At 45.5% G+C, this 144,179-nt stretch overlaps 4 protein-coding genes across 6 annotated transcripts in view; 1 reads left to right on the forward strand and 3 right to left on the reverse strand.

Annotated features, from left to right (window-relative positions):
- Positions 1–1,805: 1,805 nt before the first annotated feature.
- LOC147113973 (PRELI domain-containing protein 1, mitochondrial-like) lies at positions 1,806–38,534 on the reverse strand. Of its 2 annotated transcripts, XM_085995434.1 has the most exons (7): positions 38,403–38,534; positions 36,541–36,974; positions 34,058–34,240; positions 33,021–33,243; positions 19,893–20,006; positions 19,261–19,339; positions 1,806–8,904 (listed from the first exon to the last, which is right to left on the reverse strand). In XM_085995434.1, the coding sequence occupies exons 3-7, from the start codon at positions 34,147–34,149 to the stop codon at positions 8,765–8,767; spliced, it is 648 nt and encodes a 215-aa protein (XP_085851560.1). In that variant the 5' UTR covers positions 34,150–34,240; positions 36,541–36,974; positions 38,403–38,534; the 3' UTR covers positions 1,806–8,764. The 2 variants fall into 2 exon arrangements, with proteins under 2 accessions (XP_085851560.1, XP_085851561.1); XM_085995435.1 differs by lacking the exons at positions 36,541–36,974; positions 38,403–38,534 and adding an exon at positions 36,363–36,494.
- A 1,127-nt stretch (positions 38,535–39,661) lies between these two features.
- On the forward strand, positions 39,662–77,840 carry rab24 (RAB24, member RAS oncogene family). The gene is made up of 9 exons (XM_085995436.1): positions 39,662–40,063; positions 49,621–49,838; positions 50,897–50,965; positions 55,378–55,456; positions 56,541–56,608; positions 58,265–58,364; positions 73,955–74,005; positions 74,257–74,319; positions 74,813–77,840. The coding sequence occupies exons 2-9, from the start codon at positions 49,722–49,724 to the stop codon at positions 74,878–74,880; spliced, it is 615 nt and encodes a 204-aa protein (XP_085851562.1). The 5' UTR covers positions 39,662–40,063; positions 49,621–49,721; the 3' UTR covers positions 74,881–77,840.
- Positions 77,834–90,466, reverse strand: LOC147113975 (uncharacterized). The gene is made up of 3 exons (XM_085995437.1): positions 90,455–90,466; positions 90,230–90,298; positions 77,834–79,496 (listed from the first exon to the last, which is right to left on the reverse strand). The coding sequence occupies exon 3, from the start codon at positions 79,291–79,293 to the stop codon at positions 78,943–78,945; it is 351 nt and encodes a 116-aa protein (XP_085851563.1). The 5' UTR covers positions 79,294–79,496; positions 90,230–90,298; positions 90,455–90,466; the 3' UTR covers positions 77,834–78,942.
- A 48,702-nt stretch (positions 90,467–139,168) lies between these two features.
- Positions 139,169–144,179, reverse strand: part of LOC147113976 (uncharacterized) — a 288,093-nt gene continuing 283,082 nt past the window's right edge. For both annotated transcript variants that reach the window (XM_085995438.1, XM_085995439.1), the window contains one exon: positions 139,169–144,179. This exon is cut by the window's right edge and continues 5,493 nt beyond it. The gene's annotated coding sequence lies outside the window, so the exon portion shown is untranslated.

Genomic DNA, 144,179 nt, shown 5'->3' on the forward strand with positions numbered 1-144,179 from the left:
AGCAGAGCACTTGGAAAAAAGTGACCGGATCGGACAAAGTCAACATGGATTTACAAAAGGTAAATCATGCTTGACTAATCTACTGGAATTTTTTGAGGATGTAACTGGTAAAATAGATAAGGGAGAACCAGTGGATGTGGTGTATTTGGATTTTCAAAAGGCTTTCGATAAGGTCCTGCATAAGAGATTAGCGTGTAAAATTAAGGCACATGGGATTGGGGGCAAGGTATTGACTTGGATAGAGAACTGGTTGGCAGACAGAAAGCAGAGAGAGTTGGAATGAACGGCTCTTTTTCCGAGTGGCAGGCAGTGACTAGTGAAGTACCGCAGGGATCGGTCCTTGGACCCCAGCTATTCCCAATATATATTAATGATCTGGACGATGGAACTAGATACAATATCTCCAAGTTTGCAGACGACACAAAGCTGGGTGGGCGTGTGTGCTGTGAGGAGGATACCGAGAAACTCCAGTATGATTTGGACAGGTTGGGTGATTGGGTAGAAGCATAGCAGATGCAATATAACATGGATAAATGCGAGGTTATCCACTTTGGTGTCAAAAACCAGAAGGCAATTATCTGAATGGCAATAGATTGGGAGAAGGGGAAGTGCAACGAGACCTGGGTGTCCTTGTGCACCAGTCGCTGAAGGTAACCATGCATGTGCAGCAGGCGGTTAAGAAGGCAAATGGTATGTTGGCCTTCGTAGCTGGAGGGTTTGAGTCCAGGAACAAGGATGTCTTGCTGCAGTTGTACAGGGCCTTGGTGAGACCACACCTTAAGTATTGTGTGCATTTTTGGTCACCTTATCTGAGGAAGGATGTTCTTGCCATGGAAGGAGTGCAGCGAAGATTCACCAGGCTGATACCTGGGATGGCAGGAATGACGTATGAGGAGAGATTGGGTCGATTGGGCTTATACTCGCTGGAGTTTAGAAGAATGAGAGGGGATCTCATCAAAACCTATAAAATTCTAACAGGTCTAGACAGACTAGATGCTGGAAGGTGTTCTTGACCGTCGGGGAGTCCAGAACCAGGGTCACAGTCTAAGGATAAGGGGTAAGCCATTTAGGACAGAGATGAGGAGGAATTTCTTCACCCAGAGTGGTGAACCTGTGGAATTCTCTGCCAAAGGCAGCAGTAGAGGACAATTCATTAAATATATTCAAGAAGGAGTTGGATATATTTCTTAAGGCTAAAGGGATCAAGGGATATGGAGAGAAGGCAGGAACAGGGTACTGAATTTGGATGATCAGCCATGATCTCATTGAATGGCGGAGCAGGCTCGAGGGGCCGAATAGCCTACTCCTATCTTCAATGTTTACTTCACTTTTCTCTAAGGGAAGAGTGTGAAGATACAGAAACAGCCACCAAGGCTGCCTATTTCCACCTCGGCAACATTACTCACTTCCACACCCCCTCACTTTTACTAGCACTGAAACACTCAGCTACACCCTCATCACTCCTGGCTCAATTATTCCAATACCCTCATTGCCTCCTGAGTTCCACACTTTACAATTTGTCCAAAACTGTCACACAAAACAGATTATCTGGTGTTTACCTCATTTGCTCTGTGCAAGTTCGTTGGCATCATTGACTATGTAGCAATAGTGACTATACTTTAAAAGTAATTCATTGGTAGTTTTTGGGACATCCTGAAGACATGAAAGATGTTACCTCAATGCAACTTTTATATTTTTCTCTTAGAATTTTGCTGTTCGTCACATTATTTTGTGACACAATTTTGTCACCTTCAGTAAAGCTTTGTGAAACTTAATGTTATTTATTAAAAGTAATGTCTGCACTAATACTTGACTTACTATATTTACATTTGACTTCTCCAGCCTTAGGTGGCACTGTTTGAAATTTGCATATCCCAGCTGCATTCACAAGCCCAGCCTCCTGAAACTCCCTGCAGATCTGTACATTTTTAAATATACTTATCCAGACTATTTCTAGCAGTTTGTAGCAAATTTTACTTTAAAATGTTCCCCTCTGCTTAATTCCAGCCATAAAGCTCCTCTTCCTGCTCAACTGAACACCATTCCTGCTCCTGTATTACTTGTCATCATGGACTCTTGGCCTTCTTCCACACTGCCTACTTTCTCTGACTTATCAGCATTTATTTTTGTGGAGTAAGCTAATGATTTTTTTTCTGCAATGGGTAGTTGATGCTGTCTTCTGCTGATTCATAAGACAGAGGGAACCCCAAGTCTGTCTCAGTATTTGCAGGGAGTCACCTAACAGCCTACCAGTATGTGCAGGGGTATCCTTACACTAAAGTTTGAAAACCACCGGTGTAGTTATAACAGTTGTGGTTTCTGTCCAAAATGCCACAAAATATTTTGTTGCAAGGAAGAGGGGGAAGGAAGGAGAAAGAAATCAGACCAATCCCAGCAGTGAACCTTAATGCAGAGTAGCACTGGTTTGTGGGGAGAAGTGTGTGTCCCAAACTGCCCATTCTTGCTCGACTTAAAAGGCATAGAGATTGGAAGATAGATTTAAAAGGATAAAGGCAGCTACACTTAAACAAAAAAAAGAGCTGCCAGCAGCAGGGTGGTTGGGGCCAATGCTTGGTAAATCTTGCTCATCACATAGCGCCGAGAACAGAGATGAAAGCATATACACCTCTATGATCTATTCATATCAGAATGAAACATTCTAGAAAAATCAAACACTTTCTGCAACCCATGAGAATTTGGTTGAATAAAAATAGCAGCTAAACTTAAGGCAGCATAGTGGAGTTCTGGATCAGTTGTCTTTATTGCAGATTACAACTGTTTGTTTTTACAATGTAAACATTAATACATCTGCATTTTTCACAGTTTCTTTTAACCACCAATTGGTGAATGTGGCCAAAACCTTTTCAGTTTACAGTATTTATGCATTTAATACCCTGTAGCTGCAGGTCACATTAACAAAAACAACAGTAATCATACAGTCAGGGGTTAGATTGCCAGTACCTGTTTGGATATTTCAGTAATAGTCTAACAATCAAAGCTAACCTGAGGAAAATAACAAACAACTTGCACCCCCTCCAGTGAGCATAACATATGTATTATCACACCACCATACAGAAAACATATTGCTCTTTTGACCAGGTCATATTTTTAGTTAGTAAATGCCATGAAACCAGTCTGATTTGTAATTCATATTCACTGGACACATTAGCCTGGTGTGCATTTAACTTGAGTTTTGAAGACCGGTAATTTCAGCTAAAAAGGTGTGCCCTGATACACTACTAAAGATGGCACATGGAGATGCTGAAATCAAACTGACCACCTTCTTCTGCAAGGAAGACAATATTCATGTGGAAAGATAAAAGAATAGAATCAAAAAGGGTTAAAATTAAATGGAAATAAACTATTGGTCCCAAAATGGACTGAGAACCCGTACTGTAACATTTTGAAGTTTTGTGATGTTGCATATTATGGACTCTGCTATCTTGCAACGAATCTGTCTCCAAGTATTCCCCTGTCCCAGACAGGTGATTAGAGTGGAACCTATCAATAATGATCACCTTGGTGATTGTGTGCAAATGGTCACCTAATGCAGGTGCAAATATAACCTCACCTGAGGACAAAGATTAGGTGGTTTCTCAATAGCGGTTGTCTTTAAGGCATATTTTATTGCATTTCCATTCCTGAGTCCCTAACACTTGTACAGTTAATTTAAAAAAAAGAGAGATTATCCAGCAGTTTCAGTTAAGATTCATTGGGCATTTCAAGTACATTTTTCATTGTCTTGCCCCACAATATTTTAATAGTAATTTTTTTCTCATTTCCCCCCCCCCCAATCCAATGCTTAATCCATGTGGTGCATGAAGACATCATTGGGGTGAGGTGGGGTCTTACAACCCAGCCTACTTTCTCCACATTCCCTGCAGCAAAGCAGCTGTTTTTTTGAATAGTTAGGGCTTTCCTTGTGTTGTGTCGCAATCCCACACAGCATCAATGAAAATGGTCTTTCAACAACAGCCTAAGTTACAAAGGAAGTAGAATAAAGCAAGGCCATCCCCCCCTCGAGTTCATACTGTTCACTAGATTTCCCTGTCTTGCAATTTTTCCCACGTTTTTAAAATAAGGATCCGCAAATAGCTAGGTTTGATGAGTTTATCCAGGAACAGAAGAAGCCATTCTATTGTTAATTTAAAAATACTTCAAAATGCAACATCTTGAAATGTGTTGCCATTTTAGAAATACTGCTGATTTCAAGTCATTCATTGGAATTTTTCATTGCTCATTATAAATACTTTACACTGATAGTTGGCAGCCTCCTTAGGATCCATTGGCCCGTAATTTGCGGTCAGCGGCGAAGCAAAGGCGCTAGCCGCGAAGAAAGCTGGCCAGAGATCGCCAAAACATTTGACGTTCATTAGATTTCAGCGCTCTGTAATGGAAATTCCTAGTGCGCTGCTGCAGTGACGTCAACAAGCTGCCTAAGCAGCCAATCAATCAAATTGCTGAATTCTCATACAGGAAGCGAGAAAGACTTTTAAATGTTAGAGAAAGTGAAATAAAGATTGGACTCTCACGTGGTGATAAGGTAGTAGCTGAAATATCAAACAAAAGTTCTTTTTAAATTGTAATCATAATGCAGAAATTTGACACCATACAAATATAAAAATTAGTTTCAGGGCCAGAATATGTTTGCCAGTCAATACGCTGTTATCGCCCCAGTTACTGGCTCCACTGCCCTTTTATTGAAACATACAAGATTTTGAGGGGGCTTGACAGGGTAGAGGCAGGGAGGATGTTTCCCCTCATGGGGAAATCTAGACCTAGGGGGCACAGTTTCAGAATAAGGGGTCACCCATTTAAAACGGAGAGGAGGAGGAATTTCTTCTGAGGGTCGTGAATCTTTGGAATTCGCTACTCCAGAGAGCTGTGGAGGCTGAGTCATTGAATATATTCAAAGGGGGAGATAGACAGATTTTTGAAAAACAGGGGAATCAAGGGTTATGGGGAGCGGTGAGAAAGTGGAATTGAGGCCAAGATCAGAGCAGCCATGATCTTATTGAATGGCAGAGCAGGCTCGAGGGGCCGAATGGCCTACTCCTGCTCCTATTTATGTTCTTACACCTATTCCAACAAGGCTCAACATTTAATGGGTTATTTAACAACGATATTGACAATCTTGGTGCCGCCATCAAGTTTGTCGAAAGCTTCCGCATCACCCGTCGTCGAAATTCTTTGTCCACCGGAGCCCGTGATGTTTGTACCAAGTGAGATGCAATGGCATCTGCTCTGATGGTTGTCCTGTGTTTATAGGCGGGGTTTGCCCTGCCAAGTTGACAGAGCAGGGCCTATGCTGGAGTCTTCTCCACCTTTCACGTCTTGCCGAGTTCAAGGACCCCAGCATTGCAGTGGCTGGGTTCTTGTTTAGCGAATAATCCTAGTAAAGCGCCTCGTTTTCTTCCATCCAACAAGGAATATTTGTCTTTCTAAACCCCAGAGGTATACTGCATTTTGTGGTAGCTTTAATAATTCCTATAAATCTGTTGGCATTGGTGGTTGACGGAATCCACCGGACCTTTGGAAGGTAAATCAGTCTGCTTTTTTGAAGTTCCATCGTGGTTCCGGTGTTGATGTAATGACAGGAATTTCAATGCCAACGTTGATGATCGAGGGCCTGTGTTGACTGTTGGGGAAGTAGTCAAGAACAGTTCTGGAGGCGATGATTGGGTTTCCTTTGCATGGAAAGCATAGGTCTGGGTTATATTCTCTCTGCCACCTTGACAAATGAAACGTACCTCGATCTTTGGCGTCAAAAAAGGAGGAATTTATTCTCTAGTAAAGCCCACTGTACAACTGCTTCTCCATTATAGTTGGCACCTGCATAGCCCCACATTGTGTGGTGGCTATTAAGGTCTCAGATGGATGGATGGATGTTGACTAGGCCACTGTACGAGAGGTGGTTTGTAGACATTGGAGATTGTTAGCTCTCCTACACGTATTGCTGTAGTGAAAACTCCAGCAATACTGGTATGCTCGAGTTCAGTGCAACCTTTGATGCCTTGTTTGACATAGCATGCCAAGCCATATTTGGGATGGTTATTGCAAGTGATTAGGTCAAAACCTGTGATATGTCCTCGTGTCGAATTGGTAGATGCGTTGAATGTGTGTTTCTTCAAGAACCAGGACATAGACGTTGTGGTTCTTGAGTAACCTTGAGAGATATTTGCATTTTGAACGAGAGATGCCTTCGATGTTAAGTTGGCATATTCGGATGGCTGGGCCTACATGTAGTTTTTGGTCCTGGAGAGGACCGTTCGATTTGCTTGGTTTGCTAGTCACCGGGAGGTCGATTTAATGACAAGTTCGGTGTCCTTTGAGACGATATTAGTTGTGATCCAAGATCACGTAACCGGGTGGGCCACAGGCTGTCATCCATCAGCTATGTCTGATCCAGTCACCTTGGACGAACTAAACGCGGCTCTGTCGAAAAGCGAATCTGGAAAAGCTGCTGGTCCAGATGGTGTTTACCCAGAATTCTTAAAAGCACTGGGACCCCAAGTGAAGAGATGGTTGACCTTTTGAGGTACTGGCAACTGGTAAAATGCCACCTATTTGGAGGGAGACTAAAATAATTGCCCTCCTGATGCAGGGGAAGAATGCTTGTGAAGCCTCCATCTACTGCCAGATCTCCTTACTTTGCACTTGTTATAAAGCGCGGGAGAGGCTCTACTCCACAGACTAGCCCCCATCATCAAGCCAACCATTCCTAAGGAGCAAGCAGGCTTCAGGAGTGGCCATAACTGCTGCAACCAAGTGGTAGCTTTAACAAAGCACATTGAAGCAGGCTACCAGCGCCAGTTGAAGACTGCTGTAGCACTCATGGACATGGTAAGTAGCAAATGAGACAGTATGGAAGCATGGACTGCTTTTCAAGCTTCACCATTTTACCCTGCAGAACAACGATCCATCTTCTCAACTCCATATTTAGCAACCGACACTTCAGTGTATACTCTGGCACCCAGAAGAGCAGATATAGGACATTGAACAACGGACTCCCACAGGGTTCTGCCCCAGCACTCATATTATTCAACGTTTACACCAGTGATTTGCCCGAAAGAGTCCCGCAAGTTCGTATATGCTGATGACATTGCCTTGGCCATGCAAAACATGAATCTGTCCCTCACCGAGGAGACCCTGACCAGTGATTTACTGAGGATGGAGGCCTACTTCTGCCGATGGCAACTTCGGCCAAACCCGTAAAAGACCGTCATCGACATTCCACCTCAACACCCATCAAGCAAACCAAGCTTTGAAAGTTTCCTATTGCGGCAGAGGTAAACCATGCCAAAAAAAGCTCCTATTTAGGAGTCACGCTTGATCGCACCCGGTCATACAGGCAACATCTCCAGAACCTTGGGAAGAAACTAAAGAATAGGGTCAATTTGATCCAGAAACTCGCCAGAACCACATTGGGAGCACACGCTCAAACTCTCCATACAGCAACACTCGCCCTAGTTTACTCTACATCAGAGTACTGCTCTCCGGCATGGCTATCAAGTCCGCATGTCAAATCCATTGATGTCCAGCTGAATGAGAATTATCACCGGTACGCTTTTAATCGACACCAACACCGTGGCTGCCTGTGCTTGCAAACATCGCACCACCATACCTATGCCGTGAATATAGTCTCCAGAGAATACAACAGCTACACCAGCAAAGACATGCCAATCCACGCCGACTTGAACAGCCTACCACCAACCCGTCTCAAATCTAGAAGGCCATTTTGGACTGTCGCTGAAGCCCTTAAGCGATCTCCCCTCAGCCTTGATGACCGATGGCGAATGCTTGGAAGAACTATGACATACGGAATGGATTCCTTATAGAGGACCCCACAGTACAATCTGAATGATCAAACCTTCCTCGCAAACAGTGGACAACCATTAACCGCCTCAGAACTGGTCATGGTAGATGCTGCCACCTTCTCCATAGATGGAAGATTAAAGCATCCCCATCATGCGACTGTGGAGCTCCGAGTCAAACCCTGGAGCACATCATTGAGCACTGCCCTCAGGAGGAACTCGCAGGCAGCTTACAAGATATCCACGCTGTTACACCGGAAGCTTTGGCCTGGAAATCTAACTTAGATATTGACATTTGATTTGCTTTGCTACTACCATACGAAAAGAAAAAAAGTCAGTGATATTACCACGGAAAAATCCAAAGTTTGTCAGTTTCACTGATTGCCGGCTATTTGGGGGGGTTGATGGCCCACAGCGCAGCCAGTGTCGGAGCAGTGAATGACTGACCACAACTTCAGGATTTCCGTGTTTAGATGCGCTAAATCCTGGTTACATTTTCAGAGGGTAATGACCAACGTTTCCGCCAAGCTGCATGGCAACGCAGCGGTCCTGAAGTCCCGCGCAGGCTGCTCACAGCTTCTACAGGGAAGAAGCTGCACATGCACAAAAATTTGAACAGGCCGCGCATCCAGTTAAAGGAACTGCGCACTAAAAAAAAATTAGGGAAAGCACTGGTAATGACGGCGAACACTGGTAGTTCACCGTCATTACCCACCGCAAATTCCGGGCCAGTGACTCTCGACTGAATTTCTGGAAAAATATTAAATGAAATTATATTCAAAGGTTGATGGTCATACTTGACTGCTCTTCATGGCAGAAGATTACACTATTCCAGCTTTGTGTTATGGTGCACACGTCTCATATCATTCTGTGTTGTATAGAAGTGTTGCCAAGTACAGGCACAGGAGAGCAGACAGATCTCCCTGGATTGAAGGGTGAAAGCAGAGGTCTCAGCCATAATGCTGTTTTTTCTGTGGTCCTGCTTTGCTAGCCAGATCCTTTGCTTTCTCTGTAGCTGCCAGGGCGGTTTCTTTAGCCTTCTCGGTTGCTTCTTTAGCTGTCTCTCTCAATGTCTTCATAGGTGTTTCACCTGGGGCGGTGGCGGGGGTTGGGGGAGAGAAGAAAGAAAGACACATTTTAATCAGCTGGGGCATCTCTACAACTATGCAGACAATTGGGAAACCGGTGTACAGCAAAATTCACTGATGAAACATTCTAAAACACCAAGCCATTTTAAAAAGCTGGTACAATACCCAGCTTTTTTTTGTTTTTCAAATGTTGAAGCAGGGGTTTCACCATCACGATCCCTTCTAAAAATGAAACAGGGATCACAGAGTTATAAGTAACATCCTTTTGGAAATTAGTCCTGATAATGTCTAACTGCTCACGGATTAAGAGTCTTTTTTTTTTTGCAACCACCGACTATTCAAAACAGGGGTCTCACAGCCTAGAGAAAAGAGGAAAATATAATCTTAAGTAGCCACGGCTAAAATTGCAGTCTAGACATGCTGTGTTAAAAGGAGACGTCGATTAGGCTGAATCACCATATAATCATGAAGTTTATAATAAGAGATGTCAAAAGGAGAAGTCTCTCTCAGACTTCCTATGTTACTGTGTTTTGTGCTTTAGAACTGATGGTAACAGGCAGCCAGGGGAAAAGAGCTATTTTGTGTAAAATCTCTTCACAAAAATCATGAATGGGAGTTTTGCCATCTTTTACCATTTACAAGTCATTGGAGCAAAATTTCACTGACCAGTTGTGTCACATTTCAGGATTTTTTGACTTTCTACAGAAAGGATTTTTTTTTTTTTTCTTTTTCTTAAAGTTAATTTTAAATGTCAGGTTTTTTTAAAAATCAAAGCATACTACCACAAGTTTGATGGTTAAAATGCTAATAAGCTAAGCTTTAATACTGCTTCCCCAAGATAAAAAGAGATAAGCAATTAATTATCCTGTCTCATTAATTGCTATGCCCATCACATTAGAAAGTCTACGATTCCAGTCATTCAGCAGGAGTAATTTGGCGGGCCTTCTCTTCTGACTGAGCAGTGATAAAAGCAAAGACACGGGGAGTCAGTCAGATTTTTCAACAGGTGTAATGGCAAGCTTTAGCCAGGCTCGGAGTGCAAGAGTGTATTTAGGAGTCATTTTGTTTAAGTCAAACAAGACAACCCAATAAAGTATGTTCATTATTTTTGTATTCTTACACAAGACAAATTGTACTGATTGAATTATGGAGTCTGAACATAACTGTTGCTATGTGCGTTCACTTGCTGTGAAATAAAGCAGATCAACTATTTGTATCTGTCCTTGCTTTACTAGATATTTTCTTGGTTGGTCTTCAAAACAATGTAGTCACACCTCAGTCAGTTTGTATAGTAAGGGGGATGCATTGTTACATCCCCTAGACTATGCTATAGTTTAAATAGATATTGGGCAGTCTGAGTCAACTGTGGTACATAAGGCGCATGGAACTGTTTGCAGGACCAAATGAAGCCACGTCGACCCGCTAGGGCACGTCGGCCGGCTGCTCCTCAGCAGAAAGGCATTCCTGGGAGGAGGGCAGCCGAGCATGGCAGCCAGAGGCCGGAACAGTTACAGGCCTGGGCCGTCGGACCGTGGAGCCGGCGAGGTGGAGGCCGTGGCGACCAGAGGATGTGTTCGGCGAGTCGGGCGGAGGCAGCGCAGCGCATCGGGACGCAGCAGCAGCCACAACGACTCGCAGTCCGACTGGGAGCCGGGAATGGTGGCCAGAGGGTGAGCGGGAGAAGCAGGCCACCACACGTGGAGCCGAGCCGGCAACAGTGAGGAGGAGGCCGCGGTGACGAGGAGGACGGAGCGGCTGAGGGACATCGTGCTCCCACTGGATGCCAAAGAATTGACTTTCTGATCACGGCGCTATAAAAATAGCCGACGTGTCCCTACGGGGAGTAAGCATTCCACTGTACTTGTACTGGTTACATATGGCAAATAAAATTGAATTGAAAGTATCTACGACAGACCCAAATTTGTAACAAGGTATTCTGCACAAAATATATCTACTCAGATTTCTCATTAACAGCAGTTGAAAGCAGAAGGAACAGAGAATCATCAGTACAAATAAATATTGTCTTTCATAGTATTCATGTGGCAATTCAGATGGATTTAAATTTCCTTTCTTCAAGTGGAATTTGGCCTCAAAGTATCTTATTCACACAATTTGACACTACAATAAACTGCAACACCAAAGTTGACTCTGGGGATGATTAGTTTATCACCTTACTGTGAACTATTCATCATTTGTCTTCACAGCAAAACTCTAAGGACACATAAAAGGGGCAGTTCTCAACAAGGGACACCATGTGGTCCCTTCATAAAGTCTTAAGGACAAGTATGTCTCGGATTTCCTCAGCTGATTTTTACCATAACCTGTGGCATGTAACTGAATAAAGAATGTTGAAATTTCAATTTGCCTACAAGGGGGCGAGAGGAGACAAGATAGGACATAGGATTTACTAGTACAGAAGACAAGCACGACTGACATGGTATTTGTAATGAAATCTGTTTGTCTTGCCCGTGTTCGTTTTGCACTCATGTATATTACCCTCCCCCACACGGTGTATAGTTTCACTTCCTCTTCCCTGACTAACCTGGAAGGTTCCAAGTCTTGGCTCTTGGCTCCGCCCCTGACCTCTCTTACTTAAAGATCCCAGGATCTGTATGACTCATTCCTGTGAGCCAGTCAGTATGTTGAGATGTTAGCTCTGATCTTAGTGATTAAAAGCCAACTTGTTAAAGTCTGTAACTTCTAGTTTTGTGGTTATTGAAGGCACATCAATTTTAATCACTAAAGAATACTAGGATGGATCGACTCCTAAAACCAGAGCGTCTGGACTTGGATCCACATTCTGCTGAAGCATCAAATCAATTTGGACACTGACTCAAATGCTTCGAACTCTTCGCGAGGGCCTCATCCGCTAGCGAGGAAGATAAACTGAGTCTACTGACTACTCGCGTTAATCATCGGATTTATTCGTTCATCCGGGACGCCACCTCTTACACGGAGGCCATCACTATCCTGAAGGCCCAATACCAGAGGCCAGTAAACGAAGTGTACGCCAGACATCTGCTGGCTACACGCAGGCAGCAACCTGAGGAATCAATGGACGATTTCTTACAGTCCCGGACCAAGTCCTTTAGGCGCTGTAACTGCAAGGCCGTGACGGCCAACGTGTACTCTGACGAATTGGTCCGCAATTCCTTCATCACGGGCCTCAAATCGAATTATATCCGGCAGAGACTGCTGGAGGAGGTGGTCCTGGACTTAAAAAAGGCAGTGGCCACTGCGCGATCGCTGGACGTGGCCCAGAAAAACTCTGACTCTTATTCTTCCGGCCATGCGGCCCTCACCGCCTCGTGCGCGCCGAGCGGGCCGCCATCTTGGAATCAGCCACCTTCCCCATCCAGGTCTCAGACCAGCTCTACACCGCCGGAGTCCCCACACAGAAGTTCACCCAGGAGTCCTACTACAGCGGCAATGTCTCGAGGCCCAAAATGCTACTTCTGCGGCCAGGCCAAGCACCCCAGACGATGCCCAGCGAAGGACGTTACATGCTTCAAATGTAAGAAAAAGGGGCATTTTAGCAAAGTCTGCAGGGGGAATCCGATTTCCAACTCCGTCACCGCCTCGTGCGTGCCGTGCAGGCCGCCATCTTGGGATCCGCCATCTTTTCCCGACTCAACGGCCGCCCAGGGCCCAACAGTGGCTTCGATCACGGTGGATCAATCCAGGCCACACCCGTTGACAAAATCTATGATGGACATACAGGTAAACGGGAATTTAACGAAATGTTTAATTGACTGTGGGAGTACCGAGAGTTTTATCCACCCTAGCCTGGTACGGCGGCACTCATTAACGGTAACCCCTACACGGAGCAGAATTGCTATGGCTGCTAAGCCCCACACTTCGGACATTTTGGGCTACTGTGTGGTAACACTGACTGTAAAAGGCACGGACTACAAGGATTTTAAACTCCTCGTGATGCCAGAACTCTGTGTTAATGTAATCTTGGGCCTGGACTTCCAGTGCCACCACGAAAGTGTCGCGCTAGCATATGGCGGGTCCCAGCCGCCACTCACAGTCTGTGGCCTATCAACCTTAAAAATCAGCCCGCCCTCTTTATTCGCTAATCTCGCTCCGAACTGTAGGCCCATAGCGACCAAAAGTAGACGGTACAGTCTGGAAGACAGACACTTTATCAAGGCGGAAGTGGACAGACTCCTGCGGGAAGGCATTATTGAATGCAGTACCAGTCCGTGGCGTGCCCAAGTAGTCATAGTTAAAAATAGCGAAAAGAAACGGATGGTAATTGACTACAGCCAGACTGTTAATATTTATACCCAGCTGGACGCCTACCCTTTACCCCGCATATCAGAAATGGTCAACCAGATTGCGCAATACAGAGTCTTCTCGACTATCGACCTCAAATCCGCATATCACCAGCTCCCCATTAGAACGGAGGACCACCCATACACCGCCTTCGAGGCGAACGGGCGCCTCTACCATTTTCTCAGAGTGCCCTTCGGGGTAACAAATGGGGTCTCGGTCTTCCAACGTGAGATGGACCGCATGGTTGACGAGAATAAACTACAAGCTACCTACCCCTATCTGGACAATGTCACTATCTGCGGGCACAACCAGCAAGACCACGATCTAAATCTTGCGAGATTTTTAAAAACTGCCCTAAAGCTGAATCTAACCTACAACGAAGACAAATGTGTCTTCAACACAACCCGTCTCTGTATCCTCGGTTGTGTGGTGGAAGATGGGGTAATTGGACCGGACCCTGACCGATTACGCCCCCTAAAAGGAACTGCCCCTGCCACACAATCCCAAAGCTTTAAAAAAGGTGCCTGGGATTTTTTTCATATTATGCCCAATGGGTGCCCAATTACTCTGATAAGGCCCGACCCCTCATTAAATCGACGTCCTTCCCACTATCAGCTGAAGCTCGGGAGGCTTTCACCAGTATCAAACAGGACATTGAAAGGGCTGCACTGTGTGCAGTGGACGAAAGCATTCCCTTTCAAGTCGAAAACGATGCGTCAGACTTTGCCTTAGCTGCGACCCTCAATCAGGCTGGGAGACCTGTGGCCTTCTTCTCCCGAACCCTTCAGGGACCTGAAATCAGGCACTCTTCTGTCGAGAAGGAGGCACAGGCTATAGTGGAGGCAGTGCGGCACTGGAGACACTACCTAGCCGGCAAACGTTTCACCCTGCTCACCGACCAGCGGTCGGTGGCTTTCATGTTTAATAACAAAGGGGGAAAATCAAGAATGACAAAATACTCAGGTGGAGGATCGAACTATCCACGTTCGACTATGATATTATGTACAGGCCGGGAGCCCTTAATGAACCCCCAGACGCCCTATCGCGGGGAATGTGTGCCAGCATTCATACGGACAAATTACAGGGTCTCCACAACGACCTCTGTCACCCAGGGGTCACCCGACTATACCATTTTATAAAGTCCCGCAATCTGCCCCACTCCAATCGAGGAGGTCAGGGCAATGACCAGAGCCTGCCGCACCTGTGCGGAATGCAAGCCTCGTTTCTACAGGCCTGACCGTGCACACCTTATCAAAGCCACACGGCCATTCGAGTGCCTAAGTCTGGACTTCAAGGGACCCCTTCCCTCTGCCGACCGTAACGTATACTTCCTCAATATCATCGATGAATATTCCCGCTTCCCCTTCGCCATTCCCTGCCCAGACATGACCAGTGCCACGGTCATCAAGTGTCTCTGTAATCTATTCTGCATGTTTGGCATGCCGAACTACATACACAGCGATAGGGGGACGTCATTTATGAGTGACGAACTGCGCCAGTTCTTACTCTTGAAGGGGATAGCCACTAGCAGAACCACTAGCTACAACCCCCGGGGTAATGGGCAAGTGGAAAGGGAGAATGCTACTGTTTGGAAGGCTGTCACGTTAGCCTTAAAGTCAAAAGGCCTTCCGACCTCCCGCTGGCAGGAAGTCCTCCCAGACGTGCTCCATTCCATAAGGTCGCTGTTATGTACAGCCACTAACGCTACCCCTCACGAAAATATGTTCGTTTTCCCCCAGAAATCCACCTCGGGCATATCTCTACCCGCGTGGCTGACGTCTCCGGGCACAGTACTATTGCGGAAGCACGTGAGAGGCCATAAAACAGACCCCCTTGTGGAAAAGGTACAGCTCCTCCATGCAAACCCTCAGTACGCCTATATCGAATACTCTGACGGGCGAGAGGACACTGTTTCCATAAAAGACCTCGCTCCCTCGGGGAGCGGAGAGAACGATGAGAGACTACCCGAGGAAGACCTACACCAAAAAGAGACAGGACGCCCAGAGGTATCAATACCCAACTTTAACCTGGAGGACACTGCAGATAACCTGGAAGACACTGCGGCGGCCCGGACAGCGGAGGAACCAGAATCCACTCCCCTAGAGGCACCCCAACCGGCTTTGCGCCGATCACGGAGAACCGCAAAACCTCCCGACAGACTCACTTATACCAACTTTTAAGAAACATCACCCCGATGGACTAAATCTAAAGAAGGGGTGAATGTAATGAAATCTGTTTGTCTTGCCTGTATTCGTTTTGCACTCATGTATATTACCCTCCCCCACACGGTGTATAGTTTCACTTCCTCTTCCCTGACTAACCTGGAAGGTTCCAAGTCTTGGCTCTTGGCTCCGCCCCTGACCTCTCTTACTTAAAGATCCCAGGATCTGTATGACTCATTCCTGTGAGCCAGTCAGTGTGTTGAGATGTTAGCTCTGATCTTAGTGATTAAAAGCCAACTTGTTAAAGTCTGTAACTTCTAGTTTTGTGGTTATTGAAGGCACATCAGTATTCAACGAGGATAGTAAGCATTGCTAACACGAAGGTCAAATCCTGGCGAAGCTGCAACACAGGACTACATGCACGGTAAACAGCAGGCTATAGACAGAGCCAAGCAATTCTACAACCAATGGATCAGATCAAAGCTCTGCAGTCCTGCCACATTCAGTCATGAATGGTGGTGGACAAGTAAACAACTAACATGAGAAGGTGGCTCCATGAACATCTGCATCCTCAATGATGGCAGAGCCCAGCACGTGAGTGCAAAAGACAAGGCTGAAGTGTTTGCAACCATCTTCAGCCAGAAGTGTCGAATGGATGATCCATCTCGGCCTCATCCAGAGGTCCCTACCATCACAGAAGCCAGTCTTCAGTCAATTCTATTCACTCCACATGATAAAAGAAACATCCGAGCACACTGGATAAAGCAAAGGCTACGGGCTCAGACAGCATCCCGGCTATCGTGCTGAAGACTTGTGCTCCAGAACTAGCCGTGCCTCCAGCCAAGCTGTTCCAATACAGCGACAACACTGGTATCTTTCTGACAATGTGGAAAATTGCCCAGCTATGTCCTGTCCACAGAATGCAGGACAAATCCAATCCAGCCAATTATCGCCCCATCAGTTTACTCTCAATCTGCAGCAAAGTGATGGAAGGTGTCGTCGACAATGCTATCAAGCGGCACTTACTGACCAATAACCAGCTCATCGATGCTTAGTTTAGGTTCCGCCAGGACCACCTCAACTCCAGACCTCATTACAGCCTTGGTCCAAACATGGACAAAAGAGCGGAATTCCAGAGGTGAGGCAAGAGCGACTACCCTGGACATCAAGGCAGCATTTGACCAAATGTTGCATCAAGGAGCCCTAGTAAAATTGAAGTCAATGGGAATCAGGGGGAAGTCATACCTAGCACAAAGGAAGATGGTTGCGGTTGTTGGAGGCCAATCATCTCAGCCCCGAGACATCACTGCAGGAGTTCCTCAGAGCACTGTCCTAGGCCCAACCATCTTCAGCTGCTTCATCAATGACCTTCCTTCCATCATAAGGTCAGAAGTGGGGATATTTGCTGATGATTGAACAGTGTTCAGTTCCTTTTGCAGCTCCTCAGATAATGAAACAGTCTGTGCCTGCATGCAGCAAGACCTGGGCTGGTAAGTGGCAAGGAACATTTGTGCCAACCAAGTGTCAGGTAATGACCGTCTTCAGCAAGAGAGTCTAGCCAGCTCCCCTCGACATTCAATGGCATTACCATCGCCAAATCCCCCAGCATCAACATCCTAGGTGTTGGGGGGGGGGTCACCATTGACCAGAAACTTAACTGGACCAGTCACATAAATACTGTGGCTACAAGAGCAGGTCAAAGGCTGTGTATTCTGCAGCATGTGACTCATCTCCTGACTCCTCAAAGCCTTTCCACCATCTACAAGGCACAAGTCAGAAGTGTGATGGGATACTCCACTTGCCTGGATGAGTGCAGCTCCAACAACACTCAAGAAGCTCGACGCTATACAGGACAAAGCAGCCCGGTTGATTGGCACTCCATCCACCACGTTAAACATTCACTCCCTCCACCACAGGCACACCGTGGCTGCAGTGTGCACCATCTACGAGATGCACTGCAGTAGCTCGCCAATGCTTCTTTGACAGCACCTCCCAAACTCACGACCTCTACCACCTACAAGGACAAAGGCAGCAGGCACATGGAAACACCACCATCACCAAAGTCCCGCTCCAAGTCACACCATCCTGACTTAGAAATATACCACCTTTCCTTAATTGTCGCGGTTTCAAAATCCTGGCATTCCCCAACATCACTGTGGGAGTACCTTCACTAGACTGCATAGAAACATAGAAGATAGGAGCAGGAGTAGGCCATTCGGCCCCTCGAGCCTGCTCCGCCATTCAATGAGATCATGGCTGATCATCCAAATTCAGTACCCTGTCCCTGCCTTCTCCCCATATCCCTTGATCCCTTTAGCCTAAGAAATATATCAAAGTCCTTCTTGAATACATTTAATGAACTGGCCTCTACTGCCGCCTTTGGTAGAGAATTCCACAGGTTCACCACTCTCTGGGTGAAAAATTCCTCCTCATCTGTCCGAAATGGCTTACCCCTTATCTTTAGACTGTGACCCCTGGTTCTGGACTCCCCGACCATCGGGAACATCCTTCCAGCATCCAGTCTGTCTAGTCCTGTTAGAATTTTATAAGTTTCGATGAGATCCCCTCTCATTCTTCTAAACTCCAGCGAGTACAAGCCCAATCGACCCAATCTGTCCTCATACGTCATTCCTGCCATCCCAGGTATCAGCCTGGTGAATCTTCGCTGCACTCCTTCCATGGCAAGAACATCCTTCCTCAGATAAGGCAACCAAAACTGCACACAATACAGCGCACACTGCAGCGGTTCAAAGCACAGCTCACCACCACCTTCTCAAGGGCAATTAGGGAGGAGCCATAAATGCTGGCCTTGCCAACGACACCCACATCTCGTGAATGAATTTTTTAAAATGGTAATAGTTATGTGGGGGCAAGGAAGAGGGAGAGAATTACTGGCAGCAGCCAATGGGGCAGAGGAATGTCAAAGGTGACACAGCAGCCAACACAAAAACACAGATATGGTAGCATTTTTTGGGAGGGTGCAAGGAACACAAACAGAAGTTCTTCCCATACCCACCAAGAGACGATAATACCACAAGACTTCCTAATCCAGCACCCCTTCTCTTGGGAAAAATTCTGATCTTGTTATAATAAATCGCATCTTCAGTCAGGTACTCCTCAGGGTATATAGATGTACAACAGTGCTGATCTACCATTAGACTTGTATTCAGTCCAACTAGATACAATTTGCATAGGTATTCCAGGACTCAGATTGTAGCTATATGGGCCAAGCTACAGTTTCTTATATTACCTTCCAATTAAAAACTATGGATTCCAGGTGGCCACCGGTTTGAACAGTACAGTTTCCTTAGTATATTTATTAAGTACAGGTAGACTATCCTTTATCCGAAAACCTCGGGACCAGCCGTGTTTCAGTTTTCGGAAAATTTCGGATTTCGGAAGGTGGGTCGGCGGGGGTGTCGGCGGGGGTCGGGGTCGGTGGGGGTCCGCGGGGGGGTCCGCAGTCGTGGCTTGTCCGTCGCTGCTAGCCTGGAATGCAATGAAGTTCCGCATTTCCACCAACAGGTCGTCGTGCTCGGTCGGAACAGGGGCCGGCACCGCCGCGGGCTCAGAGCTCTCGTTGCTTTCGAGCCTTTGGAAGAGAGTCAGGTGGTTCCGCGGGGGGGGGGGGGTCAGCGGGGGGTCGTGCGCACGACTTACGCTGACCCTCTGCTCAGCGTAAGTCGGCGGGGGTCGTGCGCACGACTTATGCTGACACTCTGCTCAGTGTAAGTCGTGCGCCACTCTGGTCATGTCGTGCGCACGACTTACGCTGAACAAAAAAAAGAGGGTTTCGGTTTTCGGAAGTTCGGATAAAAGGTAGTCTACCTGTATTGTGAAATCAGCATTACATTGGTTCAAGCTCAGTTTTTGATGACATTAAAATAAAGAAATGCATCTCTATTATACACATACCTTGCATCCTAGCCAGAACGTACTCAAAACCTCTCACAGTTTTGGTTATACTGCTCTTAAAGCTGGCAAGGCCACATTCCTGAAGATGGCAAAAGAACAATTACACCCATGTACAGAACAGCTCTACATTACATATTTCATTCAAATTTGTTTTTTGGTGGATCTTTGTACTCAAAGCGAGAAACTTCAGTGTATGGAACATGGATTATCCTTCAACTTTTGGCACTTAACACCAGCATCAAGTACTTCCAGGGCATGTAGAGACAAGTGAAATTGCCAAAATTATGCACAGATTCACACTGGGAACTGAGTGACAATTAGATTAAGACAGTCAAACATTTTACATAGGAGCCTGACAACCAGTAGATAGTGCAAAACAAAACGAAACGTTTGCATTGACACAAAACATTTGCATTGATAGATCTTTCAAATCACTTCTCAACTGGTAAGTTTGAAGTGCAAGGACAGTTGTTATGCATATAAAAAGGATATCATGCATATGATTCGCAAGCAAAAAAACCAAAATGCCACAGCAAGGCCTGCAGCTCAATTCCTTGATTGCTCAATGACCTAAGCAAAACCAATAATTTTGGGGGATGACATGAAATGAAAACTGACACCTCCACACCGACCTGAATAGCTCGCGAGAAGCCACACAAATTTGAAGAAATCCAGGCCTCACGTTTGATTTGAGTCCAGTTCTTATTTTCAGGATGTAATCCATATACACACCACTCCTGCACTACCTAATACAAAAAGGTAAAACACACAGACATGGACATTAGTGGCAGAGGAACTTTACAACACTTCCATCATCTCTCACCTGGATATACATCTTTAGCCCCTTTCCACTGCACTGGGCAATAGACTTCAATAAATTTAAGTCAGGTTGTAATGGATTATATGCAACTCTGACAATATTATTATGTTACAGATTTTGAGAAAGCAAATGGACAAATGACCCAACAGCATCTCTGTTTTCTTTTGAACAGCCAGCTTGATGGGCCAGGTCTCTGTTGTGTAGCAGGGAGTGCGATGAAACAAGGGCCCTTGAGTATATCATTTAATAGTATAATTGGTGGTATTGATTTAATTCAAATTAATTAAAGGGTAGGTCATGGCAGCAAAGCTCAGCCCCGTGGCATGCTCCTCCTGCACTATGTGGGAGGAAAACGTTAGTGGGTGTGATATATAGGCCTCCAAATAGTAATATGGAGGTGAGGGAAGGCATAAAAAGGGAAATTAGAGAAGCGTGCGATAAGAGCACAGCTGTCATCATGGGTGACTTTAATTTACATATTGATTGGACTACCCAAATTAGTAAAAATTCTGAGGAGGAATTATTCCTGGAATGTTTTCGGGACGGTTATCTGGACCAATATGTCGAGGAGCCGACTCGAGATCAGGCCATTTTAGACTGGGTATTGTGCAATGAGAAGGGACTTATCAGCAATCTTCTTGTACGAGGCCCCTTGGGTCAGAGCGATCATAATATGATCGAGCTCTCAGTCGAGATGGAGAGTGAGGAAATTGAATCAGAGACTAAGGTCCAGAACTTAAATAAAGGGAATTACGAGGGTATGAGACGGGAATTGGGTAAGATTGATTGGGTGGTGTTTCTGGGGGGGATTGACAGTGGATAGACAATGGCAAGCATTCAATGATAGAATGGAAGAATTCCAGAACATGTTTATACCGGTTTGGCATAAAAATAAACCTAAAAAGGTGACTCAACCGTGGATAACGAGGGAAATTAGGGACAGCATAAAATCAAAAAAAAGGGCATATCAACTGGCAAAAAAAAGCACCAGACCGGAAGATTGGGGGCAGTACAGGATACAGCAAAAGAGGACAAAGGGATTAATCAGGAAGGGGAAAATAGAATACGAAAGTAAACTTGCAGCAAACATAAAGACAGACTGCAAAAGCTTTTATCGGTATATCAGGAGGAAAAGACTGGTAAAATCCCAAGTCGGTCCCTTGCAGTCCGATTCGGGAGAATATATAATGGAGAATAAGGAAATGGCAGACCAATTAAACTCATACTTTGGTTCTGTATTCACAAAGGAGGACACAAATAACCTCCCAGGAATATCGGCAAACATAGGGACTAATGAGAGGGAGGAGCTGACAGAAATTAGTATCTCTAGGGATATGGTGTTGGGTAAGTTGAGGGGACTGAAGGCCGACAAATCCCCGGGGCCTGATAAACTACATCCTAGGGTACTTAAGGAGGTGGCCCTGGAGATAGCAGATGCTCTAAGGATCATCTTCCGGAACTCCATTGACTCGGGAACAGTACCCGTGGATTGGAGGGTAGCTAATGTTACCCCAATATTTAAAAAGGGGGGTAGAGAGAAAGCAGGGAATTATAGACCAGTAAGCCTTACATCGGTTGTGGGCAAAATGCTAGAGTCCATTATTAAGGATAAAATAGCGGAGCACTTGACAAATGGGGAAAGGATCGGACAGAGTCAACATGGATTTACAAAGGGTAAATCGTGTTTGACTAATCTGCTGGAATTTTTTGAGGAGGTAACTGGTAGAATAGATGGGGGAGAGCCAGTGGATGTGGTGTACCTTGACTTCCAGAAAGCCTTCGATAAGGTTCCACACAAAAGATTATCATGCAAAATTAAGGCTCATGGGATTGGGGGCAAAGTATTAACGTGGATAGAGAACTGGCTGGCGGATAGAAAACAGAGAGTTGGAATAAACGGCTCGTTTTCGGAGTGGCAGGCAGTGACCAGCGGGGTGCCGCAAGGATCTGTCCTGGGACCCCAGCTGTTCACAATATATATATATAAATGATCTGGATCAGGGAATTGGATGCAATATTTCCAAATTCGCTGACGACAATAAACTAGGAGGAGGGGTGGGCTCTGATGAGGATGTCAGGAGGCTACAGTGCGATTTGGACAGGTTGGGGGAATGGGCGGATACGTGGCAGATGCACTATAATGTGGATAAATGTGAGGTTATCCACTTTGGGGGTAAAAACAGGAGGGTAGATTATTATCTAAATGGCAATAGATTGGGAGATGGGGAAGTGCAGAGGGACCTGGGTGTTCTTGTGCACCAGTCACTGAAGGAGAGCATGCAGGTGCAACAGGCGATTAAGAAGGCAAATGGTATGTTGGCCTTCATATCAAGGGGGTTCGAGTATAGGAATAGGGATACCTTACTACAGCTGTACAAGGTGCTGGTGAGACCGCATCTGGAGTATTGTGTACAGTTTTGGTCGCCCCATCTGCGGAAGGATGTTCTTGCCATGGAAAGAGTGCAACGGCGATTCACCAGGCTGATACCTGGAATGGCGGGAATGACCTACGAAGAGAGATTAAATAGTTTGGGCTTGTACTCACTGGAGTTTAGAAGATTGAGAGGGGATCTCATCGAAACATATAAAATTATGGCAGGCCTGGACAGGCTGAATTCAGAGAGAATGTTTCCAATGGCCGGGGAGCACAGAACCAGGGGCCACAGTCTAAAAATAGCGGGCAAATCATTTAAAACAGAGATGAGGAAGAATTTCTTCACTCAAAGAGTGGTGAGCCTGTGGAATTCCCTGCCACAGAGGGCTGTGAAGGCTAATTCAATAAATATTTTCAAGAGAGAATTGGATATATTTCTGAAGGCTAAGGGGATTAAGGGTTACGGAGAAAAGGCGGGGACGGGGTACTGAACTGGTAAGATCAGCTATGATCTCAGACGAAGATCAGCCATGATCTCATTGAATGGCGGAGCAGGCTCGAAGGGCCAAATGGCCTACTCCTGTTCCTATCTCTATGTTTCTATGTTTCTAAATCAGGGACACTTCCTGTGTCCCTGACGACCATGTGTGTGGGAAGTGTATCCAGCTGCAGCTACTGGCAGACTGCATTGCGGCGCTGGAACTGCGACTGGATACATACTGGAGCATTCGCGATGCTGAGGACGTCGTGGATATCACGTTTAATCAGTTGGTCACACCGCAGGTAAAGGCTGCACAGGCAGGAAGGGAATGGGTAACCGCAAGGCAGAGTAGTAGGCACAGGCAGGTAGTGCAGGGGGTCCCCTGTGGCCATCCCCCTCTCAAACAGATATACCGCTTTGGATATTGTTATGGAGGATGGCTTATCGGGGGAAGGCAACAGCAACCAACTTCCTGGCACCATGGGTGGTTCTGCTGCACGGGACGGGACGAAAAAGAGCGCGAGAGCTATAGTGATAGGGGATTCTATTGTAAGGGGAATAGATAGGTGTTTCTGCGGCCGCAAACGAGACTACAGGATGGTATGTTGCCTCCCTGGTGCAAGGGTCAAGGATGTCTCGGAGCGGCTGCAGGATATTCTTGGGGGGGGGGGGGGGGGGGGGGAAAGAGTGAACAGCCAGTTGTCATGGTGCATATAGGTACCAATGATATAGGTAAAAAACAGGAGGAGGTCCTAAAAGCTGGCGAGAGAGAGTTAGGAGCTAAATTTTAAAATAGGACCGCAAAAGGTAGTAATCTCAGGATTGCTACCAGTGCCACGTGCTAGTCAGAGTAGAAATAGAAGGATATTTCAAATGAATACGTGGCTAGAAGAATGGTGCAAGGGGGAGGGATTCAAATTCCTGAGACATTGGAACCAGTTCTGGGGGAGGTGGGACCAGTACAAACTGGACATTTTGCACCTGGGCAGGACCGGGACCGATGTCCTAGGGGGAGTGTTTGCTAGTGCTGTTGGGGAGGGTTTAAACTAAAATGGCAGGGGGTTGGGAACCTGTGCAGGGAGACAGAGGAAAGGGAAGCAAGGATAGAAACAAAAGACAGGAAGGAGAAAAGTAAAAGTGGAAGTCAGAGAAATCAAGGGTGTAAATCAAACATGGCCGCAGTAAACAATAATTCTCAAAGGTCCAAGAGTGTTAAAAAAACAAGCCTGAAGGCTTTGTGTCTTAATGCGAGGAGCATTCGTAATAAGGTGGATGAATTAGCTGCGCAAATAAATGTAAACAGATATGATATAATTGGGATTACAGAGACATGGCTCCAGGGTGACCAAGGCTGGGGATTCAACATCCAAGGGTATTCAATATTCAGGAAGGACAGGCAAAAAGGAAAAGGCGGTGGGGTAGCATTGCTGGTTAAAGAGATTAACACAATAGTAAAGGAGGATATTAGCTCTGATGATGTGGAATCTGTATGGATAGAGCTGAGAAATACCAAGCGGCAGAAAACGTTAGTGGGAGTTGTATACAGACCCCCCAAACAGTAATGCCGAGGTTGGGGATGGCATTAAACGGGAAATTAGAGATGCGTGCAATAAGGGCACAGCAGTTATCATGAGTGACTTTAATCTACATATAGATTGGTCTAACCAAATTAGTAACAATACTGTGGAAGAGGAATTCCTAGAGTGTAGACGGGATGGTTTCCTGGACCAATATGTCGAGGAACCAACTAGAGATCAGGCCATCTTAGACTGGGTATTATGTAATGAGAAAGGATTAATTAGCAATCTTGTTGTACGAGGCCCCTTGGGGAGGAGCGATCATAATATGATAGAATTCTTCATTAAGATGGAGAGTTCTTCATTAAGATGGAGAGTGAAGTAGTTGATTCAGAGATTTGGGTACGGAATTTAAATAAAGGAAACTACGATGGTATGAGGCGAGAGTTGGTTAGGATGGATTGGGGAATGTTACTTAAAGGGTTGACGGTGAATAGGCAATGGCAAACATTTAAAGATCGCATGGATGAACTACGGAATTTGTTCATCCCCGTTTGGAATAAAAAAAACAAAAAAGGTGACTCAACATTGGCTAACAAGGGAAATTAGGGATAGCATAAGATCCAAGGAGAGGATATATAAATTGGCCAGAAAAAGCAGCAAACCTGAGGATTGGGAGCAGTTTAGGATTCAGCAAAGGAGGACAAAGGGATTAATTAAGAGGGGGAAAATAGAGTATGAGAGTAAACTTTCAGGGAACATGAAAACTGACTGTAAATGCTTCTATAGATATGTGAAAAGAAAACGATTGGTAAAGTCAAGCGTAGGTCCCTTGCAATCAGAATCAGGGGAATTTATAATGGGAAACAAAGACATGGCAGACCAATAAAATACATACTATGGTTCTGTCTTCACAAAGGAGGACACAAATAAACTCCCAGAGATGTCGGGGAACATAGGGTCTAATGAGAGGGAGCAACTGAATGAAATCAGTATTTGTAGGGAAATTGTGTTAGGGAAATTGACGGGATTGAAGGCCGATAAATCCCCAGGGCCCGATAATTTACATCCTAGGGTACTTAAGGAAGTGGCCCTAGAAATAGTAGATGCATTGCTGGTCATCTTCCAAAATTCTATAGACTCTGGAACAGTTCCCATGGATTGGAGGGTAGCTTATGTAACCCCACTATTTAAAAGAGGTGGTAGAGAAAAAACAGGGAATTATAGACCGGTAAGCCTGACATCAGTAGTGGGAAAAATGCTAGAGTCCATTATAAAAGATGTAATAGCAGAGCACTTGGAAAACAGTGACAGGATCGGACAAAGTCAACATAGATTTATAAAAGGTAAATCATGCTTGACTAATCTGAAATTTTTTTGAGGATGTAACTGGTAGAATAGATAAGGGAGAACCAGTGAATGTGGTGTATTTGGACTTTCAGAAGGCTTTCGATAAGGTCCCACATAAGAGACTAGCGTGCAAAATTAAGGCACATGGGATTGGGGGTAAGGTACTGACTTGGATAGAAAACTGGTTGGCAGACAGGAAGCAAAGTGTTGGAATAAACGGGTCTTTTTCCGAGTGGGAGGCTGTGACTAGTGGGATACCGCAGGGATCGGTGCTAGGACCCCAGTTATTCAAAATATATATTAATGATCTAGATGAGGGAACTAGATGTAATGGCCCAGAAATTCGGGTCGGGGGCTTCCCCCGATCTGCACTTACCTAGCGCGCCGGCCGTTGAGCTGTGGGCCCCCGTGGAATTCCGATCCGGGGCCTGGTCCAGCTGTCGGCACGCAGTGCTTGCGTATCCCAGGGGCACAGTTAGTTCGAAGCGTCCCCTGGGATCACGTGGGCCATGGGGAGCCAATCGGAGCAGGGACTGCTCCATTCATAAGTCTGACAGGAAGTGCTGTCAAACTTAGAAAGCCCTTTCTTGTTACAAAACATCACTAAATCTTCAAATAAATTTTTAAAAAACCATCACTTTTTAAATAATAAACTATAAATTAAATGAAATAACTTATACACAATCATTTAAATTTTTGAAAAAAATAATTTTATTTTCTAACGGGGCTAAAAATAAACTTACCTTGCTTTAAAGTATTTAAAAATAATAAACTTGTGGAAAAAATGTTTTAATTTTAATTAATTCACCACTTACCTTGTAAAAAGCAGGCCTCATGCCTGCTTTTTACATTTCTAAATTCTGCAGGCTTACCCTCCAGGAAAAACCTGTAAAAAAAAACGAAGTTCGACACGCACGCGCAGCCTCTCCCACGCACGCGTTCGACCTCTGAACCTCTGCTTTCAGGGGAACAGAAGTGCCGGTTTCCCACGCATGCAGGAAACCGGCACTTCCATTGGGCCTACGGGAGAGTACCCCATGCGTACTCACCCGTGGAGACCCGAATTTCTGGACCAATATCTCCAAGTTTGCAGACGACACAAAGCTGGGTGGGCGTGTGTGCCGTGAGGAGGATGCAGAGAAACTCCAGTATGATTTGGACAGTTTGGGCGATTGGGCAGATGCAGTACAATGTGGATAAATGAGAGGTTATCCACTTTGGCGGCAAAAACAGGAAGGCAGATTATTATCTGAACAGCAATAGATTGGGAAAAGGGGATGTGCAACGAGACCTGGGTGTCCTTGTGCACCAGTCGCTGAAGGTAAGCATGCAGGTGCAGCAGGCGGTTAAGAAGGCAAATGGTATGCAGGCCTTCATAGTGAGAGGTTTTGAGTACCGGAGCAAGGATGTCTTGCTGCAGTTGTACAGGACCTTGGCGAGACCACACCTTGAGTATTGTGTGCAGTTTTGGTCGCCTTATCTGAGGAAGGGTGTTCTTGCCATGGAGGGAGTGCAGCGAAGATTCACCAGACTGATACCCGGGATGGCAGGAATGACATATGGAGAGAGATTGGGTCGATTAGGCTTATATTCGCTAGAGTTTAGAAGAATGAGAGGGGATCTCATTGAAACTTATAAAATTCTAACAGGACTAGACAGACTAGATGCAGGACGGATGTTCCCGATGGCGGGGGAGTCCAGAACCAGGGGTCAGAGTCTAAAAATAAGGGGGAAGCCATTTAGGACTGAGATGAGGAGGAATTTCTTCACCCAGAGAGTGGTGAACCTGTGGAATTCTCTACCACAGAAGACAGTTGATGCCAATTCATTAAATATATTCAAGAAGGAGTTAGATATATTTCTTAAGGCTAAGGGGATCAAGGGATATGGGGAGAAAGCAGGGACAGGGTACTGAATTTAGATGATCAGCCATGATCGCATTGAATGGCGGAGCAGGCTCAAGGGGCCGAATGGCCTACTCCTGCTCCTATCTCTGTTTCTATGACCTTTCCCCATTCTATGCTTTCTTAAATTCTCCTGACGTCATATAGAAATTACAACACGGAAACAGGCCATTTGTCCTATCCAGTCCGTATTGGTGTTTATCCTCCACACAAGCAGTAGTCTTAATCCCAGGTGCCCGCCCTGTACCCATATTCCTATATCCACCTTTCTTTTACCCACCTATCCAACCTATTAAATGTTGACATGGACTCTGCTTCAATCACTAAATCCAGGAATGCATTCCACAGCTTCACAACCCTCAGTTTTTCTTGCTCTCTGTCTGAAATCTTTTCCACTTAATCTTATATCTATAACCCCTCATTCCCTTCAATCACTGGAGACAGGCTGTTTCTATCTACCCTGTCTCATGCCTTCATAATTTTAAACACCTCCATCAAATCATCCCATACAGGAAACTTTGTATTATCCGGAGGTTAACTGTCCGGAATGCTCGAGCCACCGGCAAAAATCAGGAGCCGTTTCGTTTTTTTTACTTTTCGTTGTTTTTTTCTCAACAGTCAAGCTCTGCAAGGTCTCGCTGAAGCTGTTGCTAAGCTACAGAGACGCTTGCAAGGTACGGCCAACTGTTTAGAAGCTGTTGCTAAGCAACAGGGTTTGTTGCCAGATACGGAGCTCAAAATCTCCGTATGTTTCAACATTAGCGCTGGTTTGTCCGGCTGTTTTGATGGGACAGCAACAGCTCGGCCCCGTCGGTGCCGGATAGCACAAAGTTTCCTATATTATCCTCTGTTCCAATGAACACAGCCTCAATTTTTCAAGTTTTTTTGTATTTCTGTTTCCTCAATGCATCCTTGTGACTCTGTACTGTACCCTCTGTATTGTTTCCACATTCTTCTTATTAATGTGGAAGCCCAAAACTGCACACAGTATTCCAACTATGGTCTTACTAAGGTTACGTATAGATTTTCCATTACAGCTTGACTTTTATATTTTACTGTACATCACCATAAAACCCAGTACTTGATTTATGGAAAGAAAAAAAAAGGAACTTGCATTTATACAGCACCTTTCACAACCTCAGGGTGTCCCAAAGTGCTTTACAGCCAATCAAGAACCTTTTGAAGTGTAGCGACTGTTGTAATGTAGGGAAACAAGACAGCCAATTTGCACATAGCAAAGTCCCACAAACAGCAAGGAGATAAATGAATAAATAATATTTTCCTTCAAATGTTGGTTGAGGAGTAAATGTTGGCCAGGACACTACCTGCCTGCGCCTACTACTCTGTCTGTTGGTCACCCGTTCCCTTTCTGCCTGTGCCACCTTTACCTGCAGTGTGACCAACTGGTTAAATGTGCTATTCACGACATCCTCAGCATCGCGAATGGTCCAGTATGTATCCAATCGCTGCTCCAGCACCACAATGCGGTCTGCCAGTAGCTGCAACTGGACACACTTCCTGCACACATGGTTGTCAGGGACACAGGAAGTGTCCTGGAGTTCCCACATAGTTCAGGAGGAGCATACCACGGCACCGGGCTGTCCTGCCATGACTTACCCCTTAATTAATTGCAATTAAATTAAATCAAATCAATCCCACCAATTACACTACAGTTAAATGGTATATTTAAGGGCCCTGGTTTATAAACAGTCCCCGCTACACCACAGAGACTTTAGAAACTATAAACCAGAGTTTAAGTTTAAAAAAGAGAAATACTCACCAACCAAGCAATTACCTGCTTTCTGGTGACATCACACTTCGATTACTTTTTACTTCTCTCCTTCCCTCCGAATTCGGAGATTAGTACGCCTACCTGGTCTCTTGGAGCCTTTTATACAGCTGACGCTCCGCGATTCCCGCCAACTCCCGCTCCGCACTGAGGCCTACCTGGTCTCTTGGAGCCTTTTATACAGCTGACGCTCCGCGATTCCCGCCAACTCCCGCTCCGCACTGAGGCCTACCTGGTCTCTTGGAGCCTTTTATACAGCTGACGCTCCGCGATTCCCGCCAACTCCCGCTCCGCACTGAGGCCTACCTGGTCTCTTGGAGCCTTTTATACAGCTGACGCTCCGCGATTCCCGCCAACTCCCGCTCCGCACTGAGGCCTACCTGGTCTCTTGGAGCCTTTTATACAGCTGACGCTCCGCGATTCCCGCCAACTCCCGCTCCGCACTGAGGCCTACCTGGTCTCTTGGAGCCTTTTATACAGCTGACGCTCCGCGATTCCCGCCAACTCACGCTCCGCTCAAGTCTCTGGAGTGGGACTTAAACCCACAAACTTATGACTCAAGCAAAAGTGCTACCACTGGGTCACGTGACTGTATCCATTTTGAATATTAACCCCCAAAACCCCATTCCCCCAAAGTATAATTATTACTGTGATCATTAAAACTTACTAACACTGAATTCCAACTGCCAGTTTTTGCACATTCCACCATCTGATCGATATCAGCTTGTAGCTTCCTTTGGTCCTCAGAATTATTTACTATGCCTCCTACTTTTGGATAGTCTGCAAATTTGGGTATGTTACAAACACGAAGATATGCAATCTCCCCCTAGTCTAAGTCAGATTACTACTGTGGTGTATCTAACAAAAAGTACTAGCAGCTGTATGTCATTGAAAGATGCAACAACTTGCAATTATATGGTACCTTTAACATAGTAAAGCACTCCAAAGTGCTTCATCTGGGCGACAATGAATGGGAGGGGAAATATAGGTGACCAAAGGTATGATCAAAGAGATGGGCTTTGCGGAGGCTTCTGAAGAGAATAGAAGTAGCAAGAAGGAGGCGTTCCAGAGGGTGCAGCCAAGATAGCAGAAAGCTGCACCACTGAAGGTGAAGCACAAGGAGGAGGGAATGCAAAGGAGGCCACATGGGTAAAGAGGGTCAAGGCTGTGGACGGGCTTATAAGTTATGTCAAGGATTCTGAATTTGAGTCATCGACCGAGAGGGAACCAGTGGAGGCTGATGAAGACAGGGAATGGGACATAATGCAAGATAGGATACAGGCGGCGGAGTTTTGGGCATGTTATAGTTTATGTAGGGTGGAGCTCTGGAGGTCGGTGGGGAGTGCTGGAGAACATAAGGGTTTGTTATGTTTTAGAGTAGCAGAGATTGAGACAAGCCCAGGAACTGAAGTTCCTGAAACCCGACAGTACTTGTTTAAAGTTAGCACGTCATTATCAGCAATCCTTGTGAACAGAGACATTTCCTGCAGTCTGGTTCTAAAGGAACGTAAAAGACACTAGTTAGGCCACAATTGGAGTATTGCATGCAGTTCTGGGCACCCTATTATAGAACATAAACAGCAGGAGTAGGCCATTCGGCCCTTCGAGCCTGCTCCGCCATTCAATAAGATCATGGCTGATCTTCTACCTCAACTCCACCTTCGCACACTATCCTCATATCCCTTGGTACCCTTAGTATCCAAAAACCTATCAATCGGTGTCTTGAATATACTCAATGACTAAGCATCCACAGCCCTCTGAGGTAGAGTGTTCCAAAGATTCACAAACCTTTGAGTGCAAATATTTCTCTTCATCTCAGTCCTAAATGCCCAACCCCTTATTCCAAGACTGTGACCACTAGTTCTAGACTCCCCAGCCAGGGAAAACATCCTCCCTGCATCTACCCTATCAAACCCCTTAAGAATTTTATACATTTCAATGAGATCACCTCTCATTCTTCTAAACTCTAGGGGATACAGGCCAAGTCTACTCAATCTCTCCTCATTAGGACAATCCCCCCAATCCCAGGAATCAGTCTACTGAACCTTCGTTGCACTCCCCAAGGCAAATATATCCTTCCTTAAGTAAGGAGGCCAAAATATCCTATAATACCCCCACATAAGGGAATATTATAGAATATTGTCACAAGGGTGATTAGGATATATGACAAAATCTGATCATCCTTCCACGTAAGGGGAAATATGACAATATCCTATATTAAGCCAACATTAACTGGTGACTGTAACAGGAGTCAGAGTGTGTATAACAGAACAGGTGGAGAGGCTGTGCATGCAAAGGGAGGACAAGGTGTGTGTGTGTGTGTGTGTGTGTGTGTGTGTGTGTGTCTCAGAGTCTATGCATTTGAATGAGCTGAGTGTGTCAGAGTATGTGTGCGTTTCTGAGCATGAGGGAGAATCTGAAAAGGAGGAAAGGGGAGAGATGAACACAAGATTGAGAAGGAGAAAGAGACTATGGGAGACAAGAGGAAGAAATGGTCTGTATTTCTGAGTGTGAGGATAGGGAAAAGGGTCTGTTTATGTACAAGAACCAAGGGATAAAAGATGAGAGGTTGGAAAAAGAGGGAGCGAGGGGAAGAGAGAGGGTGGGGGAGAGGAAGGCTATTAAAGCCATGGAAAGGGTACCGCAAAGATTTCCTAGAAATTATACAAGGTATGAGAGATTATTTTTGGAATGCGTCACTGCAAGTGGCTAATGAGCCAGAGAAAATAATTAAAAAGGGATTTAAAGAAGCATTTGAAATGAAAGGATGCAAGGAAATGGGACTAGAGTAGATAGCTCCAGTTGCAGAGCAAGCGCTACCACAGCTATCCATCTTCTGATTCAATTAGCAACTTAAGTTCTATTGGCTAATTGCTAGGAGAGTCTAGAACCAGGGGCCACAGCCTCAGGATAAAGGGTAGGCCATTCAGGACTGAGACGAGAAGAAATTTCTTCACACAGAGGGTGATGAATCTTTGGAATTCTCTACCCCAGAGGGCTGTGGAGGCTCAGTCATTGGGTATATTCAAAACAGACGTCGATAGATTTCTGATTAGTAAGGGCATCAAGGGATACGGTGATAGGGCCGCTGAATGGAATTGAGGCAGATGATCAGCCATGATCTCACTGAATGGCGGAGCAGGCTCGAAGGGCCGAATGGCCTACTCCTGCTCCTATTTCTTATGTTCTTATGCTAGTGACTTACAAAGAAATTAACCTAAAAATATCAAACAATCCTCCCAATAGCCTGATGCCATTGTGTGTTGGTATGCCACAAAGTGCTGATGAGTATTCAAGCCCTCCATATCTACACTTCCCCCACAGCAAGTTCTCCAGGGAGACACCATGTGAAGATTAGTCATTTCCCTAACAGGGAGCTCCTGTACCTCCTACCACCCAATGACAACCACACTGCAAGAGGTATGCAAAATGCCTACCTGCCCACAGTCTCCATCAAGGAACAGTCACCGAGGAACTAAAACCAGGGGTCGAAAAATCAAATAAAATTCAAATGCCGTGACATACCATAAGCCGTGCATGATTGATGTTCCATGTAAACGTAGTCAGAGTTTTCTGTTTTAAATCCACTATTGAATCTTCTAGAACGAAGGCTGAGTGGGCAACATTCGTAGGAAATAATCTCTCTGCCCACCGAGGCAATATGCTGGTCTTGGTGAGTAGTCGTCGGGAAATCACCTTGTCAGGAGTTACCTCGCGGTGGATGACATCCTCTGTAAGAACGTGTTTGCTGAGGGAGAAGAAACATTGAAATGTTGTTAATAGAGGAAACTTCAGTTTTAGTTTATGGATCGCCAAAAAGTTTTTAAACCTTCAATTACTCCAAATACCACCCATGTTATAGAAATATTATAGTTTTACTCCACCAAAGCAAGAAACCAGTTAAAATATTCCATTTTAGAGCAACAGCATTGACCATGATTCCTTCCTCAAACAATAGCATAAAAAACCCAAATTAACTGGTTATTCATTTCATTGCTAATTGTGGAATGTCGAAGGTGCGGAATAGCTGCCACATTTGCCCACATGATAGTCACTACACTTCAAAAGGTGATCAATTCTCAAGTGCTTGAGGCATTTCAATGTAAGCTGTATATAATGCAAGTATTACATGCGGAATGTTTGCTGTGAAATGGAATCCCTTTCCAATTCAAACAGAGACGCAGATGGAGTGTAAAGCCACCTGTAACCTGTCTGAAAAGTGTCTTAACCACAATCCAAGAAGAGCACACTCTACTGCACCATAATGAATTTTTCCATTTCCCACATGGGCCATCCGATTGCCTCGAGAGGCTGTCAATTTGTGCCAAACTGTTTTGAGCTGTTGTCCTATGTGCACGAGGAACTGTGTCAAGACATCAGAAACTCATTTCACTTCGGACCATTACAACCAGCAGAGCCATTTAATCCAATTGTCTGTAGTAGATTCAAATCTCATGTTCCAAAGATGAAAAATGTGTGGCAACCAACTTCCTAACCAAGTCCCCATTGTTCCTCACAATTCGAATGACTACATAAACCCCGAAAAATCAAGTTGGACTCACCTGTATGGGTTTGGATAGCGCTGCCAAAACGCAGCAAATACTTGGTCCCATGAACTCTTCAGGTCATTCAGACCTAGGTAATACTTCACCATTGTTCCCAGAGGACAGGAATGAACCAATGAAAATGAAACTTCGTGCCTTGGTCAAGTGGGCAGAGATTATTAGTCCTCGATGATAGATTACCTAGATTGTTTAAAAAAGTTAGTTAACCATAAGGTTACCATTGTGATCAGATTAACAGGAGTACTACAAGTTAGACGATATTCTCTCAATTTCAATCTTCATGTCTTCTTCCGGGTAGCTAATGCCATATTCCCCTGATCAATTTCCTTGCCTGAGGCTGCTGTCACCTGTCCCAACACTTTGCCCTCCTGAGAGTGCTACGACCCTCCCTACTGCCAGCCTCTCCAGGCCATTTCTCTAGAGAAATGAGGGAGGATAGGGAATAGAAAAATGTGTACCAACCAACCTCTCAACCCTTTTTTCTTTTAATGCTCCGTCACGATTGTTCATGCACACATATAACTAATGTCAATTAGCTTTTTTTTAAAAAAAAAAAACAGGAGTGGTTGCGAGATCCTGAGAATTGTACCGTCCACTTGCAATTAGGGCACATGCTTTTTTGTCTTCAAAGCCAACCACTTCTAAAATCATAGAATCAGAAATTTACAGCACAGAAAGAGGCCATTGTGTCTGTGCCAGCCAAAAAAGAGCTATCCAGCCTAATCCCACTTTCCAGCTCTTGCTCAGTAGCCTTGTAGGTTACGGTACTTCAAGTGCATATCCAAGTACTTTTTAAATGTGATGAGCATTTCTGCCTCTACCATCCTGTTGGGCAGTGAGTTCCAGACCCCCAACACCCTCTGGGTGAAAAAAGTTCTCCTCAACTCCCCTCTAATTCTGCTACCAATGACTTTAAATCTATGCCCCCTGGTTATTGACCTCTCGGAGAAATCGGTCCTTCCTAGCCACTCTTCTAGACTCCTCATAATTTTATACAGCTCAATCATTTCTACCCTCAGACTCCTCTCCTCCAAAGAAAACAACCCCAGCCTATCCAATCTTTCCTCATAGCTAAAATTCTCCAGTCCTGGCAACATCCTCAAATCTCCTCCGTACCCTCTCTAGTGCAATCACATCTTTCCTGTAATGTGGGAACCAGAACTGTACACAATATTCTAGCTGTGGCCTTACTAGTGTTTTATACAGTTCAAGCATAACCTCCCTGTTCTTATATTCTATGCCTCGGTTAATAAAGGAAAGTATCCCGTATGCCTTCTTAACCACCTTATCTACCTGTCCTGCTACCATCAGGGATCTGTGGACATGTACTTCAAGGTCCTTCTGTTCCTCTACACTTCTCAGTAGCCTACCATTTACTGTGTTTTACCTTGTCTTGTTAGCCCTCCCAAATGCATTACCTCACACTTCTCCAAATTGAATTCCATTTGCCACTTTTCTGCCCACCTGCCCAGTCCATCAATATCTTCCTGTAGTCGACAGCTTTCTTCCTCACTATCAACCACACAGCCAATTTTTGTATCATCTGCAAACTTCTTAATCATGCCCCCTACATTGAAGTCTAAATCATTGATGTATACCACAAAAAGCAAGGGATCGAGTACTGAGCCCTCCAATCTGAAATCATATCATGGGAAATTCACTATCTGAACTTGAATGCTCTTCACAGTTAGCACATTACATGCTGTTGTGGATACCACATTATAGGAAGGATACAACAAAGATTCACTAGAACGATACCAGGAACGAGGTTATATTTAGAATACTTAACCAAAACCCCCGATACAACTGTTGGCACTGTGACCCGCAACTGGTACATTTGTTGAGCGGTGAATTAAGTTAAGAAATCCCGAGTTCAGTTTGTCAGACATCGGTTACATTAGAAGTCAGTCATCGGAGGACTTCCTCACTCACAGCATGGAATCTTATCCTGTGACTTAAACCTATTCCTTTCCTGGTACTTTCCAAATCTACTCTAAAATAAAGCAATTACCCACTCTCAAAAATACTACATTAACTGGTCATTCATTTCATTGCCAATTGTGGAATGTCAATGGTGCAGAATAGCTGCCCTTTGCGCAACACCTGTGTGTTTCTGCATTGTCAATGCTGGAGCCTGTAGCTGTCATCAGCATATACACACGTTGCCACCAGATTATTCTCGGTTTAATTTAATCCGGTGCCCCGATTGGCCGCCGGTTATAAATGTGAGTTTTTCCTCACAGGTGGGCGGACAGTGCCAGGCGGAACCAGGAGCAGGTCGCACATGGTGCGAACAGCCTACCTCCCCCTCCTGTGCTGGCGGTCTGGGCACAGAGCCGCGCCCGGGCTCCCTCCTGTCTGCCGCCGGTATCCGTTAAAGTTCAAGGTCTCAGCCAGATCCCCGCCGCTCCTCCACCGTCCAGCGACTCCCCCCATCGAGGGCCGGGCCCGGCCCGACTGACTGACCCGCCATCTCTCACCTGTCTCATGTTCCTCTGCCGGCTGGAGCCGCCGAGCATCAGCAGCGCTCCGCCATCTTCCTCACCCCCGCCGCCGGGCCGGCAACAGTTCCACTTCCGGGGTAAAGGGTACCAAGGCTCACGCAGGCGCCCCACGCGGCAGCGGAGAAGTGAATGAATGCAAGAAAGAAACATTTATACAACGCCTTTTACCACATCAGGACGTCCCAAAGCGCGTTACAGCCAATGAAGTACTTCTGAAGTGTAGTCATTGTTGTAATATAGGAAAGGCAACACAGCCAGTTTGCGCACAGCAATGTCCCAGAAACCGCAATGTTATAATGACCAGATAATCTGTTTTGGAGGTGTTGGTTCAGGAATAAATACTGATCAGAACACCGGGAAGAACTCCCCTGCTCTTCTTCAAACAGTGCCATGAGATCGTTTACGTCCACCTGTTATTAAATTAAATTATTAAAATAATTGATAAATTCTATAAAACAAAAAAATGATTAAATATGTACTGTATAACACTTAAAAAGGCATAGTCAATAAATGTGCAAAGTTACTAATGGAACATAGGATGTGCTACATGAAAAAAAATGGTCTATCTCGTTCACCTACTCTTTTAAGTACCAATTAGGATGACTGAATCGTCAATCAGAAATAAATTCAAATGCGCCCCCTTTCAAAGGGGCACAAACAATAAACTAAATTACTGCATAATTAAAACAAAAGGAAAACATAAAATCAGAATATTATTCCATGTGTCGAAGATGCACTCCAGTCCCTCCACTGCCCACCCGTCGCGGAAGGCCTCAAGTGTCCCAGCAGACACCGCGTGTTCCCTCATCCTAGTAGTCGCATGATATAATGTTGATGGAGTTATTAACTATTCGTGGCACTCAATCTCTTATCAATCAGTCTACAACAGACCCATAATTTACACTATGAAAACCCAGTGATGGAGAGCTTTGGCAACCATAGGTCCAAAGTCAACTATTCCTCCCAAGCATGCTACGCTTAACATGTGTCATTTCTAAAATTACTCATATACTGTATCCCAAAATGTTATTTTCTGAAAGAAATTAATCTAATTTGCATTTGAATAAATCAATACTTACTGCTCCCACCGTCTCCCTAGGGAGTCTGTTCCATAAATTGATCACTCGCTCACTCAAATAATGTTTCTGCAGATTCATTTTGAATTAACCCCCCTTCAAACGCAGACCGTGCCATCTGGTCCTACTGTTTTGGATGAGGTGAACCAGCTTGTCATGGTCTACATTATCTAGACCCTTTATGATGCTAAAAACAAGCTTCATATCACCTCTAAGCCTCTTTTCCAGTGAGAACAGTCCCAATTTACGGAATCGCTCTTCATAATGGGCCAGAAATTAGGATCGGGGGCTTGCCGCGCATGCAAGCCCCCGATGTGCACTCAACCGGCGCGCCGACATCTGAAGCCTGGGCCTGCTTAGAATTCCTGTCACTGGGCCGGTTCAGATGTCGGCGCGATGTGCTTGCCTGATCCAGCGGCGTAGTTAGTGCGATATGCCGGCTGGGATCAGGTGAGCACTGTGCAGCCAATCAGGGGAGGGGAAACTTCATTCATGAGTTTGATAGTAAGAACTGTCAAACTCATGAAAAGTACGGGCGCCCAAAAGACTAGTTTAACTTTAAATAACATTTTTAAAAACATCCCAATAATTAAATAAACTATAAATAACTTAAAAAAACTATTTCAAACAATTAATCAAACTTTTGCAAAAAATAATTTTTTAAGAAATCGGGTCTAAAATTAAACTTACCTTACTGTAAAGTCCTTAAAAACAATAAAGCTGTGGAAAAAATGTTATAATTTTAAATAATAGACCACTAACCTTCAAGAATCCAGTCCTTACGCCTCCTTTTTATGTGTAAAAAGTTCAGGCCCTTGCACACGGGCAAACCTGTCAAAAAGAAGGAAGTTCAACGCGTGCGCGCAGGACTCTCTGAACCCCTTGGAGGAAATGCCGGTTTCCCACGCATGCGCTGTGCATGCTGAAATCCGGCACTTCCAAAGGGCCCACGCGTGAGTACCCCGTCCGTACTCACGCGTTGGGACCGGAATTACTGGCCCAATATAATCCCTCCACTTCCGCCCCAATCCTTTTGGTTTCCCTTTCCTGTATCCTTTCAATAGCTGCAATATCCTATTTGTACTTTTGGAAGACAAGTTAATGTTTGGGGTGGGTCCTCATCAGTTCCAATGAAGGCTCTAAATTAGAAACCTCATCAAGCCTTTTCCCTTTCTGCTGCTGACTGGCCTGCTCTGTATTTGCAGCTTTATCTTGTTTTTACTTCAGGTTTACAACTTTACTTATTAAAATTTAAACTTTAATTTCTGACTCACTCTCTAGATTAGCGCAGTTGACGTCGGGATTAGTAGCTCAGATTCACGTGCTAATCTTCCAGACGCAAAGCCCCGCCCTCCACAACTTGGCCCCGCCCTCCACTAAATAGCCCCGCCCTCCCGTATGGGCTCCGCCCACCTCTACACGGCCCCACACGTTCCGCCTACGTGCCCCCGCTCTCCCACATAGCCACGCCCACCTCCGCATAACCACGCCCATTCACCCCCCCACCGTGGCCCCGCCCTCTCACATAGCCCCGCCCATTTTCCCTCCGTGACCACGCTCGCCCACAGCCCCGCCCACCTCCACGCTGCACAGCACCGCCTAGTCCCCTCCGAGGCCCCGCCCATTCCTCCCCTCCGAGGTCCCGCCCATTCCCCCCTCCGAGGCCCCGCCCATTTCCCCCCTCCGAGGCCCCGTTCATTTCCCCCTCCGAGGCCCCGCCCATTTCCCCCCTCCGAGGCCCCGCCCATTCCTCCCCTCCAAGGCCCCGCCCATTCCCCCCCTCCGAGGCCCCGCCCATTTCCCCCCTCCGAGGCCCCGTCCATTTCCCCCCTCCGAGGCCCCGCCCATTCCCCCATCCGAGGGCCCCCTCCCGCTGCACAGCCCCGCCCACCTCCACACTGCCCCGCCCCTCGCTGCGCAGCCCCGCCCCTCGCTGCACAGCCCCGCCCACTTCCACACTGCCCCCCCCCGCTGCACAGCCCCGCCCACCTCCACACTGCCCCGCCCCCCGCTGCACAGCCCCACCCATTCATCGGAGGCCCCGCCCCTGGCCGCCTCCCCTGCCGGGAGCCCGGACGGCGCAGTTTGCGCTGTCGGTGACCCCGCCCTGTGTGCGGTTTAGGTTCCGATTCTGTGTAAATCCAAGAAAGCGCGGCGGAGAGAAAGCGTAACCCGGCAACTCATCCCCGGCCTCTACAACTCATCCCCGGGCTCACCCAGCATCCAGGCCCGGCCTCTACAACTCATTCCCGGGCTCACCCAGCATCGAGGCCCGGCCTCTACAACTCATCCCCGGGCTCTCCCAGCATCCAGGCCCGGCCTCTGCAACTCATCCCCGGGCTCTGCCAGCATCCAGGCCCGGTCTGTGCAACTCATCCCCCGGGCTCTGCCAGCATCCAGGCCCGGCCTCTGTCGCAGGGAAGGTGAGTATTCCTGCAGGTGGTTTCAGGGAAGGTTCATTGAGGGGGGTTTCATCTGGAAGCAGCAGTGAGAGGCTGTCCCCAGGGAGGGGAAGGTGGTGTGGCACTGACCCTGGGAATGTACAGCACAAGCCGGCACCTTCAGGGGAGGAGGACTCGCGAGGCTGCGATCCGGAGCAGAAGCCCCCTTTTATCCTGCCCAGCAGTGGAAGGGTTAGAGTTTACACATCAGGAGGTCTGACTGGTTGGGTTCAGGTCTCTGGGTATTTGCCTCACCCCAGGTGTCCTCTTTCTGTGTGAGCCATGGCCAGGAGCAGTGGCGGGCTACTTGACAGTTGGGGACATTTACAGCCCAGACCTGATCCTGCCCTGAGGCTACAATGCGCTCGCCACACACCTTCCAGTTGGGAGTCACTGGATCATGATCAGGAGTGGGCACCCTGACTAATTTTACCCCTCTCCAATCCCTGAAGCACTAAAACCATTCCACCTGGGATGGGATCAGCCAACTCAGCAGGAATCGAACCTGGTAATTTCCTGGAAGGTTTTCAGTATACTTCTTATATTGGGAGGACCGTGACAGGTTGCTGTCTTCTTAGGCAGTCCCTCGGAAACGAGGATGACTTGCTTCCACATTAAAAATGAGTTCTCAGGTGACTGATGAGTCCAATGCGGGACCTACAGTCTCTGTCACAGGTGGGGCAGACGGTGGTTGAAGGGGCAGGTGGGTGGGGTGCTTGGGTTGACGTGCGCTGCCTGCGCTTGGCTTCTGCTTGCTCCCGGCGAAGAGACTCGAGGTGTTCGGCGCCTTCCCGGATGTTTCTCCTCCACTTTGTGTGGTCTTGGGCCAGGGATTCCCAGGTGTCGGTGGGGATGTTGCACTTTTTCGAGGAGGCTTTGAGGGTGTCCTTGACGCGTTTCCTCTGCCCACCTGGGGCTCTCTTGCCATGCCGGAGCTCCGAGTAGAGCGCTTGTTTTGGGAGTCCCGTATCAGGCATGCAGACATTGTAGCTGATTGAGCGTGGTCAAAGCTTCGATGCTGGGGATGTTGGCTTGAGCAAGAACACTGACATTGGTGCGCCTATCCTGCCAATGGATTTGCAGGATCTTGCGGAGGCAGCATTGGTGGTACCTCTCCAGTGCTTTGAGGTGCCTGCTGTACATGGTCCATGTCTCTGAGGCATACAGCAGGGCGGGTATCACTGCTGCTCTGTAGACCATGAGCTTAGTGCCGGATTTGAGGTCCTGGTCTTCAGACACTCTCTTCCTCAGGCAACCGAAGGCTGCACTGGCACACTGAAGGTGGTGTTGGACTTCATCGTCGACGTCTGCCCTTGTTGACAGGCTCCCAAGGTATGGAAAGTGGTCCACGTTGTCCAAGGCCTTGTCATGGATTTTGATAATCGGGGAGCAGTACTCTGTGGTGGGGGCAGGTTGGTAGAAGACCTTTGTCTTACGGATGTTTAGTGTAAGGCCCATGCTCTCGTATGCTTCGGTGAAGGTGTTGACGATGGTTTGGAGTTCGACCTCCGAGTGAGCGCAGACATGAGTGTCGTCTGCATACTGTAATTCGACGACAGAGGATGGGACGACCTTGGATCTGGACTGGAGACGACGGAGGTTGAACAGTTTCCCGTTTGTTCTGTAAATTAGCTCCACTCCAGCGGGGAGCTTACTGAGGGTGAGATGGAGCATTGTAGCAAGGAAGATTGAGAAGAGCATTGGTGCAATGACGCAGCCTTGCTTGACCCCGGTTCGTACGTGAATTGGGTCTGTGGTGGAATCGTTGGTCAGGATCACGGCTTGCATGTCGTCGTGGAGCAGGTTGCTGTACTTTGTCATTGGCTGTGTGTTTTCCAAAGGTGGGGTGGTTACGGAGGGTTCCTTATGATTGAAATGCTGCTGTCAGTACAAGTGGAAGAGAAACCTAACCACAGAACTACTGTGACTAACTGGCTGCTGTAGAATATTAAACAATACTGTAATTGGTACTTTGTGTTGCTTTCCCCACAAGGTAGGGAGGAAAGCCATCAGCCAAATCAGAGCTTTCATTGTTATAATTATTGTATGTATTAACAGTACATGTGCAACAGAAAATCCTTTCTGCGAGGACGTAAACACTTTTGTTCATGAATAGCAACTGCGCTATCGATAGCAAGAGAGATTTGGGACAGGGGTGTGCAAGAGGCATATAGAGTAGTGGCACTAATAGGGTTAGCAACAATCCTAATAATATCCCCTGCCCTAAATAACAGTCCCTTTCAGGAAGCCTAGATTATAGCAGTTTCAATCACTGTTGGCAGAGAGTTGTTCCTTGACTTAAGTGTTTCACATTGCAGAAAACTGCCCTAATGTTTACTTGCAGTAGGACTGTAAACAGGCCTCAGCTGGGAGTCAGAGGCATCCACCACAAATGAAAGAGAGGGGACTTGGAAGTTGTAACAGGGAAGTAGATAAATTAGGAAGAGGGAGAGTAAAGAATCACAGATTTTGAGGAGGAAGCGATTAATGTTTTAAAATAAGATGTGACAATGTATAGCGAATGTAAGAATCATTTTTCATTTAACATGATTTTTTTCCCATATCCAGAGATGTTCAAAAATGCCCTCCCTCCCTCCCCCCCCCCCCCCCCCCAGTATGCTTGAACAAGCAGCAATGTCTGGTCAGGATCCATGTGCTACTGCTATGCTGTGTAGTCTAATGTCTGCAGTTGAAACAAGGGGGACAGTCTTAATCACTCTGGAACATAATGAGATTCTACTGCTTATGAACAGGGAATAGAAATGTGCAGGAACTGAATCGAGTAAATAGTGTATAATATGGCAGTGAGGAGAAGGCTGGAAATCATGCTCCATTAGCTGTGCCTTAAATACAGGGTCAATGTGTATGCCCTCATGGGTGCATTGTTGAGATTTGCTGGCTGACCTGAATAGTGTATAATCTGGTTATATTCAAAGTTACCCCCTTACCTCCGCTCCACTAAGTTAATGTTGCTGCTTCTTCTCCAGTGCAGCTTCCAAGTCCCCTTTCTCCCATTTGGGCTGGATGGATCTGCCTCCGCCTCCCAATTTTCCCCTTGTAGAGCCCTGCTTACAGTATTACTGCAGGTGAACGTTTGGACAGTTTTCTGTGATAATGTGAGGCACATATTCAAGGCACAACTCTCTGTCTACAGTGATTGAAACTGCTGCATTCTGTGCCTTCTGAAAGGGTCTGTTATTTAGGGTAGGCGATATTAATAGAAATGATTGCTAACACTGTTAGTATGATTTTGTACTTGTGACAATTATTGTGCAATACGAATGAGGCACAGGGTGCTTCCACAGTTTGGCTGGAAGGGCTGATGGTCGCACATAGTTTCAAAACCAGCTATGTTATAAAACATGAATATTATTTGTAACTGTCCATTTTCTCCGAACCTCACTTAGCATGCCATATTATACATTGGTTATGGATTGTAGCTGCTTGTGTGTGCACGGGCAAACCGCAACGTTCAGTGAAAAGTGACAAGTTGCATAATCCTGTCAGCAACTGTATCTCTTAGCACTTTCAAGAACAATTGCTGTCAACAGAAATCTGTTCAGTACATTAGGCCTTTTGTTTGAGTTTGTTTACACTAACAGGTCAGAAAGGTTAATGTTCACCATCAGGATAACTCTTTTATCATGTCAAATTGGTTTTAAAAGTATTTTGTTGTGTTGGATCAGTCATGTGGCTGTGTAAGATGGGTTTCTAATTTTGGTTATGCTCCGTAGCTGTGATTGCATAGGTGACACTTCTAATTGCAGTCAGACTTTAGCAATGTAGGGCAGGTTTGTAATCACAGGCTCTGGAGCTGTGATTGTGTAGGCTGGGCCGCTAATTGCAGTCAGGCATTGTAGCTGTGACTAGGGGGCTTCTAATCTCGGTCAGATTCTGTAGCTATGATTGTAGGTGTTGTAAGGCTTTTACTCTTGGTCAAGCTCTGTAACTGTGACTGTGTAGGGTATGATTGCAGGGTGGGAGCGCAGTCTCCATTCTGTAGTTGCAGGGTGGGATTCTACACCAAGTGAGCGAGCGGACTACCTGCAGGAGGAACGGAGTCGAAGATCGGGGATAAAGGCAGCGCGGAGCAGAAACCTGGGAGTCTGAGCAAGCGGACCTGTGGGAGGAATAGAGTCGGAGACCGGGGTTAAAGACAGCATGGAGCAGAGACCTGGGAGTCTGAGCGAGCGGACTACCTGTAGGAGGAACGGAGTCGAAGATCGGGGATAAAGGCAGCGCGGAGCAGAAACCTGGGAGTCTGAGCGAGCGGACCTGTGGGAGGAATGGAGTCGGAGACCGGGGTTAAAGACAGCACGGAGCAGAGACCTGGGAGTCTGAGTGAGTGGACTACCTGTGAGGGAGACAGTTGGCAAGCGACACAACGAAGGAGTGAAGTCAGAATTCAAAGGTGTCGCTGGCACAAGGGAGCTGAGAGGTGAGTATTTGTGGTAAGTTTTTTTTGTTCTGTCTGAGTATATTTCTGCTAAGTAGATCATAGCCTATCTAAATAAAGGGAAGTGCTGATTGGTGGGTAGCTGTTGAGTGTTTCTTAATTTAGCAGAAATAAACTTAAAACTTAACTCCATAGTCTGGTAAATAGAGGCATGGCAGGGCAGCTCAGTCCATGATTTGCACATCCTGTGCCATGTGGGATATCCTGGATGCTTCTTGCGGCCTGGATGACCACGTGTGCAGTAAGTGACGCCAGCTGCAGCAACTTGAGCTCCAGGTTTTGGAGCTTGAGCGGCAACTGGAGTCAGTACAGTGCATCCGCGAGGCTAAGAAATACTTGGAAAGCACGTTTGTAGAAGTGGTCACCTCACAGCCTCAGAATGTGCAGGCAGAGAGGGAATGGGTGACCGCCAGACAGAGAAGGAGGACCAGGCAGGTAGGGCAGGAATCCCCAGAGTACATCTCGCTCGCTAACCGGTTCACAGTTCTGGAAAGTGGTGGGGGTGATAGCTCCTCTGGGGAGAGCAGCCAGAGCCAAGGCCACGGCACCACTGGTGGCTCAGCTGCACGGGGGGTGGGGGGGGAGGGAGGAAGAAGAGTGGAAGAGCAACAGTGATGGGGGATTCATTGGTTAGGGGAACAGATAGGCGTTTCTGCGGATGCAGACGTGACTCCAGGATGGTATGTTGCCTCCCTGGTGTCAGGGTCAAGGATGTCACTGAGCGGCTGCAGGACACTCTGAGGGGGGAGGGTGAACAGCCAGAGGTCGTTGTCTATATCGGTACCAACGACATAGGCAGAAAGAGGGATGAGGTCCTGCAGGCAGACTATAGGTAGCTAGGAGAGAGATTAAAAAGCAGGACCTCAAAGGTAGTAATCTCCGGATTACTTCCGGTGCCATGTGCTAGTGAGTACAGGAATAGGAGGATAGAACAGATGAATGCGTGGCTGGAGAGATGGTGCAGGAGGGAGGGCTTTAGATTCCTGAGTCATTGGGACCATTTCTGGGGAAGGTGGGACCTGTACAAGCCGGACGGGTTACACCTCAACAGAGCCGGGACCAATATTCTCGCGGGGAGGTTTGCTAGTGCTGTTGGGGAGGGTTTAAACTAGCTTGGCAGGGGGGTGGGCACCAGCATATAGGAGTAGAAAAGAGGAATAAGGTGCATAAAAGAGTGAGTGTGTTGGATAGTACTGGAGAAGAAAGTAGTACTAGAGGCGGAAGTAGTACAATATTAGATAGGAGCAGACTAAGAAAGACCACGAAAAATGAGTTTAGAATGCATGTACGTAAGGTTGGTGAGCTACAAGCACAATTAGCCGTGGCAATATGATGTTGTGACAATAACGGAAACGTGGCTTAACAACGGTGAGGACTGGGCACTTAATGTTCAAGGGTAAAAGGTGTTCAGAAAAGATAGGAAAGGAAAAAAGGGAGGTGGGGTGGCAGTGCTGATTAAGGAAGACATTGTAGTGTTGGAAAGGGAGGATATTCTTGAGAGGACAAGGACAGAATCCATTTGGTTAGAGTTGAGCAAAAAGGGTATGATCACGCTATTGGGGGTATTCTGCAGGCCTCCAAATAGTGAGAGGGAGGTGGAGGAGCAAATCTGCAGGAAAATCGCAGAGATGTGCAAGAACTATAGAGTGGTGATACTGGGGGACTTTAATTACCCAAATATCGATTGGGATAATGCTAGGGTAAAGGGAAAGGAGGAGGAGGAATTTCTGAAATGTGTTCAGGGGAATTTCCTTGACCAGTATATTCTTGGCCCAACTAGGAAGGAGGCATTGCTGGATCTGGTGCTGGGGAATGAGATGGGCCAGGTCGACCAAGTGTCTGTGGGAGAACACTTGGGTACGAGTGATCATCGTACCATAAGATTTAGATTAGCAATGGGGAGGAGCAAGGAACAATCTAGAGTGGAACATCTAAACTGGAATAGGGCTAACTTCAATGGGATACAAAAGGATCTAGCCAGGGTAAAATGGAACCAAAGACTGACAGGAAAAACTGTAGCGGAACAACGTGTGATCTTTAAGGAGGAGATGTTCCAAGTACAGGCTAGGTACATTCCAACAAGAGGGAAGGGAACCAAAGCAAGGGCTCCTTGGATGATGAGCGAGATAGAGAAAATGATGAAACAAAAAAAGAGGGTGTATGATGAATGTCAGGTGAATTCTTCAATGGAGAACCAGACCAAATACAATAAGTTGAGAGGGGAAGTGAAGATGAAAATAAGATTGGCAAAGGGAGAATATGAGAGTAGAATGGCGGTTAACATAAAAGGGAACCCAAAAACCTTCTACCGGCATGTAAACAGTAAGCAGGTAGTAAGAGGCGTGGTGGGGCCTATTAGGGACAAAGAAGGTGATATATGCTTAAGGTGCAGGGCAAGGCTAGCATACTCGATCAGTACTTTGTATCGGTGTTTACTAAGGAGATGGATGCTGACAAAATATCGGTAGAAGTAGAAAAGGTAGAAGCAATGGAATCGGTGAAAAGTGATAGACAGGATGTACTAGAAAGGCTGGGTATGCTTAGAGTGGATAAGTCGCCTGGTCCAGATGGCTTGCATCCCAGGTTGCTAAGGGAAGTGGGGGAGGAGATAGCGGAAAGGCTTGCCATAATTTTCCAATCTTCCCTAGATGCAGGGGAGATGCCTGAGGATTGGAAAGTGGCAAATGTGACACCATTGTTCAAGAAAGGGTGCAAGGACACTCTTGTTAAACTGACCGGCCTGTAAACTGACCGGCCTGTAATTACTATCAGTGGTGGGTAAAATTTTAGAAACAATCATCAAGGAAAAACTTAACGGGCACTTGGAGAGGTTTAAGCTAATTAAGGAGAGCCAACATGGATTTGTAAAAGGCAGATCGTGTTTGACTAATCTAATTGAATTTTTTGATGAAGTAACAGGGAGGATTGATGAAGGGAATGCAATGGATGTTGTCTACATGGATTTTCGGAAGGCATTTGACAAAGCACCACATAGAAGGCTAGTTAACAAAATTGAGGCTCATGGAATAGGTGGGTCAGTGGCAGCTTGGATAAGAAATTGGCTTAAGGACAGAAACCAGCAAGTTGTGGTAAATGGCTGTTTTTCAGACTGGAGGATGGTAGACAGTGGTGTTCCCCAAGGGTCAGTGCTGGGGCCACTGCTTTTTTTGATATATATAAATGACCTGGATATTGGAATACAGAGTAGAATTTCTAAATTTGCCGATGACCCCAAACTTGGGGGTGTGGCAAACAGTGAGGATGATACCAATCAACTGCAACAGGACATAGAAAGGCTAGCAGAATGGGCAGACAAGTAGCAGATGGAATTTAATACAGAGAAGTGTGAGGTGATGCATTTTGGCAGAAGGAACAGGGAGAGGCAATATACACTTAATGGCACAGTTATAAAGAGTGTGCAGGGAGAGAGGGACCTGGGAGTTAATGTGCATAGGTCCCTGAAGGTGGCGGGACATAATGAGAGAGTGGTTAGCAAAGCATATGGGATCTTGGGCTTCATAAATACAGGAATGGAGTACAAAAGTAGGGAAGTTATGCTGAACCTTTATAAAGCGCTGGTTAGGCCACAACTGGAGTATTGCGTCCAGTTCTGGTCACCACACTTTAGAAAGGATGTGAAGGCCCTTGAGAGGGTGCAGAGGAGATTTACCAGAATGGTTCTGGGGATGGGGGATCTTGGCTACAAGGACAGGTTGGAGAAGCTGGATTTGTTTTCATTAGAGCAAAGGAGGTTGCGGGGTGATTTGATAGAGGTGTACAAGATTATGACGGGTTTGGATAGGCTAGACGGCGAAAGGCTGTTTCCACTAGTTGATGGTACAAGGACTAGGGGACACAGATTTCAGGTTTTGGGCAAGAGATACAGGGGGGATGTGAGGAAAAACTTTTTTACGCAGCGAGTAGTGAGGACCTGGAACTCGCTGCCGCCGGAAGTGGTAGAAACAGAGACACTCAATGTTTTCAAGGGGAGACTGGATAGGCACTTGAGGAAAATAAACTTGCAGGGCTACAGGAATAGAGCGGGGGAATGGGACTGACTGGATTGCTCTACAGAGAGCCGGCACGGACTCGATGGGCTGAATGGCCTCCTTCTGTGCCGTTATGACTCTATGACTTGGTCCCGTATTGTAATCAGTAATGCAACTAAAGATAAACTCAGAAGAGGCTTCAGTGAGATGAACTGTATGTTCTTAAAACATTAAGTGTCCTTTTGGCTGTATCATTCTCACATTTTGAATGTACTGCACATTCAGAAGGGGGTGCAGTGACTGCTGCAGAGGTGCCAGTGTCGAGCAGGTTTCTGGTGATGAAGCAAGATTGGGCAAGAACATACTGGATTGCAGCAAAAGTGTATGTTTTGAGTTTCTGGTATGAGCTTGGTTTTATTTTGTTTGAACACTTTTTTTTCCTCTCTCTTTCCTGATCAAACCTGCCCTTTTTTCCTTTCTCTTTCTCTCATTCTAGCTCTCGCTCTCTTCCCCTCCCCCCGCTCCCGATCGCCCTCCCTGCCGAGGCTCCCTCCCTGCTGGGCCCCCCTCGCTCCCTGCCAGGCCATCCGCGCTCCCTCTCTCTCTCTCTTTCTCACTCTCAGTAAGAGCTACGCCTTTTAATAAAATGCATTTTATTTGCAGAAAGGGGAAACTGGTTTTGAAGGAATAAAATAATAGGGCACCATGTTTTGTTTGGCTTGAGGTTGAACTTGAGAACTGCAATTTCCTGTGTGTTGCTGTCAACTTCCTATCTTCATAACTTGGTTTCACGCATCTAATTTTTTAAAAATTTGTTCATGGGATGTGGGCGTCGCTGGCAAGGCCAGCATTTGTTGCCCATAAATGACTGATGGAAAAAAAGTGTGTGAAAAGTGTAAAGTCATGTATCCAGTTAGCAGAATGAGAGCGTGAGGGAGACGAAACCGATACCTGTAAGGGCAAAGCTGGTGTACGGATTTGTAAACGTGCGTGTTGGAGGGCTTAGTCATCTCCTGTTAATAGCATTGTTTTAGATACCTGAAAAGGCAATTCCACATATGCCTTTAACCGTCTCTGTTCTTCCTCTTCTCCAGGTGAAGCCATTCCAGCTGACAACCACATTGCTGTTGTGTATGGTGAAAATAAGCTCTCCTACTGTACCTAAACGTAGACTGTGGGCAGCAGGGGTCACAGAATGAGTGGACAGCGGGTTGATGTGAAGGTGGTAATGCTGGGAAAGGAATTTGTGGGAAAGACTAGTCTGGTGGAGAGATATGTTCACAATCGTTTTCTCAACGGCCCATATCAGAATGTGAGTATGATTCGGACTGATTGTGCTCCAGGCAATGTTTAACCAGATGCCTTTACCCCTGAACACGCTGTTTATTTGGAGGATTGTGCCATTGGTAATATTATCAGATTTGCTGGTGATGCCAGCCAAGTGTGTGGCTGATTGATAGTATTCAGAGTTATGTGGAGAAATTAAGTAACTAAGCTAAGGAATGGCTGATGGAAAAAGATGTGTGAAAAGTGTAAAATCATGTATCTAATTCCTCTCTGCACTATTTTAATGGAGGCATTAACCCATTTAAAATAACCAGGTTAATGCTCCTGTTAAAATACATTTGCTCCAAGTGCATTAAGTGCTAATGTAATAACAGAGGCTGCAAATTACTGCCGCCCATCAAAGTGTGTCTGCCCCTACAGTGAGTACATCACCAATCATTCAGGGAAGGCTTGGTCAACCCAAACTGATGTTCCAAAACAAATATAACAATAACAAGAAAGTTAAATTAAAATAATGGATGGAAATATGGTCACGCCCTGGGAAACATCTCGAGAGCATTTGATCACAAGTCAACAGTTTATGCTTCCTCAATCAGCATCTTCCACATACTGTAGGAGTCCAGCCAGGGAGAATGACAGTGGGCATGTTACAGTAAAGAAGTTATTGATGGTGAGGTTATGATGCAATTGATCAAAGTTACAACAATTTGCATATATAATAGTGCCTTTAACGTAATAAAAGATCCCAAGGCGCTTCACATGAATAAAATCAGACACAGCTGGTGATTCTGGGCCAGTGCGTTCCTTTTCATGTGTCCTATATATCAGGGATTAATAATTGCAGCGTTTGTCACAGTAAATCCAAGATGCCTAACTAATTCCCCTCTCCCCACCACACTCCAGTTTAGGAAGTTAATATTTAGCCCAGTTATTTGGTTCTCATTGCAACAGCATCTCTGTGGAAAAATTGCTGTCAACACAAAACCAGGTATTTTGAGCAAATGGCTAATGAATGTAAGTTAACTATGTTACAAGGGTTTTCAGGGAACAGGCCGACACTTAATCCGCTGGTTTCTGTTTCAGACAATCGGGGCTGCGTTTGTAGCCAAACTTATCCATGTTGGTGAAAAGGCGATCACACTTGGCATCTGGGTAAGTTGTTGCCTTTAGTTCTGGAGTGGTTATCATATTGGGTGGGTTATTTGGGAGAGAGGGGGTTAATTTGATTTGATTACTGAAAGCATTGTTGAATGGGTGTCCATGTTTGTGTAGTTCTATTTGATGCGGCTGAGGCTGATTGTGTAAGCCCACATCACAAATATGTAGCAGTGTTTGTTTCATCAGTAAAGATAAATATAACCGGGAATCCCCGGAAGTTTTTTTTTGATGAACCTGCAATAATATCAAGTTATTGATCGAGTGTACAAGTCATCCTCTGGCAGTGGCGTGTACTGATGGTTTTTACATAGAATGTACAGACAGAAACAGGCCATTCGGCCCAACTGGTCTATGCCAGTGTTTATGCTCCACATAAGCCTTACTCCCACTTTTCTTCATCAAACCCTTTTCTTCATCAAACCCTATCAGCATAATCTTCTATTCCTTTCTCCCTCGTGTTTATCTAGCTTCCCCTTAAATGCATCTATGCTATTCACCTCAACTACTCCTTTTTGTACTGAGTTCCACATTCTAACCACTCTCTGGGTAAAGAAGTTCCTCCTCAATTCCCTATTGAACAGAAGAACAAGGAGCAGGAGTAGGCCATTTGGCCCTTCCAGCCTGCTCCGCCATTCAGTAAGATCATGGCTGATCTTCTACCTCATCTTCACTTTCCTGCACTATCCCCATATCCCTTGGTTCCCTTAATATTCAAAAATGTATCGATCTCTGTCTTGAATATACTCAATGACTGAACCTCCACAGCCCTCTGGGGTAGAGAATTCCAAAGATTCACCACCCTCTGAGTGAAGAAATTTCTCCTCATCTCAGTCCTAAATGGCTGACCCCTTCTTCTGAGACTGTGACCCCTGGTTCTAGACACTCCTGGTTCTGGACTCCCCAGCCAGGGAAAACATCCTCACTGCATCTACCCTGTCGAGCCCTGTAAGAATTTTGTATGTTTCAATGAGATCACCCCTCATTCTTGTCGAACCTTATCGAATGCGTTCTGAAAATCCAAATACACCACATCCACTGGTTCCTCATCTATTCTGCTAGTTACAACCTCAAAAAATGAACTGATTTGTCAGACATGATTTCCCTTTCATAAATCTGTGTTGACTCTGCTCAATCCTATTATTATTTTCTAAGTGCCCTGTTAACCACATCCTTAATAATAGATTCTAGCATTTTTCCTACCAATGATGTCAGGCTAATTGGTCCATAGTTCCCCCTTTTCTCTCTTCCCGCCTTTCTTAAATAGTGGGGTTACATTTGCTACCTTCCAATCTGCAGGAACCATTCTAAAATCTATGGAATTTTGGAAAATGACAACCAATGCATCCACTATCTCTATGGCCACTTCTTTCAAAACCCTAGGATGTACGCCATCAGGTCATGGGGATTTATTGGCTTTCAGTCCCATTAATTTCTCCAGTACTATGTTTTTACTAATACTAATTTCTTCCAGTTCCTCATTCTCACTAGACCCTTGGTTCTCCACTATTTCTGGGTAGTTTTTTGCGTCTTCTGTGAAGACAGAGACAATTTATTTAATTTCTCTGCCATTTCCTTATTCCACATTATAATGTCTCAGCCTGTAAGGGACCCACATTTACTTTCACTAATCTTTTCTTTTTTACATACCTATAGAAGCTTTTACAGTCTGTTTTTATGTCTCTCGCTAGTTTATTCTTTTATTCTATTTTCCCCTTTCTTTATCAATTTCTTGGTCCTCCTTTGCTGAATTCTAAAATCCTCCCAATCCTCAGGCTTACTACTTTTGTTGGCAACATTATAAACCTCTTCCTTTGATCTAATACTATCTTTAACTTCTCTTGTTAGCCACGGTTAGACTGCTTTTCCTGTGGGGTTTTTGTGCCTTAAAGAAATGTATGTTTGTTGTAAATTATGTATTAATTCTTTAAATGCTAGCCATTGCTTCTCTACCATCATACCTTTTAATGTAGTTTCCCAATCTACCTTAGCCAACTCGCCCTTCATACCTACGTAGTTTACTTTGTTTAGATTTAAGACTGTAGTTTCGGATTTAACTAAATCACTTTCAAACTCAATATAAAATTCTATCATATTATGGTCATTCTTCCCTAAAGGCCCCTTTACTATAAGGTTATTAATTAACCCTTTCTCATTGCACAATACTAGATCTAAAATAACCTGTTCCCTAGTTGGTTCCTCAACATACTGATCTAGAAAACTATCTTGCATACATTCCATGAATTCGTCCTCCACACTATTACTGCAAATTTGGTTTGCCTAGTCTACATGTAGATTAAAGTCCCCCATGATTACTGTATTACCCTTGTTACATGTACCTCTAATTCATTGGATTTATTGGTGACTATCTTATATTTATGGCCCCTAGTTCTGGCCACCCTTCAGGCTTCACTTTTCTAGGGAAAAGTGACCCATGCCTGTTCAGTCTTTCCAAATAAGTATAACCTCTTAGTTCTGGTATCATCCTTGTAAACATTTTTTGCACCTTCTGCAGTGCCTCAATATCCTTTCTGTAATATGGAGACCAAAACTGTCTTGCAAACACAGGGATGAAATAAGACATAGGCCCAGATATTCCGATTGTAGGCCTCCCGCGGGCGGAGAACTGTGATCTGGAAAAATCTACGCCCTTACCTGAGGGCTCCTGGGGCGCGCACAATTCCGATGTTGGGCCTCTCCAAACTGCCGGTGCGCAGGGCCCTCGTATCCCAGAAGCACAGGTAGTTCGCAGCGTCTCTGGGATCACGTGGGCCATGGGGAGCCAATCAAAGAAGGGAATCTCCCTTCATACATTTGACAGGAAGACCTGTCAAATATATGAATGGTGATCACCCCCAAAACATAGTAAAACTTTAAATTAAAAAAAAATCACATTTTTAAAATGACTTGAAAGTACAATAAATTAACTATTTTAAACAAAACTTTAAATTTTTGAAAAAAATAATTAAAGTTTTTTACAGGGCTAAAAATGAACTTACCTTTTTAAGTATTTTTAAATGATAAATCAGTGGAAATTTAAAAAAAAAAAAAAAAAACTTTTTTCAACTCTTATCCTGGTAAAAACAGGCCTTACGCTGGAGGATCTGTCGAGAGCTTTCTTGACAGATTGGAAATGCCGGTTTTCAGCACATGCGCAGTGCATGCCTGAAACCGGCATTTCCAATGTCCCTATGGGTGGGTACACAACGCGTACCCACCCATAGGGATCGGAATATCCGGCCCATAAATTGCAAAAGATACAAGGGAATGATTATTCTCTTCTCTCTCCCTCCCCTCCAGTTCTCTCAGCGCACCTCTCGCCTGAAAATGGTGACTCCAGTTGGGTGTATTTACACAGGAACTAGCAGGCTTCCTCTAGCTCACCCAAGTGGCCATTCATCATGTTTAAGCCTAGAGAGTGAATGCAGGAATATTTGATTGTGGGAGGGTATCAGAGCCAAGCCCAATCCTTTTCAAGCATGCACTTTCTGGCAGATGCCTCTGGATAGTGATTAGGAGCGGGACCTTTGTCTATGTGTTTCAGTTTTTAGCTATTTCCTCCCCCTCTCAGGTAAGTTGAGGCCAATTTTAATGTTCTTACTGCCACCAGGAGACTGGGTTACGCAGCATAAACCATGGATTGAACCCTGTCTGCAGTGCTTGCACAATGCCATGGATATGCCACTTAGCTACCAGGGAGCACCAGTTAAATGGATTTAAGGCTTGCGTTTCAGGGTTCAAACCACTTGAGTGTCATCCCCCCTAGTTTATGAACTCATCTGGACTTTTTCATTGGATTTCTGTGGTGTAGGTTCTCACTAATGTCCATTATTTACACTATTTGATGTTCAGACATTTAGTTTCCTTCCTTGTCAAAGTAGTGGTTTCTGTGACAAAAATGAATTGTCTTTGTCTGGAATTTATGGTTAGAGATTGTCCTTAACCCTCTCCCACCAGAACGTCACTTGGGTTGATTTAGCTATTTGTTTTGAAATCTTTGAGAATGCACAATTTTTTTTTTTTACCTTTCCATCTCCCAGCCCATGAATCTGTGGCACAGCATGATGGTATCCTTACTCAATGGGCTAGCTGCTCTCTCCTCCTCTTTCAGGTGTTCATGTCCAGTTCAGCGACTGATGGGGCCAGCAGGGATCTTTGCCAGTTGTAGTGCTGCGAGTGGAGTAGCCCTGAAATGATTACCTGGCATGTCATGTTTCCTTTCTCTTCAACCTCTTTCCCAAAGTAGGAAGCGCTTGGCCTGTGCTGTGCTGAGGTCAGGAGCCTGTTGTCATGAAGTCAAGTCTTGCGAAGCAATTGCAAGGTAGTTAGGATATTGGAGGGTGCTCAAATGTGTGTTTGTTTGGTGTATACTTTTTGTAAGCTGTGGATATATTTTGTTTCCCCATCAGGACACTGCAGGGTCAGAACGGTACGAGTCCATGAGCAGAATCTACTATCGAGGAGCCCGAGCAGCTGTTGTGTGCTTTGGTAAGAAAGCTGGAACTGTACTATGCTTGGGTTTGTGCTGTGCATAATCTGCATTGTAGTGGCCGATGTGGGACTATTTACCAGAAGAAAATAAATAAACCCGGTGATTTGGCTGCTGTTTGCCATTATAAACATCATGAATTTAGACCTTGCAGAATCAAAACCTGCTGGGGTTTTTTTCATTCGTTCCTGGGATGTGGTGAGAAGGTGGTGGTGGGCATAGTTTGTTCCAAATTTCCTAAATTCAAACTTCCCTATAGTGTGGCAATTGGTGAACTCCACAGTTTCTGACCTGGCCATAACTTGAGCAGTTCCAACAGGAATTGCTCCTTGTTTTTCTTCAAATTATTCAATAAAGGAATTTAAAGAAAGATGTGATGTAAACTGCCCCATGATGGATGGCCTGTTACTGTGTGCACAGCCCCTGCATGGGAGCCTGATTTGAATGACAATCACCTGACCTACCATATTGGAGGAAGATGTTCTGTATAATGTAAATGACTCTTTGTACTTGTATGTTTATTTAGCCATTTAGATGGCATAGCAGAGCTGCGTTATCCTGGGTTTAAAACCAGTTTTCCAACACATTTTGCTTCAACTCGGCATCAGAAATTACATTCGGGTCTGATGCACAAAGACCTTTCATTGACTGATCTTTCACCACCTCAAGCACTTGGGAATATCATGAATTGTTCCTTGAAAAGTTATTTTTATTTCTGAATAGCGCATTGGATTGAGTGTTTAATGAGCTTGTTAGAAGTTGCTCCCCATAGTGGTGTCTTGTGGAAGGATTGGAGATGCCGCCAGAAAAACACTTTTGTAGCCTTGAAGTGCAAGGATTTATTGATCCAGCTTCTGTTTAACAGGGTGGGAGGAAACTGAATTAAATGTAAAACATTGCTACCCCCTTAAACTACTCGGGCTGAGGGAAGACTTCCACTGTTTGTGCAAGTCTTCAGAATGTGTTTACAATTTCACTATAAATTGCAAATAGTAGAATCTTCTACATTTCTAAAAGCCTTTTTCTGATGGCTGCCCACTCTGGTATTATGTGTAGTTATTGAATGGCCTTCCTCTCTTCCAGATCTGACTGACAGTAGCAGCTATACAAGGGCTAGATTCTGGGTGAACGAAGTCCAGAACTGTGAAGAGGTGAGTTTTGATATAATGCTGAGGAACTGGTTTTAGTCCTTACTCTGCTTAATAGACAGGGCTCTGCCATTTTCTGGTTTCTAGTAGTGGGTCAGGTTATGAAGTAACTGATTTGGAGTGTGGATTACGGATCCTCACTATTATACTCGCTCTTTGGATTCAGAGAAGGCTGGTTAACAAAATTGAGGCTCATGGAATAGGTGGGTCAGTGGCAGCTTGGATAAGGAATTGGCTTAAGGACAGAAAACAGCAAGTTGTTGTAAATGGCTGTTTTTCAGACTGGACGATGGTAGACAGTGGTGTTCCCCAAGGGTCAGTGCTAGGGCCACTGCTTTTTTTGATATATATAAATGACCTGGATATTGGAATACAGAGTAGAATTTCTAAATTTGCCGATGACCCCAAACTTGGGGGTATGGCAAACAGTGATGATGATACCAATCGACTGCAACAGGACATAGAAAGGCTAGCAGAATGGGCAGACAAGTGGCAGATGGAATTTAATACAGAGAAGTGTGAGGTGATGCATTTTGGCAGAAGGAACAGGGAGAGGCAATATACACTTAATGGCACAGTTTTACAGAGTGTGCAGGGACAGCGGGACCTGGGAGTTAATGTGCATAGGTCCCTGAAGGTGGCAGGACATATTGAGAGAGTGATTAACAAAGCATATGGGATCTTGGGCTTCATAAATAGAAGCATTGAGTGCAAAAGTAGAGAAGTTATGCTGAAACTTTATAAAGCGCTGGTTAGGCCACAACTGGAGTATTGCATCCAGTTCTGGTCACCACACTTTAGGAAGGATGTGAAGGCCCTTAAGAGGGTGCAGAGGAGATTTACCAGAATGGTTCTGCGGATGGGGGATCTTAGCTACAAGGACAGGTTGGGGGGTGATTTGATAGAAGTGTACAAGATTATGACGGGTTTCGATAGGCTAGACGGCGAAAGGCTGTTCCCACTAGTTGATGGTACAAGGAATAGGGGACACAGGTTTAAGGTTTTGGGCAAGAGATACAGGGGGGACGTGAGGAAAAACTTTTTTACGCAGCAAGTGGTGCTGACCTGGAACTCGCTGCCGCTGGAAGTGGTAGAAACAGAGACACTCAATGTTTTCAAGGGGAGACTGGATAGGCACTTGAGGAAAATAAACTTGCAGGGCTACGGGAATAGAGCGGGGGAATGGGACTGACTGGATTGCTCTACAGAGAGCCGGCATGGACTCGATGGGCCGAATGGCCTCCTTCAGTGCCGTTATGACTCTGATAGTGCAATGCTATTGCGTGTGTGTTAGATGTTCAGGGGTTGGGATTTGCAGTACAGCTTGCACGTTCGGTGTGGATTACAGGCTCTGCTCTACTTTGGGGTTTGTGTAGTGGATTTGCAGTATGGGCTGTGGGTTCTGTGTGCTTTGGGATTTAGGTGGTAGTTTTGCAGTGTGGGTTATGGGTCCAATCTGTTTTGGGGTTTGGTTGCTGGATTTGCGCTGTGGGTCCTGTCTGCTTTAGGATTTGCTAAGTGGATTTGCACTGAGTTGTGGGTTCTAGTCTATTTTGAGGTTTGGGTAGTGGGTTTGCAGTGTGGGTCTAGGTTCATGTGTGTTTTAGGGTTTAGGTTGGTTGATTTACAGCTTGTATCATAGTGTTCCCTCTCTTTCAGCATTGTAAAATCTATTTGTGTGGAACGAAGAGTGATCTTGTACAGAATGATCGTAGTGCACGGGGCGTCGATTACCACGATGTTCAGGATTACACAGATGGTAAAGTCTATTACTTTTCAAGGCACTGAACTGTTTGGCCATAACAAACAAGTTAATATGTTGTTACTTTGATTGAACCTGGCAAGGAAAGAGGCAATGAGTGAAAATAGTCTGTACTAGTAATTTTTTAATTAAATTTTCAGTGTGGATCAGTTTAAAGAAGAAAACAGGATAAATATTTGAGATGTGAAAATTGACCTGGTCGGGCTTGAGTGATGAAGAGGTTAAATTTACCAGTTTACTGAGATACATAGGGCAATTTTATGCTGACACTCAAGCCTAGGAAAATTTTAATAATTAATAATCTATTCAGTACCTAAATTAAACTGACTAAAGGGGTTTTCCAAATGGAATAGAGTTCATGATACAAACTAGGATGTATTCAGCAACTAAGAATTTAATCATTCAGGAGGCATATTATTTCAACTGCAGTTTAATGTATTCATTCGATGAAAACGTTCTGAAGTTGAATTAATGTTATCTGCGGTATTCTAAAAAGACTTCACCTCACAAAAGCCTTCCTGCAGTTGAGTGGGTGAGAGTGTGGGTGATTTCTGTACTCTGGGACTAACCCATTTAAGAAGGACCCATCATAGGAAGAGCTTAATGATTTAGTTCTTGCCCTTTCTGTCTCTTAGAATGGGTATGTATATTTTCTGAATTCTTGAGTTTGCATTGCAACATTTTTACTTTGGAGGTACAGCAAGTCACTGTCAGATTCTGAGAGCAGCTTAATGAGCATTGTTGTAGCCTTAAAAGAAATGGCTGCTAGTTCAAGTGGGGACAAATTTCTGTTGCGGCTGCAATATTTTCCAGTCACCTATTAAGATGGGGAGTTGGTAACCTGCGATGTTTAAGATTAGTCTCCGTATCAGCAGTGTTAGGTGCAACAGGCATATTTCAATTCTATAAGCATGTTGCATTGTGCTACTGAACATTCCCTGTTTGGCATAAAAATAAAACAAAAAAGGTGAATCAACCGGGGCTAACAAGGGAAATTAGGGATAGCATAAGGTCCAAGGAGAGGACATATAAATTGGCCAGAAAAAGCAATAATCCTGAGGATTGGGAGCAGTTTAGGATTCAACAAAGGAGGACAAAGGGATTAATTAAGATGAGGAAAATAGAATATGAGAGTAAGCTTGCCGGGAACATAAAAACTGACTGTAAAAGCTTTTATAGATATGCGTGAAGAGAAAAAGATTGGTGAAGTCAAGCGTAGGTCCCTTGCAGTCAGGATCAGGGGAATTTATAATGGGGAACAAAGAAATGGCAGACCAACTAAATACATATTTTGGTTCTGTCTTCACAAAGGAGGACACAAATAACCTCCCAGAGATGCCGGGGAACATAGGGTCTGATGAAAGGGTGGAACTGAAAGAAATCAGTATTGTTAGGAAAATTGATGGGACTGAAGGCCGATAAATCCCCAGGGCCTGATAATCTACATCCTAGGGTACTTAAGGAAGTGGCCCTAGAAATAGTAGATGCATTGCTGGTCATCTTCCAGAACTCGATAGACTCTGGAACAGTACCCATGGATTGGAGGGTAGCTAATGTTACCCCACTATTCAAAAAAGGTGGTAGAGAAAAAGCGGGGAATTATAGACCGGTAAGCCTGACATCGGTAGTGGGGAAAATGCTAGAGTCCATTATAAAACATGTAATAGCAGAGCACTTGGAAAGCAGTCACAGGATCGGACAAAGTCAACATGGATTTACAAAAGGTAAATCGTGCTTGACTAATCTACTGGAATTTTTTGAGGATGTAACTGGTAAAATAGATAAGGGGGAACCAGTGGATGTGGTGTATTTGGACTTTCAGAAGGCTTTCGATAAGGTCCCGCATAAGAGATTAGCGTGCAAAATTAAGGCACATGGTGTGAGGAGGATGTCATGAAATTTCAGTACGATTTGGACAGGTTGGGTGATTGGGCAGAAACATGGCAAATGCACTACAATGTGGATAAATGTGAGATTATCCACTTTGGCGGCAAAAACAGGAAGGCAGATTATTATTTGAAAGGCAATAGATTGGGAGAAGGGAAGTGCAAAGAGACCTGGGTGTTCTTGTGCACCAGTCGCTGAAGGTAAGCATGCAGGTGCAGCAGGCGGTTAAGAAGGCAAATGGTATGTTGGCCTTCGTAGCAAGAGGATTCGAGTACAGGAACAAGGATGGCTTGCTGCAGTTGTACAGGGCCTTGGTGAGACCGCACCTTGAGTATTGTGCGCAGTTTTGGTCGCCTTACCTGAGGAAGAACGTTCTTGCCATGGAAGGAGTGCAGCGAAGATTCACCAACCTCCATCTGCAAATATGCTTGTGCTAGGTCAATTTTTGTAAAATGCTTCCCTCCAGACAGTGAGGCGAAGATGTCTTCTATCCTTGGAAGAGGATATTGTACTGTGTGAAGGACTGGGTTCACCGTCACCTTGAAATCCCCACAGATGCGAATCTTCCTTGGCTCCCCGGACTTATTGCTTAACGTTTTCTTCATGACAGGAACGATGGGTGTCGCCCACTCGCTCCAGTCTACCTTAGACAACACGCCCGCCTTCTCCAGATTCTCCAGCTCTGCCTCGACGGCTGGGCAAATTGCATATGGTACCAGTCTTGCTTTGAAAAACTTGGGAACTGCATTCTCTTCTATTTTTATCGAGGCGGTTACGCCTTTAAGCGTGCCCAGTTCTTGTTGAAATACCTCTTTGGCGTTAGCTAAGATTGTTGACAATCGTCCAGGAGTGACGTCTTCATCTTTTTTACCGTCCACCGTCATTGTATGAATGGAATGCCAATCTAAGTTTATCTTCCTGATCCATTCCCGTTCCAATAACGGTGGTCCACCATTTGGCAGTATGTAGAGATACAATTTCCATATTTTCTTGCCATTGTATTCGACAGGCACCCTTATTTTTCCTCTGGGGTATACTTTTTGCCCCGTATACGTCGTCAAGACGATGGACGTCTCTCTCAAGGGTATGTGTGAAAATAGCCGCTCGTAGTCTCGTCGATTCATGACGGTTAGCGCTGATCCTGTATCCAATTCCATTTTAACTTGGGACCCTGCTATCATGAGGGTGACCCAAATGGTTCGGTGATCCTCTTTTGCGATTACATTGTGAAGTTTGAGACAGCTTAGTCTCCTGTTCCCGGATTCACTATCGCTCATCTGGTCTTCGGAACTACTGTCCGTCATCTTTTGTACTTTCTTGTACGGTTCCTTAGTAGCCTTTTTGTTGTCGCTGGTCTTCTTCCCAGACCTGCAAACTCGTGCAATGTGTCCCATCTTCCCGCATTGCCTGCATATTTTGTCTTTGGACCAGCAGTTCTTCTGGTCATGGTTAGTTCTGCCGCAGCGATAACATTTTGCAAATCCCCGTGTCATTTCGTGGGTGCCGTATTCCTGTGGTTTTTGTTGAATTTCTGCAGCTCCCCTGGCTGCTGCTTCATACGATACTGCCACGCTGAAAGCCTTATCTAGCATCCGCTCTTTCTCTGAGAGTAACTTCTTCTGTGTTCCTTCACTCAGGAGTCCACAGACAAATTTGTCCCGTAGGGTATCTGCCAGTCCTGCTCCGAACTGGCAGTGCTTTGATAGCTTGCGTAGTTCCGTAAGATACTCAGCATTGCTCTCATCTTTGTGCTGAGTTCTCCTGTGGAATTTAAATCTTTCTGCTATCAACAGCGGTGCAGGGTTTAAGTGTTCCTGTAGGACAGCAACAATTTCGTTAAAACTCTTCGCCTTCAGTTTGGCTGGAGTAATCGGGTCCCGCAATAGGCCGTACGTTCTAGCGCCCATTAAGTTTAGCAATATCGATGCCTTTTTCCCCTCCGCTATTTCGTTTGCCTCGAAATATACCTCGACTCGTTCCACATACGTGGTCCAGTCCTCTATTGTATTATCAAAAGCAGTGATACAGCCAGTCTTCGGCATCTTGCAAATCTAAAATGGTGCCTCCCGCGCTTTGCCTTCTTCCCCGATTTAACAAAATGGCGCTTCCCGCGCTTTGCCTTCTTCCCCGCTGTTGTTAGCGCTGCTTTCCACGGTTTCTTGTGCGTTTAATATTGATTTTTTTTCTTTTATTATTTTCCCGTCGTGGAGCGGACCCTCTGGGACACTTCCCTCCCTCTTCTTAGGTCCGAACGCTGCCCGGCTTTGAAGCACCGGCCGCGCCCTGTGTGCTCCACCCTCTCTCTCTCTCTCTCTCTTTGCTTCCCGACTCGCTGCCCGGCCCCGTTGAAAAGCCACCCGATCGAGCTCTAGCCCACCGCAGCCCAGGAAGGATCAGTGCACTACCTGCCACCAGCCCAATTAGCTGGGAAACCACAGACTAAGGAACCAAGCCTGGCTCTGGACAGTCTCTCCTGCAAGTTTTCAATCCGACGATTTGGAGGGCGGTTGCCCACGGTCGACGCCCGTTTCTCGAGTTTCTTTGGATGTAATTTATTTTATTTTTTTCTTTCTTCTGGCTTCGACCTTCAATAACGTTGTCTGAGGTGCTGCCGAGTTGCAGGTAAGTTCGTTTCTTACTCGTCGCCAGTGTTACGTCCATGAATAATTGAGACACGGACAGCAGGAGTGAACAAAATAAGTTTTTACTGGTGGAAGTCAATAGTGAAACTAAAAACACAGGCTCACTAGCGCCTTTTATACAGGGGTGGTCACTGCCGGTACTGCAGTCTGAGACCAGTTATTCTCTTAAAGGTACATACACAACAGTGCCGTTGTCAGTTTGCGCATCCTCCCTGCAGTCCTTGTACTCATCCATACAGGCAGCAAGTACCTCGTACCTGTCGGACAAAGTCAAGAACTGAGGCTCCTCCAACACAATATCCTGGGGTCCCCATACCTTCCTGACTTGCAGTCACACCCTCCTGTCCCTGACCATTGAATAATTTTAAAGTATTGCTTAACCGAAGGGGTGCGACAGCCTCCTGGAACAAAGGGGCCAGGTAACTCTCCCCCTCCCTGATGCATCGCAATGTCTGCAGCTCGGACTCCAGCTCAACAGCTCTGAGCCGAAGTTCCTCGAGCTGCAGGCACTTACCGCAGATAGGGTTGCTCGGGGTCTCGTTGGTCTCCACCAACTCCCACATGCTGCAGTTACGACACACCACCTGCACTGCCATCTCTATGTAAACTTATTTTATTTATATAATTCGTTTTTATTCAAACGATTATTTTTTACTTTTTTAGTTTTAATTAGTTAATTTAGTTTAAGTTATTAATTCAATAAAGTTATAGTAATTAATACAATATAGGTCAGAAAATGGGGATGTGTGCTGATGACTGCACAGTGTTCAGTGCCATTCATAACTCCGCAGATAATGAAGCAGTTCATACCAGCATGCAATAAGACCTGGATGCCGTTCAGGCTTGGACTGATAAGTGGCATGTAACATTCATGCCACCCAAGTGCCAGGGGATCTCATTGAAACCTATAAAATTCTGTCAGGCCTGGACAGACTAGATGCAGGAATGATGTTTCCAATGGCAGGGGAGTCCAGAACCAGGGATCATAGTCTAAGGATAAGGGGTAAGCCATTTAGGACTGAGATGAGGAGGAATTTCTTCACCCAGATAGTGGTGAACCTGTGGAATTCTCTGCCACAGAGGGCGGTGGAGGCCAGTTCATTAAATATATTCAAGAAGGAGTTGGATATATTTCTTAAGGCTAAAGGGATCAAGGGATATGGGGAGAAGGCAGGGACAGGGTACTGAATTTGGATGATCAGCCATGATCTCATTGAATGGCGGAGCAGGCTCGTGGGGCCGAATGGCCTACTCCTGCTCCTATCTTCTATGTTTCTATGCTAGTCATTGCCTGGCACTTGTGTGGCATGAATGTTACTTGCCACTTATCAGCCCAAGCCTGAATGTCATCCAGGTCTTGCTGCATTCGGGCATGGACTGCTTCATTATAGAAACATAGAAGATAGGAGCAGGAGTAGGCCATTCAACGAGATCATGGCTGATCATCCAAACCCTAGCACCCGGTCCCTACACCGACAGCCATCCCACCCAAGCCCTATCCCCGTAATTATCTGAGGAGATGCAAATGGAACTGAGCATATATTAGAATCATAGAAATTTACAGCACAGAAGGAGGCCATTCGGTCCATCTTGTCCGTGCCGGTCGACAAAGAGCTATCCACCCTAATCCCACTTTCCAGCACTTGGTCCGTAGCCTTGTAGGTTATGGCACTTCAGGTGCATATCCAAGTACTTTTTAAATGTGATGAGGATCTCTGCCTTTACCACCCTTTCAGGCAGTGAGTTCCAGACTCCCACCACCCTCTGGGTGGAAAAGTTTCTCCTCAAATCCCCTCTAAACCTCCGACCAATTACTTTAAATCTATGCCCCCTGGTTATTGACCCCTCTGCTAAGGGAAATAGGTCCTTCCTATCCACTCTATCTAGGCCCCTCATAATTTTATACACCTCAATTAGATCTCCTCAGCCTCCTCTGTTCCAAAGAAAACAACCCTAGCCTATCCAATCTTTCCTCATAGCTAAAATTCCCCAGCCCAGGCAACTTCCTCCTAAATCTCCTCTGCACCCACTCTAGTGCAATCACATCCTTCCTGTAATGTGGTGACCAGAACTGCACGCAGTATTCTAGATGTGGCCTACCTAGTGTTTTATACAGTTCAAGCATAACCTTCCTGTTCTTATATTCTATGCCTCGGCTAATAAAGGCAAGTATCCCATATGTCTTCTTAACCACCTTATCTACCTGTCCTGCTACCTTCAGAAATCTGTGGACATGCACTCCAAGTTCCCTCTGATCTTCTGCACTTTCTCAGTGTCCTACCATTTATAGTGTATTCCCTTGCCCTGTTAGCCCTCCCCAAATTCATTACCTCACACTTCTCCAGATTGAATTCCATTTACCACTGTTCTGTCCACCTGACCAGTCCATTGATATCTTTCTGCAGTCTGCAGCTTTCTTCTTCATTATCAACCACACGGACAATTTTTGTATTACAGGAAACTTTCGATTTACCGGCACCTAAATAACCGGAAATCTCGGTTAACCGGCAAAATTCAGGAGTAGGTTTTACTTCATATTGTACTTGCCTTCCTCCATCTGGTGCTGTGCAAGGGTGTGGCTGTTGCTAAGCTACAGAGACACTTGGAACTTGAGGCCATTGTTCTGCACTTGCTGCTAAGCAACAGGGTTTGTTGCTTTATACGGAGCTGTCAGCTCTCTGTATCTTTTACTATAGCGTTCGGTTATCCGGAATTTTTGATGAACCGGCACCACGTCGGTCCCGTCGGTGCCGGATTAAAAAAAAGTTTCCTGTATCTGCAAACTTCCTACGTTCAAGTCCAAGTCATTGATATATACCACAAAAAGCAAAGGACCCAGTACTGAGCCCCGTGGAACGCCACTGGAAACAACCTTCCAGTCACAAAAACACCCTTCAACCATTACCCTTTGTTTCCTGCCTCTGAGCCAATTTTGGATCCAACTTGCCACTATCCCTTGGATCCCATGGGCTTTTACTTTCGTGACCAGTCTGCCATGCGGGGCCATTAGGCAATGGGAAATCTCATTGCTAGTCCAGTATAAACTTGTGCAAACAAGGGCAGCACGGTGGCATAGTGGTTAGCACTGTTGCCTCACAGCGCCAGGGACCCGGATTCGAATCCGGCCTCGGGCGACTGTCTGTGTGGAGTTTGCACATTCTCCCCGTGTTTGCGTGGGTTTACTCCGGGTGCTCCGGTTTCCTCCCACAGTCCAAAGATGTGCAGGTTAGGTCGATTGGCTATGATAAATTGACCCTTAATGTTGGGGGGATTAAATACGTGGGGTTACGGGGATAGGGTGGGATATGTGTTGGTGTAGGGGTTACGGGGATCGGGTGGGATATGTGTCGGTGCAGGCTCGATGGGCTGAAATGGCCTCTATCTGCACTGTGGGGTTTCTGTGATTCTGTGACATGCAAAGAGAATGGGGAAAAGACCATGCAGTCCACTAACCCCCATCACATAATCTCCCGGGAAAGACAAAAAAACTGAGACAAATTGAGGAAAATTAACTTTCCTCTCCGATTCCTTAAAGCACCAAGCAAGGTTCCAAGAGACAGCAGCAACCCATACATTCTACTAATCTCAGCTAACCCACATCTACCTTCTATAACTGGAATTGTCCTCTCCTCTCATGAACTTGTGAAGCTTCCTTTTGAAGGATTCTAGAAGATCCATACTCCAAGCACGCTTTAGTAATCTGTTCCAGAGGGCGAACACTTTCTGCGCTGGCTAAGGATTATAATATGCAGTCCTCTCGTACCATCGTTATCCATCTTAAATAACCTATCCAACTGGGCAGAATCTAATCCTTTCACCATTTTAAAACCTCAGTCATATCTGCTCCAAGTCTGTGTTTCTCTAGAGAAAATATAATGCACCCATAAACAAAATGTTTCATTTTTCTCACATTTTGATCGCCACTGACAGACAGACCACTGAGTGTCTCATGAATCTGACCTGCTAATTGCAGGAGGCACAGGCGCATTTGGTGAAGTTTATACTGTGTATTTTTATTTGCCTCTTTCTGGTTACAGATTCATTTGCTGTGTCAAATATTTGCTGAGCTGGGTAACTGGTTCGACTGGTTTTTCAGCTTTGTTGGTTGCTGGCTTGTGTGGTTTTACATTTTCTCCGCTACTTCTGATCTACGGTGACCTCCAACTTCACGTCAATGTCGCCATCATCTTTCTGCACCACAACTGATTCTCATTATCACGGCAATAATCTCCATCCTTCAATTCTCTACCCTTCAAATAGCTTCTGGACTTCACTCGCCTGCTTCACCTGTCTCCGAACTTGGATAAGAGTTCCACGCCGACTCCATTCTACTTATGTCAACTTTTTCCCTCCACGGGACCTCCAACTTTAACTCTAGACGCCCTACTATGGTCACCAACCTATTCCCTGCTACTACCAGGAAATATGCATCCCTATAATTGCTACATAACCAGGCCTATGTAACTTGAGTTTTTCCCTGTGTCCCTTTGCGTGCGCATTTTAGCTGCCATTTCGGACAATGGTAAACTATCCCCCCTCCTCCTTCTTGACCTGTCTGCAGCCTTTGACACACTTAACCACTCCATCCTGCTCCAACGCCGCCTCCATCGTCCAGCTGGGTGGGACTGCACTCGCCTGGTTCCATTCTTATCTGTCTAATCGTAGCCAGAAAATCACCTGCAATGGCTTCTCTTCCCGCTCCCGCATCGTTACCTTTGGGGTCTCCCAAGGATCTATCCTTGGCCCCCTCCTATTTCTTATCTATATGCTGCTCCTTGGGACATCATCTGAAAACATGGCGTCAGTTTCCACACGTATGCTGACGACATGCAGCTCTAACTTGCCACCACTTCTCTCGACTCCTCCACCGTCTCCAAATTGTCAGACTGCTTGTCCAGCATCCAGTACTGGATGAGCAGAAATTTTCTCCCAATTAAATATTGGGAATACCAAAGCCACTGTCTTCAGTCCCTGCCACAAACTCTGTTCCATAAGAAATAGGAGCAGGAGTAGGCCATTCAGCCCTTCGAGCCTGCTGCGCCATTCAATGAGATCACGGCTGATCTTCTGCCTCAACTCCATTCACCGGCCCTATCGCCATATCCCTTGATGCTCTTATTAGTCAGAAATCTATCAACTTCTGTTTTGAATATACCCAATGACTGAGCCTCCACAGCCCTCTGGGGTAGAAAATTCCAAAGATTCACCACCCTCTGAAGAAATTTCTTCTCATCTCAGTCCTGAATGGCCTACCCTTTATCCTGAGGCTGTGGCCCCTGGTTCTAGACTCCCCAGCCAAGGGAAACATTCTCCCAGCATGCACCCTATCAAGCCTTGTAATAATTTTGTATGCTTCAATGATATCCCCTCATTCTTCTGATTTCAAGAGAATACAGGCCGAGTTTACTCAATCTCTTCTCATACGACAGTCCTGCCATCCCAGGAATCAATCTCGTGAACCTTTGTTGCTCTCCCTCTATGGCAAGTATATCCTTCCTTAGGTAAGGATCCAAAATTGTACACACTACTCCAGGTGTGTTCTCACCAAGGCCCTATATAATTGGAGTAAGACTTCTTTACTCCTTTACTCAAATCCTCTTGTAATGAAGGCCAGCATACCATTTGCCTTCCTAATGGCTTGCAGCACCTGCACATTCACTTTCAGTGACTCATGTACAAGGACACCCAGGTCCCTTTGAGCATCTGCATTCCCTAATCTTTCACCATTTAGGAAATACTCTGCCTTTCTGTTTTTTCTACCAAAGTGGATAACTTCACATTTATCCACATTATATTCCATCTGCCATGTTCTCGCCCACTCACTGAGCCTGTCGAGATCCCCTTGAAGCCTCTTCACATCATCTTCGCAACTGACACTGCCACCTAGCTTTGTGTCATCAGCAAATTTGGAAATGTTACATTTAGTCCCCTCATCCAAATCATTGATATAGATTGTGAATAGCTGGGGCCCAAGCACCGATCCTTGCGGTACCCCACTAGTCACAGTCTGCCATCCTGAAAAAGACCCGTTTATCCCTACTCTTTGTTTTCTGTCTGTTAACCAATTCTCAATCCATGCTAGTATATTACCCCCAATTCCATGTGCCCTAATTTTGTTCACCAACCTCTTGTGTGGGACCTAATCGAAGGCCTTCTGAAAATCCAAATTCACCACATCTACCGGTTCCCCTTTGTCTACTCCACTAGTTACATCCTCAAAGAACTCCAATAGGTTTGTCAAACAGGATTTCCTGTTCATAAATCCATGTTGACTCTGCCCAATCTTACTATTAGTTTCTAAGTGCCCAGTTATTGCATCCTTTATAATAGATTCCAGCATTTTCCCAACTACTGATGTGAGGCTAACAGGTCTGTAGTTTCCCATTTTCTCTCTCCCTCCTTTCTTAAATAGCGGGGTTACATTTACTATCTTCCAATCTGCAGGAACTGTTCCAGAATTTATAGAATTTTGGAAGCTGACAACCAATGCGTCCACTATCCCAATGGCCACCTCTTTCAAAACCCTAGGATGTAGGTCATCCGGTCCTTGGGATTTATCGACTTTTAATCCCATTAGTTTTGCTAGTACTATTCGACATGAATCAGTCATTCATGAAAGAAAGACTTATGAAATAATACTGAGCGGCCTATGGGTGGCGCTGTCCAGGGAGAGTATAAATACTCGGCACGGGCCCAGCTTGCGCAGGACATTCTTAACAGGAACTAGTGAAGGACACAACTAGACCTCCATGTTGTAAAACAGTTGATTAAAGCTTTGTTTAACGCTTAGACCAAGTGCCTAGTAGTTTTCTTGCATCACTTTTTTTACTAATAATTTCTTTAAGTTCCTCATTCTCGCCACACCCTTGGTTTTCTCGTACTTCTGGGAGGTTTTTTCTGTCTTCCTCCGTGAAGACAGAAACAAAGTATTTATTTAATTTCTCTGCCATTTCCTCATTCTTCATTATAAATTCTCCTGTCTCTGACTGTAAAGGACCTACATATACCTTCGCCAGCCTTTTCCTTTTCACATACCTATAGAAACATTTACAATCCGTTTTTATATTTTTTGCTAGTTTGTGCTCATATTCCATTTTTGATTTCTGTATCAATTTCTTGGTCCTCCTTTGCTGACTTCTAAAAAAAAATATCTCAATCCTCAGGCTGACTGCTTTTTCTGGCAACTTTATAAGCTTCCTCCTTTGACTTAATACTAGCTTTAATTTCTTTTGTTAGCCATGGTTGGATCACTTTTCCTTTTGGGTTTTTATGCCTTAGAGGAATATATGTTTGTTGCAAATTATGTTCCCTAGCCACCTACCCCATCCCTCTCCTTAGCATCTGTCTGAGGCTGAACCAGACTGTTCGCTACTTTGGTGTAATATTTGACCCTGAAATGAGCTTCCGACCACATATCCGCAGCATAACTAAGACCGCCTATTTCCATCTCCGTAACATCGCCTGTCTCCGCCCCTGCCTCAGCTCATCTGCTGCTGAAACCCTCATCCATGCCTTTGTTACCTCTAGACTTGACTATTCCAACGCACTCCTGGCTGGCCTCCCACATTCTACCCTACGTAAACTTGAGGTCATCCAAAACTCAGCTCCTCGTGTCCTAACTCACACCAAGTCCTGTTCACCCATCACCCCTGTGCTTGCTGACCTCTATTGGCTCACGGTTAAGCAATGCCTCGATTTCAAAATTCTCATCCTTGTTTTCAAATCCCTCCATGGCCTCCCCTCTGTAATCTCCTTCAGCCCCACGACCCTCCGAGATATATTCACTCCTCAAATTCTGCCCTCTTCTGTTACTGGATTAGTAATCCAGAGGCCTGGACTAATAATCCAGAGACGTGAGTTCAAATCCCACCATGGCAGCTGGGGAATTTAAACTCAGTTAATTAAATAAATTTGGAATTTAAAAAAGCTATTATCAGTAATGGTGACCATGAAACTACTGGATTGTCAGAAAAAACAACTGGTTCACTAATGTCCTTTAGGGAAGCAAATCTGCCGTCCTTGCCTGGCCTATATGTGACTCCAGATCCACAGCAATGTGGTTGACTCTTAACTGCCCTCTGAAATGGCCTAGCAAGTCACTCAGTTGGACCAAACCACTACGACAAAGTCAGCACTGTGGTTGTACCTTCACCCAAGGCAGTGATTCAAGAAGGCGGCTGACCACCACCTTCTCAAGGGCAATTAGGGATGGGCAATAGATGCCGGCCTTGCCAGCGACACCCCCATCCCGTGAACGAAATTAAAAAAAAAAAAAATATCTTTGGACGTGCCTTCAGCTGCCTAAGCCCGAGGCTCTGGAACTCCCTAAACCTCTCCGCCTCTCTACCTCTCTCCTCCTTTAAGACGCTCCTTAAAACCTACATGTTTGACCAAGCTTTTGGTCACCTGCCCTAATTTCTTATGTGGCTCGGTGTCAAATTTTTGTCTTGTAACACTCCTGTGAAGCGCATTGGAACGCTTTGGTACGCTAAAGACGCTATATAAATACAAGTTGTTGTTGTACATTACATGCAAGGAAAAAAACTTGCATTTATGTAGCACCTTTCACATTATCAGAATGTTCCAAAACGATTTACAGCCAATTAATTATGAAATGTAGTCACTGTTGCTGTGTCGCAAATGCAACAGTCAATTCATCCACAGCAAGGTCCCACAGACAGCAGTGAGATATATGATTGGAGAATGGGATAGAACTTCTTTTATATCCACCTGAAAGGGCAGTGGGGCCTCCGTGTAATGTCTTACTTGAAAGACTGCATATACAACAGTGCAGAATTCCCTCAGTACTGCACCAGTGTCAGCCTAATACATGTTGAGTTCAAAACCATTAGCATTGTTCGGTCTAGAAGTGTCCCTGATACCTATCTGTGTAGATATTGGTGCTCTGTATCTCAGAATTGCAGAGGGGTGCATGCATTTGACTAAACTGTGAATGTCTGATGCAATTCAGATATGTATCTTTCATTATTACTTTGTTCCTGGGTAGAACTTAAAAGGAATTGTAAAGTATATCTCACCAGATTTGCCCCAGTTTAACAGTCCTTCTGAAACCATTTCTGAATGTGTGAGAGGATTCTTCTTAGGCAGACCCTCGGAACCGAGGATGACTTGCTTCCACATTAAAAATGAGTTCGCAGGTGACTGATGAGTCCAATGCGGGACCTACAGCCTCTGTCACAGGTGGGGCAGACGGTGGTTGAAGGGGCGAGTGGGTGGGGTGCTTGGGTTGACGTGCGCTCCTTGCGCTGCCTGCGCTTGGCTTCCGCTTGCTCCCGGCGAAGAGACTTGAGGTGTTCGGCACCTTCCTGGATGCTTCTCCTCCACTTTGTGCAGTCTTGGGCCAGGGATTCCCAGGTGTCGGTGGGGATGTTACACTTTTTCAAGGAGGCTTTGAGGGTGTCCTTGAAACGTTTCCTCTGCCCACCTGGGGCTCTCTTGCCGTGCCGGAGCTCCGAGTAGAGCGCTTGTTTTGGGAGTCTCGTATCGGGCATGCGGACGATGTGGCCCATCCATCGGAGCTGATTGAGCGTGGTCAAAGCTTCGATGCTGGGGATGTTGGCCTGAGCAAGAACACGGATGTTGGTGTGCCTATCCTGCCAATGGATTTGCAGGATCTTGCGGAGGCAGCATTGGTACCTCTCCAGTGCTTTGAGGTGCCTGCTGTACATGGTCCATGTCTCTGAGGCATACAGCAGGGCGGGTATCACTGCTGCTCTGTAGACCATGAGCTTAGTGCCAGGTTTGAGGTCCTGGTCTTCAAACACTCACGACCGAAGGCTGCACTGGCACACTGAAGGCAGTGTTGGACTTCATCGTCGACGTCTGCCCTTGTTGACAGTAAGCTCCTGAGGTATGGAAAGTGGTCCACGTTGTCCAAGGCTTTGTTGTGGATTTTGATAATCGGGTGGGCAGTACTGTGTGGCGGGGGCAGGTTGGTAGAGGACCTTTGTCTTACGGATGTTTAGTGTAAGGCCCATGCTCTCGTATGCTTCGGTGAAGGTGTTGACGATGGTTTGGAGTTCGACCTCCGAGTGAGCGCAGATGCAAGCGTCGTCTGCATACTGTAATTCGACGACAGAGGATGGGACGACCTTGGATCTGGACTGGAGGCGACGGCGGTTGTACAGTTTCCAGTTTGTTCTGTAAATTAGCTCCACTCCAGCGGGGAGCTTAATGGGGGTGAGATGGAGCATTGCAGCAAGGAAGATCGAGAAGAGCGTTGGTGCGATGGCACAGCCTTGCTTGACCCCGGTTCGTATGTGAATTGGGTCTGTGGTGGAACTGTTGATCAGGATCACGGCTTGCATGTCATCGTGAAGCAGGCGGAGGATGGTGAAAAACTTCTGAGGGCAGTCGAATTTGAGGAGGGCACTCCATAATCCCTCACGGTTGACAGTGTCGAAGGCCTTTGTGAGATTATATGGAGGATAGCAGCGAAAGTAATGGTCTGGGACTTTTTCAGGTCCAGCTTTACTGTGTTTTTTCAGCACAGGTGAAATTACAATTATTTTTTATATCCAGGGAGGAATAATGTCCTGTACATTACTGTAAGTTTACTGTTGGTCTTTGTTACTGTTTACCCATCTATTTATCATCAATAAATCTGTCAGGTAGCTTAATCCAGGGTCTGATGGTATTTAACTTACCACTTCTTGAAGTCAGGGAGATCCCGTAGGTCCTGTGATATATCCAGTAAGCCAAATACAATAACAAGAGTTTGTGTTCAACTCTTTTACCCAGATACTGAGCATGTAAATGCATACTCTGGTTTGTTAGGAGTGAGGGCTTGCTTATGGGAGTGGCCTTTGGTAGTGAGCACAAGGAAAGTATCTGAGATAGAAGGCCAAAAATGTAACACATACAGTATTACATAATCCTGTTATCGCACCACCATGTTTTATCTTAATGGTACTTTCAGACATTTGGCAAGTACACAACAAAGTCAAGAATGTTGTGCTAGTGTATTTTCTTACTGCTTTCTGCTTTGAGTGATTGAATCCTCATCACTGTGAGTCATGTGCAATGTTTGTCTTTCAGAGATCAAAGCAAAGCTGTTTGAAACCTCCAGTAAGACAGGCCAGAATGTTGGTAAGTTCCTGTTTCTGTATCACATTCTCTCTCTCTGCCACATCATATCTCTCTCATTTCCCCCCTCCCTCCATGAAATATTGTAATAAAGTTTTGATGAGCAGAGGTGGTGTAATGGGGTCTTGAAATGGAGTGGAAGGTTTTGTAATGGGGTCCTGATGAAGATTGGAGGATTTTGGAATGAAAGGTGTAATGGGATCTACAGGAACTTGAATGCAAAGAACTAAAATCCTTTTGTTCTCTTATTTCAGATGAACTCTTTCAGATAGTAGCAGAAGATTATGTAAATGTAACGGCCTTCCAAGTGATGACAGGTAAATAGGTGGGAATTGGGGCTTTATCAGATACCAACAGGAGCAGTGTCTAATCGTTTATGTGGCAGGATTGGGGGGGGGGGGGGGGGGGGGGTGTGTGTGTGTGTGTGTGTGTGTGTGTGTGTGTGTGTGTGTGTGTGTGTGTGTGTGTGTGTGTGTGTGACACGGTCTGAGGCACTCACTGTGTGTGACTAACAGGGCCTGGAACACTCGGTGTGTGAGTGTCAGTATGTGACAGGATCTGGGGTATTCACTGTGTGAGTGTCAGTATGTGACAGGATCTGGGGTATTCACTGTGAGTGTGTCAGTATATGACGGGGTCTGGGGTATTCACTGAATGTGAGTATGTGACAGGGTCTGGGGTATTCACTGTGTGAGTGTCAGTATATGACACGGTTTGGGGTATTTACTGAGAGTCAGTATATAACAGACTGGGGTATTCGCTGTGTTACTGTATCATGGGTCTCATGCACTATTTTCGGTTTGTTTTTAGAAGATGAAGCTGTGAACCTGGCTGAGAAGAAGAAACCCACCTATTTGTTTGGCTGTTGTCACCAATAGCATCTGACTTGTAAAGACTCATTTCCCAATATTTTAAGGAGGAATTCTTACGCAAATTCACTGGACGGAGACTCCTTATTCACAAGACTGTCGGAATATCATGGTCTCAAGATTTTTCTGAGGCTGGATCAATGTAATGTCACTAACGGAATGCAGTGTCCAAATGACAGTCTGACCCTTGAACTGAAGTGACCTTTCTTGCTGGAATACCACGATCAGCACATCTCTGAACTTGGTGTAGAGTCTGTCTCCCAACAGTCCTCTACACACAGCTAATCTTACGGCTTTTTATATTTTAGAACCTTGCCAAGATTTTGTGCATGATGTACATTTTTTTTTGCCTTTACTGATTTTGTCATAATTTAATTGTATTTGTGTTGCCTATTCAAAGCAGTGGCAGATCTCAGGAGTGCTCTCCACACCAAGCAGAGTGCCCTACGCCTATTACGCTGCATCCACGGCACCCAGATTCCAGGACCTACCGTTCAACGCCTGTTGGCCATGATATTGTGTGGAATTTTTCTCTCTCACGTGCATTAAATCTTGAGATTATTTTTGAGACTGCTCCTCAGCTTTAAGATACAACTGTTAAAGAACTGACTATATTAGTATTAACTCTGCCTGGCAGCAGGCTTGGACGACAACCTGCGTTGAGGGGTTGCTTTCAGTTTTTGCTAATGATCTTTTCGTGCATGATGTTTCTGAATATTCTGCAATAGAACTGTGGCAGTGTTTCAGAATGCACTGGGTTTTGGATTCTGGTCTTGCTAATGGGATGGAATTCTTCTAAATTGCTGCCTCAGAAGTATAGCACTGACAAAAACTAGCCAGACACGGTATAGCAATGCTGCCAATTGGGTATAGTGAGGGGAGGGGAAACACTGCACACAGGAAACAAGATGCCAAGATATGTTTGATATGGAGGATGCTGATTGCAGTAGAATTTTTGTGCAAGAAAAAAAAAACTGACTTCAGAAACTATGGGCAGTCTCCCAATTCAGTTGCTTGGGTTCAAATGTAAGGCAATGGTGGAAACACAGTGTGCAGCAGCTGAAGGTTGTGCCCACCTTATGCCAGATACGTGTGAGTTTTTTTGGGGGGGGATGGGGGGGCGGCTGTGACCTTTGTATGACATGGGGTCACATGTTTGGTGATAAGATCTCATTGTCATATAATATGAATCCCACACTTCATGGGCACTGCACTCAATGTGTTTGTTTTAAATACTGAAGTTCCCTTTCATTACAATTCCCATGTCCTGATTAGTTACGGCATGCACACAAATGATTTTCAGCATTACAGGCAGCATCTCCTCATCATCCCCAGCACCATTGGCCAGGTATGTGGTGGCAGCAAATTCAATAATAGTAAAGCTGTGTTAAAGGGTTGGTTGGTTGGTGAACATTAATGTCTTCCACATGTGATTTCTTTTTCTTTGCTTGCTGGTGCAGGACACATGGCTTTGGGCACAGATTACTCCTCTGTTCTTGCATCATCTGATGAAAATTTCAAATGGCAAATAAACTCTAAGAATGGCCTGTTGTTTTGTCACTGTAACCCCTGCGGAAGCATTAAGTGCAATTTGCATTTCTAAATCCTTTATTTTCTCCTTTCTGCCCTCTTCCCCATTACTCTTTGTTATTATACTCCACCATGACCTTCAGCTGGGAGGAGAAGCCTGTAACAGCCTTTTTGGTGGAAGGTGCAGGACCATGTGTCCAGACAACATTTTCAGTCCCCTCCAGTTTGATGAAGATTCCTGACTTAGCAGCTTATCTGAACACTTGACGCGACCACACAGCTCAATATGAAAGCTCTTTGTCTGTAATCAGTAACTAATATCTGAGGTGAGCTCAGCGTGATGTATAATTTAACAGTGGGGAATATAAGCTATTAAGAGTTGAAATATATATCATTACCCAATACTGTATAGCCCGTCATACTTTGCATTGTATTTGAATAGAGGCTTTTTGAATATTGACCCAAAATGTCTAGAAATGTGTGAACATTTTTGGAGTTTGGTTTGAAAACCAATGGAGCTTCGAATGCTAAATTAGCTTAATTTTAGAGCACAGTGACAGCTCCATTTTTGTAACTGAGGTGAAACTGTCAGGTTCTATAGCTAAAGATTGCTTCTAGCTGAACTCCCATTGGAGTCCTTTGTGACTTTAGCTGGGACCCTCCTCTCTGCTCTGGTTGAACAACCACGTATCCCTCAAATTATTGGTACGTTTAAAGCTGTATATATGCAACACTTCATTACTTTGAAAGGTCAAAGGTGCAAATGTTCTTTCACAGATGGGAGAGAAAATTCGAGTTAACGAGTGTTGGCATGATCTACTGAACTTAGTTTCGAAGCACTACACTGGAAATATGTTATCAGGGTCTTTAAAAATAATTTTCAGGCTGGGGGAAAATGTGCTGTATTTCCTGCAGTGGCAGATAGCCATACTTGTAAGAGGTAATAAAACATTGCCTCACTATAGTGCGCACATGTATTGATCTAAAGGGAAAGCACGTGTGGTTGAGATTCACCCTTGAATACAGTGTAGTAGCTCAGGACAATTAAAGTGATCTTTTTCTATACTTTCATTTCACGTAAGTGATTTTTGGCTACAGCCTGGCTCTACACGTTGTGAAGGCAGGGACTGTCTAAAGGTTCTGGCACAGCACAGTACGAGTCACTGCTTTCTGATCACTTATTTATTTTGCATGTGTAAAAGACTGCAGTACATCGTGGAAACCCAACAGTTGGTGCTGTGGAGTCAGTGTATCACGTAATGCATTGGCCCTCTGTGAATAAACCCAATATAGCTGGTTAATTATTATATCAGTTGTAAACACTACCATCTGTATTCATTACTGACCATTTGGATTTTGTGTTGAAACTTTTGTTACAATGGCATTCTGTTTTGATTTTAATGTAAGAGTATGATTAAATGCACAAGGCTTCAACACTACTGTGTGAATTGCTTTATTTTTTTTAATTAGTTTTATGGGATGTGGGCGTCGCTGGCAAGGCCAGCATTTATTGCCCCTTGAGAAGGTGGTGGTGAGTCACCTTGAGCCGCTGCAGTGCGTGGGGTGAAGGTACTCCCACAGTGCTGTTGGGTAGAGAGTTTCAGGATTTTGACCCAGTGATGATGAAGGATCTGCGATATATTTCCAAGTCAGGATGGTGTGTGACTTGGAGGAGAACTTTGAGGTGGTGGTGTTCCCATGCACCTGCTGCCCTTGTCCTTCTAGTTGGAAGAGGTCGCGGGTTTGCGAGGTGCTGCCGAAGAAGCCTTGGCGAGTTGCTGCAGTGCATCTTTTAGATGGTGCACACTGCAACCATGGTATGCCGGTGGTGGAGAGAGTGAATGTGTCTAACTTCGAGTGTTGTTAGAGCTGCACTCATCCAGGCAGGTGGAGAATATTCCATCACACTTGTGCCTTGTAGATGGTAGAAAGGCTTTGGGGAGTCGGGAGGTGAGACACTCACCACAGAATACCTAGCCTCTGACCTGCTCTTCTTGCCACAGTATTTATGTGGCTGGTCCAGGATGTTGTTGGTGGTGGATTCAGCAATGGTAATGCCGTTGAATGTCAAGGGGTGGTGGTTAGATTCTCGCTTGTTGGAGATAGTCATTGCCTGGCACTTGTGTGGCGCAAATGTTACTTGCCACATCAGCCCAAGCCTGAACGTCGTCCAGGTCTTGTTGCATGTGAGCATGGACTGTTTCATTATTTGAGGAGTTGTGAATGGCACTGAACACTGCAGTCATCAGCAAACACCCCTATTTCTGTCATTATGTTGGAGGGAAGGTCATTGATTAAGCAGCTGAAGATGGTTGGGCTTAGGACACTGCTCTGAGGAACTCTTGCAGCGATGTCCTAGGGCTGTGATGATTGATCTTCAGCCACCACGACCATCTTCCTTTGTGCTAGGTATGACTCCAGCCAGTGGAGAGTTAATCCCCCTGATTCCCATTGGCTTCAGTTTTACTAGGGCTCCGTGATGCCACACCCAGTCAAATGCGCCTTGATGTCAAGGGCAGTCACTCACCTCGCATCTGTAATTCAGCTCCTTTGTACATGTTTGGACCAAGGCTGTAATGAGGTCGGGAGCCGAATGGTCTTGGTGGAACCCAAACTGGTCATCAGTGAACAGATTATTGTTAAGTGCCGCTTGATAGCACTGTCGATGACATCTTCCATCACTTTGCTGATGATTGAGAGTAGACTGATGGGGCAGTAATTGGCCGGATTGGATTTGTCCTGCTTTTTGTGGCCAGGATATACCTGAGCAGTTTTCCACATTATCTGATAGATGCCAGTGTTGTAGCTGTACTGGAACAGCTTGGCTAGAGGCGTGGCTAGTTCTGGAGCACAAGTTTTCAGCATGATAGCCGGGATGTTGTCGGGGCCCATGGCCTTTGCTGTATCCAGTGCGCTCAGCCATTTCTTGATACCACGTGGAGTGAATCGAATTGGCTGAAGCCTGGCTTCTGTGATGGTGGGGACCTCAGGAGTAGGCCGAAATGGATCATCCACTTGGCACTTCTGGTTGAAGATGGTTGCAAAAGCTTCAGCCTTGTCTTTTGCACTCACGTGCTGGGTTCCACCATCACTGACTAAAAAAATAATGAAAGAGAAAATAGCTTGAGAGTAAGCTAGCAAGAAATATAAAAACTGACAGTAAGAACTTCTACAAGTGTATATATAAAGGAAGATAGTAGCTAAGATAAACTTTAATCCCTCAGAGAATGAGACTGGGGTAATAATGGGAAACAAGGAAATGGCAGAGGCATTGAACAAATATTTTGTATCTTTCGTCACAGTAGACACAGTAATAGTAGAAAATCAAGGGGCAAAAGGGAGGAACTATCACTGGAGAAAAAGTGCTAGGCAAACTTATGGGTCTAAAGGCTGACAAGTCCCCTGGACCTGATGGCCTGCATCCTGGGGTCTTAAAAGAATTGCCTACAGAGATAGTGGATGCATTGGTTGTAATCTTTCAAAATTCCCTTGACTCTGGGAAAAGTCCCAGCGGATTGGAAAACCGCAAATGTAATGCCCTTATTCAAAAAAGGAGGGAGACAGAAAGCAGGAAATTATAGGCCAGTTAGCCTAACCTCTGTCATTGGGAAATTGCTGGAATCCATTATTAAGGCAGTAGCAGCAGGGCATTTAGAAAATTATAATACAATCAAACAGAGTCAACATGGTTTTATGAAAGGGAAATCATGTTTGACAAATTTATTAGTTCTTTGAGGAGGTAAAGAGCAGGGTGAATCAAGGGGAACCAGTAGATGTAGTGTACTTGGATTTCCAAAAGGCATTCAACAAGGTGCCACATAAAAGGTTACTACATAAGATAAGTGCTCATGGTGTTGGGGATAATATATTAGCATGGATAGAGGATTAGCTAACTAACAAAGTCGGGATAAATGGCTCATTTTCAGGATGGCAATCTATAACTAGTGGGGTGCCACAGGGATTGGTGCTGGGGCCTCAACTATTTTCAATCGATCTTGATGACTTGGATGAAGGGACCGAGTGTACTGTTGCCAAATTTGCTGAAGATTCAAAGATAGGTGGGAAAGCAAGTTGTGAGGAGGACATAAAGAGTCTGCAAAGGGATATAGATAGGTTAAGTGAGTGGGCAAGAATTTGGCAGATGGAGTATAATGTGGGAAAATGTGAGGTTATCCACTTGGTAGGAAGAATAGAAAAAAAAATTATTTAAATGGAGAAAGACTACAGAATGCGGCAGTACAGAGAGATTTGGGTGTCCTTGTACATGAAACACAAAAAGTTAACATGCAGGTGCAGCAAGTAATTAGGAAGGCAAATGGAATGTTGGCCTTTATTTCAAGGGGGAAGGAGTATAAAAGTAGGGAAGTCTTGCAACAACTGTACAGGGCACTGGTGAGACCACACCTGCGTACAGTTTTGGTCCCCTTATTTAAGGAGTACTTGCATTGGAGGCAGTTCAGAGAAGGTTCACTAGGTTGATTCCTGGGATGGAAGGGTTGTCTTATGAGGAAAGGTTGAGCAGGTTGGGCCTATACTCATTGGAGTTTAGAAGAATGAGAGGTGATCTTATTGAAACCTATAAGATTCTGAGGGGGCTTGACGGGGTAGATGCTGAGAAGATGTTTCCTCTTGTGGGGGAATCTAGAACAAGGGGGCATAGTCTAAGAATAAGGGGTTGCCCATTTAAGACAGAGATGAGGAGGAATTTTTTCTCTGAGGGTCGTGAATCTTTGGAATTCTTTACCCCAGAGAGCTGTGGGAGCTGAGTCATTGAATGTATTCAAGGTTGAGATAGACAGATTTTTGAGCAATTGGGGAGTCAAGGGTATGGGGAACAGGCAGGAAAGTGGAGTTGAAGCCAAAATCGGATCAGCCATGATTTCATTAAATGGTGGAGCAGGCTCGAGGGGCCAAATGGCCTGCTCCTGCTCCTATTTCTTACGTTATGTTCATTGAGGATGGGGATATTCATGGAGCCTCCTCCTCCCATTAGTTGTTTAATGGTCCACCACCATTCACGACTGGATGTGGCAGGACTGCAGAGCTTTGATCTGATCAGTTGATTGTGGGATCACTTAGCCCTGGCTATAGCATGCTGCTTCCACTTTTTAGCATGCATGTAGTCCTGTGTTGCAGCTTCCCCAGGTTCGCACCTCATTTTTAGGTACGCCTGGTGCTGCTCCCAGCATGCTCTTCTACACTCCTTATTGAACCAGGGTTGGTCCCCTGGCTTGATGGCAATGGTAGAGTGAGGGATATGCCAGGCCATGAGATTACAGATTGTGGTGGAATACAATTCCGCTGCTACTGATGGCCCACAGCGCGTGAATGCCCATTTTTGAGCTGCTAGATCTGTTCTGAATCTATCCCATTTAGCACAGTGGTAGTGCCACACAACACGATGGAGGGTGTTCTCAGTGTGAAGACGGGACTTCGTATCCACAATGACTGTGCAGTGGTCACTGCTACCAATACTGTCATGGACAGATGCATCTGCGACAGGTAGATTGGTGAGGACGAGGTCAAGTAGGTTTTTCCCCTCGTGTTGGTTCTCTCACCACTTGTCGCAGGCCCAGACTGGCAATTATGTCCTTCAGGACTCAGCCAGCTCGGTCAGTAGTGGTGCTACCGAGCTACTCTTGGTGATGGACATTGAAGTCCCCCACCCAGAGTATGTTCTGTGCTCTTGCTACTCTCGGTGCTTCTTCCAATTGATGTTCAACATGGAGGAGTAATGATTCATCAGCTGAGGGAGGGCGGTAGGTGGTAATCAGCAGGAGGTTTCCTTGCCCATGCTTGACCTGAAGCCATGAGACTTCATGGGGTCTGGAGTCAATGTTGAGGACTCCCAGGGCCACTCCTTCCTGTATTTGAAGTAATTGTCATAGCATTTGAGAAAGTTGGTTTTATTTTTGTACTTGCAAGATAACAGACTCTCTTGCATGTCCTAGCCGGGCAGCTGGTGTAAGCATCGTGTTTAGTACAATAATGTGTGATTCTAAGCCATACGGTTATGAGGTTGCCAGGTTTGATTGCTTGTATGTGCTGAGTTACATGATCTCAGCCAGGAGGATGAACACAATTTGCCTGGGGTGAATCAGCTAGAGTTCTCATTGCTGATTGTTATCCAGTTATCTAGGGTCAGCTATGGTTGCCGGTGACACCCTGCAGTGATGAAATATCCTGCCAATGCTCACTGTCCCAACATGGACCTGAGCGAGAGCGATGGCAGCAGAGGCTTAAAGGGAGCTGAGCGGCGACTTAAAAAAACCCAACAAAACAAGGAGTGACATCACAGGACAGCAGGTAGGTGATTGGTTGGTGAGTATTACAGCTCTTTTGCTCTCTAGGTAAGTGGATTAAATTCAGAACTGGCAGAATATTTTTTTTATTCGTTTATTGGATGTGGGCGTCGCTGGCAAGGCCAGCATTTATTGCCCATCCCTAATTTCCCTTGAGAAGTTGGTAGTGAGCCGCCGCCTTGAAGCGCTGCAGTCCGTGTCGCGATAAACACTCACAAAGGTCTTTACCAGTATCATCGATTGGTATTCGGAGTAGCATCGGCTCCGGCGATATGGCAAAGAGCGATGGAACAAGTCTTGCAAGGGATTCCGGGGACTCAGTGTTACTTGGACGACATCCTTGTAACAGGTGAAGATGACAGTGAACACCTTAACAACCTAGAACAGGTGCTCACTAGACTACGGGAACATGGGCTGCGAGCCAACCGCCCCAAGTGCGAATTTTTAAAGAAACAGATATCGTATTGTGGCCACGTGATTGATGAAGAGGGGTTACATAAGTCCCCTGACAAAATTGAAGCGGTTGTTAAGGCCCCAGCGCCTGAAAATGTGTCGCAACTGAGGTCATTCCTCGGATTGGTGAATTACTATCATAAGTTTTTGCCGAATTTGTCGACAATTCTGCACCCACTGAACGCCCTGCTACGAATGGGGGTAGCATGGAAATGGAGCGATGATTGTAAGCGTGCTTTTCAGAAGAGTAAGGACTTAATCACTTCAAGGGAAGTTTTGGCTCACTACAACCCAGCACTGCCAATCAGGCTGGCGTGTGATGCGTCTCCCTACGGCATTGGGGCGGTACTGTCACATAAATTCCTTGATGGTTTAGAGAGGCCGATAGCTTTTGCGTCACGCTCGTTAACTTCTGCCGAGCGTAACTACGCCCAGATTGACAGAGAGGCCCTCAGCCTAGTGTGGGGGGTGAAGAAGTTCAATCACTACCTGCACGGTCAAAAATTTACTCTACTAACCGATCATCAACCTCTTGTCTCCATTTTCAACCCTCAGAAGGGCGTACCGATAATGACAGCACAACGGCTGCAGAGATGGTCCCTGTTCCTAGGGGCACACCAATATGACATCGAGTACAAAGGAACTAAACAGCATGGAAATGCTGATGGATTGTCACGTCTACCGTTGCCGACGGTGGAAGAAGAAGACCTTGCAGTGGATCCAATGCAGTTATTCCACTCGACCATAGTCGAATGTCTCCCTGTGACGAATGCAAACATAGAAAAGGAAACACGGAATGACCCGACACTATCACGGGTCTATGATTTAACGGTGAAGGGATGGCCAGCACATGGCGAACCACTGCTGCCAGCATTCTCGCCAAGAAGAGAACAGCTGTCAGTGTGCAGAGGAACCTTGATGTGTGGATCCAGAGTAGTAATTCCACCTAAGTTGACGGATAGAGTGCTCAATGAGCTTCATGAGGGTCTTCTGGGTGGGGTAAAAATGAAGAACTTAGCCAGAGCGTTTGTGTGGTGGCCGGGAATCGATAGAGAAATCGAAGAGATGACCAAGAGCTGTGCAGGATGCCAGAAGGTCCAAAACGCCTCACCACAAGCTCCTCTGCATCCATGGGAGTGGCCCTCATCTCCATGGCAAAGGGTGCACATTGATTTTGCTGGTCCCTTCATGGACTCGATGTTTTTAATTGCGGTGGATGCACATTCAAAGTGGCCAGAGGTAATAAAAATGTCCTCAACCACCACGGAAAAACTATCACAGTTTTACGAACCATATTCGCCAGGAATGGGCTGCCTGAACAGATTTGCTCTGACAATGGACCACAGTTTGTGTCTGAAGAGTTCCGGAGGTTCTTAAAGAACAATGGTGTTAAGCATTACACATCTGCCCCATATCATCCAGCCACTAATGGATTGGCCGAGAGGTTTGTCCAAACATTCAAGAAGGCTATCAAGGCAATGTGTATTTAAGATATACCCCTACAACACAAGGTGGACAACTTCTTGTTTGCCTACCGGAATGCGACACATGCGGTTACCAACCAAACTCCAGCCATGATGTTCTTCAATCGAAGACTACGATGCCGCTTGGATTTGGTTAAGCCAAACGTCCGAAGAGATGTGGAGAACAGGCAGTTTCAGAATATGAATGAAAGGCTGACCAGGAGTTTTAAGATAGGTCAACCAGTTTTGGCCCGGGACTACTGCACTGAGAAATGGCAGCCAGGAACGATTTGTACACGACAAGGACCTCTCATGTATACTGTGGACGTTGGGGAGAGCATTGTAAGATGCCATGCTGACCAGATTCTAGAGTCACTGGAAAACGTCAACTCCACACCACGATCTGATACACCTGGTAATGAAATCGACGTTCCAATTGCAGCTACCGCAGAACCGGTAATATTGGAAGCAGATGAACCAAACAACGACATTGATCCTGACTCAACATTGCCAGAAGAACCTGATACCCCAAAGAGGCGCTATCCAGACAGAATCAGGAAGCCTCCTCAAAGACTGAACTTATAATTGCTTAAACTTAACCAATGTATCTAGCAACAGTAATTGTGATTGTAATTAGTTATCGTTTAGTTGTTAAATGAATGTTATGTACTGTTTATCTAAAAGGGGAGGAATTGTTGTGTATGTACCTTTAAGAGAATAACTGGTCTCAGACTGCAGTACCGGCAGTGACCACCCCTGTATAAAAGGCGCTAGTGAGCCTCTGTGTTTTTAGTTTCACTATTGACTTCCACCAGTAAAGACTTATTTTGTTCACTCCTGCTGTCCGTGTCTCAATTATTCACGGACGTAACAGGCACCATGGTACAGGAGGCCATTCAAGTGGAGGGAGTAAAAAGGATTGTGGTAGTGGTAGGCGACAGTATAGGCAGGGGGATAGATTATACTGTTCTCTGCAGTCGTGACAGGGAGTACCGAAGGCTGTGTTGCCTGCCTGGTGCCAGGGTTAAGGACATCTCCTCGTGACTGGAGAAGAACTTGGAGTGGGAAGGGGAGGATCCAGTTGTCGGGGTCCACGTAGGAACCAACGACATAGATAGAACTAGGAATGAGGTTCTGCTGAGAGAGTTTGAGGAGCTAAGATCCAAATTAAAAAGCAAAACCTCCAAGGTAATAATCTCTGGATTGTTACCTGAGCCACGCGCCAATTGGCATAGGGACAACAGATTAGAGGTTTAAATGCGTGGTTCAAAGAGTGGTGTGGGAGGAAGGGGTTTCAGTTCATGGGGCACTGGCACCAGTACTAGGGAAAGAGAGAGCTGTTCCGTTGGGACAGATTCCACTTAAACCAGGCTGATACCAGCGTCCTGGCGAACCGAATAACTAGGGCAGTAGACAGGGCTTTAAACTAATGAAGGGGGCAGCGGGAGGATTCAGGAAAGAGTAAATTTAAAAGCAGCGAGAGAAATGTCAAGGCTCTAGAGCAGAGTAGAGTTTTGGGTAAAAATAAAGAGTGTGTATCAGGAAGGGACAGTGAGAGTAACAAAGTTAATAAGGCATCAGTGACTAAGGTGACATCAGGGAAAAAGAGAAATAAGTCAAAGCTATATCTGAATGCACGAAGCATTCACAACAAAATAGATGAATTAATAGCACAGATAGAAATTAACAGGTTTGATCTAATAGCCACAATGGAGACATGGTTGCAAAGGTCCAAGGTTGGGAACTAAATATTCCAGGGTACATAACTTTTAGAAGGGATAGGCAAAATGAAAAAGGAGGAGGGGTAGCCCTGATAATAAAGGATGGGATAAAGACAGTAGAGAGAAAGGATCTTAGCTCCAAAAATCAAGAAGTAGAATCAGTTTGGGTGGAGCTAAGAAACAGAAAGGGGCAGAAAACATTGGTGGGAGTTGTTAATAGGCCCCCGAACAGTAGTTGCAATGTAGGGCAGGGTATAAATCAGGAAATTAGAGGCGCATGCAACAAGGGCAATACAGTAATCATGGGGGACTTTAATCTACATATAGACTGGGCAAACCAAATTTGCAGTAATAGCGTGGAGGACGAATTCATGGAATGTATGCAAGATAGTTTTCTGGATCAGTATTTTGAGGAACCAACTAGGGAACAGGCTATTTTAGATCTAGTATTGTGCAATGAGAAAGGGTTAATTAATAACCTTGTAGTAAAGGGGTCTTTAGGGCAGAGTGACCATAATATGATAGAATTTTTTATTGAGTTTGAAAGTGACTTATTTAAATCCAAAACTAGGGTCTTAAATATAAACAAAGCAAACTATGTGAGTTAGCTAAGATAGATTGGGAAACTACATTAAAAGGTATGACGGTAGATAAGCAATGGCTACCATTTAAAGAATTAATATATAATTTACAACTAATATACATTCCTTTAAGGCACAAAAACCCCACAGGAAAAGTGGTCTCACCGTGGCTAACAAGAGAAGTTAAAGATAGTATTAGATCAAGTGAATAGGCTTATAATGTTGCCAAGAAGATTGGGAGGATGCCTGAGGATTGGGAGGATTTTAGAATTCAGCAAAGAAGGACCAAGAAATTGATAAAGAAAGGGAAAATAGAACATGAGAGCACACTAATGAGAAACATAAAAGCTTCTATAGGTATGTAGAAAGGAAAAGATTAGCAAAAGTAATCATGGGTCCCTTACAGGCTGAGACAGGAGAAATTATAATGGGGAATAAGGACATTGCAGAGAAATTAAACAAATACTTTGTGTCTGTCTTCACGGAAGAAGACGCAAAACACTTCCTGCAAATTGTGGAGAACCAAGGGTCTAGCGAGAATGAGGAACTGAAAGATATTAGTATTAGTAAAAAAATAGTACTGGAGAAATTAATGGGACTGAAAGCCAATAAATCCCCTGGACCTGGTGGCCTACATCCTAGGGTTTTAAAAGAGGTGGCTATAGAGATAGCGGATGAATTGGTTCTCATCTTCCAAAATTCCATAGATTCTGGAACAGTTCCCGCAGATTGGAAGGTAGCAAATGTAACCCCATTATTTAAGAAAGGAGGGAGAGAGAAAACGGGGAATTATAGACTAGTTAGCCTGACATCATTAGTAGGGAAAATGCTAGAATATTATTAAGGATGTGGTAACAGGGCACTCAGAAAATAATAATAGGATTGGGCAGAGTCAACACAGATTTATGAAAAGGAAATCATGTTTGACAAATCCATTCGTTTTTTTGAGGTTGTAACCAGCAGAATAGAGAAGGGGGAACCAGTGAATGTGGTGTATTTGGATTTTCAGAAGGCATTTGATAAGGTGCCACACAAGAAGTTATTAAACAAAATTAGAGCTCTTGGGATTGGGGGTAATATATTAGCTTGGATTGAGGATTGGTTAACGGACAGAAAACAGAGAGTAGGAATAAACGGGTCATTTTCAAGTTGGCAGGCTGTAACTAGTGGGGTACTGCAAGGATCAGTGCTTGGGCCTCAGCTATTCACAATCTATATCAATGATTTGGATGAGGGGACCAAATTTAATATATCCAAGTTTGCTGATGATACAAAGCTAGTTGGGAATGTAAGTTGTGAGGAGAATGCAAAGAGGCTTCAAGAGAATATAGACAGGCTAAGTGAGTGGGCAAGAACATGGCAAATGGAATATAATGTGGAGAAATGGGAAGTTATCCATTTTGGTAGGAAAAATAGAAAAGCAGCGCATTTTTTTTAAATGGAGAGAGATTGGGAAATGTTGGTGTTCAGAGGGACCTGGGTGTCCTTGTACACGAATCACAAAATTAATATGCAGGTACAACAAGCAATTAGGAAAGCAAATGGTATGTTGGCCTTTATTACAAGAGGATTTGAGTATAAGAGTAAAGACATCTTACTGCAATTATATAGGGCCCTGGCGAGATCACACCTGGAATATTGTGTACAGTTTTGGTCTCCTTACCTAAGGAAAGATATACTTGCCATAGAGGGAGTGCAACGAAAGTTCACCAGACTGGTTCCTGGGATGGAGGGATTGTCCTATGAGGAGAGATTGAGTAGACTAGGCCTATATTCTCTAGAGTTTAGAAGAATGAGAGGTGATCGCATTGAAACATACAAAATTCTTACAGGGCTCGACAGGGTAGATGCAGGGAGGATGTTTCCTCTGGCTGGGGAGTCGAGAGCCAGGGGTCACAGTCTCAGATTAAGGGGTCGGCCATTTAGGACTGAGATGAGGAGAAATTTCTTCACTCAGAGGGTGGTGAATCTTTGGAATTCTCTACCCCAGAGGGCTGAGGAGACTCAGTCATTGAGTATATTCAAGACAGAGATCAATAGATTTTTGGATATTAAGGGAATCAAGGGATATGGGGATAGTGCGGGAAAGTGGAGTTGAGGTAGAAGATCAGCCATGATCTTATTGAATGGCAGAGCAGGCTCGAGAGGCGAATGGCCTACTCCTGCTCCTATTTCTTATGTTCTTATGTCCAACTTCACGTGGAGAGGCCACTTACATGACATAATGAAGGGTTATTGCTGCCCATTGAACTTTCTTGTCTTAGTTTTATTGATACCATTATGATCATTGCTTGTGAAGTTTCCCGTATTGTTCCTTCCAAGCCCCACATATCTGGTCTTGTGTACTCTTCCTCTCACTTTATCTTTACTGTGTTGAAATCCAGACTTGCCGTACCCTTGCTACAATTTGTAGGCTTTTAAAACCCAAGCTTGATATTGTCCAACCACTATTTGATTTACTGTGTCTTCTTACTTTTCAGGTTGGTCTGCATTATGGACCTTCACCTAAGTTTCTCAATTTACCATAGAAATACTACTGTTTTTTTGCTATTTTCTCCCATGCTTCTCTTGTAACTCAGCTCTCTTCTTCTGTTTCCCCTTAGGATTACTCATGTACTGCATGCTATAGGACTAGACATTTGCTGGAATTCTGGGAAAATTAAAAACAAGAGCAGCATTTTGAGTTTTATTAATTGGACATAGCGTACAAGAGAAAAGAACTTGCATTTATATCGCACCTTACATGTCCTCAGGACATCCCAAAGTGCTTCACAGCCAAATAATTACTTTTGAAGTGTCATCTTTGCTGTAATGCAGGGAAATGGTAGTGATACATTTATTCCAGGTAATGATTAGGCCACAGTGTGCAGTTTTGGATACCCCATTGTAGAAAGAACATTAAAACCATAAGGACCGTATGGCCTAGATTCATCAGGATGATGCCAGGGTTGAGAAACTAGTTAGGAGGAAATATTGGGACTATTTTCACTGCAGCAGAGAAAGGGGAGATTTAATATGGAGGGAAATATGGAAAGTCTATTTGTTCTGGCTAGCAAATCGGTGACAATAGGTTATTGATTTCAAATTTGTCACTGAAAATGAGGAGAGAGATTAGGAGAAATTTCTTTATGCAGAGTTCTTGGAGCATGGAACGCTTTTCCATATAAACAGTTCAGACAGAAAGCTTTCAGACCTTATAACATAAAAAGTGAGTAACTATTTGAAGCAAAAGAAGAAACAGGGTTATGGGGAAAGAGCAGGGCAGTGAGGTTTGTTTTGGATTGCTCTGGCAAAGGGCTGGTACAGACACAATGGGTGGAATGGCCTCCTCTTGTGCTTTAAAGTTCCAAGATTAATCCTGTGGAGTTCTGGAAAAGCTGAAACACAAAGAAAAGATGAATTTTTCCAGTATTGACAGTGTTTCCAACAAAGGATGGTACCAGATTCAACTGACACCTGAATTAGACTTAATGTATTACTATGCATGGATAGATAGCAATGATGAGATAGGAAGAATGCTGTGTATAACTCACCAGAGTGTTTTGTTCCTGGTTTAATTTAGGCACCTGGAAAAGGAAAGGAGTGCAGCACCTAATTGAAGTCCTTTGTCAAATCAATTATAATTTGGAAATTATGGTTTCTGACATGTCTGTCCAATTGAATGACACCTTGGAAAAGATCCAAGGGATAGAATTGATCCTCTTGATTGGTGCCTGATGGTTATATTCCCTTCCCTGGGAAATGGCAAAAATAAAAGTGTATATGTTAAAGCTGTCTTTTTATTGGGACGTTTCAGAAAAGCTAGAGGGTTAAAAGATTTAAAGAGCTTTAGAAACAGGTCTTCCACGCAACAACTTGCATTTATATAGTGCCTTTAACGTAGTAAAACATCCCAAGGTGCTGCACAGGAGTGGTTATCAAACACAATTTGACACTGAGCTTCATACTGGGACAGGTTACCAAAAGCTTGGTCAAAGAGGTAGGTTTTAAAGAGCATCTTAAAAGAGGAGAGAGAGGCGAAGAGGTTTAGGGAGGGAATTCCAGAGCTTAGGGCCTAGGCGGCTGAAGGCACAGATGCAGCGAAGAAAATTGGTGATGCGCTATAGACCAGAATTGGAGGAACAGAGAGATCTTGAAGGATTTTAGGGCTGGAGGAGGTTACAGAGATAGAGGGGTGAGGCCATGGATAGATCGGGAAACAAGGATGAGAATTTTAAAAACAAGGCATTATTGGACTGGGAGCCAATGTAGGTCAGCGAGTACAGGGGTGATGGATGAATGTGACTTGATGCGAGTTAGGATATGAGCAGCAGAGTTTTGAATGAGCTCAAGTTTACAGAGGGTGCAAGGTGGGAGGCCTGCCAGGAGCATTGGAATAATTGAGTCGAGAGATAACAAAAGCATAGATGAGGGTTTCAGCAGCAGATGAGCTAAAGCTGAGCAAGTTTTAAGAGTGACGATAGGAAGGATCGAAGACATTAACTGTTTACAACTTTTCCCTATGTCCAAGTAAAGTGTATCACAACTATTGTATAATAGCTGTAAAGCTCTGAATGTGGTAGGATGTGACTCTTCTTCTTCTTAGGCAGTTCCTCGGAACCGAGGATGACTTGCTTCCACATTAAAAATGAGTTCTCAGGTGACTGATGAGTCCAATGCGGGACTTACAGTCTTTGCCACAGGTGGGGCAGACGGTGGTTGAAGGGGCGGGTGGGTGGGGTGCTTGGGTTGACGTGCGCTCCTTGCGCTGCCTGCGCTTGGCTTCCGCTTGCTCCCGGTGAAGAGACTCGAGGTGTTCGGCGCCTTCCTAGGTGCTTCTCCTCTACTTTGTGCGGTCTTGGGCCAGGGATTCCCAGGTGTCGGTGGAGATGTTACACTTTTTCAAGGAAGCTTTGAGGGTGTCCTTGAAGCATTTCCTCTGCCCACCTGGGGCTCTCTTGCCGTGCCGGAGCTCCAAGTAGAGCGCTTGTTTTGGGAGTCTCGTATCGGGTATGCGGACAATGTGACCCATCCATTGGAGCTGATCGAGCGTGGTCAAAGCTTCGATGCTGAGGATGTTGGCCTGAGCAAGAACACGGACGTTGGTGCGCCTATCCTGCCAATGGATTTGCAGGATCTTGCGGAGGCAGCGTTGGTGGTACCTCTCCAGTGCTTTGAAGTGCCTGCTGTACATGGTCCATGTCTCTGAGGCATACAGCAGGGCGGGTATCACTGCTGCTCTGTAGACCATGAGCTTAGTGCCGGGTTTGAGGTCCTGGGCTTCAAACACTCTCTTCCTCAGGCGACTGAAGGCTGCACTGGAACACTGAAGGCGGTGTTGGACTTCATCGTCGACGTCTGCCCTTGTTGACAGTAGGCTCCTGAGGTATGGAAAGTGGTCCACGTTGTCCAAGGCCTTGTGGACTTTGATAATCGGGGGGCAGTACTGTGTGGCAGGGGCAGGTTGGTAGAGAACCTTTGTCTTACGGATGTTTAGTGTAAGGCCCATGCTCTCGTATGCTTCAGTGAAGGTGTTGACGATGGTTTGGAGTTCGACCTCCGAGTGAGCGCAGACACAAGCATCATCTGCAACTTGTAATTCAACGACAGAGGATGGGACAACCTTGGATCTGGACTGGAGGCGACGGAGGTTGAACAGTTTCCTGTTTGATCTGCAAATTAGCTCCACTCCAGTGGGGAGCTTACTGAGGGTGAGAGGGAGCATTGCAGCAAGGAAGATCGAGAAGAGCTTTGGTGCGATGACACAGCCTTGCTTGACCCCGGTTCGTACATGAATTGGGTCTATGGTGGAACCGTAGGTCAGGATCACGGCTTGCATGTCGTCGTGAAGCAGGCGGAGGATGGTTAAACTTTTGAGGGCAGCCGAATTTGAGGAGGACACTCCATAATCCCTCACGGTTGACAGTGTCGAAGGCCTTTGTGAGATCAAAGGCGGCCATGTACAGCGGCTGGTGCTGTTCCCTGCATTTCTCTTGTAATTGACGTGCGGTGAAGATCATGTCCATTGTGCCTCTTAGTGGGCGGAATCCGCATTGCGACTCTGGGAGGAGCTCTTTGGCCACTGGGAGAAGGCGATTGAGGAGGATTCTTGCGATGACTTTCCCTGCGGCAGACAGCAGGGAAACTCCTCTGTAATTACCACAATCGGACTTGTTACCTTTCTTGAAGATGATCACAATTACGGTGTGACTAGTGGTGGCAGGATGTGACTAGTGGTGTCCCACAGGTATTTGTGTTGGGGCCTCAACTATTCACCATATTTATTAATGACTTGGATGATGGGATAGAAAGCCACATATCCAAGTTTGCTGATGACACAAAGATCGGCAGCATTGTAAGCAGTGTAGCTGGAAGCATAAAATTACAAAGAGATTGTGGACACAAAAGGCATCAAGGGGTATGGGGAGAGAGCAGGAATATGGTATTGAGATAGAGCCATAATCATATTGAATGGCAGAGCAGGCTCGAAGGGCCAAATGGTCTACTCCTGCTCCTATTTTTCTATGTTTCTATGTTAATCGATTAAGGGAATGGGCAAAACTGTGGCAAATGGATTTCAATCCAAGGCCACCACTTTGGACGTAAAAAGGAATACTTTCTAAATGGGTTAAATTACGAGGCTAGATTACACATTGTATTCCTTGGAATTTAAAAGGTTAAGGGGTGATTTGATTGAAATTTTCAAGATATTAAGGGGAGATATTTCTGCTGGTTGGGGATTAGAGCCAGGCCTTTCAGGAGTGAAGTTAGGAAACACTTCTACACACAAAGGGTAGTAGAAGTTTGATGCTAGATCAATTGTTAATTTTAAACTGAGATTGATAGATTTTTGTTAACCAAAGGTATTAAGGGATATGGGACAAAGGCGGGTATATAGAGTTACGTCACAGATCACCCATGATTTCATTGAATGGCGGATCAGGCCTGGTTCTAAATGGCCTATTCCTGTTCCTATGTATGCTCTATGTAAAATAGCAATATAATCATAGAATGATACAGCACAGGAAGCCATCATTTGGCCTTCTAAATTCCAAGGAATACAATGTGTAATCTAGCTTCGTAATTTAACCCTTGGAGTCCAGGTATCATTCCTGTAAACCTGCGCTGCACTCCCTCCAAGACTAATATATCCTTCTTAAGGTGTGGTGCCCAGAACTGCTCACCGTACTCCAGGTGTGGTCTAACCAGGGCTTTGTATAGCTGTAGCATAACTTCTACCCCCTTCTACTCTAGTCCTCTAGATATAAAGGCCAGCATTCCATTAGCCTTTTTGATTATTTTCTGTACTTGTCAGTGACATTTTAATAATCTATGCACCATAGACCCCCCAAGTCTCTTTGGACCTCCACTGTTTTTAGCTTTTCACCATTTAGAAAGTACTCCTTCTTTGGTAGAGCCATCTAATTAGTCCCACTCCACTGCTCTTTCCCCACGGCCCTGTAAATTGTTTCTCCAAGTATTTCATGAGAAGAGGCTCTCCCTGACAGTAACCACTCCCGTGGAGACTGTTTATAAAAATGCAGAATGATACAGCACAGGAAGAGGCCATTCGGCCCATCGTGCTTGTGCCGGCTCTTTGAAAGAGCTGTCCAATTAGTCCTACTCCCCCTTGCTCTTTCCCCATAATCCTTCAAGTATTTATACAATTCCCCTTTTGAAAGTTATTATTGAATCTGCTTCCACCGCCCTTTCAGGCAGCAGATTCCAGATCACAGCAACTTTAAATGTTAGTAATCTACAGAGTGCATTGATGTGAACTGGTTTCGGTTTCAGATCACCACAGTTGGTCTGGTGCAATTCAGGTGCAAACCCCCCCGCCAGAGCTCAGAGGGGAGAAGACCACCTGCACAAGGTAATCTTACAATGTTGCACTCACTGCACTAACCCAATAGGAAGCCAAGTTTTAAAACTTACCAGATGCCACAAATACTTGGAAGCTTTAAAAAACTTTTAAAATTCGGAAATAGTCACCAGCCTTGCAGCCTTTGCAGACAGTGAGATTTAACCATTCCCTGTCGCTCATTAATTTCACATCTCTCTAGTTTGACTCACATAACTAACGCATTTTAAACAGCTCTCAACTTAAATTCTACCGTACAATCTCCAGGTACCGCAGCAGATCAACACACGCACACACACACCTTAGAAATGTTTTGCGAAACAAAGCAGAAAAGCCTGAATCTTTCACAGTTCTGAGCTCAGATTACTGGTGTTAGAGTCTCAGAATCTGACATGAAGAAAACTTGTATCATGAAAGTTACTGAACTTCCTCGGGAACCAAGAAACAGGATTTATATCACGACACTCGTGAGAATGACAACTCCTTCATGACCCAGTAACTCATGGAGTAAACAATTCAGCTATACTGCAGTTTTTGGCTCAATACCATGTGAAAAACCATGCTGGGTACATACACTGGGCTTAGCTCCACCCGGCCAGTGTGCAACGCAGAGAGGAGTCATTGTCCTCTATACATCCCAGTAGGCAATGAAATCAACTTCAATGAAATAGGTTCTGACGAAGTTTTTCTAGTTCTGACGAAGAGTCATCAACCTGAAATGTTAACTCTGCTTCTCTCTCCACAGATGCTGCCTGACCTGCTGAGTATTTCCAGCAATCTCTGTTTTTATTTCAATGAAATAGGGACCGGTCTGAAACACCCAGGGACAGTCACTACAGCTCAGAGACTACAACAGCCACAATCAGAGTCTAGTCTAATGGGGCCAGAAGAAAGGGCTTGAAGGTAGCTCATTGTGAGGGAGAGCCAGGGACTGTTCTTGCCCTGCGGGGTGATCCTGAAGTTGCAGATGCTTTGCTGAGGAGGATCCCATTCCCTTTTGAAAGTTATATTGAATCTGCTTCCATTACCCTTTCAGACAGTGTATCACAACTCGGTGCACACATTGTTTTTCCTCATGTCGCCTTGGTTCTTTTGCCAATCACCTTAAATCTGTGTCCTCTGGTTACTGACCATTCTGCCACTGGAAACAGTTTCTCCTTATTTACTCAGGGGGAAAAAAAATTCAAGATTTTTGAACACCTCTATCAAATCTCCTCGTAACCTTCTCTGCTGTAAGGAGAACAGTCCCAGCTTCTCCAGTCTCTCCACATAACTGAACTCCCTCACCCCTGGTGTTGAGTCTGTGTTTCCAAATGTAGTTATGCTGAATAACTGGACACAGACTACAGAAATAATTAAACAGGTCTTTAGTAATTGAGGGTCAGGGCTGAACTGGAATACACTTTGCTCCACAGGGTTTATATACCGGTGTGGTCACCACCGGTACTACAATGTACAGGAGCCATCAAAAAGTAGTCCATCACCTTAAGGTATCCTCTTAAGGTGGTACAGGTTACATACACTACAATTCCTCCCCTTTTAGCTTAACAGTGTACACCCCAATTTAAACATTACATGGATAACATATATACAACTTTCACACAAAACTGTTCAAAGATTCAGTCTCTGAGGAGGCCTCCTGATCCGGGCCGGATAACGCCTTTCAGGGGTCTCTGGTTCTCGTTGCTGGGGTGACTCATCCATTTGATCTCCTATGGATTGAACATCATCATGTACGTTCGAGTCTGAGGTAGATGCTACAGGCTCAATAACTTCTTCAACTGGTGTCTCTGCCGTAGACATGGGGTCGACCCTTGTTCTCGATTCCACAAGTTGGTCAGCATGACGTCGTATTACGTTCTCTCCAACGTCTACCGTGTACATCAAGGGTCCTTGTCGGGCATGAATTGTTCCGGATTGCCATTTATCATTCCTATAGTCCCTGGCCAACACTGGTTGTCCTATTTCAAAACACTGAGTGGCCTTGTTATTTACGTGCTGGAATTGCTTGTTTTCGACTTCCCTACGCACATTGGGTTTTAACAAATCCAACCGGGACCACAACCTCCTGTTATAGAACATTATGGCAGGGCTTTGATTTGTCACTGCATGCATGGCGTTTCGATATGCCATCAGGAAATTGTCCACCTTGTGTTGTAGTGGAATATGGTCTTCGCTCATGGCCTTTATCGCCTTTTTGAACGTTTGTACAAATCTCTCGGCCAACCCATTTGTAGCCGGATGATATGGGGCAGATGTATAGTGTTTCACCCCATTCTTTTTCATGAATTTCTGGAATTCTTCTGACACGAACTGTGGTCCGTTGTCTGAACATATTTGTTCCGGCAACCCATTCCTTGCAAATATGGTTCTTAGAACTGCGATCGTCTTTTCAGAGGTAGTGGTCGACATCTTAATCACTTCTGGCCATTTAGAATGTGCGTCTACTGCTATCAAAAACATGGGATCCATGAATGGACCTGCAAAGTCGATATGCACACATTGCCATGGGGTTGAAGGCCATTGCCACGGATGCAGCGGTGCAATTGGAGGTGCGTTTTGAACTTTTTGGCACCCTGAGCAGCTTTTAGTCAGATCCTCTATTTGTTTGTCGATACCTGGCCACCACACATAAGCCCTAGCAAGGCTTTTCATCTTGACTCCCCCCAGATGACCTTCATGCAATTCCTTCAGAACTCTCTCCCTTAATTTAGGAGGAATAATCACCCTTGTTCCATACATCAATGTTCCTTGACAGACGGACAGCTGTTCTCGTCTGGCTGAGAATGCTGGTAACAGTGGGTCGCCATGTGCTGGCCATCCCTTCACTGTCAAATCGTAGACCTGAGACAGTGTCGGGTCGTTTCGGGTCTCTCTCTCAATACCCGCATTGGTGACTGGTAAGCATTCGATGATGGTCGAGTGAAATATCTCGACAGAGTCAACTGCCGGTGCCTCTTCCGCTGTAGGTAGTGGCAGGCGCGACAGCCCATCAGCATTACCATGTTGCTTTGTACCTTTGAATTCGATATCATATTGATGTGCCCCTAGGAAAAGGGACCATCTCTGAAGCCTCTGCGCCGTCATAACCGGAACACCCTTCTTAGGGTTAAAAATGGAAACCAACGACTGGTGATCTGTCAGCAGCGTAAACTTTTGGCCTTGCAGGTAATGGTTAAATTTCTTAACTCCCCACACGAGGCTGAGAGCCTCCCTATCTGAGCATAGTTGCGCTCTGCAGAGGTCAATGATCTGGATGCGAACGCGACTGGCCTTTCCAAGCCATTTGGAAACTTATGTGAGAGCACTGTCCCAATACCATATGGAGAAGCATCACAAGCTAAGCGAATAGGCAGTGTTGGGTTAAAGTGAGCCAACACTTCCTTAGAGGTGATCAGTGCCTTGCTTTTTTGAAAAGCCCGCTTACAATCATCGCTCCACTTCCATGGTATTCCCATTTGCAAAAGAGTGTTCAGCGGGTGTAACACCGTGGATAAATTTGGAAGAAACTTGTGGTAATAGTTAACCAACCCAAGGAACGACCTCAACTGGGATAAATTCTCTGGAGCGGGAGCTTTCACAACAGCTTCGATCTTGTCAGGTGACTTATGGAGCCCCTCCTGGTCAATGACGTGGCCGCAGTATGAGATTCGCTTTTGAAAGAACTCACATTTCTGGCGATTAACTCTGAGCCCATATTCTTTCAATCTGGTGAGCACCTGCTCCAAATTCGCGAGGTGATCCTTATCATCATCTCCTGTAATCAGAATGTCGTCCAGGTAGCATTGTGTGCCTGAAATTCCCTGCAATACCTGCTCCATGGCCCTTTGCCAAATCGCTGGAGCCGATGCCACTCCAAAAACCAGTCTATTATACTGATATAAGCCCTTATGTGTGTTGATCGTGAGATACTGGCGTGACGCTTCATCAACTTCCATCTGTAGGTACGCCTGCGCCAGGTCTATCTTGGTGAAGTGTTTCCCACCAGACAGCAAAGCGAAGATATCTTCAATCCGCGGAAGCGGATATTGCACCGTGTGAAGAACCGGATTAACAGTGATCTTGAAATCGCCACAGATGCGAACCTTCCCAGGTTCCCCCGGCTTGTTGCTCAACGAACGCTTCATGACAGGAACAATGGGTGTGGCCCATTCGCTCCAGTCCACCTTTGACAGTACTCCTGAACGTTCTAGACCTTCCAGCTCTGCTTCCACAGCAGGTCGTATCGCATAAGGTCTGGCTTTGAAACATTTTGGGTTTGCATGTTCTTCAACCTTGATGTTTGCCGTAATTCTTTTCAGTGTTCCCAGTCCCTGTTGGAACACCTCCTTAGCATCGTCCAATATTTTGGACAGTCGTTTAGGTTTGACGTCGTCCTCTTTACAGGAATCTACAGTCAGTGCTTGTATGGAATGCCAGTCCACATTTATTCTCTGGATCCATTCCCGTCCCAGTAGTGGCGGACCTCCATCAGGTAACACATACAAGTCCATTTCCTGACTTTCTTTACCATTGTAGACCACATTTACTTTTATCTTTCCGATGGGGTATACTATTTGCCCCGTGTATGTTTTCAATACAATCTCCGTATCCCTCAGGGGAATGTGCGAGAATAACCTTTTGTAATCTTGCTTATTCATGACCGTCAATGCCGATCCAGTGTCCAATTCCATCTTCACTTGGACTCCTGCTATCCGAAGCATGACCCAGATAGTTTGGTGGTCTGCTGTGTTACCCACATTATGTATTTTTAGACAACCCAGTTCCTTACTGCTGGAGTCTGAATCCATCTTCTGTTCATCCGAACTGTTCTCTGTCACCTTGTGTACTTTTTTGTACTTCTCCTGCGGCGACTTTTTGCTGCTGGTCTTCTTTCCTGACCGGCATACTCTCGCTATGTGACCAAGTTTGCCACATTGCCTGCATTCTTTATCTTTGAACCAGCACTGGTTCTGGTCATGCGTTGTCCTTCCGCAACGATAGCACTTTACTGCGCCCAATGCCATTTCATTGGTGCTGAATTCCAATGGCCTTTGCTGTATCTCTGCAGCGCCTCGTGCTGCTGCCTCGTGTGATGCTGCAATGCTGAAAGCTTTGTCCAGCGTAAGATCCTTTTCCTCTAGCAGTCGCTTCTGGGTTCCTTCCCTTAGGAGCCCACACACAAACTTATCTCTCAGTGCGTCTGCTAGTCCTGTACCGAACTGACAGTACTTTGATAACTTGCGCGGTTCGATTAAGAATTCAGCGTTGCTTTCCTCTTTAAGTTGAATTCTTTTGTAGAATTTAAATCGTTCCGCTATTAGCAGCGGCGTGGGGTTTAAATGCTCTTGCAGGATAGTAACAATATCCGCGAAACTCTTTCCTACTGGTTTATCTGGTGTTACAAGGTTCCTTAATAACCCGTACGTCTTCGCAGCCATCGAGTTTAATAGGGTTAGTGCTTTCTTATCCTCCGGTACCTCATTCGTTGTACAGTAAACTTCGACGCGTTCCACATAAGTGGCCCAATCTTCCACATTGCTATCAAAAGCAGTGATGTTACCCGTTTTTGGCATCCTTGTTGAGTTTCCTTTCCTTCGGATATGATTATTATTTTATTTTATTTTTTTCAAAATGGCGGCTTCCCGCGCTTGGCGGCTTTTCCCGCGCTTGTCTTCTTCCCCCGCCGACTCAAAATGGCGATTACCGCGCTGTTGCCGTTCTCGCCTCCCAGCGGTCCTTTATTTTCCCCTACGCTGCTGCTCTTGTTCCCCGCCGCTCCCGCGGTCCTTGTGGACATAAACGCTTTTCTGGCTGCTGCGCGTCTCTGCCCCGATTGCAGTCCGGCCCCTGACACCGGCTGCGGTCGTGTTCTCCGCCCTTTTCGTCATTTCCCTCCCCTTCTCTTACTGACAACTCGGCCGACTTCCCCCCCGTGCCGCTCGATCGGGCTTACCCGCCGCTGTCGTCGAAGGGATGTTCACTGATGTTTGAGTTCGTGGCCAGAAACCAACCCGGGTTCACGATTGCCTCCCGTGCTATGCAGTGCCCAGCAGGATGTTGAGGGTGGATGTCCTTGATCGACGCCCGTTTCAGAGGCGAAGCTTCCTTTGATGCAACTGCCGCTAGGTAAGATCAGACTCGTCGCCACTGTTGAGTCTGTGTTTCCAAATGTAGTTATGCTGAATAACTGGACACAGACTACAGAAATAATTAAACAGGTCTTTAGTAATTGAGGGTCAGGGCTGAACTGGAATACACTTTGCTCCACAGGGTTTATATACCGTTGTGGTCACCACTGTTACTACAATGTACAGGAGCCATCAAAAAGTAGTCCATCACCTTAAGGTATCCTCTTAAGGTGGTACAGGTTACATACACTACACCTGGTACCATTCTAGTAAATCTCTTCTGCCTTGACATCCTTCCTAAAGTGTGGTGCCCAGAATTGATCACAATACTCCAGCTGCGGCCTAACCAGTATTTTATAAAGATTTAATAATGGGAGAAACATATCTGTGCAAGGTTAGTCAAGAAGATTACTGAATAAGATGGCAACCATGGGTGACAACTCACCATTAGCATCTCCAGGAACGAAGCCCGAGCATCCCAGAAGAACGCAGAGTCACCCGAAGCTACAACAGCCAACCTAATAAAAGGATGAAATTGGCTGGTTTATATTCATCTTGAAGGCAGAAAGATACCCAAATATTAGAAACTTATCAGTGAACTGTAAACTTAACCTTGCCAAGCTGCACTGTGATCTGAGAGCTTTGGAACATGCTGTTAGGAAAAAAAACCCTACTAAGACTGAGATATCATGATGCAGCTAACTTATGGTTGTGCCTATGATGAAACTAGATTCTGTTGATAATAAACATCCAATTGGCTATTGAGAAATGGAGGAAAAGTTCCAAGGGAGTTGACTCAGGCTGAAGCCTGCAAAGTATTATAGGGCTTTGGAAGGACACAATCTCACAGAAGAAGTGGCTGAAACTGATGATCCCTTTCTCGTGTAAAGTATTCACCTGAGGACTATGTCCCCTTAGGAGTTCCTTGTCATGCAGGACTGGGGAAGGGGTTGATGCACCCAATGTTTTCTAGCTCTGTGTTGATCTCTTCTGAGGTAGTGCAGGGGGTGATACAAACATACGACAATGATGGACAGGAAAAGACCAACTAGTCCAGCAAGCCTGTTGTCTGTCCCATGCTACCTTTGTGCAACTTAGAATCATAGAATGGTTACAGCATGGAAGAAGGCCATTTGGCCCATCGAGCCTGTGCCGGCTCTCTGCAAGAGCACTTCAGCTAGTCCCACTCCCCCGCCCTTTCCCATAGCCCTACAAATTTTTTTCCTTCAGGTACTTATCCAACTCCCTTTTGAAAGCTGTGATTGAATCTGCCTCCACCACCCTTTCAGGCATTGGATTCCAGATCACAACTACTCGCTGAATAAAAAAGTTTTTCTTCATGTCGCCTTTGGTTCTTCTGCCAATCACCTTAAATCTGTGTCCTCTGGTTTTCGATCCTTCTGCCAATGGGAACAGTTTCTCTCCATCTACTCTGTTCAAACCCCTCTTGATTTTGAACACCTTTATCAAATCTCCTCTCAATCTTCTCTGCTGTAAGGAGAACAACCCCAGCTCCTCCAGTCTATCCACATAATTGAAGTCCCTCATTCCTGGAATAATTCTCGTAAATCTTTTCTGCACTCTCTTAAGGCCTTCACATCCTTCCTAAAGTGTGGTGCCCAGAATTGGACATAATACTCCAGTTGAGGCCGAACAGTTTTTTATACAGGTTCATCATAATTTCCATGCTTTTGTACTCTATACCTCTATTCATGAAGCCCAGGATCCTGTAAACTTTAACTGCTTTCTCAACCTGCCCAGATCCTTCAACGATTTGTGCACATATACCCCCAGGTCACTCTGTTCATGTATCCACTATAGGATTGTACCCTCTAGTTTATATTTCCTCTCCTCATTCTTTCTACCAAAATGTATCACTTTGCACTTTTCTGCGTTAAATTTCATCTGCCAATGTGTCTGCCCATTTCACCAGCCTGTCTGTGCCCTCTTGAAGTCTATCACTATCCTCCTCACTGTTCACTATACTTCAAAGTTTTGTGTCATCTGCAAATTTTGAAATTTTGCCCTGTACACCCACATCCAAGTCATTAATATATATCAAGAAAAGCAGAGATCCTACTAGCGACCCCTGGGGAACACTACTGTATACCTTCCTCCAGTCCGAAAAACAACCATTCACCACTACTTGGTGAGACCACACCTGGAGTATTGTGTACAGTTTTGGTCTCCTTACCTAAGGAAGGATATACTTGCCATAGAGGGAGTGCAACGAAGGTTCACCAGTTTGGTTTCTGGGATGGGGGGATTGTCCCATGAGGAGAGATTGAGTAGACTAGGCCTATATTCTCTAGAGTTTAGAAGAATGAGAGGTGATCTCATTGAAACATACAAAATTTTTACAGGGCTTGACAGGGTAGATGCAGGGAGGATGTTACCCCGGCTGGGGAGTCTAGAACCAGGGGTCACAGTCTCAGAATAAGGGGTTGGCCATTTAGGATTGAGATGAGGAGAAATTTCTTCACTGAGGGTGGTGAATCTTTGGAATTCTTGGTGAAGACAGATGCAAAGTACTAATTTTGCACCTCCGCCATACCCTCTGCCTCCATGCGTAGGTCTCCTTTTTGGTCCCTAATTGGCTCCATCCCTCCTCTTACTGCCCATTTACTATTTATATGCCTATAGAAGACTTTTGGATTACCTTTAATGTTAGCTGCCATTCTATTCTCATACCATCTCTTTGCCCCTCTTATTTTCTTTTTCACTTCTCCTCTTCACTTACGCACACCAGGACCCCATCCACCAACCACACACCTTCCCGCAATTTTCTGGGAGAGGCAGAAAAATAGAAAAATCCCTATATCAATTCCGAGGGGGAGGGTGGGGGGTGGGGGGTGGGGGGGTGCAGGGTTGTGGTGTTGGTGAACGGAAACTCTGAGAAATTCTTCTCCAACTACTAAAGGCAATTAAACAAGTTCCAGGAAGCCACATTGACTGAGTGACTATACACAGTGATGTCGACTAGCCAGGAACTCAACTGCCTCCCTTTTGAATACTTGCAGTGAATCTGTGCTCACTACACAAGCCAGCAATACATTCCATAGATCAATGACTCTCTGTGAAAAGGAATACCTTCTGACAGCTAAACTAGTTCTGTGATTACATAACTTACACTTATGTCTCTTGGTCTTTCTTAAGCTATCCAACTCGCACCAAATCTCATGCACCCTATCCACGCGGACCAAATCTCATACACCCCTTACACACTCACCCCCCCACACCCACACACTCACCCCCCCACCCACACTCATCCCCCCACCCACACACTCACCCCCCCACCCCCCCACACACACCCCCACCCACACACTCACCCACCCCACCCACTCACCCCCCCCACCCACTCACCCCCCACCCACACACTCGCCCCCCCACCCACACGCCCACCCCCCCCACCACCCACACACTTACCCACCCCCCACACCCACACACTCACCCCCCCACCCACACACTCACCCCCCCACCCACACACTCACCCCCCCACCCCCACCCCCCCACCACCCACACACCCCCCCACCACCCACACACTCAACCCCCCACCCACCCACACACTCACTCCCCCACCCACCCACACACTCACTCCCCCCCCACCCACACACTCACTCCCCCACCCACCCACACACTCACTCCCCCCCCACCCACACACTCACCCTCCCCCCACCCACACACTCACCCCCCCACCCACCCACACACTCACCCCCCCACCCACTCACCCCCCCACCCACACACTCACCACCCCCACCCACACACTCACCCCCCCACCCACAAACTCACCCCCCCCACCCACCCACAAACTCACCCCCCCACCCACCCACAAACTCACCCCACCTACCCCCCCACCCACAAACTCACCCCCCCACCCACAAACTCACCCCCCCACCCACTCACCCCCCCACCCACACACTCACACCCCCACCCACTCACCCCCCCACCCACACACTCACCCCCCCACCCACACCCCGCCCACCACCCACACACTCACCCCCCCACCCACACCCACACCACCCCCACCACCCACACACCCCCCCACCACCCACACCCCCCCACCACCCACACACTCACACCCCCACCCTCACCCCCCCAACCCACTCACCCCCCCACCCACACACTCACCCCCCACCCACTCACCCCCCACCCACACACTCACCCCCCCACCCACACACTCACCCCACCACCCACACAGCCCCCCACCACCCACAAACCCCCCCACCCACCCACACACTCACCCCCCCACCCACCCACACACCCACCCCCCCACCAACCCACACACCCACCCACCCACACACTCACCCCCCCACCCACCCACACACTCACCCCCCACCCACACACACCCCCCCACCCACACACTCACCCCCCCACCCCCCACACACTCACCCCCCCACCCCCTCACACCCCCACCCACACACTCACCCCCCCAACCCACTCACCCCCACCCACTCACCCCCCACCCACACACTCACCCCCCCACCCACACACTCACCCCCCCACCCACACACTCACCCCCCCACCCACACACTCACCCCCCCACCCACACAGCCCCCCACCACCCACAAACCCCCCCACCCACCCACACACTCACCCCCACCCACCCACACACTCACCCCCCCACCCACCCACACACCCACCCACCCACACACCCACCCACACACTCACCCCCCCACCCACACACTCACCCTCCCCACCCACACACTCACCCCCCCACCCACACACACACACACACACCCACACTCACCCCCCCACCCACACACTCACCCCCCCACCCACACACTCACCCCCCCCACCCACACACTCACCCCCCCACCCACACACTCACCCCCCCCCCCCACCCACACACTCACCCCCCTGTAATGTATATACCTTTAAGGGGGGAACTACTTTTTACAGCTCATGTATACTGTAGTAGCGGCAGTGACCACACCTGTATATAGCACTGAGTAGTAATCTGTACAGGCAGTTCCACTGTGAGCCACGTTGAGTAAACACCTGTTGTACCGTTTCTCCTGCAGTCTGTGTCTTATTATACCCAGACACAACATTGGCGACAAGGCAAGTTCGAACCTACCTGCAACCTCCGGGGATTAAATACGTGGGGTTACGGGGATAGGGGTGGGATATGTGTTGGTGTAGGGGTTACGGGGATCGGGTGGGATATGTGTCGGTGCAGGCTCGATGGGCCGAAATGGCCTCTATCTGCACTGTGGGGTTTCTGTGATTCTGTGATTCGTTCCTGCAGGTCAGTGGATTGGAGGTCAAGGCCAGCGACTCGGGCGTCGACCACGGGCAACCGCCCAGTCATCCAGCAGAGACTCGAGAATTGCGGGGGAGGCTTGGCTTTCCAGTCAAGGTGGTCCAGCGAAACGGTCTCCCAACAGGTAGTGCGCAGACCCTTCCCGGACAGCAGCGGGCTAGAGCCCGACCGAGCGGCACAGCAAAGAGCCAAGCAGCGTCGACAGGGGAGAGAGAGAGAGGGCAGAGCGCACAGGGCGCAGCCGGTGTTCAGGGGCCGAGCAGCGTCGGAGAGAGGGAGAGAGACGCGCAGAAAACCGCGAGGCGCCGCCATTGCAACGAGGACCGCCGAGAGCGGCATTGGCAGCAGCGCAGGAGAAGCGCGTGAAACCTACAGGGCGCCGCCATTGCCACGAGAACCGCCGGGAGCGGCGTTGGCAGCAGCGGGGGAGGAAGGAAAGCGCGGGAGACGCCATTTTAAGCCATTGGGAGACGCCATTTTAAACCACACCCAAAATGCCGAAGAGTGGCAGTATCACCGCATTTGACAATGAAGTCGAAGATTGGACTACATATGTCGAACGAATAGAGGTGTACTGCAAGGCAAATGAGGTGTCAGATGACAAGAAAGCGTCGGTATTGTTAAATTTAATGGGTGTAAAGACGTATGGTTTATTACGAAATCTAGTAACCCCAACGAAGCCAATGGAAAAGAGTTTTGAAGACATAGTAACGATACTACAGGGACATTTAAACCCCACACCGCTGCTGATAGTAGAAAGATTCCAGTTTCACAAACGGAACCAGCATAAGGATGAAAGCAATGCTGATTATTTAACAGAACTGCGCAAACTATCGAAACACTGCCAGTTTGGAGCGGGACTGGCAGATACCTTAAGGGACAAGTTTGTGTGTGGGCTTCAAAGTGAAGGAACCCAGAAATGGCTTTTATCTGAAAAGGACCTTACGCTGAAAAAGGCTTTCAGCATTGCGGTATCATATGAAGCAGCAGCAGCACGGGGCGCTGCAGAGATACAACAGAGACCGCAAGAATATGGCACAAACGAAATGTTATATGGAACAGAGAAGTGCTGTCGCTGCGGCAGAACAACACATGACCAGAATGATTGCTGGTTCAAAGACAAAGTGTGCAGACAGTGTGGAAAAGTAGGACACATAGCACGAGTCTGCAGGTCGGGAAAGAAAACCAGCAATAAGAAACCGACCAAAGGAAAGTACAAGAAGGTACATAAGATGACGGAGAATAGTTCAGATGAACAAAAGAGTGATATCGACTCTGAAAACAGGGAACTGAGTTGCCTGAAACTACATAATGTGATCACAACGGAGGATCACCGAACCATTTGGGTCACTCTCAAGATAGCAGGAGTCCACGTAAAGATGGATTTGGACACAGGATCAGCCCTAACAGTCATAAACCAACGGGACTACGAGCGGCTATTCTCACACATACCCTTGAGAGACACAAAAATTATTTTGAAGACGTACATGGGGCAAAAGGTCTACCCCAAAGGAAAAATAAGGGTGACCGTTATATATAACGGTAAGGAAACACCAAAACTAGACCTGTATGTATTGCAAGATGGAGGACCACCATTTCTGGGACGTGAATGGATCCGGAAAATACAACTGGATTGGCATTCCATACAGGCACTGACTGTGGCTGACAAAAAGGATGACAACGTCACACCTGGGCGACTGTCAAAGATCCTAACTGACGCGAAAGAAGTGTTCCAGCAAGGACTCGGAACACTAAATGGCATGACAGCGACGAAGCAGAGCTGGAGAGTCTGGAACGTTCAGGTGTACTGTCCAAGGTAGACTGGAGCGAGTGGGCTACACCCATCGTCCCTGTGATGAAAAAGTCGTTGAGCAGCACGCCTGGGGAACCAAGGAAGGTTCGCATCTGTGGGGACTTTAAGGTAACAGTGAACCTGATCCTTCACACCGTACAATATCCACTTCCGCCGATTGAAGATATTTTCGCCTCGCTATCTGGAGGGAAACGCTTCACTAAGATTGATCTGGCCCATATCTGCAAATGGAGGTAGAAGAAGCATCAAAAAAATACTTCACAATCAACACCCATAAAGGTCTCTACCAATAAAACCGGCTGGTATTCGGGGTAGCATCAGCTCCGGCTATTTGGCAGAGGGCAATGGAACAAGTCATGCAAGGGATCCCAGGGACCCAATGTTATTTGGACGACATCCTGGTCACGGGCGAAAATGACAGTGATTACCTTGCCAACCTGGAGCAGGTGCTCACTAGATTGCAGGAATATGGGCTCCGAGCTAACCGCCCCAAATGCGAGTTTTTTAGAAAACAGATCTCGTATTGTGGCCACGTTATCGATAAAGAGGGGTTACATAAGTCCCCAGAGAAGATTGAGGCAGTAGTCAAGGCTCCAGCACCGGAAAATGTGTCACAACTGAGGTCGTTCCTCAGGCTGGTAAACTACTACCATAAGTTCTTGCCAAATTTGTCTACAATGCTACACCCACTGAACACTCTACTGCAAACTGGGGTGCCATGGAAGTGGAGTGACGAATGTAGATGAGCTTTCCAGAAGAGCAAAACACTAATCACATCGAAAGAGGTATTGGCCCATTACAACCCAGCATTACCAATTCGGTTGGCATGTGATGCGTCACCCTACGGCATTGGAGCAGTGCTGTCGCACAAATTCTCGGACAGCTCAGAGAGGCCAATAGCCTTTGCGTCACGATCACTAACCTCAGCCGAGCGTAACTACGCCCAGATTGACAGGGAGGCCCTCAGCCTAGTGTGGGGAGTGAAAAAGTTCAACCACTATCTGCACGGGCAGAAATTCACCTTGCTGACTGATCACCAGCCTCTTGTCTCCATTTTTAATCCGAAGAAGGGCGTTCCAGTGATGACTGCACAACGACTACAAAGATGGTCACTTTTTCTAGGGGTGCACCACTATGAGATTGAATATAAGGGCACGAAACAGCATGGAAATGCTGATGGGCTATCGCGCCTGCCACTGCCTACTGCGGAGGAAGCACCAGCAGTGGATCCTGTCGAAATATTCCATTCGACTATAGTTGAATACCTACCGGTAACTAATGCTTGTATCGAAAAGGAAACCCAAAATGACCCAACACTATCTCGGGTATATGATTTGATGGTGAAGGGATGGCCAGCACATGGCGACTCACTGTTGCCAGCATTCTCGACAAGGAGAGAACAGCTGTCAGTGTGCCGGGGGACCTTGATGTGTGGATCCCGAGTGGTAATTCCACCCAAGTTAAGGGATAGAGTGCTCAATGAGCTTCATGAGGGTCATCTGGGAGGGGTAAAAATGAAAAGCCTAGCCAGGGCTTATGTGTGGTGGCCGGGAATCGATAAACAAATCGAGGACCTGACCAAGAGCTGCTCAGGATGCCAGAAAGTCCAAAATGCACCACCACAGGCCCCATGGGAGTGGCCCTCATCTCCATGGCAACGGGTGCATATTGATTTTGCTGGTCCATTCATGGACTCAATGCTTTTAATAGCCGTGGATGCACACTCGAAATGGCCTGAGGTCATCAAAATGTCCTCCACCACCACGGAGAAAACTATTGCAGTCCTACGGACCATTTTTGCCAGGAATGGCTTGCCAGAACAGATATGCTCCGACAACGGATCACAGTTTGTGTCCGAAGAGTTCCGGAGGTTCTTGAAAAAGAATGGGGTACGGCATTACACATCCGCCCCGTATCATCCAGCCACAAATGGATTGGCTGAGAGGTTCGTACAAACCTTTAAGAAGGCAATAAAGGTTATGTACAATGACAACATTCCGCTGCAGCACAAGGTGGATAATTTCCTGTTCGCCTACCGGAATGCGACACATGCAGTCACCAACCAGGCCCCAGCCATGATGTTCTTTAACCGAAGGTTAAGATCTCGCCTGGATTTGCTCAGACCAAACGTACGAAGAGATGTTGAGAGTAAGCAATTCCAGCACATCCATGAGAAGCCAACAAGGAGCTTCAATGTAGGGCAACCAGTCTTGGCCCGCGACTACCGAACAGAAAAATGGCAGCCAAGAACGATATGCACACGGCAGGGCCCACTAATGTACACAGTGGACATTGGGGAGAGAATCGTGAGACGCCATGCTGACCAGATCCTAGAGTCACAGAAACAAGTCAACCCCATGCCTCGCCCATACGTACCTGGTGATGAACCCGACGTACCGGTCGCATCTACCCCAGAAACAGTAGCATCGGAAGCTGATGAACCAACCGACGACAGGGGGCCAGAATCGCCTCCGCACCAAGAGCAAGACACTCGGGAAAGGCACTATCCAGAAAGGATCAGGAGGCCTCCCCAAAGACTGAATATATAAATAGACTATTTTCAGCTAATGTTGCATGTTAAAAGTGTTAATTGTAATTAGTTTGATATTTAATTGTTAAATGAGTGTTATGGTACTGTTAATCTAAAAGGGGAGGAATTGTAATATATATACCTTTAAGGGGGGAACTACTTTTTACAGCTCATGTATACTGTAGTACCGGCAGTGACCACACCTGTATATAGCACGGAGTAGTAATCTGTACAGGCAGTTCCACTGTGAACCGCGTTGAGTAAACACCTGTTGTACCGTTTCTCCTGCAGTCTGTGTCTTATTATACCCAGACACAACACCCCCACCCACACACTCACCCCCCCACCCACGCACTCACCCCCCCCACCCACCCCCCCACCCACACACGCCCCTACCCCCCCACCCACGCACTCACTCACCCCCCCACCCACGCACTCACTCAATTCAATTCAATTCAAATCGCTTTATTGGCATGACAAGGTACATCTTATGTTGCCAAAGCATCGAAAAACATTCATGGTTGTACACAAAAATACAGATCTATCCATACAGTGTACAAACAGATATATCCGAGTGTGTAAATATACATTCATATAATTTTTATATACTCTTTTCTTATATTTAGTGGTTGTTCCTCTGTTTATGGCAAGCTGTAACATAGTGTGCCGCTAAGGTTACACAATTTCTCTCTTCCCCTAGTAGGTATGGGAGTTTTTGGTCGTCATTCAAATTTCTGAATTCCGGGCATATTTTTGTGAATTTTGGGTAGAAATTCTCCCTTATGCCCTGATATTTTCTACACACTGTGAGGAAGTGCATCTCTGTCTCCACCACTCCCTGACTGCAGTGAGAGCATATCCTGTCCTCTCTTGGTAGCCGGGTCTGCCTGTGTCTACCTTTTTCAATCACCAGGCTATGTTCACTAAGTCTGTACATTGTCAAGGTTTTTCTCATTTTGCTATCCTTTACCCTGGTCAGGTAATCAGCCATGTTGTATTGTCTGTTTAGGGCCAAGTAGCAATTGAGTTTGCTTTGGGTTTTTCTTGTTTCTGCCCAATATGACAGATATTTTTCCTTTTGCTTAGCGACGATTGTGTTGGGTCGAATTCTTTGTGTTACGCTGTCACTGTCCTGGGGCTGGTTATTGTTGGTAGTGTTGGTAGTTACTTCACTGAGTCCCAGGACTAGTTGACTGAGGGTATTCTTCTTTATGGTCCTCTCTTGGCATTTCAGGACTTCGTAATGATAGCATTGGGGGTTGCTCATTTCTAGGTGTTTCCAAAATTTGGTGGCTCTTTTTTGGATAGTGATTATTAATGGATATTGGCCTAGTTCTGCCCTGCATGCATTGTTTACGGTTTTCCTTTGAGTCCGGAGGATACTTTTACAGAATTCTGCATGTATGATCTCAATTGGATGTTTGTCCCATTTTGCAAATTCTTGTTGTGTTAGCGGTCCCCACACCTCACTGCCATAGAGTGCAATTGGTTCAATTACTGATTTGAAAATTTTGAGCCAAATGCTAATTGGGATTTCTATTTGGATTGATTTTTTAATGGCATAGAAAGCCCTTCTTGCTTTCTCTTTCAGTTCATTCACAGCCAGATGAAAATTTCCCGTAGAACTGATTTTTAAGCCCAAGTATGTGTAGTTAGTGGTTTGTTCAATTTTGGTTGTTCCTAGTGTGAAATTTATTTTGGGTCCCTGATGTCTGGATCTTTGCTGGAACACAAGGACTTCGGTTTTTTGGGGATTTATTGTCAGGGCCCAGGTCTGGCAGAACGACTCCAGCAGATCCAGGTTCTGCTGTAGACCCTCCTTAGTTGGTGACAGCAGAACCAGGTCATCTGCATAGAGGAGGAATTTAACCTTGGATTCATATAAGGTGAGGCCAGGTGCTGTCGATTGTTCAAGTAGTTTTGCCAATTCATTTATGTAAATATTAAAGAGTGTCGGTGAGATGGGCAAGCCCTGCGTCAACCCCCGCCCCTGTGGGAAGTATTTTGTTTGTTTGTCTCCAATTTTAACTGCACATTTGTTGTTTGTATACATTGATTTAATTACATCATATGTTTTTCCCCCTACCCCGCTTTCGATAAGTTTCAGGAATAAACCATCGTGCCAGATGGAATCGAAAGCCTTCTGGAAATCTATAAAGCATGCGTAGATTTTGCTTTTGTTTTGATGAACGTGTTTGCCAATTAGGGTCTGTCGGGTGAAGATATGATCTGATGTTCTATAGTTTGGCAGGAATCCAATTTGGCTTTTACTCAAGACATTGTGCTCCTCAAGGAAGTTTATAAGTCTTTTGTTTATGATACTACAGAATACCTTCCCCAGGTTACTGTTTACACAGATGCCTCGATAGTTATTTGGATCAACTTTGTCCCCACTTTTGTATATGGGCGTTATGAGTCCTTTGTTCCAGATATCAGGGAAGTAACCGACACTCAGAGCCAAGTTGAAGAGTTTTAGGATAGCCAGTTTCATTTTATCGTCTGTGTGTTTAATCATCTCGCTTAGTATGCCGTCTGCACCGCAAGCTTTTCCTAGTCGCAGGTCTTTGAGTTTTTCAACTAGTTCTTTTTCTGTTATTATGGAGTCTAGCAGGTTTTGGTTATCTTTTATGGCCATTTCGAGCTTTTCCAGTTTTTTGCATATTTGGTGTTGCTCTGGCCTTAGTGTGTTTTTCTGGTATAATTTTTCAAAGTGGTTTTCCCATGTGTCTCCATTTTGAATGGCCAATTCGTTGTGTTGTTTTTTGTGTAAGGTATTCCAGTTGTCCCAGAAACAATTGGAATCAATGGATTCCTCAATGGAGCTGAGTGTATTCGTAATATACTGCTCTTTTTTGGTTCTGAGTGTGTTTCTGTATTGTGTTAGTGTCTGACAATAAGTAAGGCGTAATTCCTCGTTTTCCGGCTGTCTGTGTTTTTGGTTTGATATTTTTCTAAGTTTTTTCCTCATGTTATGGTAATCTGGGTCAAACCATTTTTCATAGTTTTTTGTTTTGGGTTTGTTCTTGCGAGCTTTCAAGTTTGACCTTGTTGCCAAATTATCAAAAATATTGTTTAGGTTATTCACTGCCCGGTTTATGCCTTCTTTATTGTGAGTGTATATGTTATCTAGAAAGGTGTCCAATAGAGCTCGAGTTGATTCATTGCTAATTGCATCCTGGTATTTTTCCGTGCTGTTTTTGGCCCATCTGTACGAGTTTTTGGTGTTGTACAGCTTACTGGGTTGTGTTTCTGTGTTGGTTGTTTCTGTCTTTTTAAGATACATAGTAATTTGACTGTGGTCTGACAGTGTTGTTTGTGGTTTGACTGTGAATGCTCTGAAAGAGGATGGGTCCAAATCCATAATCATATAGTCTATGGTGCTACAGCCAAGAGGTGAGCAATAGGTCGATCTTCCTAGGAGGTCTCCCATGAACCTACCATTGACAATGTACAGACCCAGGCTTCGACAGAGCTGCAGGAGCTGTTTTCCGTTGGTATTTGGCTGCTTGTCGCAGTTATGCCTGTATGGAAGGGATATCGAAGTGGTTATTCCCAAATATGTAATTGTTTCCCTGATTATTGGTGAAGTCTGGTTCTTCGCCAGTTCTTGAATTGAGGTCACCACAGATCAACACGTTCCCCTGGGCCTGGAATTGGATAATCTCCCTCTCAATGTTGGAGAAGGTGTCTTCTTTAAAGTACAGGGATTCCATTGGGGGGGTATAGAGTGCGCAAATGAAAACATCTTGGGTGTTAGAGATAATCCCCCTCTCAATTTTGAGCCACATGTGGTTTTCGCCCTTTTTTATAAATTTGATGCAATTCTTAAGCTCTGTTTTAAACCAAATCAGTATGCCTCCAGAGTCTCTGCCTTGGGTTACTCCTGGCAATTTATTGGAGGGGACCACCAGCTCTGTGTACCCTTGGGGACGGCCAGTGTGTCCTTTTCCTCTATACCAGGTTTCCTGTAAAATGATAATATCCAGATCTTTAGTTTCATCTATGAACTCTGGGGTCCTACTCTTCACGTCGAGCACCGAAGAGCGTAGACCTTGGATATTCCAGGTCGAAATATATAAGGATTTCATGTTAAGTTTTATCTTTTACTATGATAGGTTAAAGAATGATATGTGTTTGTCGTGTCTAAATGGGGGAAAAAAAGATCATCTCAATTGTCTATAAATACTAATACTACTTGGTTACAATTCTTTCTAGTAATTAGTCCTTGATTTTTTTTTTTTCTTTTCTGATCCATAAGGCGGAAGTAGGTGCTGCTGCACGTCTGCTTAGTGTCTCTTAATGGATTGTCTCTGCCTGCGGTATTGCGTACGCCCTGTGCATCTCTCCCTCTGTCTGGCTGGGAGCGGACCTGTTCCCCTGTATGACAGGAGTGGTGCAGGTCTGATATTGTTGTTGTGCATGGGGATCCTTTCTGGTCTCGGTTGGTGTGGTGGTGGTCTCTGTAGTAGTCCTGGTATGTACCCCGCTGATCTCTGGTGGTCGGGGGGGGGGGTCCTCCTGGAGTCTGGGTATGGACCCGATTAAAAGAGACGTCCTTCAGGGCTTTGGCAAAGATCGGTATTCGTTTCCTGTGGATGTGGACGCGGTCGTGAAGACATTCCACATCGAGGGTGGGGTGTTGGGCCAGGTGCACGTTGTGTTTTAATTCACAGTCTCTTGCTATGCTGGCATTTATCTCATGAATTGTGTTGTTGTTAAAGTCTGTTCTCGGCAATATTGTGGAAACAGTGATTCTAGTGTTTGGGAATGTATTGCTTGCCTTCTCAATCACTTCTCTGAGCGCTGTTGCTACCCCTTTCTGCTGGGCCTTTAGGTCATTTGTGCCCGTGTGTATTATTATGTGTTGGGGGGAGCCTAATCGGGTTTTGGTCAGCCATTCCAAGGCTCTGTCTGTTGTTGGGCACCGGATCTTTTTTACTATATGTCTAGGGAAGAGCTTTTTCTCCCATAGAAATTTCCCATTTGAGTCTATGAGTATTACGATGTCGGCCTTGTTGGTGTTTACTGTCTGGTGGCTTTCGCCTGGACTCATAGGGTGTGTGTTGGACTGGGGTGGTCGTGTCTGGTGTGTGCGCTCCTCTTGTGAGCAGCTCGCTTGTGGCTCCACGGTGATGGGGGAAGACTGAGCTTCAGTATGCTGGTCGGTCTGTGTGGCACCCTTTGTATTGTGTGTCTGCTGCTGTTGTTCAGTGTGGGAGTGCAGCTGTTCAGTCGGTCTCTGTATTGTCTTATCTCTAGCCTCTGGCTGCTGGTCTAATGGTGCTAGCTCTCCTCTATGGCTCTCTTTGTTTTCCTGCAGCTCTTTCACCTGATTCCCAAGTCGATTCAGCTCTCTCCTGTATCCCTCCCTCTCTTGCTTTTGTTCGTGTTTCAGTTTAAGGAACTCCTCTCTAAGTTTAACCAGCTCTGTCTCTAACTGGTTAAATTTATCCTTTAGTTGTATCTGGCTGTGTGATCCCGGGGTATGTGTCTGGTTGGCGCTGGAGGGCTCACTCACTTCCTGGCTAGGCTGCTCTTCTCTTGGTGAGCTGGAAGTGGTGGGGGGAGTATGTGTGGCTTCCTCCCTGGTAATTACGCTGGGGTTAGTCAGCTGTATCATGTGGCTATGGGGCCCCGGGCTGAGTGTCTGGTTAGAACTGTGGGGCTCGTTCACCTCCTGACCAGGCTGATTTACTCCTGGTGAGTTGTCAATGGTGGGGGGAGTGCGAGTCGCTTTTCCCGTTAGCCACTCTGGGGCTGTTCCTTCCCCTCTCAGTTATTTCTTTCAGTGTCTTGAAGGCCGTTTCAAAGTCGTCGAGGTTGCCTTGCACCAATATTGTTCCGTTATCGTACATGTTGACAGTCGTGGTTGCACTGTCCGGGTCCCCTGGTTTCTTAATTTTCAGTTTGGACCCATTAGCGGTTCTTTCCTGCTTAACCCTGGTATAGTGTGATTTTATTGCTGTGATCCAAGCCGCTGACTGATCGGAGTAAAAAATGAGATTACATTTTTTCCCAGTGCTGTACCAGTCAGCAAAAAGAGTTTCTGGTTTTTCTCTCAGCTGCTTCTGCTTGATCGATTTTTTAGCATTTTTTCTGGTGTTGGGGGGAATCTGGAAGAGGTTGCTCTCAGTGTGCCTCGGGAGCTGCTGTGGCTCCTCCGATTCGCTCATTTTTAGTATTGTTGAGGTAGAAATTATTGTTGACCTCAGAATATGCTTTTCTGGGGCCCCGGGTTTGGTGTTTCCCTTTCCCTGCTCGCGACCTTTCCCAGTCCCCGGACTCGCTCGCTCTCCAGGCCCTCCACTCACTGTCCTGGTCTGTGTCTGGGATTTGCTGATTCCCGGTGTCTCCCGGCTGCTCCCCTCCCCCTCAGAGGTCTCTGAGCCTCTGTCTTGGCCAGGCTCCTCGGGCCTTTCACTGGCTTCAGGCTCCCTCCCCAGGACCCGTACTCACTGTCTGCGCCTGCACCCCCCCACCCACGCACTCTCACCCCCCCACCCACGCACTCTCACCCCCCCCACCCACGCACTCTCACCCCACCCACGCACGCACTCTCACCCCACCCACGCACTCTCAACACACACACTCATACACTCCCACACCCCCCCCCCCCCCACACCCCCACCACCACACACTAAGCTATCTATCTAACTCGCACCCTATCCACATGGACCAAATCTTATGCTTTCATTATTGGAAAGATATCCACCAAATCTCCTTGACTAAAAAGCTCCAGTCCTCTAAGCCTATTGCGGTAACTAAGCATCTTTAAAGTAGGTATCAATTTCATGGACCTCCTCTGAACCTTTTCCAGGGCCTCTATATCACCCACCATGTGATGGGACCAAAACTAGACACAGTATTCAAAATGAGGTCTAACCAAGGCCAAATACAAGTATATTTTGTTTTATATTTAATTGTCCTGGCAATAGGTTCAAGCACTCTATTTGCTTTTGCAAAAGCCTTGCAGCACGGGTCTTTAACATTTAGTGATTAATCTATAATACTTGGGTCTTTGCCCTGTTCAACAGCCTAAAGTTCACAATCCTTCACGTGTACACCTGCTTGGTATTGGTTCTAACCACATGCAATAAACAATATCTATATTAAATGACATTTGCTAGATATGGGCCCATTCCTCTATTGCATCTAGATCTGCCTGTAATCTATTTTTCCCATCTAAAGCCCTAACACCCACACCAATCTTTATATTATTTGTGAACTTGTAGACAGTTCCTCCCATTGCCTTATCTGGATTGTCGATGAAAAGCAACAGCCCTAACACTGATCCCTACGCAGACTGTTATAAATCTCATCCTTCATCAAGAAACTACTCATGAAATAGCGCTGGATGGCCAGCTGGTGGTGCCGTCCAAGGAGTATAAATACTCTGGCGTGTGCCCAGCTTGTCAGGGACATTTTGTAAGACAAGGAACTAGTGAAGTACAACTAGACCTTCATGTTCTGAAACAAGTTGATTAAAGCCTTGCTTTATGCTCAAACCAAGTGCGTAGTGAGTTTTATTACGTCAATTTAATCAACTTGATATCGACTCCACGCTTTAGGTGATTTCGGGAACAGCCAGCTACGACTCGAACCGTAGAAGGGAACTCAGACAAGTAATCGATCCATCAACAGGAGAAACTACTCAGACCCGCCCGTCTCGACCTGGACCTGAATTCACTTACAGCTGCTAAGGTATGGAAACACTGGTATTGTACTTTCAGCAACTTCCTCAGGGTGTGTTGAAAATGTTCCTGATAAATTAGAGATACTTGCTAATTATGTATCCCCTCATGTGTTTGATTATATCGAAGACTGTGTAGACTATGACGCCGCTATCCAAATACTACAGCAGCTATATGGCAAGTCCCCAAATGAAATTTTTGCTCGGCATCTACTGGCCACAACTCGACAACAACCCGGGGAATCACTTGACAAATTCCTTCAGAAACTTCGCAGGCTCAGCAAGGATTGTAATCTTAAAGCTGTTACAGGTGAGCAGTACCAGGAGGAGTTAATTCGTGATTCCTTTATTAATGGGGTTGTGTCTCCCTTCATACGTCAACCGTTAAAGGACTCTGACAAAAAGTATACGGCCTTTGAGGCCAATGGTCGGCTTTACCAGTTTTGTCGCCTTCCATTTGGGGTCACCAATGGGGTGGCCGTCTTTCAACGCAATGGATAGCCTAGTCAAACAGGAGAACTTAAACGGACACTTTTCCACATCTGGATATCACCATTGCTGGTCATAACCAGAAGGAGTATGACGCCAACCTGCAGAAATGTTTTAATGTTCTCCGTCGTCACAACTGAAACTTTAAATGAGTCCAAATCTGTGAAATCAGTACCATCAGTCAACATCCTTGGCTACTGGGTGGGCAACGGTGTCATCAAACCGGATCCGGAGCGACTTCGTCCGCTTCAGAAGCTCCCTCCCCCTACGAATCTCGGCTCTCTTCGTCGGGCACTCTGCATGTTCGCCTATTATACGAAATGGATACCCAACTTCTCCGACAAGATCCAGCACCTGCTTCACGCAAAGTAATTTCCATTGGAGGCAACGGATATTTCAGCTTTCAACCTCCTCAAGCGACAACTGGAAAAAGCCACGCTTCATTCCATTGATGAAAATCTTCCTTTCGTGGTCAAGTGCGATGCATCGGATGTGGCGATCTCTGCTACCTTGAATCAAGGTGGTTGACTCGTTCCATTTCTGTCCAGAACTTTGTAGGGGAGCGAGTTCCATTATCCTCGTGTCGAGAAGGAGGCTACGACCATCATCGAAGCTGTACATAAATGGAGTCATTTTCTCGCTCGTCACCATTTCACACTTATAACCGATCAGCGCTCCGTGGCCTTTATGCTGGATAACCGGAAAGGCACGAAGATCAATAACAACAAAATACAACTCTGGAGGATGGAATTGGCCACCTTTGGATACACCATACATTATCGACCCGGCAAAGAGAATGTGGCCCCGGATACCCTCATGTGGGCATTCTGCTCTTCTATGTCAACTTTAGCTCTGGCGGATCTTCATAATGACTTATGCCATCTGGCGTTACCCGTATGTTGCACTTTGTGCGATCTAAAAATCTCCCATTTTTTACAGAAGATGTGAAAAGAACGTGCTCCTCCTGTAGAATTTGTGCGGAATTAAAACTGCAATTCTTCCGTCCATCGGATGGCTCGCTCATACATGCTATGCAGCGACTCAGCATTGACTTTAAAGGGCCATTGCCTTCCTCAACGCGAAACACCTACTTAATGACTATGGTGGACGAATATTCACGCTTTCCCTTTGCTTTCCCCTGTCCCAATATGCTTACTTCCGCAGTGATCAAATGCCTTGATCAAGTCTTTTCCCTTTGCGGTACGGCCAATTTCATCCACTCTGATCGGGGTCCCTCCTTCATGTCAAGCGAACTCAAAAGTTCTCTCTCCCAACGGGGAATCACCACAAGTAAAACGACACCATCCCATCCCATCGGTAACGGAGAGGTTGAGAGATACAACGCTATCATTTGGAATGCTGTTCGTCTTGCGCTGAGGTCACGCAACCTAGCAGACCAGCAGTGGGAAACTATGCTCCCTGACATGTTGCATTCCATCAGGTCTCTCCTTTCTACGTCTACCAATGTCACACCTCACGAGCGATTCTTCAGCTTCCAGCGTCGCTCCACCCATGCGACGTCTCTACCGTCATGGTTGGTAGCTTCCGGCCCCATGCTGCTCCGAAGATTCGTCCAATCATCTAAAACCGATCCTCTCGTTGACGAGGTAGAACTCACGGATGTCAACCCCACGTACACACACGTGCGGTACCCTGATGGCCGGAAGTCTACCGTTTCGCTCCGGGACCTGGCTCCCTGTCCGGCCAGTTCCACTGACCCAACTGATAGAGAGACCCACGGGGATGATGCCGACACTCTGTGTACTGGCCTTGTTAGACGTGCTCCTATCTAGTTATCCAGCAAGTTAAACACTTATTCAAAATAATTCCTCGTGAAGCCGTTTGCTGTTTTGAAGTTTTACTTGAACAAATTTGTGAAACTATAAACAAAGACAAAGTATGTTTTGTACATAAACTGAGTACTATACATTCGATATTACATAAAATATAAATATATTTACAACAGTAGAATAGATTAATTGTATAACTAACTAACATTTGGACTAACTTCTGTAACTATCAAATATTAACCTTTTATAAACATAGTGTTATCAAAATACTACACTGACGAAGTTGCTTTCATGCTAATAGACAAAGATACTCACAGATATTGCGCCTGGCCTAACATATGAGATCAGATTACATTGGATTGCGAATCCCTCATGGAATTCTCCATTACTCAAGTCAGGTTCTTCCTGGAATTCTACTTCCTGGGTGTCACAGGAAGAAAGGTAGAAAGGTCAAATGACCTCTCACACAGGAAGAAAGGTAGAAAGGTCAAAGGACCTCTGCTACATACAAACACTGCTAACACAATAACCACCACCAGAGGGTGCTATCTGCATGTAAAATGTCCGTAATGTCCATAAGTCCAGAACACTCCCTGTCTGGGGTCGTTAACGACTCCACATAGTCCGAACTCTACTTGTCACTGGAGTCCTCCGGTGACAAAAGAACCACCTCAGAGACAGTCCATCGGTGTCGACGATAGGATGCAGCTTCCGTAGACTGCTGTGAGGGGGTAGGTTGCGTTCTGCTACGCACAGTTCCAATCTGGGTATGGTGAGGTCTGGCTGGAGTGCCAACTTGCCTCTATCAAAGACGAAGCCGATTTTGCTTTGTCCTTCTTGAGTGGTGACCTTCAGATAAGCCACACTTGTAATGGCCTTAGCGGATGCGTCTGCAAAGATACAAAGCTCTTTGAATTGGGCATTTAAGGGAGAGAAAGACGAATAGCAGCGAGGTATTCGGATCTCCTGTAAGTCTTGGAGTGAGTCTCTCCATCTGTCCCACTCTGCTTCCATCTCTTCAGGGAGAGGAGAATCCCACTCTTCAGCGCGTGTGGAGAGTTCCCTGAGGAGCAGCCTGCCTTGTATGGTGACAGGGGCTAAGAAGCCAAGAGGGTCCTATAGGCTGTTGCCTGTAGAGAGCACTCCTCTACGTGTGAAGGGTTTCTTGACGTCTAAGACTTGGAACATGAACGTGTCTGTTGCTATGTTCCACGACACCCCTAAGCTACGCTGTAGGGGAAGGTCATCAGTGAAGAGGTCTAGGTCCTTGACGTCCTTAGCACGATCTTCAGGGGGGAATGCCTCCATCACTGCTGGTCTGTTAGAGGCTATCTTATGCAGCCTGAGGTTGGATAGTGCAAGTAGTTCCTGGGCTCATCCGAGGGTACTGATGGCCTCTGCTTCGATCGGGAATGACTTCAGTGCGTCGTCGACATAGAACTCTCGTTTGATGAACCCTCTCACATCACTGCCAAAGTCGTCGTCTTCCTTGGCAGCCCTCCTTAGTCCGTATATGGCGACAGCAGGGGATGGGCTATTCCCAAAGACATGGACACGCATTCTGTAGTCCACAATGTCTCTATTGGGGTCATTGTCCCGATACCACAGGAAGCGGAGGAAGTCTCTGTGGTCTTCTCTCACCACGAAGCAATGAAACGTGCTGGATATCGGCAGTGATGGCGACGGGCTCTTTCCCGAATCTCATGAGCACTCCCAAGAGGCTGTTGTTAAGATCAGGCCCTGTGAGGAGTACGTCGCCGAGAGAGACACCCTGATATGGTGCACTGGAGTCAAACACCACGCGGATCTGTTCCGGCTTTTTGGGGTGATAGACTCCGAAGGAAGGGAGGTACCAACACTCTTGGCCTTCCTGGAGTGGAGGAACTATCTCTGCATGATCGTTGACAAGCATTTTCTTGACAAATTCTAGGAAGTGTGCTTTCATCTCTGGCTTCTTCTCTAGTGTGCGACGGGGTGAGTTAAGACGATTATAGGCATACCCCCTGTTGTTCGGCAGCCATCGTCTGGGGTTCCGGAAGGGTAAGGGTGCAACCCAGCTGTTAGAGCTGTCATGAGAGACCTCATTGTCCATAATCTGGAGGAACCTCATGTCATCGATCGATGGAGCAAGTTTGTGGTCGTTGGCGGTGCGACAGAAGACTGACTGACCCGGGTTCTCTCCAGTGAGCATCATCTGTGTGCTGTCTGCGGAGATCAGCGCTGGGGTTTTCTGAGGCTGAGCCGTATGACTGAACTTCTCTGTCACTCGGATCTGACTACTGCATGGGGTAAGGTAGCTTGGACGACCATTCTCCAAGATGGAAGTCTTGAGTGTGCTCACCTGAGATGGCTTGTGAGCGCCCTTGAGGCACACATCTCCAACAACGACCCAGCCGAGGTCTAGCCTTTGGGCGAAAGGGGAATCATGTGGACCGTTGATCTGTTCCCTTATCTTATGTACCCTCAGGATGTCTCTTCCCAACAGAAGTATGCTTGCATCTGGATCAAGAGGTGGGATCTCATCTGCAATGCATCTCAGATGACGGTGATGACGAGCTGCATTCAGAGTGGGAATCTCAGAACGGTTGTCGGGGACTTGATTACATTTGATGAGTGTAGGAAGAAGGAGACTAATCTTCCCGTCGGCTGACTCAACAACGTAACCGCAGGCCCTCCTGCCGGCTGTCTCTGACAGTCCAGCACACGTCTTCAGTGTGTAAGGCGACGGACTTCCTTTGACCTTGAAGATGTTGAAGAACTCGAATCTTGCTAGAGAACAATTGCTTTGTTCATCTAGTATGGCATACATCTTTTCAGATTCCTGGCGACATCCTGCAGGGTACACATTAACGAGGCATATCTTGGAGCATGCTCTTGCGCTCACTCCTTCTCCACACACCTCGGTGCACCTGGATGTAATCTCCGGACCAGCAGCTCCCTCTCTCTCCCCGCCGTGCTCTGAAGCGGGAGGAGGCGTCTCTGACTTCCAAGGAGCTGGGCCTGGGTGTAATGCTGAAACGTGCCAATCACTTTCACATTCAGTGCATTTTGCATCTACCTTGCAGTTCTTGGCGAGATGGCTCATGGAAGAGCAGCACTTGAAACATATAGAGTTCTCTTTAAGATATTGTTTCCGATCTTCCAGGGACATCTCCCTGAAGCCTCTGCACTTCTTTAAAGGATGGGGCTTGTTGTGGATAGGGCATTGTTTGCTCATATCCTCAGGTTTCTTCTGAATCTTTGTGTTCTCAGTTGAAGACACTTGCATTTTGTTGACAGATATTGGTGTCTTTCCATGTCTGTTGAACTAGTCTCTTCTGGCAAGTGGTGTGTGGGAGGAGAAGAAGTTGAAGCTGGGGTCGTTCCTGGCTTTGGCTTCTTTACGGATGAATTTAACGAACGCAGAGAATGGCGAGAACGCCACGTTGTGCTTTAGCTTGAACTTTGATCCAAACGTTATCCACTTCTCCTGCAGGTTAAATGGAAGCTTCTCAATGATGGGACTTACCCCTCTGGAAGTGTCTAAGTATGATAGACCGGGTAGGTAGCCGTTCTGCTTTGCGGCTTCGAGTTCCGACAGCAGATCTCCAAGGTCGCGGAGCTTCTGGGGTTCCTTACTCGTCAACCTCGGAAAGTTCTCCAACCTGTCAAAGAGAGCCCTTTCAATGGCTTCAGGCGAGCCGTAGCTTTCTTCCAGCCTCGCCCAAGCCATCTTCAACCCCTCTGGCAGCTGTCCCACATTGGCCGCTTTTATCCTGCGTGCCTGTCCGGCGGACTCTGGGCTGAGCCATTTGATAAGGAGGCCGAGCTCTTCTCCTGCCGACAGGTCTAAGCTCGATATGGCATCGTGGAAGCAGGGCTTCCAAGCCCGATAATTCTCCGGCCTGTCATCAAACTTGATTAACCCCGAAGTCACCAGCTGGGTGCGTGCAAGGTATTTGGCGAGGTCGTAGGTGCTGGGACCTGTGCCAGGGTTGCCTTGGCTAGGGGCTCTGTTGGGGGTCTCAAGGAACCAAGAGGGGATTTGCCTCTGACTTTCTCTATTCAGCGTTCTATTCCTCTGCACCGTGCCTTCCGTTCTGCTGGGGGAGACTCTGCGGCTTGAGGCACGCTGTCTGCTTTGACCTTGGTTGGCAACTTGTGGCATGTTATATGAAGTGCTTGCATCTGTAGAGATGTGCGGGCCTTCATCCCTTTCTCCTGTAAACTGTATGTCGGCATGGTCGCTCACGTAATCTATGGTGCACTGTCGTGGACTCTGCCACGAAACAGGAATTAAAGGTTTGTAAGCTGTCTCGGGATCAGCTCCCTCCAAAATTGCCTCGAATACTTGTGTCTAAGCTAATGCAGCATCTATCTCTTTTTGTTGCTGCAGAGCGTCTAATGTGGCTTGGAGACGGGCCTGTTCAGCCTGGCGTTCAACTTGGTGACGGGCCTGTTCAGCCTGGCGTTCAACTTGGTGACGGGCCTGTTCGGCTTGGAATTCAGCTTGGAGTCGGGCCTGTTCGGCTTGGAGTCAGGCCTGTTCGGCTTGGGATTCAGCTTGGAGACGGGCCTGTCTTACTTTTATTTCTATTTCACTGTTCGCATGCGCAGCTCTGGCTTGAGTTGCCACTAGCTTAGCCCGTGCTCTGGCGATGGTCACGCTTACTCTAGAACCACCTGATGACCGTGAACCAGCTTGCGATCTGATGTAACCGGAGCTTATATACCGATTGTCACCTTCTACAGTTTCATCTGCCTATTTAAGGTCTTCTCCCTGCTGCAAAGCATTATCGTTATTATCTTCTGACATGTTGATCTGAGGTAGATGTGCTCTACGAGGTTAAGGCTTACACTGGGTTCCTCCTGCTCCGCTCTTCACAGCTAGCCATATTGCTATCTTTTCTCTGCACTGGCCTCGTTAGACGTGCTCCTATCTAGTTATCCAGCAAGTTAAACACTTATTCAAAATAATTCCTCATGAAGCCGTTTGCTGTTTTGAAGCTTTACTTGAACAAACTTGTGAAACTGTAAACAAAGACAAAGTATGTTTTGTACATAAACTGAGTACTATACATTCGATATTACATAAAATATAAACATATTTACAACAGTAGAATAGATTAATTGTATAACTAACTAACATTTGGACGAACTTTTGTAACTATCAAATATTAACCTTTTATAAACATAGTGTTATCAAAATACTACACTGACAAAGTTGTTTTCATGTTAATAGACAAAGATACTCACAGATATTGCGCCTGGCCTAACATATGAGATCAGATTACATTGGATTGCGAATCCCTCATGGAATTCTCCATTACTCAAGTCAAGTTCTTCCTGGAATTCTACTTCCTGGGATTCTACTTCCTGGGTCACAGAGGAAGAAAGGTAGAAAGGTCAAATGACCTCTCACACAGGAAGAAAGGTAGAAAGGTCAAAGGACCTCTGCTACATACAAACACTGCTAACACAACAACCACCACCAGAGGGTGCTATCTGCATGTAAAATGTCCGTAATGTCCATAAGTCCAGAACACTCTGCGCTTCCCCCGAAGATGACGCCCTACCGGGGACATAGAGAGATCTGCCAGCTGCCCCACCGATCCACTCGGGGAGCCGAGCGCTCCCCGTGGGATGGCCACCCGAGGCCAGGACGGCGGTCAATCCCCAGCTATCCAACAGGATGAAGCCAGTTCTGCGCCTGTGGGGACTCGCACTCGGAGTCATGATCTCCACAGCCTACCTCGGGTCGATCAGAGCAACACGGGCCCTGTCGATCCACCGGTACGGATCAAACGGCCCAGGGACCAACATACGGTCTGGGGAGACGTGCCTTCTAAAATCTAAAAGACTGCGGCTATTCATGGTCCGCCAAATCCGTTAAGAGGAAGTCGTCGGACTTCCAAATCTTTTAGGCAGGAAGAATGTTATAAATCTCATCATTCATCAAGAAACTACTCATGAAATAGCGCTGACGGCCAGCTGGTGGCGCCGTCCAAGGAGTATAAATACTCAGGCGTGGGCCCAGCTTGCCAGGGACATTTTGTAAGACAAGGAACTAGTGAAGTACAACTCGACCTCCATGTTCTGAAACAAGTTGATTAAAGCCTTGCTTTATGCTCAAACCAAGTGCGTAGTGAGTTTTTTTTACATCACAGACCATTGCTATTAATAACAAATCTTCCAACCCAACATCTGCCTGCTAATCTCACAGGACTCCATTTATTAAGTAGCCTATTGTGTGGAACCTTGTCTAAGGCCTTTTGAACATCAAGTGATACAATGTCGACCAGGCTACCTACTTACTGTAGTGGTAATGTCACTGGGCTAGTAATCCAGAGGCCTGGACTAATGATCCAAAGACGTGAGCTCAAATCCCACCATGGCAGCTGGGGAATTTAAATTCAGTTAATTAAATAAATCTGGAATAAAAAGCTAGTAACCATGAAACTATTGGATTGTCGTAAAAGCTCATCTAGTTCACTAATGTCCTTTAGGGAAGGAAATCTGCCCTCCTTACCTGGTCTGGCCTATATGTGACACAGCAATATGGTTGACTCTTAACTGCCCTCTGAAATGGCCTAGCAAGTAACTCAGTTGTGACTAACCACTACGAAACAAAATAATAAGAATGAAACCGGACGGACCACCCGGCATCGACCGCGGCACCGGCTACGGACACGGCAATGGCACACCCAGCCCAGTCAACCCGGCAAAGTCCTCCTCACCAACATCTGGGGATTGTGCCAAAATTGGGAGAGCTGTCCCACAGACTAGTCAAGCAACAGCCTGACATAATCATACTCTCAGAATCATTCCTTTCAGCCAATGTCCCGAACTCCTCCATCACCACCCCTGGGTATGTCCTGTCCCATCGGCAGGACAGACCCACCAGGGGTGGTGGCACAGTGGTATACAGTCGGGGAGGAGTGGCCCTGGGAGTCCTCAACATTGACCGCGGACCCCATGAAGTCTCATGGCTTCAGGTCAAGCATGGACAAGGAAACCTCCTGCTGATTACCGCCTACCGCCCTCCCTCAGCTGATGAATCATTACTCCTCCATGTTGAACACACTTGGAAGAAGCACTGAGAGTAGCAAGGGCACAGAATATACTCTGGGTGGGGGACTTCAATGTCCATCACCAAGAGTGGCTCAGTAGCACCCCTACTGACCGAGCTAGCCGAGTCCTGAAGGACATAACTGCTAGTCTGGGCCTGTGACAGGTGGTGAGTGAACCAACACGAGGGAAAAACCTACTTGACCTCGTCCTCGCCAATCTACCTGTCGCAGATGCATCTGTCCATGACAGCAGTGGCAGCAGTGACCACCGCAGTCATTGTGGAGACCAAGTCCCATCTTCACACTGAGAACACCCTCCATTGTGTTGTGTGGCACTACCACCATGCTAAATGGGATAGATTCAGAACAGATCTAGCCGTTCAAAACTGGGCATCCATGAGGCGCTGTGGGCCATCAGCAGCAGCAGAATTGTATTCCACCACAATCTGTAACCTCATGGCCTGGCATATCCCTCACTCTACCATTACTATCAAGCCAGGGGACCAACCCTGGTTCAATAAGGAGTGTAGAAGAGTATGCCGGGAGCAGCACCAGGCGTATCTAAACATGAGGTGCCAACCTGGGGAAGCTGCAACACAGGACTGCATGCATGCTAAAAAGCGGAAGCAGCATGCTATAGACAGGGCTAAGCGATCCCACAATCAACGGATCTGATCAAAGCTCTACAGTCCTGCAACATCCAGTCGTGAATGGTGGTGGACCATTAAACAACTAATGGGAGGAGCAGGCGCCAAGAATATTCCCATCCTCAATGATGGTGGAGCCCAGCAAGTGAGTGCAAAAGGTAAGGCTGAAGCATTTGCAACCAACTTCAGCCAGAAGTGCCGAGTGGATGATCCATATCGGCCTACTCCCGAGGTCCCCACCATCACAGAAGCCATTCTTCAGCCAATTCGATTCACTCCACGTGATATCAAGAAACGGCTGAGCGCACTGGGTACAGCAAAGGCTATGGGCCCTGACAACATCCCGGCTATCATGCTGAAGACTTGTGCTCCAGAACTAGCCGCGCCTCTAGCCAAGCTGTTCCAGTACAGCTACAACACTGGCATCTATCCGACAATGTGGAAAACTGCCCAGGTATGTTCTGTCCACAAAAAGCAGGACAAGTCCAACCCGACCAATTACTGCCCCATCAGTCTACTCTCAATCATCAGCAAAGTGATGGAAGGTGTCATCGACAGTGCTATCAAGCGGCACTTACTCACCAATAACCTGCTCACTGATGCCCAGTTTGGGTTCCACCAAGACCACTTGGCTCCCGGCCTCATTACAGCCTTGGTCCAAACATGGACAAAGGAGCTGAATTTCAGAGGTGAGGTGAGAGCGACTGCCCTTGACATCAAGGCAGCATTTGACTGAGTCTGGCATCAAGGAGCCCTAGTAAAACTGAAGTCAATGGGAATCAGGGGGAAAATGCTGCACTGGCTAGTCATACCTAGCACAAAGAAAGATGGTTGTGATGATTGAAGGTCAATCATCACAGCCCCAGGACATCGCTGCAGGAGTTCCTCAGGGCAGTGTCCTAGGCCCAACCTTCTTCAGCTGCTTCATCAATGACCTTCCCTCCAACATAAGGTCAGAAATGGGGATGTTCGCTGATGACTGCAGTGTTCAGCACCATTTGCAACTCCACAGATAATGAAGCAGTCCATACCCGCATGCAACAAGACCTGGACGACGTTTAGGCTTGGGCTGATAAGTGGCAGGTAACATTCGCGCCACAGAAGTGCCAGGCAATGGCTATCTCCAACAAGCGAGAGTCTAACCACCTCCCCCTGACATTCAATGGCATTACCATCGCCGAATCCCCCACTATCAACATCCTGGGGGTCACCATTAACCAGAAACTTAACTGGACCAGCCACATAAATACTGTAGCAACAAGAGCAGGTCACAGGCTAGGTATTCTGCGGCAAGTGTCTCACCTCCTGACTCCCCAAAGCCTTTCCACCATCTACAAGACACAAGTAAGGAATACTCTCCACTTGCCTGGATGAGTGCAGCTCCAACAACACTCAAGAAGCTTGACACCATCCAGGACAAAGCAGCCCGCTTGATTGGCACCCAATCCACCACCTTAAACATTCACTCCCTCCACCACCGGCGTACCGTGGCTGCAGTGTGTACCATCTACAAGATGCACTGCAGCAACTCGCCAAGGCTTCTTTGACAGCACCTCCCAAACCCGTGACTTCTTCCACCTAGAAGGACAAGGGCAGCAGGCGCATGGGAATACCACCACCTCTAAGTTCTCCTCCAATGCACACACCATCCTGACTTAGAAGTATATTGGCGATCCTTCATCGTCACTGGGTCAAAACCCTGGAACTCCCTACCTAACAGCACTGTGGGAGTACCATCACCACACGGACTGCAGCGTGGGCATCTAGGGCATCTAGGGATGGGCAATAAATGCTGGCATTGCCAGCGATGCCCTGATCCCATAAACGAATATAAAAAAAATATAGAACCTTCAATGTAGAAAAATGTCCCAAGGTGCTTCACAGAAGTGTAATCAGACAAAAATTAATGCTGACTCAAAGGAGACATTAAAAGGGGTGACCAAAGGCTTGGTCAAAGAGATAGGTTTTAAAGGAGCATAGGGAGGGAATTCCAGAGCATCGGGCTTAAACAGCCGAAGGCACAGCCACCAATGGTGGGACAAAGGGAGGGGGCGATGCACAAAAGGTCAGAGTCAGAGGAATAAAGAGTTTGAGGGTGGGTTATAGAGCTGGAGGGGTGAGGGATTTAAGCATGAGGATGAGAATTTTAAATTCAAGGCATTGGGCCTGGAATCAATAAATGTCAACAAGGACAGGGTGAGGGTGACTTGGTGTGGAATAGGACACAGGTAGCAAAGTTTTAGATGAGCTGAGCTTCACGGAGGGTGGAGAATGGGAGACCAGCCAGGAGAACATTGGAATAGTTGAATCTGGAGGTGACAAAAGTATGGATGAGGGTTTCAGCAGTAGATGGGCTGAGGTAGGGCGGAGGCCAATTTTGTGAACCAGTCTGGTTCAGCCTAAGACAGTGGCCAGGAAGAGGGATGAAATCTGTGCCAATGATACAAAGCTTGTGGCTGAAGACAATAATAATGTTTAGCTAAAGGAAACTGCGGCTTATGCAGGGCTAGATGTTGAACAAGCAGTCTGACAATACAGGGGTGGTGGAGAGGTGGAGCTGGGCATCATCAGCATATATGTGGAAGCTCATGTCTGCAGATGTTATAGCCAATGGGTAGTGTGTAGATAAAAGGAGAGTGCCAAATATGGATTCTTGGGGTACTCCAGAATGGGTGAGAAGCAAAGTTATTTCTGGAGATGCTCTGGCTACAAATCAGATAGGTAACTGTGGAGCCAAGTAAGGGCAGTCCATTGAGCGGGACAATGGAGGTGTTGGAGGAGGATGATATGGCTGACTGTGTTAAAGGTTGCAGAGGTTAAGGAGGGATAATGTAACATGGTCACAGTCACAGAGAACGTCATTTATGACTTTGGTTAGGTTCGGTTCAGTGCTGAGGCAAGGGCGGAAACCTGATTGGAAAGATTCAAACAGTGAGTTGCGGGAAATATGAGAATGCATTTGGGAGGTAACAACACGTTCAAGGACCTTGGAGATGAAAGGGAGATTGGGTGGGAGTTTGCAATGACAGAGCAGAAGTGTGGGATTTTTGAGGGAAGTGATTATTGCGGTTTTGAAAGCGAGGAGGACAGTACCCGAGGAGAGGAACTATTTACAATATCACCTAGCATGGGGGCCAGGAAAGTATGTTGGGTAGTTAGCAGTTTTGGTGGGAATGGGGTCAAGGAAATAGGAGGTGCTGCTCACGCATGAGATTAACTTGGAGAGGGCATGAGGAGAGATGGGAGAGAAACGAGAGAGGGAGAATGTGTATTCGGGGCTAGGGTGGGGGGGGGGGGAGGGGGTGGTGTCTTGAAGGAAGTTTGACTTGGTGGAAAAGGGGAAGGGGGAAGAAGCAACATAGCTTGAGATCATCTGTTCAAATGCCTAAGTGACAAGTCCAAGAGGTCCTCACACATGAGGTGAGGGCCGAGGAGAGGGTTTTAAGGCAATGGTTGGTAGTGAGGGAAAAAAAACCAGGGGTTATCTTTGCTCTTCAGGATGATCCTGGAATAGTAGGTGGTTTTCGCACTGGCGAAGGATGGCTAAATCAGTTGTGTGCCAGATATGCTTAAGTCTGCATCCCTTGGATTTCAGGAAATAAAGATGGGGCCATACCAGGGAAACAACCTGGAAATTTTTTACGGGGACACAGGCATCAAAGGTGGAACTGAGGCAATAGTTGAGCAAATCAATGACTGCAGAAGTATTGAAGTGAATGGAGGGCCAAAAACTAATTGGGAATTTGAAAGTGCAGTTGTAAGTGACATGGGAGAAGAGCCTTTCTAGGGATGGTTGTAGAAGGAAATGAGGTTGGATGAGGGTAAGGGGATGTGGTGGTAAAAGATGTAAGGAAGTGGTTGGAGATGGCCTTGTTAGTGCCTCAGACCAAGGTAGTAGAGAGGCCACAGGGCAAGGTTGAAGGAGTCACTGTGAATATAGATAGGAGAGTATATACAGAGGCAGTGAATTCAGAGGAGAAAGGGCAAGGGAAACTGAGATGGAAATCAAACTGAAATATGGATTGCATCCCTCTTCATTGTTGAGTGAAAAATATTGGCCATGGCGACACTCTGATGTACATCTCCAGAGATTTTATGGCCAGCACCAACAGGACAGGGGTGGGGGGCATTCTCGTTTGTTTCCCCAATTCAATAGGAATGTAGAGGAGCCAATACTATTGGTGCATAATGTGGATGTGGTGTGTGATCACAAAATTATAATTCACCTCCCGAATATGTCACCAATGGCCATTTTCAAGTGTTGAGTGGACTGATTCCCAATTAACCCATTTTTGTGTATCGAGGAACGCACCAGGGTGTACATAGGAGAGTGGATTTGGGCTGCTGTTGGCAGGGGTGTGTCCGGCGAATCTGTGCCTTCTGTGTCTGAAGGGTGTCATGTGGATGGGACCTCTAGCTGATTCACTCGGAAAGGGTTTGCTGCAGTCAGCATTGGTGATTGTGTCCTGTCTTTTGGGGTGGTTGGGGATTGTGGGGAGGTAATTCTTCCTAACTGTGTGGCTTGTAATGTGATCACCAGAGAATGGAGGAGAACCTCTGGTTACTGCTTTGAAGATGTGTTCCCACTGGGGATCTCTGTGCTTGGTGCTGGAGGTTGCGAGCTGTTCTCCTCAGCTGTGTGGAGGCAAGCACTTTAATCAGCCAGGGATAGAACACTGGGGGAGGAACAGGCCCGTAGCCCTAATGTTGTCTGTGTGACAGAGGCTGTTGGTAGGGTTGTTATAGGTGACTGAATGGGTCCTTCAGAGCGTACCTCTTTAAATGGGGAAGAGCTCTTCTCAAGTGCCAGCAGGAGCTCTTCCCCCAGCTTTTTGGGAAGTCACCTCACCAGCACAGTTGGGTTGCTACTCGGTTTGGTGGTGGACGCTGTGGATGGGCCCAGACCATTTCAGGGAGCCTTGAATACATAGAACACTAAGAAATAGATAATGAGCCTTTTTCCTTCTCTTGTCAAGAAGCACCCTGCAGCCTCTTTCAAGCTGCTGATAACACCTGCCACACTCCACAATGCCTAAAACAAGTGCTTAAAAAAAAAAAGCATGTCTGCAAAACATTGTCCTGGAAACTGTCAGTTAGGGTGAAACAAACAAATAATTTGCTGGCACAAGAGCTTGGCAAGTTTGCATGCTTGTTCTAATGAAGCACCATTGCATCAGATTGGCATTTTCCCATTTTGGGTAGACTCACCCACAACAGCTTGCCTGGATGGTACCATCACACTCTGCCTCAGAAGACAGGGGAATTTATTTAAATAAAGTGGTCCCAGGCAGCTACCAGATGTTTTAATGAAATTGCAGTTAAAGTTAATTTTGCCTTATTATGTTACTGAACTTTTCTTGACGTTTTTGTTGAGCTACCTCCATTTCACATAATTGGAGCCAAGAGAGTACGAATATACTTTACTCAAGAATACCTCAACATCAAGATGCCCAAATGGGCAAGAAACAAAAGTAATGCAGGCCACAGGTAGCTTGATACAGAGCAATGTTATCACAATCTAAACAGTAATAGCACCGGCAAAGAAAAGCTGAGCTCCTATAGAATTAAAATTCAATTTGAAAAAATATTCCTTCATCCCAGTACCTCAGTCACTCCAAATGCACAAAGCCATAATTTTCAACCCAATTTTCTCAGCCACTCTTATTCAGCATGTCTAATGATGCTCATTATTGGAATTTTCATAGTGAGTATACCCTGGAAGGATCTTTCTTGTGATCACTTAAGTCTATTATTACAAAGGCAGCTGAATGTAAAATAAATTTGGGGGGGGGGGGGGTGGTTAAAAAGCCAAAAATTGGCAGCCAGAAGCAGTTTATGTTAATGTTTCAGATTTACTGCAGATCAGCTTGGGAACTCTACTTCAAGGTGTCTTCACTGGTACAGCCCTGACTCCAGCAGCACCTCTGCCTCATTTACCTTACAAATATATGGATGAAACACCAGAGACATCTACCAATCTCAGGCAATACCTCAGCGCAGGAACTCACTCACTGGCCATGAATAGACTGACCCCAACCAAAAAGACTACCAGCACAAAATACAAAAGCAAAATACTGCAGATGCTGGCAATTTGAAATAAAAAACAGAAAATGCTGGAAATATTCAGCAGGTCAGGCAGCATCTGTGAAGAGAGAAACAGAGTTAACGTTTCAGGTCGATGATCTTTCATCAGAACACCCACTATTCAAAAGTATAACTGGCTCCCAAATCCCTGGGCCAAATAAGTTGGACCCTGATTCACATCACTTAAGTGATGCCAAGAAACCCAGATGTGGCAAGATCTTCCTCCCACAGGCACTGCACAGTTGGGACGTGCAATGACTTCATAAACTATGTATGGGAATGTACACACTCAAAATAAGTATGTGAATGTACTTCTAAATATACAATGACCTCACAAAATATATGTGTGAATGTTCCCTTAATTTTACAAGCATTTCACAATATATATGCCCGAATGTACACCTATTTGTATATATTACAAATTTCAGGTATGCCATAGATATTCTCTCAGGTTCAGCAGTGCTGTTCACTCTCCCAATATTGTGTCTTTCGCACATGTCCTCATGTGCGCTTCTCCAGTCTTTATGAAAGTGGACAGGGAAACAATTAATGAGATGAGGCCAGATACAATTTGTTAAGCTGCTTTATTTTATAGAGACAAGTGAATGTATAGAGTAACAGCTGTAACCAAATTTCATCTTGATCCTTCTAACTACCAGAAACCTCCTTGAGAACAATAAAAATATACCATACCAATGTTCCCTTTAATTTTTTTTGGGTGCGCTGCCCCTTTAAGGGGATGCGTGGCCCATTCAAAATACTGCGCAGACACGGTTTTTCCCATTTAAAAGCCAGTGAGCCGGCTGCGTGGGAGCTCCGGAGCACTTCGCGGTCACGCAGCTTAAAGGAAACATTGCACCATACTATATTAGCAGACTCACGTAACTATCCCTGGTCAGCTTTCTGATTCTGACCGGCTCTAGGTTGGATATGAGCAATTCCCCCTTGTTACTGGCTGACTGCTCAAGTATCCCTTTTGTGGAAAGACTCTGACTCCTTTATTGTTTAGTGATTTACCAGTAGGCCTGTCAATCAAACTAGACCAGCACCTGCCTGTGAGGATAAGGATAAAGACTGTCAGAAAGACAGCCAGAATGCTGACCATGGCACCTTGGAGCGCTGTCCAAAGGGAGGAGGAGGGGAAGCGTAATGTGATAAATTGTAGGCATTCGATTAGGTGGACTGATAGCATCCTTTTTAAGCAGGATCAAGAGTCCCACATGGTATGTTGCCTACCTGATGCCAGGGTGAGGGACATCTTGTACTAGCTTGAAAGGATATTGGAGAGGGAGGGGGTCGTTGTGGTCCATGTTGGGACCAACAACATAGGAAAGAGTAGGCAAGACATCCTGTTCAGAGTACCAGAAGCTAGGAGCTAAATTAAAAAACCAGGACAAAGGTTATAATCTCTGGATTAATACCCAAGCCACGTGCAAATTGGCATAGGGATAAGCAGATTAGGGAGGTGAACACGTGGCTGAAGGAGTGGTGTGGGAAAGAGGGGTTCCATTTCATAGGACACTGGTACCACTACTGGGACAGGAAGGAACTGTACTGTTAGGACCAGGGTCCTAGCGTAAATGGTGAATAGGGTGGTCACAAGGACTTTAATGGTTGGGGGGGGGGGGGGGTACTCAGGTGGAAAAGGTAGCATAAATAATTCTAAGAAAAGAAAGGGAAGAGAGTACAGTAGTAGTCAGAAATTGTGCTTTAGGCACTACAAGGAAAACTAAAAGATGTAAAGTAATTAAATCAGGAGAAATAAGAAATGTGAGAGAAAACCATTAGAACAGGTCAAGTTAGGATGTGTGGCCCAAATAAGCATTCTTAATACAAATGCACAGAGCATAAGGAACAAATTGAATGAATTGCAGGCACAAATTCAACTTAGAGGATACGACATGGTAGCCATTACTGCGATATGGCTGCAAGATGGTCAGGACAGGGAACTAAATATACCAGGTAAAAAGGTCTACAGAAGGATAAGGAAACTGGTGGAGGGGGCGGTGTAGCCTTATTAATTAAGGATGAAATTACTTCAATGATAAGAGAGGATATAATGAGAGGTAAGCAGGCAATGGAGATTCTATGGGCAGAATTAAGAAATAGAAAAGGATTTAAGAATGTAGTGGGAGTTGTATTTAGGCCCCCTGGTAGCAACTGTGAAGTGGCAGAATACATAAATGCAGAAATCAGACAAGCATGTAGTAAAGACAGAGTGGCTTTAATGGGGGATTTTAACTTTTATATAGATTGGGACAAGCAGACTAGCTTGTCAAAAAGGTAGCAAATTTCTTGAGTGTGTTCAAGATAGTTTTCTGCAACAATATGTCCTAGAACCAACAAGGGGGCAGGCCATATTAGATTTAATAATGAGTAATGAGCAAGATATAGTTAACAACCTAATGGTGCATGAACATTTATCTAATAGCGATCAGAATATGATCAAGTTCAACATTGTGTTTGAAAGGGAGAAATGCAAAACAGCTACTGAGATTCTTGATTTAGGTTACGCTGACTTCAACAGGATGAGACAGAGACTGTCCACAGTAAACTGGGCAAATCTGTTAATGGGAAAGTCGACAGAAGATCAGTGGGAGGTGTTCAAAAAGGAATTTAAAGTGATACAGAGCCAGTTTATACCCCTAAAGGGCAAGAGCTCTACTTGCCAAAAAAAAAACAGCCATGGATGACAAAAGAGGTAAGGGACAACATAAAACTATAAGAAAAAGTCTACTAAAATACAAAAAATAGCAGATCCTGGCGACCCGGAGAGACACAAAAGGTGACAAAACAGATAGTAAGAGCTACAAAAAGGAGTATGAAAAGAAACTTGCAAGGGATATCAAAATCAGCACAATTTTTTTTACAATTAGGAAAAAGCTGGTCAGGAGCAATGTGGGCCCCTTGAAAACTGATAATGCTGGTACTGTAAATACAAATAAGGAAATAGCAGACTTGTTGAATAATTACTGTGTGTCAGTATTTACAGTTGAGGAAGAGGATAGCATGCCGGACATCACAAGGAAACTAATATTGGATCAGGGACAGGGACTCACCAAAATTAACATAAGCAAAATAATAGTAATGAAGAAAATAAAGGGACTAAAGAGCGACAAACCCCCAGAACCAGATGGTTTCCATCCCAGGGTTTTAGAGGAAGTAGGTGAGAATATTGCAGATGTTCTAACTATAATCTTCCAAAGTTCTCTCAATTTAGGAACCGTTTCTTTAGATTGGAAAATTGCATGTGTCACTCTGCTATTAAGAAAGGTGAGAGGGAAACCAGGGAGTTAGACCAGTTAGCCTAACATCTGTTGCTGGGAAACTACTAGAGTCTATAATTAAAGATAGAGTGACTGAACACCTTGAAAATTTTCAGCTGATCAGAGAGTCAGCATGGATTTGTAAAGAGTAAGCCATGCCTGATGGACTTGATTGAATTTTAAGAAGTGACTAAAGTGAACATGGGAATATCTACGGATGTTATTTATATGGACTTCCAGAAGGCATTCAATAAAGTTCCTCATAAGAGGCTGTTAGATAAATTAGAAGCTCATGGAATTGAAGGCAAATTATTGACTTGGTTAAGAAATTAGCTGAGTGGCAGGAGACAGAGAGTAAGGATAATGGGTAGGTACTCTAATTATCAGGATCTGATTAGTGGTGTCCCACAGGTATGTGTGTTGGGGCTTCAACTATTCACAGTATTTATTAACAACTTAGATGATGGGATAGAGAGCCACATATCCAAGTTTGCCAATGGCACAAAGATAGGCAGCATTGTAAAGTGTAGATGGAACCAGAAAATTACAAGAGATATTAATAGATTAAATTAATGAGCAAAACTGTGGCAAATAGATTTCAATATAGGCAAGTGTGAGATCATCCACTTTTGGACGTAAAAAGGATAGATCAGAGTACTTTCTAAACGGTGAAAAGCTAGAAACAGTGGAGGTGCAAAGAGACTTAGGGTCCATGTACATAGATCATTAAAATGTCACGGATAGGTATAGAAAATAATCAAAAAGGCTAATGGAATGCTGGCATTTATATCTAGAGGACTAGAATACAAGGGGATAAAAGTTATGCTACATCAATACAAAGTCCTAGTTTGACCACACCTGGAGTAATGTGTTCAGTTCTGGGCACCACACCGTAAGGACATACTGGCTTTGGAGGGAGTGTAGCGTAGATTTACCAGAATGATACGGGAGGGATTACACAAACGAAGGTTGTATTCCCTGGAATTTAGAAGGTTAAGGGGTGATTTGATTGAAGTTTTCAAGATATTAAGGGGAATCGATAGGGTAGAGAGAAACTATTTCCGTTGGTTGGGGAGTCTAGGACCCGGGGACATAGCCTAAAAGTTAGAGCCAGGCCTTTCAGGAGTGAAGTTAGGAAACACGCAAATGGTGGTAGAAGTTTGGAACTCTCTTCCGCAAATGGAAATTGATGCTAGATCAATTGTTAATTTTAAATTTGAGAGTGATAGATTTTTGTTAATCAAAGGTATTAAGGGATATGGGACAAAGGCAGGTATATGGAGTTAGGTCACAGATCAGTCATGATCTCATTGAATGGCAGAACAGGTTCAAGGGCTAAATGGTCTACTCCTGTTCCTATGTACCCAAAATTGCATACAATATTCCAAATGTGTCCCTATAAAATATGAGTTAAGTATCGTATTTCATCTAGTGTTATATATACTTTTATTGTCATGATCTTGCTCGTCTCTTTGATTCTGGCCCAGATGGAAAACTATGTTATGAAGTGTACATGTCAGAGTTTGAAGAGATAATTTTGGGTGGTTATGATTTCAGAAAAGGAGTAGCACCAACATTTAGGAACTATATTTTATACTTTGATTTATGGCTGTAATGAGAAAACAGTGTAAAAAAAGTTAACTCACAGAACAGTAGTTAGCAAACAGCAACAAACCTTTGAAGTTTCAGTAAATGTAACCTTTATTCTCTGACTGCATTTTCACCATGTACAAATACAGAAGATCTACGTTATTTTGGTCTTGTTTCACAGGACAGCCTTGCTCATGAACAGTTATTTAACCACTGAACACATCCCTCACTATGGAACATGATTTGGTTTAATATATTTCTGGCAGACATCTAAAAGAACAAATTATTAAAAAATAATGCCTTGCCCACCAGAAATCTGTTGGCCTTTAAAACAGGCCTTAAAGGCAGATTGTAAAACTTGACTACAAAGCCATACAGTCACAATAAAGCAACAATTAAACGTATACTGAGCATTGATTATTGTACAGCCCAAACAATAGTTATTGAGCAAGTTGCGCAGACAATACAGCTCATAGGATACTGCATTCTGAAAGGCAGTAGTTGGGGTGTCAATTGGCCTTTTTCAGTCCACTATATTCAGCACTTCAAGTCCAGTGTCATTTGTTTTGTAATCAATGGGGCTATTCCTAACAGCATGTGCTGTTGATTTATACATTATGATAAATCTTAATTCATTAAGTAATGTCCTCTTCCAATTTCCTCAACCCTTCCTCCCGCCCACCCCCCCACAAAGTTCCTAATGATTCTAAGAGTGTAATGAAAGTGAACGACTGTAATACAATGCAGCTCAATAAAGATCAAACTTTGCTTATGGTACATTTTCTGTACTAGTCTTCCATTACAGTATATTCAACTGGCCAAAATAGTCCTAATCAAGGCCAAAATGTTCAATCTAGTGGTCCTTTAAGAACAAAATCTCTGCCAATATTACCACCCACCAATTTGAAAACCCTGTAAAATTGTTTAATGTTAACTATTTCCATAGCAATATGCAATCCATCTTCAATGGGTCAAGGGTACCACAAGTGTGCTTCCTTGCTTACAGATTTGTAAATATTGCTTTGAGATATTCAGACAGCAGCTACCAAGAAGGCACATCTCAGAGCCGTCATAGGCAGGTGTTGCATCATTTCTAGTCAAAGGCAGGAAATTCTTTAGCAACTTTTTACATAAAGATGAGAGGGAGAAAATCACACATTAACCAGTTCCAGAAATACTGACTAGTTACTCCCAGTTACAGGAAGTGTTTATGACAGAACAGTTGCCAAATGCTTGTTTTTATTTTAATGTTTCAGCTTCCCACACTCTTAATTATTTTTCAAGTCACTGAATTTTGTTACTTTGTGTAAGATAATCTGTATCAGTATGTAAAACATGTGTACAAGAAACAATTACAGTAAAACACTCATCCACCATAGGAAGTGATGCAATTTACTCTTGTTCAGTTTCTGCAGAGTAAAAGCACAATGACATCCCCACAACCAAACCTCCTCCTGTTCAATTACACACAACTTTGGGTATCAACTAAATGCACATTTTCTCCATTCCTTTCTTGATGCTGCTGATGTTTGCTTAGGTATGAACCATGGGTGCTGGCCACCCTCTGATACCTTGCCAAAGTGGTCATTCTTCAAGTCTTAACACAGCCTTCAGTCACACACACAAACATACTATACATATATATAATATATATATAAAAATATAAATATATATATATATATATATATAATATATATATACACAAATACACTATACATATACACCACACACACACACTTTTTAGCAGGAGTCATTGGAAAGCGATCAGGAGCAAGAGCTTTGGCTGACTATTCCACTTCCAAGGCTAGTTGTGCTCATTTTTAAACAGCAGTGAACTTTCAGCATATTCACAATTATCATTCGGGCAGAGTTCCTCTTTGACCAGCTGGGCAAAACATTCTATAATTGTTTATATGAGCCAAATAAAATAGTTATTATAGTCTGCTTTTAATTTACCGAGAATTAACCAGTAACACATTATGAATCAGTAGACATCTACGCTTTCAATAAAGATAACAATCATACTCCAAAATAATATACACAATATCACCATATGTAATACAAACTAGTGTAATGTGAATCATTACTTTTATATCTACTCAATCAAGAACCTGTTCCAGGGAAGATGGATCCTCCACAGCTTTGTTTCTAGATCTACTCTTACAAGGCAGATATACTGCACATTTTGCATTTTGGCAAACCACCTCAGCAATGCAAAATATGTAGTACAACTGCAACCAAAAGTGGTGCGAATTCAAAATTTGGCTTCAGGTGGTTGAGCACCTGAGGAAGTGGTCGCACACAGCTATGGCTTCACACAGGCCGCAGTACAATTGCAACTAGTGCAAACAAACTTTTAAAAGTTTCATGTTAGTAAAGAGCTGACAGGACAGCTTCACGCTAAACTTTCATCAGCATTTGGACACCAGTTGGCAAAGCTCTGCACGTGGGTTTAAGTGCACATGCACAAAATTCTGCTTTCCCTCGTCTACAGAGCAGTTAGGAGCCAACAAATATAACTCAGTGCTGCTGGCTTGCACCACTCTAAAACCAGGTACAATTCTTAAATAGCACTTGCATTACCACTGCAGCGTACATCCATGTGGATAATGAAAGCTCCTGTTTAACTTGTAATGCTTTTAAACTACTTCACAATAGTAGAACAGCATGCTACTGTGGATATTTCTGATACTGTATTTCTATATTGAATCACTAAACAATGGTTCATATAGGTAAATACTCATCTTTAGATTTAATAGACTAGCAGGTATCATCCTTTGAATTAAGGTATACATAACACACCATTGATAAACTAAGTATTACAGATAGTAAATCAGAGGCCCACCATAAGACTTTTTGAACTAGACTGTGACCGTCCCATATTTGTGCCACGTGACAGCAGCCTCTGCAGGCAGTCTACAGGAGGCAGCATATCAGCTAATATGCTAATTGTTTAAACATCATATATGTATCTCAAGATGCCTAACATGCTTGCTTTTACCTTAGAGTAAGGGATAAGATTTTATTTGGAACAAATTGGGATCCATTTTCACTTAGTTTCAATTAGAATATTGTTACCCCATATCCTTGGATTCCATCAGCTGTTACTTGAACATCTGGAAAAGGTTACCACTAAGTGTAGTTGAGGCCTGAACACTAGTCTCATTTAAGAAACAGCTAGATGGGAAGGCAGTAGGGTTGGTGTTCTGGAAGGATGAGTTCCAATGGGCCGAAGAGTCCTTGTTCAAAACTATCTTGTGAATTTTAGACTGTATTCTGATTAATCTAAATTTTACCTTTATGGTATAAACAAGTTAAATAATCTACCAAAACAATATCCAGTTACAAGTACATTAGATCTCCTGATGCCCTATAAATTGATATACTGAACCTTTTAATGGTTTCTTCACGAATATCAAAACCATACAGAATACCCTTTCCATAACCATATTCTCATATACCAGTCTTCACTATAACACATATTGTTTATAGCTCTCTTATTATTAGGGAAGCCATATAAAGCACAATTACGATAAAACAGTATCTTTGTAAATACACTTTTGTATGGCAGCATTATAAACGGTCTCTACAGGGCCCAACACCATCCTACATTAGTATTTTGAGGATACAGAACTACCATCAGTAGCAATCACTGTTCGATTACAATTCTTGTTTTCTTTGTTTTAAACCTGTCTGGACTTATTCAATATACAACTGAAACAATGGCTCTTATGTTCAAAACTGGGAGAAAATTACAATTTGTGAACCTGTTGTTCGGAGCCATCAGTAGCCACTCCCTAAAATGCATTTCCAAGTGAAATTGGCAGTGATTATAACAATTTGATTTTTCACTCAATGTTTGAAGGAAAAACAGAGCAGGAAGGACCCAAATTTGATTTTTAATCAGTGCTCATCCAGAGGCTCGGGCACCAACTTCAGGTACAATTGGTTCAGCACTCTGAAGGAAAAGAAATAACTTGCTTTTATACAACATTCTATCACAGTCTCAGGATGTCTCAAAGCACTTCCTCTCCCCGAGTTAGGGATATAATCTAATTCTAATCTAGCAATCCCTGCTGTAAGTATATGTGTGTGAATGCCACTAAGGACAGGAACAGGCTCCATGGCGATATCTCCATGATTACTGTGCCTACTGATGTTCGAATGTCAAGGCTAGTAAGTGAATAATAGCTACTTGGACAAAAAAATGGAGGCTGCTCACAGAACTGTGTCTAACAAGGTGTCAAGGCTCTTAGGACAGGAGAAAGCTGATTGTGAAAAAACTGGCAAGAGAAAAATTGAGAGATGGTGAAGGAGTGAGTTGCTGAAACTTAGCTCTTCACAAAATGAAAGCGAAGAGCCTCAAATGTGTTCAGGATGTTTACTGTAGATGGAAGGCCAATTGTGAACATGTGCAATGAATTACAATGGCAGAAATAATACAAAGATGCCCTTTTGTTTTATTATTCAAATGAAAATTAAAAAAAAATTATCTGCAAATGTTCTGAGAAATCGATCTCATCAATTCTCAAGCTGATGAATTTTAGAATGAGTGCATGAAACCTTTAATAGGAGAGGATTATTATAGCATCTAATCAGGAAGGAAGGGATAAAACTAGAGAAAATGAGCGATAAATGTGAAGATTCAGAGGGTGAGTGAACATGTGAGAGCAAGTGAGTGGAACACACCTTGGTGAGAATGGGAATAAACTTAATTGTGACCCAGAAGAAATCCTTAAGAGGGTGGATTGCTGGATCAAAAAATTAATCACTATGTAAAACAAAAAAGTACAGAGGCTGGAAATCTGAAATTAAAACAAAATGCTGGAAACACTCAACAGGTCAGGCAGCATCTGTGGAGAGAGGAATGTAGGGTTAATATTTCAGCTTGATGAGCTTTCGTCAGAACCCTATGTATTGTTTTTTTTCTCTTCTTTGCCTGAAGGTGCTAGCTCTTGTTCAAGTACAGTTCACAGACAGCCGTCCTGTACCTTGCCCAAAATGTAATTCTTCACTGCACCTAGACAGTTAGAACTGGCAGTCTAGTTAACCATACAGGGCTTTACACTCAAGGACACTCACTTTAGTCGCAGCACT

The sequence above is a fragment of the Somniosus microcephalus genome, chromosome 8 (genome assembly GCF_052327205.1).
Source record: "Somniosus microcephalus isolate GS21.2 chromosome 8, FLI_Smic_1.0, whole genome shotgun sequence".
Classification (NCBI taxonomy): domain Eukaryota; kingdom Metazoa; phylum Chordata; class Chondrichthyes; order Squaliformes; family Somniosidae; genus Somniosus; species Somniosus microcephalus.

Excerpts from the sequence above, each read along its gene's own strand:
- LOC147113975 (XM_085995437.1), bottom strand. The coding sequence starts at position 79,293 with ATGGGCCCCGACAACATCCCGGCTATCATGCTGAAAACTTGTGCTCCA.
- LOC147113973 (XM_085995434.1), bottom strand. The coding sequence starts at position 34,149 with ATGGTGAAGTATTACCTAGGTCTGAATGACCTGAAGAGTTCATGGGAC. Across the intron at positions 33,244-34,057 it reads CGCTATCCAAACCCATACAG|CAAACACGTTCTTACAGAGG; the intron begins GTGAGTCCAACT and ends CTTCTCCCTCAG. Across the intron at positions 8,905-19,260 it reads CGTTCTGGCTAGGATGCAAG|GTGAAACACCTATGAAGACA; the intron begins GTATGTGTATAA and ends CCACCGCCCCAG.
- rab24 (XM_085995436.1), top strand. The coding sequence starts at position 49,722 with ATGAGTGGACAGCGGGTTGATGTGAAGGTGGTAATGCTGGGAAAGGAA. Across the intron at positions 49,839-50,896 it reads TCAACGGCCCATATCAGAAT|ACAATCGGGGCTGCGTTTGT; the intron begins GTGAGTATGATT and ends TTTCTGTTTCAG. Across the intron at positions 50,966-55,377 it reads CGATCACACTTGGCATCTGG|GACACTGCAGGGTCAGAACG; the intron begins GTAAGTTGTTGC and ends TTTCCCCATCAG.